This window comes from Podarcis gaigeae, assembly GCF_964106915.1.
Source record: "Podarcis gaigeae genome assembly, chromosome: 3".
Taxonomy (NCBI): domain Eukaryota; kingdom Metazoa; phylum Chordata; class Lepidosauria; order Squamata; family Lacertidae; genus Podarcis; species Podarcis gaigeae.
In genome coordinates this window covers 116630860-116762956 of record NC_139680.1, presented here as the reverse complement: position 1 = coordinate 116762956, position 132097 = coordinate 116630860, and the positions used below count along the sequence as shown (strand labels likewise).

At 44.6% G+C, this 132097-nt stretch overlaps 4 long non-coding RNA genes across 6 annotated transcripts; 3 read left to right on the top strand and 1 right to left on the bottom strand.

The window, feature by feature from the left end:
* The first annotated feature begins 16586 nt into the window (after positions 1–16586).
* On the top strand, positions 16587–110758 carry LOC310842112. 3 transcript variants are annotated; one of them, XR_014562877.1, is made up of 3 exons: positions 16587–16820; positions 38052–38184; positions 44854–45031. It is a non-coding gene; the product is annotated as an uncharacterized lncRNA (long non-coding RNA). The 3 variants fall into 3 exon arrangements; XR_014562876.1 differs by lacking the exon at positions 16587–16820 and adding an exon at positions 110707–110758 and having other exon boundaries at positions 37909–38184; positions 44854–44978; XR_014562878.1 differs by lacking the exon at positions 16587–16820 and having other exon boundaries at positions 37909–38184.
* Positions 66312–99397, bottom strand: LOC310842176. The gene is made up of 3 exons (XR_014562966.1): positions 99259–99397; positions 67317–67446; positions 66312–66427 (listed from the first exon to the last, which is right to left on the bottom strand). It is a non-coding gene; the product is annotated as an uncharacterized lncRNA (long non-coding RNA).
* On the top strand, positions 80342–82731 carry LOC310842125. The gene is made up of 3 exons (XR_014562897.1): positions 80342–80460; positions 81808–81940; positions 82699–82731. It is a non-coding gene; the product is annotated as an uncharacterized lncRNA (long non-coding RNA).
* An 11629-nt stretch (positions 110759–122387) lies between the features above and the next one.
* On the top strand, positions 122388–129614 carry LOC310842113. Its single transcript, XR_014562879.1, has 2 exons — positions 122388–122767; positions 129437–129614. It is a non-coding gene; the product is annotated as an uncharacterized lncRNA (long non-coding RNA).
* The last annotated feature ends 2483 nt before the right edge of the window (positions 129615–132097 follow it).

Sequence of the window (132097 nt, the reverse complement as noted above, 5' to 3'; positions counted from 1 at the left end):
TCACTGCCGATAATCAAGGGGGCATCAATTTTTAAAGAATGGCAAAAAATAATTTCAAGATATATCTGACAGGGTAAGAAGCCAAGGATTCAGTTTAAGTTATTAACAGACGCAAAAGAAAGAGGTGGCTTCGCCCTGCCATATTTGAAATTATATTATGAAGCATCTTGCCTCTGTTGGATAAAGGAATGGATTAAATTAGAGAATGGAGAGCTGTTAGATTTAGAAGGATTTGATAACAGATTTGGTTGGCATGCTTATCTATGGTATGAGAAGAAAAAAATTCACAAAGGTTTCGAAAACCACATCTTCCAAAGATCATTGATAGAGGTGTGGGAGAGGTATAAAAACTTGTTGGAACCTAGACTCCCCCATTGGATTTCACCATTAGAAGTGATGAGTGTGGAAAAAATTAATATGAGGGGGAGGTGAATAACATATGGAGAATTGGTAACAAGAGAGGAGGGGGGGAATGGAAAATGAAAACTTATGAAGACGTGAAAGAATCTGTTTACGATTGGTTACATTACTTTCAGATTAATGAAATGTTTAAAAAAGATTGTAAAATGTGTGGGTATGAAGGTAAAGAATCAAAATTCCAAGTGGAGGTAAGGGACTTTGGTTATAATATACAGTATGATGATTGGATGAAATTATGGAATGAAAGTTTAAAATTTACGGCATGTACTGCGTTGAAAGAAAATGTAATGAAAATGTTCTACAGATGGTATATAACGCCAGTTAAACTGGCCAAAATGTATAAAACATGCAATAAGTGTTGGAAATGTAAAGAAAAAGAAGGTACTTTCTATCATATGTGGTGGGAATGTAAAAGGGTGAAAGACTTATGGGAAATGATATACAATGAATTGAAAAAGATGTTGAAATATACGTTCGTTAAAAAACCAGAGGCCTTTTTATTAGGAATGGTAGGAAATGAAATTAATAAGAGAGACTGTAAAATGTTTCAATATGCAGTGACTGCCGCAAGGATACTTCTGGCCCAAAGATGGAAACAGGAAGAAATTCCAACAGTGGAAGAATGGAGAAGGAAATTGACGGAATATGCAGAATTGGACAAATTGACTGGGAAGATTTGATATCAGAAAGACCAAAAGTTTATCGAGGACTGGGGGAAATATACAGAATATCTGAAAAATATATGTGATGTACAGACAACGCTTGTTGGTTTTGAAGAGACTCTGTGAGATAGTAAGAAATATTGCAAAAAAGAGAGTAAGAGGAAAAGGAGTTGGGAAAGGCAATATCATGTTTAGAAATGCGTCAATAAATAGAAATTTTACGAAAGATTGACAGAGAAACTGAGGGAAGTCAAAAATTGAAGAATGAGTGTAAAATAATTTGTTGATTGTATAAAATTTGTTTGGAAAATGAATAAAAATTATTTTTAAAAAACAAAACAAAGTTGCCAGCTCTACTTCTGACATTGTAAACATGCAGACTAATCAATAGTTAATCATGACAAGCATCCTAAAGTTTTCCACATTGTATGTACAAGTTGATGATTATTTATTTGATTCCAGTATACAGTGGAACCTCAGGTGATAAACTTAATTCATTCTGGAAGCCAGTTCTTAACCCAAAGTGTTCCTAACCCGAGCCGGGCATCCCCTACCTAGGTCTCCCGCGGCTCTGGAAAGAAGAAGAAGAAGAAGAAGAAGAAGAGTTTGGATTTGATATCCCGCTTTATCACTACCTGAAGGAGTCTCAAAGCGGCTTACATTCTCCTTTCCCTCCCCCCCCCCACAACAAACACTCTGTGAGGTGAGTGGGGCTGAGAGACTTCAGAGAAGCGTGACTAGCCCAAGGTCACCCAGCAGCTGCATGTGGAGGAGCGGAGACGCGAACCCGGTTCCCCATATTACGAGACTACCGCTCTTAACCACAACACCATACTGGCTCTCAGACCACATTCATATCCCGGGGCACAGTTTGCAACCTGGAACACTTACTTCCGAGGTTGTGGAGTTCATAACCCCAAGCGTTCGTAAGCAGGACTGTTTGTAACCCAAAGTACCACTGTAACCTCCATTAATATAGCATTTATCCGCTGTTAAAATCCATTACACAGCCTGCAAGATTTACAGTTGTCTTAATTATGTTTTTCATTAATTAAACAACCACTGGCAGTACAAAGTATCTCTAATGCAACCTTTTTATTACAAAGAATATCATTTTGATAGAGCAGCGAGTACCAGCTACCTGTTCCATTAGTTACACAAAGCATGAATTACTTAAGTGGTCCCTGAATACATCGTCCTTTGATTGGAAGCTTAATTGGTTGCACAGCCAGTTGTTTTCATACTTTGTCCATTGCAAAAGACACCTATGGCAGAATCAGCCTAGGGTGGCACTTCCCGTATTGCCCCAAATGGCAGCCCAAAATCAGTGCTGATGATGCTGATGCTTCACCTCCACTGGCAGAAGCAGCAGGGCAGGAGGGGCACCCATGGGCATTGTGCCTGGTTGGGGGCTTCTGCCACCTGAAGCAACATCCTCACCTGCCTCAAGGCTTGTCCGGCTCTGGGATCAGTCTTGTCTTTGATTGCTTTGCTCTGTGAGGTTTGGCAAGTTCCTCTTGGTCCAATCCTTAAACCACACTTTATTTGCATGCTTAGATTAATATGCAGTTTCATCCATTGTTTTTCTCATTGGATAAAGGATCGATATAATTGTCCATCCTGAAGCTTTAATAGCTGCTGGGCATTTGCTCACTGCAATTTTCTTTACCCCACCTTGCTTGAATAGCTGAGGATTCGGTCCCATATATTCCAAGTGTCCCACATTCAGTTCCAAACGCCTTCACTAAAATAAATAAAAAAAAGAATCTGAGGTTGCAGACTTTTGCTTTGGGACTTTGCAGAGTAACTAGCAGCTGAGCTGAATCAACCCAGGTGGGAAAAGGCCTGTGAGCAGGGAGAAGAGCTTCCTGGACTCACAGCCAAGAAGGCCTCCAAGATGTTTAAGGTCGTTGCCTTGACAAAAGGACTGGCTGCACATCCCTGGCCCTCTCCTCCTGGTGGCCTTGCTGCCTTCCCTGGGACCCTGCTTGGCTTACGTGACTTAAGGAAAGTATTTGTATGGACAGTGGTTTAGGCAGGAGTGCCATCTCTGGTTGTGGCATCATAAAGTGCAGTCCTAAAACAGGCCCACTCAGAAGGAACTCCTGTTGGTTTCCATGGGGCATGCGCCTAGGTAAATTAAGGGAGGATTGCAGCCTTGAGTGTTGCTGGACGGGTAGGGGAAACGGCTTCAGAAACAGGGGTGGGAAGGGGAAAGGGGACTTGGTCATCTTCTAGGATGAAAATGTTTGTGATCAGTAACTGGGATCTCACTTCGGTGAAAACTGCTATGACTGCCAGAATGAAGGGAGAGGCATGTGATTTTGGCCATGTTCTCTTCCACGTCAGCCTAAAACACAACGTCCCAAAGAAATTACAATCATTTAATCTCCCTCTCCCTCCCTGCCCTCTCTTGGCAACATTTGGGGCTCCAATTGGCCTACAAGCTGGCATTCAGCTTTGCCACGTCAGGAAGCCCTGAAGATCCTTCACCTGTGCTTCGCAGTTCTCTCTTTGCTGCTCCTGGCTTGCCCAGGTAAGGGATGGAGAGGAAGAAGACAGAGTGACACCTGCCAGTCAATTGTGGGGCAGAAGAAGGAGAGGAGTACATTTGCTCTTCTGTGGTCTTGCAAAGGAAGCTCACTTTTCTCACTAGAGATGTTTCTTTAGTGGAAATCTCTTTAGTGGGAATTCTTTGCATAAAAATGTATATATTGGACAAAATTGCCAACAAAAGTGTGTGTATTAGGGGAAATATGCACTGTGATGCTGAATTTTCCCCATTATGCCCATCATTGCTATGCAATTTCCCCTAATATAACCCATATTTTCATGCTATTTTCATGAAGTTATTCTTTTTCCTGTACATTTTATAAACACATTGTTTTTAGTCATTTAGTCATGTCCGACTCTTCATAACCCCATGGACCAGAGGACGCCAGGCATCTCTGTCCTCCACTGCCTCCCGCAGTTTGGTCAAACTCATGCTGGTAACCTCGAAAACACTATTCAACCATCTCATCCTCAGTTGCCCCCTTCTCCTTCTGCCCTCAATCTTTCCCAACAGCAGGGTCTTTTCCAGGGAGTCTTCTCTTCTCATGAGGTGGCCAAAGTATTGGAGCCTCAGCTTCACGATCTGTCCTTCCAGTGAGCACTCAGGGCTAATATCCTTAAGATTGGATGCGTTTGATCTTCTTACAGTCCATGGGACTCTCAAGAGTCTCCTCCAGCACCATCATTCAAAAGCATCAATTATTCGGCGATCAGCCTTCTTTATGGTCCAGCTCTTACTTCCATACATCACTACTGGGAAAACCATGGCTTTAACTATACGGACCTTTGTTGGCAAGGTGATGTCTCTGCTTTTTAAGAAGCTATCTAGGTTTGCTATCGCCTTTCTCCCAAGGAGCAGGCGTCTTTTAATTTCGTGACTGCTGTCACCATCTGCAGTGATCATGGAGCCCAAGAAAGTAAAATCTCTTACTGCCTCCATTTCTTCCCCTTCTATTTGCCAGGAGGTGATGGGACCAGTGGCCATGATCTTCGTTTTTTTGATGTTGAGCTTCAGACCATATTTTGCGCTCTCCTCTTTCACCCTCATTAAAAGGTTCTTTAATTCCTCCTCACTTTCTGCCATCAAGGTTGTGTCATCTGCATATCTGAGGTTGTTGATATTTCTTCCGGCAATCTTAATTCCAGCTAGGGATTCATCCAGCCCAGCCTTTCACATGATGAATTCTGCATTTAAGTTAAATAAGCAGGGAGACAATATATAGCCTTGCCGTACACCTTTCCCAATTTTGAACCAATCAGTTGTTCCATATCCAGTTCTAACTGTAGCTTCTTGTCCCACATAGAGATTTCTCAGGAGACAGATGAGGTGATCAGGCACTCCCATTTCTTTAAGAACTTGCCATGGTTTGCTGTGGTCAACACAGTCAAAGGCTTTTGCATAGTCAATGCAGCAAAAGTAGATGTCTTTCTGGAACTCTCTAGCTTTCTCCATAATCCAGTGCATGCTTGCAATTTGGTCTCTGGTTCCTCTGCCTCTTCTAAATCCAGCTTGCACTTCTGGGAGTTCTCGGTCCACCTACTGCTTGAGTCTTCCTTGTAAAATTTTAAGCATAACCTTGCTAGCATGTGAAATGTGTGCAATTGTGCTGTGGTTGGAGCATTCTTTGGCACTGCCCTTCTTTGGGATTGGGAACTTGGCAGGGAACTTCTGGGGGGGGGGGAGTGACACACCAGACCCCGCCAATGCGAATGAGGGTTTCCAGGCACACGGAGACCATCGCTTTTCACATAGCCACACTGGCAGGACCTCCAGTAATACTGGGAATGAGCTGGCTGGCACTGCATGATCCAGTAGTGTCATGGCGTCAGCAGTCAGTCACCTTTGGGTCAGCTTACTGCTTGGAACACTGTCTGGGGGGGAGAACCCAAGAATGACAGTGACCAGGGTGGCTGGGCTGGCCGTGGAACTAAAAGGGGAGGTGCCACCACAATATGCTGACCTGAAGGAAGTCTTCAGCGAGAAGGAGGCGGATAGACTACCCCCCATAGGCCCTTTGACTGCCAAATCAACTTACTCCCAGGGGCTCAGCTGCTGGTGGGTAAGCTGTATGCCATGTCTGATCGGGAGATGCAGGAGTTGCCGCAATTTATTGACAAGAACCTGAAGAGGGGGTTCATAAGGGAATCAAAGGCGGTGGGGGGCAGTCCGGTGTTCTTTGTGGACAAAAAGCAGACTAATCAGCCCAGATTAGTCGTAGATTACCATTGGCCGGAGGGTGTTAAAGAATGATCGTGCATTTCTCATGTATGCAACAACAGCAGCAAGGATACTTGTCGCCAAATATTGGAAAACTCAAGATTTGCCCAAGCTGGAAGAATGGCAGATGCAACTGATGGACTACATGGAGCTAGCAGAAATGACTGGCAGAATCCGAGACCTGGGAGAGGAAGCAGTGGAAGAGGATTGGAAGAAATTCAAGGACTACCTACAAAAACACTGTAAACTATATGAGTGTTAAGAAGGATGAGAGATTTGAAATTAACAGGGCACCATAAAGTTTGGTGAAAAGACTATGAGAATGAGCAAAATCTATGAGAAAAATAAATTTTGAATAAATATTATGGTAAAATCAGGTATTTAAGACCTAGATAGAAATATTCAAAGTTAGGGATAAAACATTGGAAATGTGTACAATAAGAATGGAAATAAGGAGATAAATTGCTGATCAAAGTTTTATATTTGGAAAGTAGGAGCGAGAGACGTGAGGAAGTCCAAAAATGAAGAAAAGTTGGTTATTATAAGATGCTAAATTTTATGTCTGTTTTTCTTTTTTCTTTTTTGTCTTTTTTGCTTATGTTGTTTTTCTCTGTTTATTGTATTAAAAAAAACTTTTAATATTTTTTTTTTTAAAAAAAGAACCCTTGACCTTCCCAATGCCCAGGATTGACGACATTTTAACACGGGTAAGGCAGGGGAAATTTTTTACCAAGCTGGACCTCAGGGGAGCGTGCAATTTGATTAGGATAAGGGAGGGGGACGAATGGAAAACTACCATGTTCACCCCCCTAGGGGCTTTTGAGTACTTAGTCATGCCATTTGGATTACAATCGGGCTCCGCCTGCTTTCAAGCTTTCATGCACCACGTGTTGGGGCCCCTGCTGTACAAGAATTGCGTAGCCTTTTTAGATGACGTCTTAATCTATTTGGACAATGAGAAGCAACATGTCAGAGACGTCAAGGAAGTACTACAGAGACTGCAGAAGCACCAGTTGTGGGTCAAGCTGGAAAAATGCCAATTTCACGCCAGAGAAGTCGAGTTTCTGGGGTACAAGTTGTCAGACAAGGGCCTAGCTATGGACCCAAGCAAGGTGAAGGCAGTGCTGGAATGGAAGGCCCCCAAAACCCGGAAGGATGTGCAGAGGTTCTTAGGGTTCAGCAACTTCTACAGGAACTTCATAACCGCGCCCATCACAGATTGTCTCAGTAGCAAAAAGAAGTTCGCGTGGACAGAAAGTGCCCAGCATTCCTTTGAAAGACTGAAGAAGGCGTTCGCTTCAGAAGAGCAACTCCTGCACGTTGATCTGGAGAAGCCCATGAAACTGGAGACAGACGCGTCCGACTGAGCCATAGGGGCGGTCCTTTTGCAGCCAGGGGCCAAGCAGAGCTGGAGACTGTGTGCCTTTTTCTCAAGGAAGCTGAACAAGTTGGAGCAAAACTATACCGTGTATGACCGCGAACTGCTTGCGATCTATGCAGCTTTTCGGCAATGGAGACATCTGTTGATAGGGGCGCGGCACAATACTGGAGGACCGCACGAGTACTCAACCAGAGACAGAGTCGATGGGCTCAGGAGTTCTCCAAGTTTTCCTTCGAGATCCGGTACGTGCCGGGAGAGGAAAATGTAAGAGCAGATGCTCTCTTCAGGAAGCCGGAGTACATGGAAGGAGAGGGACCGCCGGAGGTCCGACACGTGTTTCCCAAGGACCGATGGGTGTGTGGGGGAGCGTTGGTTAGGAAACGAGAACTGACTGGGCTTACTAGAGACGATGCATTCGCTCAAGCGAAAATCAGGGAACTCCGGGATGGAAGGGAAGACCAGGAAGGGATTGAGGGAAAAGAAGGGCTACTGTACTATAAGCTGGATCCTGTGTCATCCCCAGCTAGAGACGTATTCCCCAAAGCATCCAGATTATAAAAAAGCAACATTTCCAAGGCTTACATGAGTTGTGCCTTGCAATAAAAGCAGATCCAAAAGCCCTATTACTTCTCTTGTTTATTTTCAAGCACGAGCGTCATTGCTAATGAAGCCAAAATGGGACCTTATGCCCATGAGAAGGAGGTGTTAGCAGGCATGGTTGTGCAGAGGCACAAAACGTTCCCCTTCCACCTTGTTTAGATAGCTGAGGATCAGGTCCTATATATTTCATGTAAAGTGTCCCACATTCAATTCCAAGCACCTTTGGCATGAAAGTACCAGGACTGGACCTGAACCCGTTGCCCTTTGGATGTTTCTGATCTGGAGATGCCATCACCCCTGATCTACAGCCATACTGACAGAGACTCCAGAGGGTTTTGAACAGAAGAGTGAAGCGGCTTCAGAAACAGGGTTGGGAAGGAGAAAGGGGGATTTGTCATCTTCTAGGGTGGAAAGGAGAAAGGGAAGGACAGGCTGGCCAATTATTATGGGGTGCAGAGTGGGAAATGGCAGGTGGAGGAAGCAGAGAAGAAGAGCCCCTCCAGTTTTGAATTATTTTTTAAGTTACCTTGAGTCCTGTTTGAAAAAGGTGTCTGAGAGATATGGTGGTGGTGGGTTAGGAGGAAGAGGAGGAGGAGGAGGAGGAGGAGGAGACATGTGAAAATTGCCCTTCCTTCAAGTAAACTGAAGAGTCCATCAATTCACCTTTGAAATCTCCTTGCCCTGCATGCGCCCACTCAACCTCTTCAATTGGTCGACTTGGATTTTTTTTTTAAGAACTGTTTGATGCTATTATGACTACAACTAATAATAATTTTGGGATCTGAGCCTGTGAAAATGCTCTTCCTTCAGGTAACTGCAAGGATCCAGCAATCTGGTGGGGACAGGTGAAGCGTGAGTTATTTACCTGAGGGATAAATCCCCTGGGCATTGTATCCTCCTCATAAAGTTTTCATCTGATCCAAGCTATTTCGTTCTGAAACATGACTGCGGCAGATCTGGATGTTAAAATCCCCTAGGACAACCAAACTAGGTGTCTCCAGGAAGCAGCTCAGGCAGGGAATCCTTGGTGCAGCGGGGAGGTCAGTACACCAAAAGGAATCCTGTACTGCCCCTATTGCACAATTCCCAGAACATGAACTCAGAAAACTGGGTCTTCACAATAGGACGCCTGGTGCAGACTAACAACTTCCTAAAAATCCTGGGGAAGCCAGGAGCAGCAAAGAGAGAACTGTCAAGCATAGGTGAAGGATCTTCATGGTTCAGGATGAGTTGACGTGGCAAAGCTGAATGCCAGCTTTTAAGCCAAATGGAGCCCCAAAGGTTGCCAAGAGAAGGCAGGGAGAGCGAGGGAGATAACATTTCAGTCAGGAGCAGCAACGTTCTAAGATTTCATCAGCTACATACTCAGAGCCCTGGTGGACTGTTTTGATAACATTTTGATTTATTCAGAGAATCAAGAACAGCATATACATCATATGAAAGATGTGCTTCAGAGGTTGAAAAAATGTGCTTCAGAGTTGAAAAAATAACAGTGCCACTTCTCAACAGTAGATTTCCCGACATTTCTCCCCCTGTGTGTAGATTCACCCTTAGAGTGGTGTGGTTCCTCCACTCCCAGCGGACCTCTGAATCTCTTTGTTGTTTAGGCTGATACATCTTAGCTGTCACCCTGTGTTACATCTTCCTGCTCCTCCTCACACTTCTCTCTCTTGGACTTTAGGATCTCCAAACTCTATGCTAGGAGATCAAAGGAGAAACAGGCCAGCCAGAGCACAGATGGGCAAGAGAGGCCAGCAGGCTAATAATTGGCCACCACAAAATCGGATCGGAATGGGATGTAAAGCGAGATTAAGAGAAATAAATTTGTAGAGGACTATATTTAAATAAGCGGTTATAAAATTTGCAAACTAGATGATAAATTGCATGGAAAAAAATTTATGATGACGAAAATGGCAGCGGGAGATGTGAGGAAGTCCAAAGAAGTTATGAAACTCTGTTGAGATAAAAGTAAGGTTGTTTATTGTCTTTGTACTTCATTCTGTAAAAACCCCTAATAAAAATTTTATTAAAAAAAAAATAAAAAAAAAAAAAAAGAGAGGCCAGCAGGCTGTGGTCTTCAGGGCAGGACACAAGGGGGAAGAGTTGGGGACACTGAATTATAGTTGTGATTCTTGGAAGAAGAGAAACAGATGGAGTCTCCCCATTGCTTTCTCCATATAGGGTCCCTTGCTGTTCTCAAGAAATCCTCCCAAATTCCTTCCATGAAAATAGGGACATCCTGTTTTATTATGAATAATAATTTTACTACAGTGGTACCTCCAGTTACAAACGCCTCAGGTTAGAAACATTTCTGGTTACAAACTTTGCTAACCTGGAAGAGTTACCACGAGTTGAGAACTTTGCCCCGGGATGAGAATGGAAATCGTGTGCCGGCAGCGCAGTGGCAGCAAGAGGCCCCATTAGCGAAAGCACACCTCTAGTTAAGAACAGTTTCAGGTTTAGAATGGATCGCCAGAACGAATTAAGTTTGTAACTAGAGGTACCGCTGAAGGAATGGGTTTCCCAAACCCAAAACTGACTGTGCAGGCAGTTTGAAACTGCACCAAAATCCCTATTTTTCCTTAGCTAAAATGCTTTAACTTGAGCTCTTGAGCCAAAACCCAGCTGCATAAACAAGTGCTCAAAGTTCCCTCCCTTATCAGTCTATGAAGGCTGGTAATGACGGATGGCTTTGTCCATTCCAAAGTGGAACAGGGATGACACTCTGGGCCTTATCTTACATCCTGACCACAAAGACCACAAAGATGCACAGACCTAGTCCGGGAGCAGCGCCAGAGTGTGTTCTTGGAGTTGGTGACCTCTTGTTCCAAGTTAAGAGCATAAGAACAGAAATACCCTTTTATGGTCAGAAGTACAGGAAGGAATACCCTTTTATGGTTAAAAATACCGGAGCAGGAACATATGTGATGTCAACCTGCGTGTATAGGCTGACGTGGTTGGATTCCTGGGGAAGGAGGGAGAGGGTGCCTGGAGGATATATATACTGCATGAAATTTCTCATTTCTTTGGACTTGCTGTGGACTGACCACGCAAGAAATAAAGAGCAGAAATAAAGAGCAGAAATAAAGAACTCTTTCTCTGAACCAACCTTCGGTGTCATTTGACATCCTTCCTCCTGTCCGGAAGCAACGCAGAGCCCACCAATCGGTAAAGTCTAATAAGGCTACACCACTGTATTTATACCCTGTATTTAAGTGTAGTCAGGATGTCTGCAGATCTCCAGAAGCAAACCTTTTAGTATCTTTATTTCGGATCCTATAAATTATGTCTAATTTGTTCAGTTTGTTTGTTTTTGAATGATTTAAGACTAAATTTTTATGTTGTAATTATTATTATTTTCCATCTTGCAAGCCACCTCAAGCATGGTATGAACTATGGAAACGCACCACTCCAATAAAATTATGTCTGGACGTATATAGCCATTCAGCTAAGTACCCACCATTCACATCTTAAAAGAGTGAGCTCTGTTGCCATAGAGAGGAATGGATGTGCATTCTCTTATCTCAACCAACTGGAAGCCATGGGATCCTAGGATGAAGAATTCTTCCTGGTAGGCACATGTGCATGCAATTATGCCCAATATACTGTAATGAGTGGGCTTTGTGGAGCTAGTTTCTGTAAAAGCCTGGGCTACTTCCCATCCTGTAATCCTTTAGCTGGAGGGGCCTAGAATCTGGTCTGGTCAGTTCAATAACCCCAAAATTCAGAGACCTGTGAATTTGGAAGGATGACTAAATTTCAACTGGCATACTTTTTCAAAGAGTACAACTCCTATTTAAAAGGAAACTTCTTCTTCTCCCTCCCATTCCACCCTCCATATTTTACCACTCTTCATTTTCCACATTGTGGCCCAGTCCTACTCGCTAGACTGTGTAGAGAGATCCTCATCCCCTTTTAGTCTTCCTTTCTTATGACGTTTTGGGCCTCTCCACAAACCATGCTTGCTGACACCTCCTTCTCATGGACGTAAGGTGCCATTTCAGCTTCACTAGCAAGAACACTCATGCTTAGAAATGAAAAACAGAGGGAAAGGGGCTTTTAGATCTGCTTTTATTGAAAGGCACAAGCTCACGTGAGCCTTGAAAATGTTGCTTTTTCAATCTGGATGCTTTGGAGAAGAAGTCCCTAGCTGGGGATCAAGCGGGATCCAGCGGCTCTCAAAGAGAGGGAGCATCTTCCACTTTTCAAAGGCATCTATCACTCCTCCCGTCTAAAACATAGAAACCAGCAACAAAAAGACAACGGTTAACTCAGTTTCATAGCAAAGTGACCATGTTTGAGACACGAAAACACAAAGCAAGGCATGTTGGACCACAAGAAAGATTTCATGATAATAAACCATTGGGTAGGCATAGGTCTGTTTCAGTTTTTCATTTCCAGTAACTATGAATTACATAGATTCACCTTTCGATGAGATTTGAATCCAATCTATTGCCCATCCTTACCCTTGAGGGACTTTCTTTTCTAGGTACAATTAAATGTATGTCACAGAATAGTGAGGGAGCTTTCAAGGTCTCCAATATTCTCCTGCAGACTGGATGTTATGCACGGCAGGGATTTCTTGTTTTTGTGGCCCTGAGGAAGAGTTCTGGGGAAACAGGAAGCTTGCACCCCATTTTGTGAGAGTGTTTTGAGAAACACGGCAGAACTGGCACAATGGGGTTCATTCCGCCCAGTTGCTAATTTCTCTGTATGCACCCAAGAGAAAAGTCTACTGCCTCAGGTTCTTTCTTTAAAAGATAAAATAAGAATGAAGCTGCTTGGAATTGAAACTGGGAGATTTGCATGGAATGTATGGGATGTGAAACTGAGGTAATCTTAAATGGTGGAGGGCAGGACACCACACAGAGTAAGTGCCCAGCATCTGTTAAAGCTGCAGAATAGACATCTGTTAGGCACTGAGATAAACAATGGATAAAGCTGCACAACAAATTAAATGTGCCCATACAGTGTGGTTTAGGGATTTGGCAAAGGAGATCTGGCATAAGCTCACAGGGCAAAGGGGCCAAAGACAGCTGGACCAGCCATAAAGCAGGTGAGGACTCTGCTTCTGGTGGCAGAAGCCCCTCAGACAATAAACCCATTGGTGCCCCTCCTGCCCCGCTGGTTCTGCCTGTGGTGAACAAACTCGGCACCTTCTAGCTTAAAATGGGCAACAATGGTAGTGCCGCTTCTGTGCCTACAATCAACGGGGTATGGTGTGTGTCAGCGGCATATCAGGCCATGGCAGGAGGAGCAGGTAGATGGGCTTAGGAGCCGTGCCGGCAGAATGGCCAAGCAGCAATTAGCATTTTGCATCAAGCGGCAAAATGGGATGTTCCACCCTTGGCTGATTCTGGCATAGGTATTTTTATTTTTATTTTTTCAATGGAGCAATTGTGCTTGCAGGCAAAGGATGATCAATTTAGGGGACTCTGCATTGGGTACTTAAAATGATCAATCCAGAGGGTAATGGGAGAAGGGCAGGAGGTGTAATTCTCTTTTGGTCAGCTGAAATTACCTTTGGCAACAGGGGAGATAACTATAAAGACACCTTCCAGTCCTTTTATAATCATCGGGACAACGAAAAGGGTAGCAAGTACCATGCAGTCTATGGCATTGCAAAGTAGTCTTAGTTTCCTGGTCCTGTGCAGATCCTGTGCAAAGAGAGAAACAAACATAAGTGGGGAGAAGGAAGTTAATTCACAATAGGATGAAAGAGAGGAACAACTCCACAGCCCTTTGAACAGGAGTGGCTCTGTGACGCTCTGGGTGCTGTGGCATCCCAACTCCTACCCCCCACCCCCACCCCTGCCACTGGCCACTGGTGTTTACCCCCCTTGCTACATTCACAAGAAGAAATGGTCAATTTGCTTATCCAGATATTTGCTCATCAAGAAACTTTTCCCACTAATTAGAAACTTTATACCCAAAAATTTATTGGCAGACCTGTGGAAGAGACAAATCAAAATTTTATTTTCTAAAACGTATTCCATAAATTTGCATAGAATTCCATAAAATCTAACCAAACTGAGAAAAGAAGAGGCTGCTTTTGTTTTCCTTACCAGTTTTACATGCGATGCCATTTAATTCCAGTTGCAGACAACTCTGGGAGCCGGCATTTGACCACAGACAGCTTCCGGGTCACGTGGCCAGCATGACTAAGCTGCTTCTGGTGAAGCAGAGCAGCACACAGAAACGCCGTTTACCTTCCAACCAGTAGCTATTTATCTACTTGCACTTTGATGTGCTTTTGAACTGCTAGGTTGGCAGGAGCAGGGACCAAGCAACAGGAGCTCACCCCGTCGTGGGGATTCAAACCGCCAACGTTCTGATCAGCAAGCCCAAGAGGCACAGTAGTTTAAATCAGAGGGCCACCCACGTCCCTTTTTCCTTATATTACTCTGCCATAATGAAGTCAACATGTGAACATCAAAGCACAACCTTCCTTTGAAAGGCAGCTCTCCCTCCAAGTAATGTGTTTAAAAAATGTACCTGAAAAAGTGTAATTTCATGACAATAGCATGAAAATATAGGTTATAATAGGGGAAATTGCATAGCAGTTATGGGCATAATGGGGGAAATTCAGCAACACAGTGCATATATCCCCTAATAGATGCACCTTTGTAGGCAATTTTGTCTGATATATACATTTTTATGCAAAATTTACCACTAAAGAAATGTCTCTAGAAAGAAAAGTGATCTTCCTTTGCAAGGCCACAGAACAGCCACTGTACTCCTCTCCCTCTTCCACCCCATAATAGGCTGGCAGGTGTCCCTCTGTCTTCTTCCTCTCCATCCCTTACCTGGGGAAGCCAGGAGCAGCAAAGAGAGAACTGCGAAGCACAGGTGAAGGATCTTCATGGCTCAGGATGAATTGTGGTGGCAAAGCCAGGCAAAGCCAGCTTTTAAGCCAAATGGAGCCCCAAAGTTTGCCAAGAGAGGGCTGGGCTTCCCATAATTGTAATTTCTTTGGGACATTGTGGGTTAGGCTGACGTGGAAGAGAACGTTGCCAAAATCACGTGCCCCTGGAACGGCATTCCTGCATTCAGTCAGTCATAGCAGTTTTCACAGAAGATCGCAAACATTCTGAGGTGCTGTATTTATGTTTCAGAGCGAAATAGCTTGAATCAAATGAAACATTTATGAGGAGGATTCAATTCCTCACATAGGCAGGGCCCGGGGGATGTATCCCTCAGGTAAATGACTCACCCCTCACCTGTTCCCACCACATTGCTGGACCCTTGCGGTTAACTGAAGGAAGGGGACTTTCACATGCTCGTCTCCTACAATGATTATTCTTAGTAGTAGCCCGTGCTCCCCCCCCCAAAAAAAATGTTTAGGATTACTCTCATTTTCCTACTCATGTTGAAATACTGCTCCTCAATCTGGCCAAACTTAGATTCACAAAATGTTTAGGGGTATGCGCACGCCTGCATCCCCCCAGGAAATAGCACTGGTAGTAGTAATAGTTTCAAACAGGTCTTCCAAAAAAAAAAAAGAAAAAGGATTCAAGTCCACTGATTGAAGAGGTTGAGTGGAACATGCAGGGCAAGGAGATTTCAAAGGTGAAATGATGGGCTCTTTGCTTACTTGAGGGAAAGGTGATCTTCACATGCACCCTTGTCCTTCTTTTCATTCTTGCAATCATCATCATCCTATTTCTTAAACACCTTTTTCTAACTAGACTCAAAGCAACTTACAAACAGGAGGGGCTCTGCTTCTCTGTTTGCTCCACCTGCCATGTCCCACTTTGCACCCCATAATAATTGGCCAACCAATCCTTCCCTTTCTCCTTTCCTCCCTAGAATATGACTAAGCCCCCTTTCCCCCTTCCCAACCCTGTTTCTGAAGCTGCTTCACTCTTCTGTCCTGCTCTGGTCCATGGGGTCACGAAGAGTCGGACACGACTAAACGACTAAACAACAAGATGACCATAGGTTTCTTTACAAGCTGATGATCATTTATCTGATTCCAGTTTAACCTCCTTTAATATAGCATTAATCCACTGTTAAAATCCATTAGCGTTTTCCATTAAAATTTTATTATATCCTCCATTATGGAAAAACTTCATTGCTACAAACTCATCTCTCCACCCTCCATCTTCCATGTCTTAGAGCCATTCTACTCCATCAGAAACATAAAAAACAAAAATAATACTCCTTATAGTCGTTATGTAGGTTGATTATACAGCCTGCCAGATTTACAGTTGTCTTAATTAGGTTTTTCATTAATTAAACAACCACTGGAAGTATCTCTAATGCAACCTTTTTATTACACAGAATGTCATTTTCATAGAGCAGCGAGTACCATCTACCTGTTCCATTAGTTACACAAAGCATCAATTACTTAAGTGGTCCCTGAATACATCGTCCTTTGATTGCAAGCTTAATTGGTTGTGCAGCCAGTTGTTTTCATAATTTGTCCATTGCAAAAGACACCTATGGCAGAATCAGCCTAGGGCGGCACTTCCCGTATTGCCCCAAATGGCAGCCCAAAATCAGTGCTGATGATGCTGGTGCTTCTCCTCCACTGGCAGAAGCAGCAGGGCAGGAGGGGCACCCATGGGCATTGTGCCTGGTTGGGGGCTTCTGCCACCTGAAGCAGCATCCTCACCTGCCTCAAGGCTCTGGGATCAGACCTGTCTTTGATTGCTTTGCTCTGGGAGGTTTTGCCAGTTCCTCTGGATCGAATTCTTCAATCACATCGTATTTGATTGTTTAGATTAATATGCAGTTTCCTCTATTGTTTATCTCAGGGGAAAGGGATCATCATAACAGTCCATCCTCAAACTTCAATAGCTGCTGGGCATTTGCTCACTGTGATCTTCTCCCCTCCATCTTGTTTGAATAGCTGAGGACTAAAAGGTAAATGTAAAAGACCCCTGAAAGTTAAGTCCAGTTAAAAAAGGAAAAAGGATGAGGATGATGATTACAAGAATGAGAAAAAGGACAAGAGACCATGTGAAGATTGCCCTTCCTTCAAGTAAGCAAAGAGTCCTTCGTTTCACCTTTGAAATCTCCTTGCCCTGCATGTTCCACTCAACCTCTTCAATCAGTGGACTTGAATTTTCTTTTTTTTCTGGAAGAACTGTTTGAAGCTATTACTACTAACAGTGCTATTTCCTGGGGGGATGCAGGGGTAACACATACCCCTAAACATTTTGTGAATCTAAGTTTGGCCAGTTTGAGGAGCAGTATTTCAACATGAGTAGGAAAATGAGAGTAATCCTAAACATTTTTTAGGGGGGGGGGAGCATGGGCTACTACTAAGAATAATCATTGTAGGAGACGAGCATGTGAAAGTCCCCTTCCTTCAGGTAATTGCAAGGGTCCAGCAATGTGGTGGGGACAGGTGAGAGGTGAGTCATTTACCTGAGGGATACATCCCCCTAGCACTGCCTATGTGGGGCATCGCATGCTCCTCATAAATATTTCATTTGATTCAAGCTATCTCGCTCTGAAACATGAATACAGCACATGTGAATGTTTGTGATTTTACTTCTGTGGAAACTGCTATGACTGACCGAATGCACGAATGCCTTTGCAGAGGCACGTGATTTTGGCAACGTTCTCATCCACGTCAGCCTAAGTCACAACGTCCCAAAGAAATTACAATTATGAAATCTTCTTCTCCCTACCTGCCTTCTCTTGGCAAGCTTGGGGGCTCCATTTAGCTTAAAAGCCGGCATTCGGCTTTGCCACCACAATTCATCCTGAGCCATGAAGATCCTTCACCTGGGCTTGGCTGTTCTCTCTTTGCTGCTCCTGGCTTCCCCAGGTAAGGGATGGAGAGGAAGAAGACAGAGGGACATCTGCCAGCCTATTATGGGGTGGAAGAGGGAGAGGAGTACAGTTGCTCTTCTGTGGCCTTGCAAAGGAAGCTCCCTTTACTTGCTAGAGATGTTTCTTTAGTGGTAATCTCTTTAGTGGGAATTCTTTGCATAAAAATGTATATACAGTATCTGACAAAATTGCCTACCAAAGTGTGTCTACTAGGGAAAATATGCACTGTGTTGCTGAATTTCCCCCATTATGCCCATAACTGCTATGTAATTTCCCCTGTTATAACCTATATTTTCATGCTATTGTCATGAAATTACCCTTTTTCAGGTACATTTTTTAAACACATTATTTGGAGGGAGAGCTGACTTTCAGAGGATAGCTGTGCTTTCATGTTCACATGTTGTCTTCATTATGGCACACTAATATAAGGGCAAAGGGATGTGGGTGGCCCTGTGGTTTAAACCACTGAGCCTCTTGAGCTTGGCAATCAGAAGGTTGGCAGTTTGAAATCCCACAACGGGGTGAGCTCCCATTGCTCGGTCGCAGCTCCTGCCAACCTAGCAATTCGAAAGCACATCAAAGTCAAGTTGATAAATAGGTACCGCTCTGGTGGGAAGGTAAACAGCTTAGTCATGCTGGCCACATGACCCGGAAGCTGTCTCTGGTCAAACGCCGGCTCCCTCAGCCTGTAAAGCAGGATGAGCGCACAACCCCAGAGTTGTCTGCAACTGGACTTAACTGTCAAAACAGTCCTTTACCTTTTTTTTTAATATATGGAAAATGGCATCGCATGTAAAACTGGTAAGGAAAAACAAATGTAGCCTCTTCTTTGCTCAGTTTGGTTAGATTTTATGGAATTCTATGCAGATTTATGGAATATTTTTTACAACATAAAATTTTGATTTGTCTCTTCCACAGGTCTGCCAATAAATTTTGGGTATATAGTATCTAATTAGTGGGGAAATTTTCTTGATGTACTATAGAGCCTTTTATTCTGGGTAGTCCTAGGGGCTCTGATGGCTTCAGTTACAGGCTTTAGTTTCTCTATAACTTATAAGTCATGTGTAATCGTTCTAGGGGTTGCTCGTGCGTAAAACCGGTGCAACACCTGGCTGGGTTGCCTGAGGGAACCTTTTCTGTCCGGACAGCCACTCACCCGTGGCTGTCTCAGTCGCTGGCAGAATCCGTCAGTGGGCGTTTCTTGAACTTCTTCCAGCAAAGAAGCTCTTTGATGCCTAGTCTCCTCTTACTCTCCCTGCGCGGAAGCCTTCTGCGCAAGAAGGGTGTAGGCAGTAGAGGACCCTTACTCTCCCCGCTGGTTCCTGACAAGGAGTCATGGTACTGCCTCGCCGATTCCCCCATCTGCCCCCTTTCTCAACTGGTGCTACGCTGATTCTCTTCCCCAGAAAATGGACTGCCTCTCCCCATCCCGGGACGCTCTCTGGGACCCCTCCGGAGTTCGCTCTCTCCCTCCGGCCCTGATGGCAGTTCCCTGACATCCACCTTCTCCCCAGGACCCCACCCCCACCCCGGCACGATTTTCCGATACCACCTCCTCTATCTCCTCGGCCGACGATGCGGGGAACCCCCTGAAGGAGCTGTCATCATCTCCTGAGGATTCAAAACCAGCCTCCCATCCGCTCGGATCTCTTCCCGCTGTTTGAACCTCCCAGTCTGATTCCTCTCCCTCGGACACCTCCCCTCCCTCCTCTTTGGAGGCAGGAAAACTCACAAAGTCCCCTTCATCGTCTGTGGGTCTAAATTCTTCCTCCCAGAATCTAGCTAGTGGTTTCGGCTTATTTGGGAACAAACTGTGGAATTCTTCCACCATATACCCGTCACTGATTGATTCAGCGGGGACCCACGTGTTTTTCGACCTAGGTTCTCCCTCCGAGGCTACCAAGTACTCTACCTGGCGACCTCGCCACCTTGAATCGAATATTTCTGTGGCCTGGTTACAGTGTTCCCTCTCGTCTACCCGCGGGTGGGTGGTAACCCCTCCCTCCTGTTCCGGGAATTCCCGCCCCTCCCTGTAAGTTGAAAGTAGGAACCTATGGAACACCGGATGTATCTTCTTGCTGTCAGGCAACATGAGCTTAAATGCCACTGGGTTTACCTGCTGTATTACCTCAAAAGGTCCCAGCCGCCTTGGCTGCAACTTCTTGCACCCTCCCTTTAGGGGTAACCCTTGGGATGACAACCACACCCGGTCTCCCACCCGTATGGCCTCCCCCTCCTGATGGTGCCTGTCCACCTGCCTCTTGTAAACTTCCTTGGCCCGCTCCAAGTTCAACCTGAGTTGCTGGTGCAAGGCCTCCATTTCCTCAACAAATTGCTCAGCCACGGGTACACTCCATCCTTCCTCCCCCCACCCGGGGAAGGCCCTGGGGTGACACCCGTAATTGGCCATGAAAGGGCTCATTCCCGTGGACACGTGTTCAGCATTATTGTACGCAAATTCAGCCAAAGCTAATTTCTCTACCCAGTCGTTCTGTCTCTTGCTGACATAGCAGCGTAGGTATTGCTGGAGTATACCGTTTGCTCTTTCTGCTTGTCTGTTGGTCTCTGGGTGCCTCGCCGTTAAGAAGCTCACCTCGACCTGTAGCAAACTCATGAGCTTCCTCCAGAACCAGGAGGTAAATTGTTTCCCGCGATCCGAATATAACTCTCAAGGGAGCTCCATGTAGTCTAAAAATGTGATCCACAAACAGCCTGGCTGTCTCCTCTGCCGTTGCTGCATGTGAGCAAGCTACGAAATGGCACATTTTCGTCAGTAGATCGACTACTACCATGACCGCTGTCTTCCCCCTAGACTTGGGCAGATCTGTCATAAAATCAATGGACACCACCTCCCAGGGCTTTCCCGGTGTAGGTAGGGGTTCCAGTAACTCTGTGGGGGCCGCCCTTTCCCCCTTAGCCCTCTGGCATCGGTCGCACCCTCGTACATATTCTTGTACGTCTTCCCTCACCTTTGGCCACCAGAACTGCCTGGTGACAAGTAGCATGGTCTTGTGCTGTCCAAAGTGCCCAGCTGTTGGGTTGTCGTGGAGTTGCCTAAGTACCTTCCCCCTCAAAGTCTCCCCTGGTACATACAGCTCTCCCTTATAGTACAGTAGCCCTTCCTTTTCCTCAAACCCTCCATTGTCTTCCTTTCCGTCCCTGAGTTCCCTAATCTTGGCCTGAGCAAACTCATCGTCTCTGGTGAGCCCTGCCAGTTCTCGTTTCCCAACCCACGTTCCTCCACACACACACCGGTCTTCGGGGAACACGTGCCTGGTCTCTGCTGGCCCCTCCACTTCCATGTACTCCGGTTTCCTGGAGAGAGCACCTGCCCTTACGTTTTCCTCTCCCAGGACGTATCGAATCTCGAAGAACTTGGCGAACTCCTGGGACCATCTGATCTGTCTCTGGTTGAGCACTCATGCGGTCCGCCAGTATTCCAAGTTCTTGTGGTCCGTTCGGACCTGGATTTTGTGCCACACCCCTATCAACAGATGTCTCCATTGCCGAAATGCCGCATAGATCGCAAGCAATTCTCGGTCATACACCGTGTAGTTTTGCTCTGACTTGTTCAGCTTCCTAGAGAAAAAGGCACACGGCCACCAGTTCTGCTTGGCCCCAGGCTGCCCCAACCGCGTAGTCGGACGCATCCCTCTCCAGTCTCATGGGCTTTTCTGGATCCATGTGCAGGAGCTGCTCCTACGAGGCGAACGCCTTCTTCAGCTTTTCAAAGGATTGCTGCGCATCCTCTGTCCATGTGAACTTCTTTTTGCTACTAAGACAATCAGTTATGGGCGCTGTCAAGTGAGCAAAGTTCTTTATGAACTTCCTGTAGAAGTTGCTGAAGCCTAGGAACCTCTGCACATCCTTTCTGTTTTGGGGGGCTTTCCATTCCAGCACTGCCTTCACCTTGCTCGGATCCATGGCTAGTCCTTTGTCGGACAACCTGTACCCCAGGAACTCGACCTCCCTGGCGTGGAATTGGCATTTTTCCAGCTTGACCCACAACTGATGCTTCTCCAATCTCTGTAGCACCTCCCTGACGTCTCTGATGTGTTGCATTTCATTGTCCGAATAGATCAAGACGTCATCCAAAAAGGCTACGCAATTCTTGTACAGCAGGGGCCCCAACACATGGTGCATGAAGGCTTGAAAGCAGGCGGACCCCGATTGTAATCGAAATGGCATGACTAAGAACTCAAAAGCCCCCAGGGGGGTGAACATGGTCGTTTTCCATTCGTCCCCCTCCCTTATCCTAATCAGATTATATGCTCCCCTGAGGTCCAGCTTGGTAAAAATCTTTCCCCGCCTCACACATGTCAAAATATCGTCGATCCTGGGCATTGGGAAAGTCACGGGTTCTGACACCAGGTTTACGGCCCTGTAATCCACAACTAATCTGGGCTGGTTAGTCTCTTTTTTGTCCACAAAGAATAAGGGACTGCCCCCCACCGCCTTGGATTCCCTTATGAAACCCCTCTTCAGGTTCTTGTCAATAAACCGCCGCAACTCCTGCATCTCCCGGTCGGACATGACATACAGCTTACCCACCGGTAACTGAGCCCCTGGAAGCAGGTTGATTTGGCAGTCAAATGGTCTGGGGGGGGGCAGTCTGTCTGCCTCCTTCAAATCCGTATATTGTGGTGGCACCTCCCTTTTTTGCTCCAGGGCCGCCCCAGCCACCTTGGCTACAGTCATCCTTGGTTCCTTCCCTCCCAGACAGTGTTCTAAGCAGTAAGCTGACCCAAAGGTGACCGACCGCTGATGCCATGACACTACTGGGTCATGTATTGCCAGCCAGCTCATTCCCAGTATTATTGGGGGTCCTGCCAGCGTGGCCACATGAAAGGCTATGGTTTCCGTGTGCCTGGAGACACTCATTTGCATTGGTGGTGTCTGGTGTGTCACTTCCCCTCCCAGGAGTTCCCCGTCATCGATGGTGTTCACCTGCAAGGGAAAATCTAGTGGCAACAGGTGGAGCTGATGCTCCAGAGCGAAGTCTCTGCTGAAGAAATTACACGAGCTGCCAGAATCTAGCAGCCCTTCCACTTTGACGGGGTGCCCATTTGGGAATTCTAGCACCACCTCTATGGCTATAGCTGCCCTGGGTGGGTCAGGCTGGGGCACTTCTATTGGTTGCTGGCCTGGCTGCTGCCCCCGCTGGTTGGCAGCCAGGCGTTGTTTCCCTGCACCGGCCCCTTCTCCCCCTTCTCGTCGTGGCCTGTAGTCCCCATCATGCCTTGCAAGGCTTTCCGTTGAGGGCAGACCCTTGCAAAATGTCCCGGTTGCTGACAGAGGAAACACTTCTTGGTAGTTTTCCACTCCTTCCCCTCCCTCTTCCGGCCTTCACCGGCGTTTGGAACTTCGCGCGCGCACGGGCCATCAATTTCCATCGGCTCCACCATCTGGGAAGGCTCCCTCGGCATCTCCGGAATGAGGTTGCCATGGAAACGTTCTCCCCTTATCTCCCGCTTCTCCTGAGACCACGCTTCCTGGCGTACTCCGATCGCCAGCACAGCCTTTGTGAGTTCATCCATCGACCGCGGGCGAGGCACTCAGGACAGCTCGTCTTTCACTCCAGGGTCCAAACCCACCTCAAACAACATTTGTATTGGTTCAGAGTCCAGATCCCACCTGAGCTTGTGGACTAACATTGCAAAACGCGACCAGTAGTCTCTGACGGACAGGCCCCCCTGCTTGCACCCCATAAGCTCCCTCCGTGTCACGCATTGCTCCACCTCGCTGGAGAACATCGCGTCCATCGCCTGGTAGAATTTCTTAAGATCTTTCAATGCATCATTCTGTGTCGCCATTAGGGGCCTGATCCATTCGCGGGCCCCATCCTGCAGATGTCCTACAATGTATGCCACCCTCTCCCCATCGTCCGCAAAGTCATTTTTCTGCAAATCCAAAGCGTATTGAATTTCCGTTCGGAAAGCATTGTAGTCCTGGGGCTTTACACCAAACTTATGTACCAGCCCCGGGACCTTCCTCCCTATCGGGGTGGCTCTGACCTGTGCATCCTGAGCCCGTCTCTCCTCCAGCTGCGCAGACAGGGTAGCGACATGCGCCTCCAGGGCTTGGTTCCTCTCGACCAGACCTCGCACCCTGGCTTCTTGCTCTGTCCCTCCGGCTGGCGCTGTTTGGCTCATCGTGCTGCCTCTCCAGGGCTGCACACAAGCATTGTCAGGGATTGACAGATTGCTGTAATGGTTCTAGGGGTTGCTTGTGCGTAAACCGGTGCAACACCTGGCTGGGTTGCCTGAGTGAACCTTTTCTGTCTGGACAGCCACTCACCTGTGGCGGTCTCAATCGCTGGCAGAATCCATCAGTGGGCGTTTCTTGAACTTCTTCCAGCAAAGAAGCTCTTTGACGCCTAGTCTCCTCCTACTCTCCCTGTGTGGAAGCCTTCTGTGCAAGGAGGGTGTAGGCAGCGGAGGACCCTTACCCTCCCCGCTGGTCCCTGGCAAGGAGTCATGGGACTGCCTCGCCGATTCCCCCATCTGCCCCCCTTCTCCACTGGTGCTACGCTGATTCTCTTCCCCAGAAGATGGGCTGCCTCTCCCCATCCAGGGACATTCTCTGGGACCCCTCTGGAGCCCGCTCTCTCCCTCTGGCCCTGATGGCAGTTCCCTGACACCATATGTGCCTCACTTCTTGCTGTCGTGTTTCGTGGACTGACACCCTCCACTCATGAGCAAATATCTGGATAGGCAGATTGACCATTTCTTCTTGTGAATGTAGCAAAGGTGGTAAACACCAGTGACCACTGGCGGGGTGGGGGGTAGGAGTTGGGATGCCACAGCACCCAGAGCATCACAGAGCCTCTCTTGTTCAAAGGGCTGTGGAGTTGTTCTTCTCTTTCATCCAGTTGTGAATTAAATTCCTTCTCCCCACATATGTTTGTTTCTCTCTTTGCACAGGATCAGCGGATGAGGGACCTACCAATGCTTTTGAATGCATGGAAGCCGGAGGTTTTTGCTACCGTAGACGTTGTGACAGAAATTATGAAAAAATTGGAAGGTGCGCCGTTTTGCCTAACTGTTGCAGAAGGTAATTTCAGCTGACCAAATGAGAATTATAACTCCTGCCCCTCTCCCATTACCCTCTGGATTGATAATTTTAAGTACCCAATGCAGCATCCCCTAAACTGATCATCCTTTGCCTGCAAACTCAATTGCTCCATTGCAAAAATAAAAATAAAAATACCTATGACAGAATGAGCCAAGGGTGGAACATCCCATTTTGTCGCTTGATGCAAAATGCTAATTGGTGATTTGCCATTCCGCCGGCACGGCTCCTAAGCCCATCTACCTGCTTCTCCTGCCATGGCCTGATCTGCCGCTGACACACACCATACCCTGTTGGTTGCAGGCACAGAAGCGGCAATACCATTGTTGCCCATTTTAAGCAAGATGGTGCCGGGTTCTGTCCTCACAGGCAGAACCAGCGGGGCAGGAGGGGCACCAATGGGTTTGTTGTCTGAGGGGCTTCTGCCACCAGAAGCAGGGTCCTCACCTGCCTCATGGCTGGTCCAGCTGTCTTTGGCCCCTTTGCCCTGTGAGCTTATGTCAGTTCGCCTTTGACAAATCCCTAAACCACACCGTATGGGGACATTTAATTTGTTGTGCAGTTTCATCCATTGTTTATCTCAGTGCCTAAGGGATGTCTATTCTGCAGCTTTAACAGATGTTGGGCACTTACACTGTGTGGTGTCCTGCCCTCCACCATTTCAGATTACCTCAGTTTCACATGCCATACATTCCATGCAAATCTCCCACTTTCAATTCCAAGCAGCTATATTCTTATTTTATCTTTTAAAGAAAGAACCTGAGGCAGTAGACTTTTGTCTTGGGTCCTGGCAGAGAAATTAGCAACTGGACGGAATGAACCCCAGGGTGCCAGTTCTCCCGTGTTTCTCAAAACATTGTCACAAACTAGTGAGCAAGCTTCCTGTTTGCCCAGAACTCTTGCTCAGGGCCACAAAGACAACAAATCCCTGCCATGCATAACATCCAGTCTGCAGGAGAATATTGAAGACCTGCAGACTGGATGTTATTGAAGACCTCACTCACTATTCTGTGACATATTTAATTGTACCTAGAAATAAAGTCCCCCAAAGGTAAGGATGGGCAAAAGACTGCATTTAATTCTCATCGAAAGGTGAATCTATGTAATTCATAGTTTCTGGAAATGAAAAACTGAAACAGACCTATCCCTACCCAATGGCTTATTATCATGAAATCGTTCTTGTGGTCCAACATGCCTTGCTTTGTGTTTTCATGTCTCAAACATGGTCACTTTGCTATGAAACTGAGTTAACTGTTATCTTTTTGTTGCTGATTTCTATGTTTTAGACTGGAGGAGTGATAGATGCCTTTGAAAAGTGGAAGATGCTCCCTCTCTTTGAGAGCCGCTGGATCCCGCTTGATCCCCAGTTAGGGACTTCTTCTTCAAAGCAACCAGATTGAAAAAAGCAGCAGTTTCAAGGCTCACATGAGCTTGTGCCTTGCAATAAAAGCAGATCCAAAAGCCATTTCACCTCTGTTTTTTCATTTCTAAGCATGAGTGCTATTGCTAATGAAGCCAAAATGGCACCTTACATCCATGAGACGGTTGTTTCAGCAGGCATGGTTGTGCAGAGGCCTAAGACGTCATTATAAAGGAAAACTAAAAGGGGGTGAGGATCTCTCAAAACAGTCTAGCGAGTAGGACTGGACCACAATGTGGAAAATGAAGAGTGACAAAATATGGAGGGTGGAATGAGAGGGAGAAGAAATTCTGATCAGTTTCCCTTTAAATGATAACCAAACTGAGTTGCACTCTTCGAAAAAGTATGCCAATTGAACTATAGTCATCTTTTCAAATTCACAGGTCTTTGAATTTTGGGGTTATTAAACTGACCAGACCAGATCTGGAAGTTTCCTCTTATAGATTCTAGGCCCCTCCAGCCACAGGATTACAGGATGGGAAGTAGCCCAGGCTTTTACAGAAACTAGCTCCACAAAGCACACTCATTACACTTTATTAGGCATAATTGCATGCACATGTGCCTACCAGGAAGAATTCTTCATCCTAGGATCCCATGGCATCCAGTCGGGTGAGATAAGAGAATGCACATCCATTCCTCTCTATGGCAACAGAGCTCACTCTTTTAAGATGTAAATGGTGGGTACTTAGCTGCATGGCTATACAGTGGTACCTTGGTTCTCAAACTTAATCCGTTCCGGAAGTGCGTTCCAAAACCAAAGCGTTCCAAAACTAAGGTGCGCTTTCCCATAGAAATTAATGCAAAATGGATCAATCCATTCCAGACTTTTAAAAACAACTCCTAAAACATCAATTTAACATGAATTTTACTATCTAATGAGACCATTGTTCCATAAAGTGAAAACAATCAACAATGTACTGCAAACCCACAATCAATCAATCAATCAATCAATCAATAGCTGAACTGGGTTCCAAACAGTCAGAAAAACAATTCCAAAAAAGTGCCTCAAAAACAAAAAGGCAAAATAAATAGGAAAAAAAGACAGTCCTCAGCATAACATTCGTAATGCAAGTGTAACACTCAAAATGGAGCAAAGCTCCAAGAGAGAGAAGTGTGAGGAGGAGCAGGAAGATGTAAAACAGGGTGAAAGCAAAGGTGTATCAGCCTAAACAACAAAGAGATTCAGAGGTCCGCTGAGAGTGGAGCCACCACACCACTCTAAGGGTGAATCAACAAACAGGGGGAGAAATGTCGGGAAATCTACTGTTGAACGTGGAACTGTCATTTTTCCAACTTGGCATAGAGCCATTGTTCTCACCACCTCTGAAGCACATCTTTCATAGGATGTATATGCTGTTCTTGATTCTCTGAATAAATCAAATTGTTATCAAAACAGTCCACCAGGAGTCTGAGTATGTAGCTGATGAAATATTGGAACGTTGCTGCTCCTGACTGGAATGCAAAGGGCATGACAAAATACTTGAAGCTGCCATACCTGGTGGAAAATATAGTTTTCCACTCATCTCCCTCTCTTATTCAAATTGAGTTTTACACCCCCCTCAAATCCAACTTTCTGAAGACTTTCGCTGGCCTCATCCTTTCCAACAAATCCCCAATCTGTGGTAGAAGATAGCAGTTTGTCAACATTATTTTGTTCACCTTCTTATAGTCCAGACACATCCTCAATTCAGCAGTATTTTGCTTTTTTATGGACAGCGCCACCTGGTTCCTTCGAAGTTCTTGCCAGGTTCTTCTCCAGAAATTCCCTCAAAGTTGCCAGCGAGTATATTAGCAAAGAGAATGAAAAAAGTATTGCAAGAATTTTATACATAAGGATCAAGCGGGTTTTCTTCCTGGCAGACAGATGAAAGATAATATAAGAAACATAATAAATATATTGGAATATCTGAATGCCAGGAACGAAAAACAAGCTATTTTAATTTTCGTGGATGCTGAAAAGGCCTTCGATAATATATCATGGAACTTTAAAAAGTTCCATTAAAAAATCTGGAGTATATGGAAGTGGGTAAGAAATTCTATAATGGGATAAAGGCAATATATACAGAACAGAAAGCGAAGTTGATAGTAAATAACTATACTACAGAAGATATTAAAATAACCAAGGGTACAAGGCAGGGATGCCCACTGTCGCCATTATTATTCATTACGGTGCTGGAAGTTTTGCTAAAATCAATAAGAAAAAATGAAGATATAAAAGGGGTGTCTACAGGGAAAAATGAATACAAAGTTAAAGCATTCGCGGATGACTTGGTAATGACAGTAGAAGAACCAGTGGAAAGTATTGAAAGAATCTTAGAAGAAATAGAACAATTTGGACGAGTTGCAGGATTCTATCTCAACAAAAAAAAGACGAAAATTATGGCTAAAAATATGAATCAAGAATTAATTGAGGAAATACAACGAAGGACAGAGATAGAAGTGGTGAATAAAGTGAAGTATTTAGGAATATGGTTAACCCCCAAGACCATTGATTTGTTTCAAAACAATTATTTACCTATGTGGAATCAAATAAAAAGGGATTTGGAGGTGTGGGGAAGACTGAAATTGTCCTTTTGGGGGAGAATATTTACGATAAAAATGAGTGTGCTACCCAAGATGTTATTCCTTTCCCAATCACTGCCGATAATCAAGGGGGCATCAATTTTTAAAGAATGGCAAAAAATAATTTCAAGATATATCTGACAGGGTAAGAAGCCAAGGATTCAGTTTAAGTTATTAACAGACGCAAAAGAAAGAGGTGGCTTCGCACTGCCAGATTTGAAATTATATTATGAAGCATCTTGCCTCTGTTGGATAAAGGAATGGATTAAATTAGAGAATGGAGAGCTGTTAGATTTAGAAGGATTTGATAACAGATTTGGTTGGCATGCTTATCTATGGTATGAGAAGAAAAAAATTCACAAAGGTTTCGAAAACCACATCTTCCAAAGATCATTGATAGAGGTGTGGGAGAGGTATAAAAACTTGTTGGAACCTAGACTCCCCCATTGGATTTCACCATTAGAAGTGATGAGTGTGAAAAAAATTAATATGAGGGGGAGGTGAATAACATATGGAGAATTGGTAACGAGAGAGGGGGGGGAATGGAAAATGAAAACTTATGAAGAGGTGAAAGAATCTGTTTACGATTGGTTACATTACTTTCAGATTAATGAAATGTTTAAAAAAGATTGCAAAATGTGTGGGTATGAAGGTAAAGAATCAAAATTCCAAGTGGAGGTAAGGGACTTTGGTTATAATATACAGTATGATGATTGGATGAAATTATGGAATGAAAGTTTAAAATTTACGGCATGTACTGCGTTGAAAGAAAATGTAATGAAAATGTTCTACAGATGGTATATAATGCCAGTTAAACTGGCCAAAATGTATAAAACATGCAATAAGTGTTGGAAATGTAAAGAAAAAGAAGGTACTTTCTATCATATGTGGTGGGAGTGTAAAAGGGTGAAAGACTTATGGGAAATGATATACAATGAATTGAAAAAGATGTTGAAATATACGTTCGTTAAAAAACCAGAGGCCTTTTTATTAGGAATGGTAGGAAACGAAATTAATAAGAGAGACTGTAAACTGTTTCAATATGCAGTGACTGCTGCAAGGATACTTCTGGCCCAAAGATGGAAACAGGAAGAAATTACAACAGTGGAAGAATGGAGAAGGAAATTGACGGAATATGCAGAATTGGACAAATTGACTGGGAAGATTCGATATCAGAAAGACCAAAAGTTTATCGAGGACTGGGGGAAATATACAGAATATCTGAAAAATATATGTGATGTACAGACAACGCTTGTTGGTTTTGAAGAGACTCTGTGAGATAGTAAGAAATATTGCAAAAAAGAGAGTAAGAGGAAAAGGAGTTGGGAAAGGCAATATCATGTTTAGAAATGCGTCAATAAATAGAAATTTTACGAAAGATTGACAGAGAAACTGAGGGAAGTCAAAAATTGAAGAATGAGTGTAAAATAATTTGTTGATTGTATAAAATTTGTTTGGAAAATGAATAAAAATTATTTTTAAAAAACAAAACAAAGTTGCCAGCTCTACTTCTGACATTGTAAACATGCAGACTAATCAATAGTTAATCATGACAAGCATCCTAAAGTTTTCCAAATTGTATGTACAAGTTGATGATTATTTATTTGATTCCAGTATACAGTGGTACCTCAGGTGATAAACTTAATTCATTCTGGAAGCCTGTTCTTAACCCAAAGTGTTCCTAACCCGAGCCGGGCATACCCTACCTAGGTCTCCCGCGGCTCTGGAAAGAAGAAGAAGAAGAAGAAGAGTTTGGATTTGATATCCCGCTTTATCACTACCCGAAGGAGTCTCAAAGCGGCTTACATTCTCCTTTCCCTTCCTCCCCCACAACAAACACTCTGTTAGGTGAGTGGGGCTGAGAGACTTCAGAGAAGTGTGACTAGCCCAAGGTCACCCAGCAGCTGCATGTGGAGGAGTGGAGACGCGAACCCGGTTCCCCATATTACGAGACTACCGCTCTTAACCACAACACCATACTGGCTCTCAGACCACGTTCATATCCCGGGGCACAGTTTGCAACCTGGAACACTTACTTCCGAGTTTGTGGAGTTCATAACCCCAAGCGTTCGTAAGCAGGACTGTTTGTAACCCAAAGTACCACTGAAACCTCCATTAATATAGCATTTATCCGCTGTTAAAATCCATTACACAGCCTGCAAGATTTACAGTTGTCTTAATTATGTATTTCATTAATTAAACAACCACTGGCAGTACAAAGTATCTCTAAAGAAACATTTTTATTACACAGAATGTCATTCTAAAAGAGCAGCGAGTACCAGCTACCTGTTCCATTAGTTACATAAAGCATGAATTACTTAAGTAGTTCCTCAATACATCATCCTTTGATTGCAAGCTTAATTGGTTGCACAGCTGGTTGTTTTCATACTTTGTCCATTGCAAAAGACACCTATAGCAGAATCAGCCTAGGGCAGCACAACCCTTATTCCCCCAAATGGCAGTGATCTTGTCCAAAATCAGTGCTGATGATGTTGATGCTTCACCACCACTGGCAGAAGCAGCAGGGCAGGAGGGGCACCCATGGGCATTGTGCCTGGTTGGGGGCTTCTGCCACCTGAAGCAACATCCTCACCTGCCTCAAGGCTTGTCCGGCTCTGGGATCAGTCTTGTCTTTGGTTATTTTACTCTGTGAGGTTTGGCAAGTTCCTCTTGGTCCAATACTTAAATCACACTTTATTTGCATGCTTAGATTAATATGCAGTTTCATCCATTGTTTTTCTCATTGGATAAGGGTTCACTATAATTGTCCATCCTGAAGCTTTAATAGCTGCTGGGCATTTGCTCACAATGATTCCCCCGCCCCCTTCCAACTTGCTTGAACAGCTGAGGATTCGGTCCCACATATTCCATGCAAAGTGTCCCACATTCCGTTCCAAAAAAGAATCTGAGGTTGCAGACTTTTGCTCTGGGGCTTTGCAGAGTAACTAGCAGCTGTGCTGAATCAACCCAGGTGGGAAAAGGCCTGTGAGCAGGGAGAAGAGCTTCCAGGACTCACAGCCAAGAAGGTCTCCCAAGATGTTGACTGGCTGCACATCCCTGGCCCTCTCCTCCTGGTGGCCTTGCTGCCTTCCCTGAGACCCTGCTTGGCTTACGTGACTTAAGGAAAGTATTTGTATGGACAGTGGTTTAGGCAGGAGTGCCATCTCTGGTTGTGGCATCATAAAGTGCAGTCCTAAAACAGGCCCACTCAGAAGGAACTCCTGTTAGTTTCCATGGGGCATGCGCCTAGGTAAATTAAGGGAGGATTGCAGCCTTGAGTGTTGCTGGATGGGTAGGGGAAACGGCTTCAGAAACAGGGGTATTAAGGGGAAAGGGGACTTGGTCATCTTCTAGGTTGAAAAGGGAAAGGAATGTTTGTGATCTGTAACTGGGATCTCACTTGGGTGAAAACTGCTATGACTGCCAGAATGAAGGGAGAGGCATATGATTTTGGCCATGTTCTCTTCCACGTCAGCCTAAGACACAACGTCCCAAAGAAATTACAAATATTTCATCTCCCTCTCCCTCCCTGCCCTCTCTTGGCAACCTTTGGGGCTCCAATTGGCCTACAAGCTGGCATTCAGCTTTGCCACGTCAGGAAGCCCTGAAGATCCTTCACCTGTGCTTGGCTGTTCTCTCTTTGCTGCTCCTGGCTTGCCCAGGTAAGGGATGGAGAGGAAGAAGACAGAGGGACACCTGCCAGCTAATTGTGGGGCGGAAGAAGGAGAGGAGTACAGTTGCTCTTCTGTGGCCTTGCAAAGGAAGCTCACTTTTCTCACTACAGATTTTTTTTAGTGGAAATCTCTTTAGTGGGAATTCTTTGCATAAAAATGTATATATTGGGCAAAATTGCCAACAAAAGTGTGTCTATTAGGGGAAATATGCACTGTGTTGCTGAATTTGTGGTTTTTTGGGGGGGCTATTCAGTGCCTTCTTATTCTTATTAGGTATTTTGTGGTATTACTGTATACTGTAACTTGAACAATAGGTTTCTTTACAAGTTGATGATCATTTATCTGATTCCAGTTTAACCTCCTTTAACAGCATTTGTCTGCTGTTAAAATCCACGAGAGTTTTCCATTAAAACTTTATTAAAAACTGCATCGATACAAACTCATCTCTTCTCCCTCCCTCTTCCCTCCCTTCTGTGTCTTAGAGCCATTCTATTCCTTCAGAAACAGAAATAACCAAAACAAAACTCATTATAGTCATCATATAGGTGGGTTATACAGCCTGCAACATTTACTTAATTATGTTTTTCATTAATTAAACAACCACTGGCAGTACAAAGTATCTCTAATGCAACCTTTTTATTACAAAGAATGTCATTTTCATAGAGCAGTGAGTACCAGCTACCTGTTCCATTCGTTACACAAATTACTTAAGTGGTCCCTGAATACATCGTCCTTTGATTGCAAGCTTAATTGATTACGCAGCCAGCTGTTTTCATACTTTGTCCATTGCAAAAGACACCTATGGCAGAATCAGCCTAGGGCGGCACTTCCCGTATTGCCCCAAATGGCAGCCCAAAATCAGTGCTGATGATGCTGGTGCTTCACCTCCACTGGCAGAAGCAGCAGGGCAGGAGGGGCACCCATGGGCATTGTGCCTGGTTAGGGGCTTCTGCCACCTGAAGCAGTATCCTCACCTGCCTCAAGGCTCTGGGATCAGCTCTGTCTTTGGTTGCTTTGCTCTGTGAAGTTTTGTGAATTCCTCTTAATCAAATTCTTCAATCACATGGTATTTGATTGTTTAGATTAATTGCAGTTTCATCTATTGTTTATCTCAGTGGAAAGGGATCACCATCACTGTCCATCCTAAAACTTCAATAGCTGCTGGGCATTTGCTCACTGTGATTTTCTCTCCTCCATCTTGTTTGAATAGCTGAGAATCAAAAGGTAAACCTAAAGGGACCCTGACAGTTAAGTCCAGTTGTGAACGACTCTGGGATTGCGGCGGTCATCTCGCTATACTGGTCGAGGGAGCTGACGTTTGTCCGCAGACAGTTTTTCCGGGTCATGTGGCCAGCATGACTAAGCTGCTTCTGACAAAACCAGAGCAGTGCACAGAAACACCATTTACCTTCCCACCAGAGTGGGACCTATTCATCTACTTGTACTTTGACCTGCTTTCGAGCTGCGAGGTTGCCAGGAGCTGAGACCGAACAACAGGAGCTCACCCCGTCACGGGAATTTGAACCACCGATGTTTTGATCGGCAAGCCCAAGGTTCAGTGGTTTAGACCACAGCGCCAACCATGTCCCTTAGCTGAGTATTAGGTCCATGCAAAGTGTCCCACATTCAGTCCCACATGAAAGCACCAGGCCTGAGCATGAAAGCTCAAATGAAACCTCAAAGCAGAGAAGGTTAACTCATTGGCCTTTGAATATTTCTGATGTGGAGATCCCTGATCTTTAGTCACAAATAACAGCGACTCCATGGAGCGCAGGACAGAAGAGCGAAGCGGCTTCAGTAACAGGGTTGGGAAGGGGGAAAGGGGGCTTAGTCATCTTCTAGGGTGGAAAGGAGAAAGGAAAGGACAAGTTGGCCAATTATAATGGGGTGCAGAGTGGACATGGCAGGTGCAGCAAGCAGAGAAGCAGAGCCCCTCCTGTTTGAAAATATTTTTGTAAGTTGCCTTGAGTCTTGTCTGGAAGAGGTGTCTGAGAAATAGGATGATTGCAAGAATGAGAAAAAGGACAAGAGACCATGTGAAGATTGCCCTTCCTTCAAGTAAGCAAAGAGTCCTTCGTTTCACCTTTGAAATCTCCTTGCCCTGCATGTTCCACTCAACCTCTTCAATCAGTGGACTTGAATTCTCTTTTCTTTTTTGGAAGAACTGTTTGAGGCTATGACTACTACCAGTGCTACTTCCTGGGGGGATGCAGGGGTACGCATACCCCTAAACATTTTGTGAATCTAAGTTTGGCCAGATTGAGGAGCAGTATTTCAATATGAGTAGGAAAATGAGAGTAACCCTAAATATTTTTTAGGGGGGGAAGCATGGGCTACTACTAAGAATAATCATTGTGGGAGACGAGCATGTGAAAGTCCCCTTCCTTCAGGTAACCGCAAGGGTCCAGCAATGTGGTGGGGACAGGTGAGGGGTGAGTCATTTACCTGAGGGATACATCCCCCTAGCACTGCCTATGAATCCTCAGCATATTTTTTTTCGTTTTATTCAAGCTATATCCCTCTGAAACATGAATACAGCACATCTGAATGTTTGTGATCTTCTGTAGAAATTGCTATGACTGACCAAAAACAGGAGTGCTTTTCCAGAGGCATGTGATTTTGGCAACGTTCTCTTCCACGTCAGCCTAACTCACAATGTCTTAAAGAAATTACAATTATGGGAAGCCCAGCCCTCTCTTGGCAACTTTTGGGGCTCCATTTGGCTTAAAAGCTGGCTTTGCCTGGCTTTGCCACCACAATTCATCCTGAGCCATGAAGATCCTTCACCTGTGCTTGGCAGTTCTCTGTTTGCTGCTCCTGGCTTCCCCAGGTAAGGGATGGAGAGGAAGAAGACAGAGGGACACCTGCCAGCCTATTATGGGGTGGAAGAGGGAGAGGAGTACAGTTGCTGTTCTGTGGCCTTGCAAAGGAAGATCACTTTTCTTTCTAGAGACGTTTCTTTAGTGGTAAATTTTGCATAAAAATGTATATATCAGACAAAATTGCCTACAAAGGTGCATCTATTAGGGGATATATGCACTGTGTTGCTGAATTCCCCCCATTATGCCCATAACTGCTATGCAATTTGCCCTGTTATAACCTATATTTTCATGCTATTGTCATGAAATTACACTTTTTCATGTACATTTTTTAAACACATTACTTGGAGGGAGAGCTGCCTTTCAGAGGACAGCTGTGCTTTGATGTTCACATGTTGAATTCATTATGGCAGAGTAATATAAGGAAAAGGGGAAGTGAGTGGCCCTGTGGTTTAAACTACTGAGCCTCTTGGGTTTCCTGATCAGAAGGTTGGTGGTTTGAATCCCCACGACGGGGTGAGCTCCCATTGCTCGGCCCCTGGTCCTGCCAACCTAGCAATTCAAAAGCACATCAAAGTGCAAGTAGAAAAATAGGTACAGCTCTGGCGGGAGGGGAAACGGTGTTTCCGTGTGCTGCTCTGGTTCACCAGAAGCAGCTTAGTCATGCTGGCCACGTGTCTGTGGTCAAACGCCGGCTCCCAGAGTTGTCTGCAACTGGAATTAACTGTCAAAACAGTCCTTTACCTTTTTATTAATATATGGAAAATGGCATCGTATGTAAAACTGGTAAGGAAAAACAAAAGCAGCCTCTTCTTTTCTCAGTTTGGTTAGATTTTATGCAATTCTATGCAAATTTATGGAATACGTCTTAGAAAATAAAATTTTGATTTGTCTCTTCCACAGGTCTGCCAATAAATCTGGGGTTTCTAATTAGTGGGAAATGTTTCTTGATGTAATATAGAGCCTTTTATTCTGGGTAGTTCTTGGGACTCTGATGGCTTCAGTTACATGCTTTAGTTTCTCTATGTTCTATGAGCAGCTTGGTAGGTTTCTGGAGGAAACATCGGCATTAGATCCATTTCAGTCTGGTTTCCATCCTGGTTTTGGGACGGAGACGGCTCTGGTTGCCTTAACAGACGATCTCCGTAGACAACTGGATCGAGGCGGGTCAGGACTGCTGATCCTTTTAGATTTGTCAGCAGCCTTTGACATGGTCGATCATGATCTTCTGGACCACCGCCTCGCAGACGTGGGGATACAGGGCATAGCCCGTAACTGGTTGTGCTCTTTTATCTCTGGTCGGGGACAGAGGGTGGCACTAGGGAGGCAAATGTCGTCGTGCCACTCCTTGGTGTGTGGAGTGCCGCAGGGCGCAATTCTCTCCCCGATGCTTTTTAACATCTTTATGCGCCCCCTTGCCCAGATTATCCGGAGCTTTGGGCTGGGCTGTCACCAATATGCTGATGACACTCAGCTCTATCTGCTGATGGATGGCCACACTGACTCGGCCCCAAACACATTGACCAGATGCTTGGAAGCTGTGGCTGGATGGTTTCGTGAGAGCCGATTGAAACTAAATCCTTCGAAGACAGAGGTCCTATGGCTAGGTCGGGATGGCATGGGGATGAGGGACCAACTCCCTTCTTTGCGGGGGCCCAATTAGTGCCATTGCCTTCCGTTAAGAGTTTGGGTGTAATCCTTGACGCCTCCCTTTCCATGGAGGCGCAGGTTACAGCAACAGCCAAGGCGACATTTATCCACCTTCGCCGCATCAAGCAGTTGGTCCCTTACCTTTCCCGCCCTGACTTGGCCACAGTGATCCATGCGACGGTCATCTCCAGGCTTGACTACTGTAATTCGCTCTACGCGGGGCTGCCCTTGAAGCTGTCCCAGAAACTCCAGCGGGTACAGAATGCTGCAGCGAGGCTCCTCACGGGGTCTCTGCCATGGGAGCATATTCACCCAGTGCTTTTCAACCTGCACTGGCTCCCGGTGGAGTACAGGGTCAGATTTAAGGTGCTGCTTTTGACCTTTAAAGCCCTTCACGGCCTAGGACCCTCGTACCTCCGGGACCGCCTCTCCTGGTATGCCCCACGGAGAGCCTCAAGGTCCATAAATAACAACACCCTAGTGGTCCCGGGCCCTAAGGAAGTTAGATTGGCTTCGACCAGAGCCAGGGCCTTTTCAACTCTGGCTCCGGCCTGGTGGAACGCTCTGCCTCATGAGACCAGGGCCCTGCAGGATCTGATTTCTTTCCGCAGGGCCTGTAAGACAGAGTTGTTCCGCCTGGCCTTTGGCTTGGAGCCAGTTTGATTCCCTCCCTCCCCCCCCTCTCTTTTTCCCCCTTCTTTTCCTTCTCCTCCTGCGATGAGGCTACATTTTAATATTTTAATGTTCCATTATTTTAATTGTTGTGTTTTATTTTTGTTTTTAAGTTTGTAATCATTCATCTTGTTTTTATTATTGCTTGTAAGCCGCTCTGAGCCCGGCCTTGGCTGGGGAGGGCGGGGTATAAATAAATAATAATAATAATAATAATAATAATTATTATTATTATTATTATTATTATTATTATTATTATTATAACTTATAAGCCATGTGCGCCTCACTTCTTCCTGTCGTGTTTTGTGGACTGACACCCTCCACTCATGAGCAAATATATAGATAAGCAAATTGACCATTTCTTCTTGTGAATGTAGCAAGGGGGTGAACAGGAGTGGCCAGTGGCAAGGGGTGGGGGTGGGGGGTAGGAGTTGGGATGCCACAGCACCCAGAGCGTCACAGAGCCACTCCTGTTCAAAGGGCTGTGGAGTTGTTTTTCTCTTTCATTCTATTGTGATTTAACTTCCTTCTCCCCACTTATGTTTGTTTCTCTCTTTGCACAGGATCTGCACAGGACCAGGAACCTAGGAATACTAGGCAATGCCTTAGGGCCAATGGTGTTTGCTACCCTATACCTTGTTCCAATAATTATAAAAAGATTGGAAGGTGTCTTCATAATTATTTCTGTTGCAAAAGGTAATTTCAGCTGACCAAATGAGAATTACACCTCCTGCCCCTCTCCCATTACCCTTTGGATTGATCATTTTAAGTACCCAACTCAGCGTCCCCTAAACTGATCATCCTTTGCCTGCAAGCTCAATTGCTCCATTGCAAAAATAAAAATAAAATACCTATGCAGGAATCAGGCAAGGGTGGAACATCCCATTTTGCCGCTTGATGCAAAATGGTAATTGCTGCTTTGCCATTCTGCCGGCACGGCTCCTAAGCCCATCTACCTGCTCCTCCTGCCATGGCCTGATCTGCCGCTGACACACACCATACCCTGTTGATTGCAGGCACAGAAGCGGCACTACCATTGTTGCCCATTTTAAGCAAGATGGTGCTGAGTTCTTTCACCATAGGCAGAACCAGCAGGGCAGGAGGGGCACCAATGGGTTTGTTGTCTGAGGGGCTTCTGCCACCAGAAGCAGGGTCCTCACCTGCCTCATGGCTGGTCCAGCTGTCTTTGTTTTTTTTTTTTTTTTAACATTTTTTATTGCTTTTTTAAAGGTACAGAAATACAGAAAAAAGAATAAAGAGTGGTTATAAGAAAGAGAAGTATAAATAACAAATTTCCATATTCTTTTTCCATCTAACCTATAGGACTTCCTCACATCCTCCGAACCCTGCGTTCTCTGTCTTATAAAGCATCAGCAATTTGTTAACTTATTTCAAAACTTATTGTAACTTCCATTTTATCATGTTCCCTATTTTCAATTTTACTGTCGCTCAATTCTTATATGTTTTATATTAAACACAATAAAGTTATTTCATTATTTTACCTCTGAATTCTTGTGTCTTAATTTTCATTCCAATAACTTACATTTGCTGAAGCTAGAATTTCCTGAAAGGTGCATTTTTTTTAACATTCATACAACTTATAGTGTTTTTTCAAATAGTCCTTAAACTTTTCCCAATCCTCCTCAGTTGTTTCTTCTCCCACGTCTCGGATTCTGCCAGTCATTTCAGCCAGTTCCATATAGTCCATCAACTGCGATTGCCATTCCTCCAGCGTGGGTAAATCTTGTATCTTCCAGTATTTTGCAATCAGGATCCTTGCTGCTGTGGTAGCATACATAAAAAAGGTTCTGTCCTTCTTAAGCACTCTCTGGTCCACCATGCCCAGAAGGAAGGCCTCTGGTTTTTTAGGTAAGGTAAATCTCAATACCTTTTTTAGTTCATTATGGATCATTTCCCAGAAGGCCTTCACTTTCGGGCAGGTCCACCAGAGATGGAAGAATGTCCCTTCCGCCTCTCCACATTTCCAACATTTGTTGTCAGACAGATGATATATCTTGGCTAACTTGACTGGGGTCATGTACCACCGGTATACCATTTTCATAATATTTTCCTTCAAGGCAGTACATGCCGTGAATTTCAAACCGGTGTTCCATAACCTTTCCCAGTCTGCAAACATAATGTTATGCCCCACATCCTGAGCCCATTTTATCATTGCGGATTTAACTGTCTCATCCTGTGTATTCCACTTAAGCAGCAAGTTATACATTCTCGAAAGTAGTTTACTTTTTGGCTCTAACAATTCAGTCTCTAGTTTCGATTTTTCCACCTGGAATCCAACTTTTTTATCTATTTTAAATACCTCTTGAATTTGCGCATAGTGCAGCCAATCTCGTACCTTAGTTTTCAATTTCTCCAAACTTAGCAACCTCCAATTGTCTCCAGTTTTTTCAATTATTTCCCAATATTTAGGCCAATGGGCCTCCATGTTGGGTCTCTTACGTGCCTTGGCCTCCACCGGTGAGAGCCACCTCGGAGTTTTACTCTCCAATAAGTCTTTGTATTTTATCCAGACCCTCCAAATTGCTCTTCTGACAATATGGTTTTTAAACAATTTGTGCACTTTGGCCTTGTCATACCACAAATATGCATGCCACCCAAACGCATTGTCAAACCCTTCCAGATCCAGGACATCAGTGTTCTCCAATAAAATCCAATCTTTCAACCAGCAGAAGGCTGCAGATTCATAATATAACCTCAAGTCTGGCAGGGCAAATCCCCCTCTTTCTTTCGCATCAGTTAATATTTTAAACTTTATTCGGGGCTTTTTGCCCTGCCAAACAAACTTAGAAATATCCTTCTGCCACTTTCCAAAACATTCCACCTTGTCCACGATCTGTAGGGCCTGAAACAAAAATAACATTTTCGGCAATACATTCATCTTTACAGCAGCTATTCGGCCTAACAAGGAAAGTTTCAGTCTTGACCATATATCCAAGTCTCTTTTGATTTCTGACCAGCATTTCTCATAATTATCTTTAAACAAATTCAAATTTTTGGAGGTCAAGTACACCCCTAAGTATTTTACCTTTTTAACCACATTCAGCTCCGTTTCTTTAGAGAACTCATCTGTTTCTGTAACTGTCAAATTTTTTGCTAAAACCTTGGTTTTTTGCTTATTTAACTTAAACCCCGCCACCCGACCAAAATCAGAAATTAATTCTAACACTCTTTTAGTGCTGGAGACTGGTTCCTGAAGTGTTAATACCAAGTCATCTGCAAATGCTTTCAATTTATATTGTTTCACTCCGACCTCAATTCCCTGGACCAACCGGTCCTTTCTAATCATATTTAGCAACACCTCCAGGACTGAAATAAACAATAGGGGGGATAGGGGGCACCCCTGGCGTGTCCCTTTTTCAATTTTAAACTCCTCTGTCACCACATTGTTTACTATCAATTTAGCTTTTTGTTCTGTGTAGATTGCTTCTATACCATTTTCGAACCCCCGCCCCACTCCCATCCCTTCCAAATTTTTCTTCATAAACATCCAAGAAATATTATCAAAGGCCTTCTCTGCATCAACAAAAATCAAAACCGCTCTGGTATTCAGATTTGTTTGTAGAAGTTCCAAAATGTCAATAATGTTTCTTGTGTTGTCAAACAAATGCCTACCAGGGAGAAAGCCAGCCTGGTCTTTGTGAATCACTTCATTTAGTACTTTTTTAAGTCTATTTGCCAAAATATCTGCAAAAATTTTATAATCCACATTTAGGAGTGAGATGGGGCGGTAGTTCTTAAGTTGGGTCTTTTCAGTCTCTGATTTAGGTACCAATGTGATGAAAGCTTCTTTCCACGTTTCCGGTGCCCTCCCTCCCTCCATTATCTGGTTGCAAACCTCCATCAAAGGTTGTATCAAATAGTCCTTTAAAACTTTATAATATTTGGAGGTTAAGCCGTCCGGGCCTGGGGACTTGCCAAGTTGAAGATTTTGAATGGCACTTTCAATTTCTTGCTGTGTAATATTACAGTTCAGGTTTGTTCTCATTTCCAGGGGTATTTTTTGTAATCCATTAGTTTTTAGAAATTGATCCACCTCTGAGGCTTTTTGCGGCCCTTGTGTATAAAGTTCTTTGAAGTACCTCTGGAAGCACTTTCTGATTTCCTCGGGTTTCTGAACCATTCTCCCTTCGATCTCTAGATTTGTAACCGTATTAAGCTTTTGTCTCTTTTTCAACTGCCAAGCTAGCAGTTTCCCACACTTATTCGCCGATTCGAAGGATCTTTGTTTCATTTGTTTAATTTTCCATTCCACCTCTTGATTTATCAGTTTTGAGTATTGCGCCTGGAAGAATTTCACTTCTCTTAACACGTCCTTCGACTTAGGCCTAGATCTTAATTTTTTCTCACCTTCTCTTATTCTCTCCAATATCTTCTCCTTCTTTTCATTCCAGAGCCTTTTCTTAATCGTGTTTTGTTGTATTAGAAACCCTCTCATAACTGCCTTACTTGCGTCCCAGATTGTTCTTTTTTCCACAGTAGTATTCAAATTTATCTCAAAATAGTCCTTTAGGGTTTTTTGGGCCTTCTTAACAATCTCCTGATCTCTTAGAATAGTGTCATTCATTTTCCATCTAAAGGATCCGGTTGTATTTAGTCTCAATTCCACTTTCAAAGCATTATGGTCGGAGCAGGTTTTTGGGCAGATTTCCACTTTTCTAGTCTTAGGTGCCAGTCCTCTAGTTGTCCAGATTTGGTCGATTCGTGTCCATGTCAGATGAGCTTCAGAAAAGAAAGTCCCTTCTTTCCCTAGGGGGTTCTTAACCCTCCAAATGTCTACTAAGTCCATATTGTCTGTCATTTCAAAAAAAGTTTTGGGTAGTCTGCCGTCTTTCGATATGTTGACACTTTGTGACTTATCCATATTTACAGACACAACCCCATTCATATCACCCAGCATAATGATGTTACTATAGTCCAAATAATCCAGCATAGTCTCATGCAGCTTCCTGAAGAATTCCGACTTTCCCTCATTTGGAGCATATATTCCTAATATCAGAATTTTTTCTCCTTGCGTCTGTATTTCAATCGCCAAAATTCGGCCATATTCATCTTTGAATAAAAATTTCGGTGACAGGCTCTCCTTTGCATAAATCACCACTCCTCTCTTCTTAACTTTGTCTGAAGAAATAAATTCTTGGCCTAGTCTTTTGTTAATTAACACTTTTCTATGGAGCCTTGTCACATGTGTTTCCTGTAGGCAGATAACGTCCAATTGTTCCTTTTTCAAAATGTGAAAGACTTTCCTTCTTTTTTCCGGGGAGTTTCCACCATTTATGTTCCAACTAAGAAGCTGTAGAGACATCCTGAATCAATTGACGGGTTCTACAATGGGGTATCTAAGCTTCCTCCCGATCCCGGGGGAGGTAATGCTGGTTCTGGTCCTGGTGGTATAACTCTTGGAGATGGTCCCGGTGGTGGTGGAGGCCAAGAAGCTGCAGCTCCTTTTTGCAGGTCCTCCTCGTGGTCGTGTAGGAACTTCTGCTGGTCTTCAGGTGATTTAATCTTTATTTTCCTTCCTTTGTAAGTAAATGAAAGTCCTTGTGGAAACTCCCACCTATAAGGAATTCCGTTGTGTCTCAACAATTTGGTCAAATCTATATAGGTAGTCCTAAGTTCCAAGAGATATTTGGGTATATCTCTGTAAATTTCGGCCCTTTTACCTTCTACCTCCAATGATTTCTTAAAATGTAGGCCTAGTATCTTATCCCTTTCTTCTCTTGATCTCAGAGCAACCAAACAGTCTCTGGGCTTGTCTTTCTTTACTGATTTTCCCAGTCTAAAGGCTGTCACAATTTTAAAGTCCTTTTCTTCCTCAATTCCCCAGAATTTGGAGAACAAAAGTGTCAAAAATCCCTCTAGATTATTTTGTTCCAATTCCGGGATAGCCCTTATCCTGAGATTACTATCTTTACTTTTCAATTCAACCAATGCCAGGTAGGCTTGTTGTTCCCCTACCTGCCTTCTCAAAGGTCTTACCTCTCCTTTAATTTCCTCCACCTTTAAGTTCGCCTGTTCTGCTTTTTGATTGGCTTCCACAGCTAATTTAAAGTTTTCTGCCGTAGCTCCTTGCAATTTCTCAATTGCCTGAGTGTGCTGCGAAACCTGTTCAGTTAATTTGCCAATAGAGGATGTAGCTTGGTCAATCTTTGATGTTTGATTGTCCACTTTTTGGTTTAAGACTGCCAATTGTTCCAAAATTTGTTTTAAAACTGTTTCAGATCCTCCAGTTGCCATGTCTTCTGCAGCAGGCTGCACTAGTTCCACCTCCTGTGCTGTCAGCACAGTTGGGACAGATGATCTGCGGTGATGAGTTAGAGTTGTTTGCAAAAGTTGCCCAGATTTTTTCTCTTTTTCTTTATCTTTAGCTTTAGCTGCTCTTGTTCTCCCTGTGCCGCTCATTCCACACCTGCCTCTGTTCAAGGTCAAATGGTCTTTTGTCCCATGGGAAAAACAAGTCCCAAGTATAAATAAAAAGAACCACAAAAAGTTTCAATAAAGCTCAGTTCCCATGCAACTATATTTCCACAGTCCTATAGGGGGAGTCTTTGACCCCTTTGCCCTGTGAGCTTATGCCAGATCTCCTTTGCCAAATCCCTAAACCACACCGGATGGGCACATATAATTTCTTGTGCAGCTTTATCCATTGTTTATCTCAGTGCCTAAGGGATGTCTATTCTGCAGCTTTAACAGATGCTGGGCACTTACTCTGTGTGGTGTCCTGCCCTCCACCATTTCAGATTACCTTAGTTTCACATGCCATACATTCCATGCAAATCTCCCACTTTCAATTCCAAGCAGCTTCATTCTTATTTTATCTTTTAAATAAAGAACCTGAGGCAGTAGACTTTTCTCTTGGGTGCATACAGAGAAATTAGCAACTGGGCGGAATGAACCCCAGGGTGCCAGTTCTCCCGTGTTTCTCAAAACATTGTCACAAACTAGTGAGCAAGCTTCCTGTTTCCCCATAACTCTTCCTCAGGGCCACAAAGACAACAAATCCCTGCCATGCATAACAACCAGTCTGCAGGAGAATATTGGAGACCTTGAAAGCTCCCTCACTATTCTGTGACATACATTTAATTGTACCTAGAAAAGAAAGTCTCCCAAAGGTAAGGATGGGCAATAGATTGGATTCAATTCTCATCGAAAGGTGAATCTATGTAATTCATAGTTACTGGAAATGAAAAACTGAAACAGACCTATCCCTACCCAATGGTTTATTATCATGAAAACGTTCTTGTGGTCCAATATGCCTTGCTTTTTATTTTCGTGTCTCAAACATGGTCATTTTGCTATGAAACTGAGTTAACTGTTGTCTTTTTGTTGCTGGTTTCTATGTTTTAGACGGAAGGAGTGATAGATGCCTTTGAAAAGTGGAAGATGCTCCCACTCTTTGAGAGCTGCTGGATCCCGCTTGATCCCCAGCTAGGGACTTCTTCTCCAAAGCATCCAGATTGAAAAGAGCAACAGTTTCAAGGCTTACCTGAGCTTGTGCCTTGCAATAAACGCAGATCCAAAAGCCTTTTCCCCTCTGTTTTTCATTTCTAAGCATGAGTGTTCTTGCTAGTGAAGCTGAAATGGCACCTTACGTCCATGAGAAGGAGGTGTTAGTAGGCATGGTTTGTGGAGAGGCCCAAAACGTCATAAGAAAGGAAGACTAAAAGGGGATGAGGATCTCTCTATACAGTCTAGCGAGTAGGACTGGGCCACAATGTGGAAAATGAAGAGTGGTAAAATATAGAGGGTGGAATGGGAGGGAGAAGAAGAAGTTTCCTTTTAAATAGGAACCAATCTGAGTTGTACTCTTTGAAAAAGTATGCCAGTTGAAATTTAGTCATCCTTCCAAATTCACAGGTCTCTGAATTTTGGGGTTATTGAACTGACCAGACCAGATTCTAGGCCCCTCCAGCTAAAGGATTACAGGATGGGAAGTAGCCCAGGCTTTTACAGAAACTAGCCCCACAAAGCCCACTCATTACAGTATATTGGGCATAATTGCATGCACATGTGCCTACCTGGAAGAATTCTTCATCCTAGGATCCCATGGCTTCCAGTTGGGTGAGATAAGAGAATGCATGTCCATTCCTCTCTATGGCAACAGAGCTCACTCTTTTAAGATATGAATGATGGGTACTTAGCTGAATGGCTATATACCTCCAGACATAATTTTATTGGAGTGGTGCGTTTCCATAGTTCATACCATGCTTGAGGTGGCTTGCAAGATGGAAATAATAATAATTACAACATAAAAATTTAATCTTAAATCATTCAAAAACACACAAACTGAGTAAATTAGACATAATTTATAGGATCCAAAATAAAGATACTAAAAGGTTTGCTTCTGGAGATCTGCAGACATCCTGACTACACTTAAGATGGGTGGGGTATAAATACAGTGGTGTAGCCTTATTAGACTTTACCGATTGGTGGGCTCTGCGTTGCTTCCGGACAGGAGGAAGGATGTCAAATGACATCGAAGGTTGGTTCAGAGAAAGAGTTCTTTATTTCTGCTCTTTATTTCTGCTCTTTATTTCTTGCATGGTCAGTCCACAGCAAGTCCAAAGAAATGAGAAATTTCATGCAGTATATTTATCCTCCAGGCACCCTCTCCCTCCTTCCCCAGGAATACAACCACGTCAGCCTATACACGCAGATTGACATCACATATGTTCCTGCTCCGGTATTTTTAACCATAAAAGGGTATTCCTTCCTGTACTTCTGACCATAAAAGGGTATTTCTGTTCTTATACTCTTAACTTGAAGCAAGAGGTCACCAACTCCAAGAACACACTCTGGCGCTGCTCCCGGACTAGGTCTGTGCATCTTTGTGGTCTTTGTGGTCAGGATGTAAGATAAGGCCCAGAGTGTCATCCCTGTTCCACTTTGGAATGGACAAAGCCATCCGTCATTACCAGCCTTCATAGACTGATAAGGGAGGGAACTTTGAGCACTTGTTTATGCAGCTGGGTTTTGGCTCAAGAGCTCAAGTTAAAGCATTTTAGCTAAGGAAAAATAGGGATTTTGGTGCAGTTTCAAACTGCCTGCACAGTCAGTTTTGGGTTTGGGAAACCCATTCCTTCAGTGGTACCTCTAGTTACAAACTTAATTCGTTCTGGTGATCCATTCTAAACCTGAAACTGTTCTTAACTAGAGGTGTGCTTTCGCTAATGGGGCCTCTTGCTGCCACTGCGCTGCCGGCACACGATTTCCATTCTCATCCCGGGGCAAAGTTCTCAACTCGCGGTAACTCTTCCAGGTTAGCGAAGTTTGTAAGCAGAAATGTTTCTAACCTGAGGCGTTTGTAACTGGAGGTACCACTGTAGTAAAATTATTATTCATAATAAAACAGGATGTCCCTATTTTCATGGAAGGAATTTGGGAGGATTTCTTGAGAACAGCAAGGGACCCTATATGGAGAAAGCAATGGGGAGACTCCATCTGTTTCTCTTCTTCCAAGAATCACAACTATAATTCAGTGTCCCCAACTCTTCCCCCTTGTGTCCTGCCCTGAAGGCCACAGCCTGCTGGCCTCTCTTGCCCATCTGTGCTCTGGCTGGCCTGTTTCTCCTTTGATCTCCTAGCATAGAGTTTGGAGATCCTAAAGTCCAAGAGAGAGAAGTGTGAGGAGGAGCAGGAAGATGTAACACAGGGTGACAGCTAAGATGTATCAGCCTAAACAACAAAGAGATTCAGAGGTCCGCTGGGAGTGGAGGAACCACACCACTCTAAGGGTGAATCTACACACAGGGGGAGAAATGTCGGGAAATCTACTGTTGAGAAGTGGCACTGTTATTTTTTCAACTCTGAAGCACATTTTTTCAACTTCTGAAGCACATCTTTCATATGATGTATATGCTGTTCTTGATTCTCTGAATAAATCAAAATGTTATCAAAACAGTCCACCAGGGCTCTGAGTATGTAGCTGATGAAATCTTAGAACGTTGCTGCTCCTGACTGAAATGTTATCTCCCTCGCTCTCCCTGCCTTCTCTTGGCAACCTTTGGGGCTCCATTTGGCTTAAAAGCTGGCATTCAGCTTTGCCACGTCAACTCATCCTGAACCATGAAGATCCTTCACCTATGCTTGACAGTTCTCTCTTTGCTGCTCCTGGCTTCCCCAGGATTTTTAGGAAGTTGTTAGTCTGCACCAGGCGTCCTATTGTGAAGACCCAGTTTTCTGAGTTCATGTTCTGGGAATTGTGCAATAGGGGCAGTACAGGATTCCTTTTGGTGTACTGACCTCCCCGCTGCACCAAGGATTCCCTGCCTGAGCTGCTTCCTGGAGACACCTAGTTTGGTTGTCCTAGGGGACTTTAACATCCAGATCTGCCGCAGTCATGTTTCAGAACGAAATAGCTTGGATCAAATGAAAATTTTATGAGGAGGATACAATGCCCAGGGGATTTATCCCTCAGGTAAATAACTCACGCTTCACCTGTCCCCACCAGATTGCTGGATCCTTGCAGTTACCTGAAGGAAGAGCATTTTCACAGGCTCAGATCCCAAAATTATTATTAGTTGTAGTCATAATAGCATCAAACAGTTCTTTAAAAAATAATCCAAGTCGACCAATTGAAGAAGTTGAGTGGGCGCATGCAGGGCAAGGAGATTTCAAAGGTGAATTGATGGACTCTTCAGCTTACTTGAAGGAAGGGCAATTTTCACATGTCTCCTAATCCTCCTCCTCCTCCTCCTCCTCCACCACCACCATATCTCTCAGACACCTTTTTCAAACAGGACTCAAGGCAACTTAAAAAATAATTCAAAACTGGAGGGGCTCTTCTTTTCTGCTTCCTCCACCTGCCATTTCCCACTCTGCACCCCATAATAATTGGCCAGCCTGTCCTTCCCTTTCTCCTTTCCACCCTAGAAGATGACAAATCCCCCTTTCTCCTTCCCAACCCTGTTTCTGAAGCCGCTTCACTCTTCTGTTCAAAACCCTCTGGAGTCTCTGTCAGTATGGCTGTAGATCAGGGGTGATGGCATCTCCAGATCAGAAACATCCAAAGGGCAACGGGTTCAGGTCCAGTCCTGGTACTTTCATGCCCAAGGTGCTTGGAACTGAAAGTGGGACACTGCATGGAATATATGGGAGCTATCTTAGATCCTGAGCTATCTAAACAAGGTGGAGGGGGGACATTTTATGCCTCTGCACAACCATGCCTGCTGACACCTCCTTCTCATACAAGAAGTGAGGCATGCATGGCTTATGAGTTATAGAGAAACTAACGCCTGTAATTGTACTCATCAGAGACTCAAGGACTACCCAGAATAAAAGGCTCTATATTGCATCAAAAAACCTTTCCCACTAATTAGACACTACATGCACCAAATTTCTTGAGAGACTTGTGGAAGAGACAAATCTAAATTTTATTTTTAAAAACGTATTCCGTAAAATTATTATTATTATTATAATTATTATTATTATTATATTATTATTATTATAATTAATAATAATAATAATAATAATAATAATAATAATAATAATAATAATTTATTTATATCCCACTCTCCCCAGCTGAAGCCGGGCTCAGAGCGGCTAACAACAGTAAAATTATACAGCATTCTAAAATCAATTCATTGTAAAATCAGTTCAAATCAAATTAATGGCAACCATAGGGCTAGACCTCTGTGAGGATTACCAAAGGAGGGGGTCAGGCTGCGCCTTGGCCAAAGGCCTGGTGGAACAGTTCTGTCTTGCAGGCCCTGCGGAAAGATATCAGTTCTCTTGTGACAGAGCGTTCCACCAGATTGGAGCCACAGCCGAAAAAGCCCTGGCTCTGGTTGAGGCCAGCCTAACCTCCCTGTGGCCCAGGACCACCAAGGTGCTTTTGTTTGAAGACCGTAAGGTCCTCCGTGGGACATACCAGGAAAGGCGGTCCCATAGGTACAAGGGTCTGGGCCGTAAACGGCTTTAAAGGTTAAAATTCCATAAAGTCCAATGAAACTGAGAAAAAAGAGGCTACCTTTGGTTTTCCTTACCAGTTTTACATGCAATGCAGTTTTCCATATATTGCTGCACCTTAATGGTCAATATGTGAACCAAAGGAGAGCCATCCTTTGAAAGTCAGCTCTCCCTCCAAGTAATGTGTTTATAAAATTTACAGGAAAAAGAATAACTTCATGAAAACAGCATGAAAATATGGGTTATATTAGGGGGAATTGCATAGCAATGATGGGCGTAATGGTGAAGGGAGAAGGAAGGGTTAATAAGGCAAAGAAACTAAAAGCTGTGGTTAGGCAGAAAAACGCAAATGCGTCAGCTCTGTAGGCCAGAAGTTGCTTCCTGTTTTCAGCTCTGCAGACTGGGAGCTGTTTCCTGTTTTTGTGCTATCTATTTTAGAAATGCAAGACATACATGCAGGGCATGAGAAGGATTTCTCTCTACCTTCTCTGTACCATTGTACTTTGTAGGGGTTGCTCTCGAATATTTCCTGCAGTAAATTCCTGTACTAATCCTGTTTTTGCAGTTGCGGCATTACCAAACAATGGGTGTTTGCTAAAGTCAGGCAGGTCAAGAGTCCAGCTTCCTGCCTTACCAGCTAGCCAGAAAATTGCAGCTGTTTGCAAATTTAACCAGCCTGCCAAAGAGGTCTCACTCTGTCTTTTATAACATGCATTTGTTTTCATATTTCAAAACTACAAACCATGTTTGGGTGCCTTGGCAAAAAGGTGGTTTCTAGGGGGATGCATACCCCTAAACATTTTGTGAATCTAGTGGAAGAAACTAATTTTTAAAACTTTCTAGTTTCTTCCACGGCGAATCATCACCATGTTTCCTGCCATACGCTTCCTGTCTTAAGTAATGCAAAGATAAGAAAAGACACGTACAAGCAAGAGGGGAGGGGGAAGTGCTTAGCTAGCAGAAAGACACGTATGAGGAAGTGCTTACCCAGCAGATAGATGTGCCATATAAGGGAATAAGTTGAACATTTGCCAGCTGATTGGGAAAATTTGAGGAAGGAATGGGAGGGGGGGAATGCTCAAAAGGTATAAGAAGGCTTGCTGAAATGTATTCCTTTACAGCCAGTTTGCAGGAGCGATCCTGCTGGCTGTCCTGTGCACAGTTTGCAATAAACTCTTTTCTCCAAAGAAGAAACTTTCCTGGTGCTTTTTGCTCTCTCTCTCTTCGGCACTGGGGACGCGGGCAAACGAATTCCCTGGCAAGGACAAGGTTCAGCCTTCAGTTTGGTGCATTGGCCGGGAATTTTTGCCCCACCCCAGAGGGCCGGGGAGGGCCAGGCTCGACCTCGGTGAACAGCTCGGATCGGCGTTTTGCAGGCTCCAAGCGCGCACCCTGCCAATTCGTGGGGGGAACCAGCCACACCGCTCCGGAGTGGAGACACAGGTCGAGGGAGAAAAGAGAACTGGCCAGAAGGGGACTGCAGCGAAAAAAAAGGTAAGCCCAAGGGAAAGGGCGAGGCCTGATCAGCCTCACCTGGCTGTGGCAGTACAGTGCCAGCCAGGAATAAGGGGATTGGTTGTACAGTACAGTACTAGCCACCAGGAATAAGGGGACTGGTTGTGCAGGAGAGTGCCACCAGCATAAATTTGGAACAGAGGAAGGAGGGGAAATTATATTGATGTGATTTGTATGTTGTGTGTGTTGCATGTCAGATACTCCAGTGATTGAATTGTCGAGTGTGGGCCGGGGTATTAGTGCCCCTTGGCCGAGCGATTGCAGGGTTGTGCGTTTTCTGCCAGGGCGACCTCGTGCAGGCCACAATCTGTATTATTTGGTGTGTGAAAGAATTTATAACCCGGTTAGGAGAGGAGTATCTGAAGAAAAAAAAAAAAATGGGGTCTGGGGCAAGCCAATGTAGTCCCCTGGAATGCTTTTTAAACAATTGGAAAGCAGCCACAAAAAATGATGACTGGGGAATTAAATTAAGAAGACAGAGAATGAAGACATTGTGTGAAGTTGATTGGCCCTTACAAGGAGTTACTTGGCCTTCAGAAGGAAGCTTTGATTTGCAGCTAATCAGTCCATTATATCAGAACATCTTGAATGTCCACCCAGACCAGATCCCTTATATTTCTACTTGGAAAACCAATGTAGAGAAGAACCCACCATGGTTGAAAGCCTGCCGGGGCAACGCCCCACAAAGTGCAGTTTGTACAGTTCGACCGGCAGGGAAGTCAGAAAGGCCCCCAGTGATACCAGACCCAGAAGAAGAGGAGGGAGGAATTATTAAACCACCTCCACCCTATGCTCCACCAACTGCCCCTCAGGCAAATCCACCAGACCCAGGTCCCCAGGCACTGGGAGGAGCTAGCCCCCAGCCTGAACCCTCCAAGGCTGATGAATCAGATGAAGAAGAAGATGATGAGGAATTTTTAAAGGGATTACTTGAACTAGCAAAGAAAGGAAAAGGGTGGACTCAGTATCAGTCGATAAGATTGCAACGGTATGTACAACCTTATGCAGAAAAAGTAGATGTTGGTCCCCACTTGTTGGCCGCAGCAGAATGCCTCCCAACACAAGGGAAGAAATGGCAGAAGGAATGGATAGAAGCAGCAACCAGGGCGGCCCTCCATAAGTCCCATGAGGTGCAGAAAAAGGGTGGGGCTGGAATGATGCCTCTACGTAGAGTATATGATCCTCCGGCCCCCGCGGGACCTAACGGAGTTGTGCCCAATAGAACTTATACAGTTCAACATGTCCCCTTCTCTAGTGCAGATGTTTGTAATTGGAGGAATCAAAACCCTTCATTTGAGGAAAACCCAGCAAAAATAATTAAGCTGTTTGAGGGAATTTTCAAAACCTACAATCCCACTTATGATGATGTACAGTATTTGATGGATGCCCTGCTAACTACAGAGGAGGTTAGGCGAATTCATACTGAAGCCCGAGCACACATGAGAGCGCAGGGGGTAGGAGAGCCGGCTGTTACAACAGGATATCCTGAAAATACACCGAATTGGGATTATCAGACCACTGATGGGCAAAATACCCTCACCACTTATCGCCAGAATGTCTTAAATGGCATGAGAAGGGCAGCCAGGAAGCCTACTAATTTTGCCAAGATCAGGGAAATAATGCAAGGGAGTGAGGAGCCCCCAGGTGCCTATCTGGAAAGACTAAAGGAAGCTTACCGCCAGTATACCCCTGTAGACCCAGATGAGGTTGCCAATGCCCCGATCATAAAAACTGCCTTTGTAGCTCAGGCAGCACCCGATGTCCGCCGAAAAATCCAGAAGCACGAGGCTTTCATGGGCCACACCCTTGAGTGGATGTTAGAATTGGCTCAAACCACTTATAATCAGAGGGAGGAAGAGGCACAAAAGAAGAAGGAGAAATATCAAGCAAAAAAGTTGATGGCGTTACAGGTTACCACACCCACCCCTCATGAAAGAGGAAGCGCCCGGGGAGGAGGGCAAGGCCGTTTGGGGAGGAACCAGTGCGCCATCTGCCGGCAGGAAGGGCACTGGAAAAGAGAATGCCCACAGGCTCATTCAGGTGGAAGAGGACGAGGAGAACGAGTTCCAGGGCCAATCCCCATGGGACCTGGACAGGAACTGAGACCCTGGACATCAGCAAATGTCGGCAGGGGTAGAGGACGTGGACAGGGACCCCCCTGGCACCCCCCAGCCCAAAGGCAGCCCGGCGCAATGAGCCTGAGAGAGGAAGAGGAGGAATATTAGGACAGACCGGGCCCAGCTGATTTAGGTTCCCGTGAGCCCATGGTCAAAATACAAACAGGGAACCGAACCATCCCCTTCATGGTGGACACCGGAGCCACACACTCTGTTTTGCCAGTACCAGTGTCCAAGCCCACCAAGCAAACGATTAATATAATAGGAGCTACAGGCAAATCACAAAGAGCCCCATTCCTGCAATCTGTTGCCTGTAGCTTGGGCGGCCAAGTGGTCCAACACAAGTTTTTGTATATACCGGAGTGTCCCATCCCATTATTGGGTCGAGACCTGCTATCAAAATTGCAAGCCCAGATTTCTTTCCAACCAACAGGAGAAGTAACAATGACCACAGGGCCAGCAGGGGAATTCTCCTTAGAGGTACCTTTAAGGGAACACTGGCGCTTAATGATGGTAAAAGAAGAGGAGGGGATTATTTCAGAGGACCTCCTGCAAGAAGTTAACCCTGATGTGTGGGCAGAAGGCAACCCGCCCGGAATGGCAAAGAACATCCCACCTATAATAGTCAAGCCCAAACCATTCGCCAACCCTGTGGCTGTAAACCAATATCCTATCCCCCGAAGAGCTGCAGAGGGAGTATGGGTACATTTGGAACGGTTACTTCGCCATGGCATCCTGAGACAGTGTCAATCTCAGTGGAACACCCCACTCTTGCCGGTGAAGAAGGAAGATGGCACGTACCGTCCGGTCCAAGACCTTCGATTGGTCAACCAGGCCGTGGAAACCCTCCACCCCAATGTGCCCAATCCTTACACGCTGCTTAGTCTAATACCTCCTACTGCATGTTGTTTCACAGTATTGGACTTGAAGGATGCATTCTTCTGCTGCCGCCTGGCAGAGGAAAGTCAGCCCCTGTTTGCATTTCAATGGACAGATCCAGGAACAGGCACGAAGGTGCAATATACGTGGACGAGGCTTCCACAAGGGTTCAAGAATTCTCCAACCCTTTTTGGGGTAGCATTAGCATCAGACCTGTCTAGCTTCCCCACCAGCCCACGCAGAGTTTTGTTGCAGTACGTGGATGACCTTCTTTTAGCTTGTTCAGACAAAGACACGTGTATGGAAGCCACCAAGGACTTGCTGAACCATCTGGGTGAAGCAGGATACCGAGTATCTAAGAAAAAAGCCCAAATATGCCAACCCACTGTGAAATATCTTGGATTTGATATATCCTATCAGCGACGGACCCTAAGGGAAGAAAGGAAGCAAGCCATTATCCAGATTCCAGAGCCAAAGAATCGCAGAGAACTACGTGGCTTTCTGGGATCGGCAGGATTCTGTAGGATATGGATACCAGATTACAGCACAATTGCCAAGCCTCTGCATGAATCAACCAGAGGGACGGAAAAGGACCCCTTTGTGTGGGGAGAAGAACAGCAACAGGCCTTCCAGGATTTGAAAAAGGCATTGCAGCAAGCACCAGCGCTAGGTATCCCAAATCCAGAAAAGCCTTTCTCCCTGTTTGTGGATGAAGACCAGGGAACAGCAAAGGGAGTGCTATGCCAGAAATTGGGAAGCTGGCAACAGCCTGTGGCATACCTATCCGAGCGCCTGACACCTACAGAACAAGGTTTACCGCCATGCATGAGAGCAGTTGTGGCAGTAGCTACCCTACTGAACAAGGCAGACAAATTTACTTTTGGCCAAGACACTGTTTGTGTGACCCCGCATGCAGTCCCAGCTCTACTCGACATGAAGGGTACCTATTTCTTCTCCCAAGCAAGGATGAGAAAGTGTCAGATGCTGTTGTTGCACCCGCGTTTGAAGTTCCAGGTTACCACCGCCCTCAACCCAGCTACCCTGTTGCCGGTAGGAGAAGGTGAGGAGCAGACGCACGATTGCATTGAAGTAATGGACGAGGTATATTCCAGCAGGCCTGATCTCAAAGATGAGGCAAACCCCCATTGGCCTTCATGGTTTGTAGATGGAAGTAGTTTTGTTGAGGCTGGGCAACGGAAGGCGGGCTATGCAGTGGTGGCCCTGGAGGACCAGGTGATCGAAGCAAAGTCACTCCCGCCTGGAACATCGGCCCAGCTGGCAGAACTAACTGCGCTTACCAGAGCCCTGAGCCTGGCAAAGGGACAGAAAATAAACATTTACACAGATTCTAAGTATGCATTCCTGACTTTACATGCCCATGGAGCCTTATGGAAAGAAAGAGGTTTGCTTACCTCCAGAGGAAACCAGGTGGCCCACCCGCAAGCTCTATTGAACCTTCTGGATGCTGTATGGGAGCCCGAGGCAGTGGCAGTTATCCATTGCTATGGCCACAAGACTGGACCAGGGGAAGTGGCCAGAGGAAATCGATTGGCAGACAGAGTGGCCAAGGAAACAGCCCGGGAACTGGCCCCCACCTTGGTTATCGGAGCACTGGTCCCAGAAGAGATTTTAAGCACCACTGATAAACCAGCTTACACAAAGCAGGAAAAGGACACTGCAGACGCCCAGGAACTGACCTTGTCCAAGGAAGGATGGTACCTTACCCCTGATGACAGGATATGGATTCCAGAGTCTCTTTCTCGGCAGATAGTTCAGAGGTACCATGAATCAACCCACATAGGACCAGATGCTACAACCAAGCAGCTGGGGAAGTGCTTATATATATCCCACCTCTACCAACTGGCAGCCCAGATCTCCAGGAAATGCCTGCTATGCCAAAAGAATAATCCCAGAGCCGGACCACTGGCTCTCCCAGGGATTCAGCACAGTGGAACTGCACCTATGGAAGATCTTGTCGTGGACTTTACTGAATTACCCCGTTGTGGACTATACCGCTACCTGCTGGTGGCAGTGTGTACCTACACCGGGTGGGTCGAAGCATGGCCCACCAAGACTGAAAAGGCACTTGAAGTAACCAGGTGCCTGCTTAGGGAAATCATCCCTCGCTATGGATTGCCAAGGTCCATAGGATCTGATAATGGACCAGCATTTGTTCATGCAGTCCTACAGGGACTGGCAAAAGCGCTCCAGATCAACTGGAAGCTGCATACTGCTTATAGACCCCAGAGTTCTGGTAAGGTAGAGAGAATGAACAGAACTCTAAAGAATCAGCTGTCCAAGCTGACGCAGGAGACCGGGTCTAATTGGGTGGCCATGTTGCCCTTAGCATTGCTCAGGGTCCGCAGTCTCCCTTCAAAGCGGACCCACTTGTCACCCTTTGAGGTTTTGTTTGGGAGACCAGTCCCATATGTTAGAATGTTAACTCCATATGCTAGCCAAGATATGCAATTGAATAATTATGTGCAGTCACTCTCCCAAGTTCTCTCCTGTTTCCACAGGTGGACCCAGGCTCGCACCCCATGTGTGTTAACTGAACCGTTCCATCAGTTCGAGCCAGGTGATGAAGTGTGGGTGAAAGACTGGCAGCGAGCTCCCCTACAGCCTTGTTGGAGGGGACCATACACTGTGCTACTTTCTACACCTACTGCTGTGAAGGTTGCTGGCATCACCCCGTGGGTCCACCATACTCGAGTAAAGAAAGCCATTTCAGACTGGACAGTTACACCAGATCCAGAGAACTCCCTTCGGCTGACTATCTCCAGACGCCTGGTAGACGACCGCTCTGCTGATATCACACCGGAAGCTGATATCTCTACGCACAGCTGAAGAATTGGATGGGAGGGGCGCCCGCGGGCAGTGTCCCCAACGTAGAAACTTGCTCTCCAGCAAATTTAGAGGCACCAGTAGGTCTTTTGGTATTAGGACCAGAACCCCTTGATATAGTCACCCCATGTGTCAGGCTGTTGCAGGGGTGGATATATTCCTGTGGGTGCATGTTAATATATGAAGAGGGAGAGGCCCCTTTTGGATATAATATTTTGGAAAGACAGCACGAGGGCCCAGCCCATCAACAAGGGATTATAGGGAAATTGCTCCATATAGTGGGTGCTTCAGCAGAAAAGTGGAAAGTCACCCCTGAGGCCCGGAGAATAATTGAATACGAATATCAGTGGGCCCTTCAGCGATAAGAAGAAAAGCTAGAAATGACCCCCAAATATTGGTGGGTGGGAGTTATCTCAACCGCCCTTGCCATATGGATGTGCCTTTTCTTTTGCTGGCATGAACGTCACAGGTTCTGCGGGAGGCAACGGTCAAATCCTTCTACCCCCTTGATGATCCTCCTAGTATTCCTCGTTCTCATAGTTGCAGGAGACAAGGAAGGTGCTGCACCTGGTGAACATGGGCAGATGGGGACTAGATTATTGAATAAAACATCACGAGGAGAAAATTATCATAAGATGTGGAAAGACAATATTTATATCAAGGATATGTTTAAGTTCACCACAATGTTAAATCTCTCCAATTGTTGGCTGTGTATGCACATACCACCTTATGCTCAACGGCCAGGTTTGATGCTACATGGAATTCCCATTGATGATATCTACAATGTAAAAAATAGAAAAAACCCTGAAGAAGCTCAGTGGCCACCCGTAAAATTGGCCCTGTCCGAGCCAGCTTTTATTTGTTTAAAATTCTCTGAAGGGTCAACCCCACGAGGGATTTATCCTGATTGCTTATATGTATTGAATTTTGTATTTAATAGGACCTGCTCTGCCTTTGTTAATTATGGAAATACCTCACGGTGTTATCAATCCGATACTAGCGCCAAGTTAATGACTGATATGCACCACCTCCACAAAAGCTCTAGATCCAATTCTTCTGTTCAGCCCCTATTAAATTTCACCCAGGAGTTATGGCACGTAAGCCTCCTGTTTTCACAAGCTTTCAAATGGTCGGAGCAACAACGAAACACCAGTCACCTTCTTCCGGAAGAACTCTGGCTAATTTGTGGCGATGCAGCATTCAAATCTATTCCCCGAGATCTTACTGGAGTTTGTACCCTAGGAGTGGTGGTTCCCCTTTTATATAAGATAGGAGAGTTACCAACATCTCTCAGACTGCGTAACCGCAGGGCAGTGAATACACCCATTAACCACTATGTTGGGACCCAGGTATCGCGGGGCCTACTACCTTCCTTAGGGGCAGCCATGAATTATAGAGATCTTCATTTGCTCGCCAATTGGACAGAAGGGCTATTTAATGATACCATTAAGGCACTAAAGGACCTCAATCAAGAGGTGTCTGCTATGAGGGAGGTCGTTTTGCAAAATCGTTATGCTTTAGATGTAATGTTGGCCTCAAAGGGAGGAGTTTGTGCGTTAGTTCATTCTCATTGCTGCGTGTTTATCCCAGATAATAATGTCAGCATTTCGGCCACAATCGACCACATGGAAACAATGATAGCTGAAAACCCGCTAAAAAATACAGAAGGTGATCCATGGAATTGGTTATATTCTTGGCTCCCCGATGGTGGTTGGATCAGGCATATTATGGTATTGATAGCAGGGCCGCTTATAATCCTTTTGCTTTTCTGCTTCTGTATTCCCTGCTTGATGCAATGTATGCAACATATGATGGAAAAGATGATATCCCGCACGATGGGACCTCGTGTAATTGCTTTTATGAGAGAATATAGACCCTTACCCCAGAACGAATCTAAGTAATAGATTGTTCATAAAAGAGGAGGGAGTGAAGGGAGAAGGAAGGGTTAATAAGGCAAAGAAACTAAAAGCTGTGGTTAGGCAGAAAAACGCAAATGCGTCAGCTCTGTAGGCCAGAAGTTGCTTCCTGTTTTCAGCTCTGCAGACTGGGAGCTGTTTCCTGTTTTTGTGCTATCTATTTTAGAAATGCAAGACATACATGCAGGGCATGAGAAGGATTTCTCTCTACCTTCTCTGTACCATTGTACTTTGTAGGGGTTGCTCTCGAATATTTCCTGCAGTAAATTCCTGTACTAATCCTGTTTTTGCAGTTGCGGCATTACCAAACAATGGGTGTTTGCTAAAGTCAGGCAGGTCAAGAGTCCAGCTTCCTGCCTTACCAGCTAGCCAGAAAATTGCAGCTGTTTGCAAATTTAACCAGCCTGCCAAAGAGGTCTCACTCTGTCTTTTATAACATGCATTTGTTTTCATATTTCAAAACTACAAACCATGTTTGGGTGCCTTGGCAAAAAGGTGGTTTCTAGGGGGATGCATACCCCTAAACATTTTGTGAATCTAGTGGAAGAAACTAATTTTTAAAACTTTCTAGTTTCTTCCACGGCGAATCATCACCATGTTTCCTGCCATACGCTTCCTGTCTTAAGTAATGCAAAGATAAGAAAAGACACGTACAAGCAAGAGGGGAGGGGGAAGTGCTTAGCTAGCAGAAAGACACGTATGAGGAAGTGCTTACCCAGCAGATAGATGTGCCATATAAGGGAATAAGTTGAACATTTGCCAGCTGATTGGGAAAATTTGAGGAAGGAATGGGAGGGGGGGAATGCTCAAAAGGTATAAGAAGGCTTGCTGAAATGTATTCCTTTACAGCCAGTTTGCAGGAGCGATCCTGCTGGCTGTCCTGTGCACAGTTTGCAATAAACTCTTTTCTCCAAAGAAGAAACTTTCCTGGTGCTTTTTGCTCTCTCTCTCTTCGGCACTGGGGACGCGGGCAAACGAATTCCCTGGCAAGGACAAGGTTCAGCCTTCAATGGGGAAAATTCAGCAACACAGTGCATATTTCCCCTAATAGACACACTTTAGTTGGCAATTTTGTCCGATATATACATTTTTATGCAAAGAATTCCCACTAAAGAGATTTCCACTAAAGAAACATCTCTAGTGAGAAAAGTGAGCTTCCTTTGCAAGGCCACAGAAGAGCAACTGTACTCCTCTCCTTCTTCCGCCCCACAATTGGCTGGCAGGTGTCCCTCTGTCTTCTTCCTCTCCATCCCTTACATGGGCAAGCCAGGAGCAGCAAAGAGAAAGCTGCCAGTGTGGTGTAGTGGTTAAGAGCAGTAGACTTCTAATTTGGGGAAGTGGGTTCGCATCTCTGCTCCTCCACATGCAGCTGCTGGGGGACCTTGGGCCAGTCACACTTCTCTGAAGTCTCTGAGCCCCACTCACATCACGGAGTGTTTGTTGTGGGGGAGGAAGGGAAAGGAGAATGTTAGCCGCTTTGAGACTCCTTCGGGTAGTGATAAAGCGGGATATCAAATCCAAACTCTTCTTCTTCTTCTTCTGCCAAGCACAAGTGAAGGATCTTCATGGCTTCCTGACGTGGCAAAGCTGAATGCCAGCTTGTAGGCCAATTGGAGCCCCAAAGGTTGCCAAGAGAGGGCAGGGAGGGAGAGGGAGATTAAATAATTGTAATTTCTTTGGGACGTTGTGTCTTAGGCTGACGTGGAAGAGAACATGGCCAAAATCACATGCCTCTTCCTTCATTCTGGCAGTCATAGCAGTTTTCACCCAAGTGAGATCCCAGTTACAGATCACAAACATTCCTTTCCCTTTTCAACCTAGAAGATGACCAAGTCCCCTTCCCACCCCTGTTTCTGAAGCCGTTTCCTCTACCCGTCCAGCAACACTCAAGGCTGCAATCCTCCCTTAATTTACCTAGGCGCATGCCCCATGGAAACCAACAGGAGTTCCTTCTGAGTGGGCCTGTTTTAGGACTGCACTTTATGATGCCACAACCACAGATGGCACTCCTGCCTAAACCACTGTCCATACAAATACTTTCCTTAAGTCACGTAAGCCAAGCAGGGTCTCAGGGAAGGCAGCAAGGCCACCAGGAGGAGAGGGCCAGGGATGTGCAGCCAGTCAACATCTTGGGAGACCTTCTTGGCTGTGAGTCCTGGAAGCTCTTCTCCCTGCTCACAGGCCTTTTCCCACCTGGGTTGATTCAGCACAGCTGCTAGTTACTCTGCAAAGTCCCAGAGCAAAGGTCTGCAACCTCAGATTCTTTTTTGGAACGGAATGTGGGACACTTTGCATGGAATATGTGGGACCGAATCCTCAGCTGTTCAAGCAAGTTGGAAGGGGGCGGGGGAATCATTGTGAGCAAATGCCCAGCAGCTATTAAAGCTTCAGGATGGACAATTATAGTGAACCCTTATCCAATGAGAAAAACAATGGATGAAACTGCATATTAATCTAAGCATGCAAATAAAGTGTGATTTAAGTATTGGACCAAGAGGAACTTGCCAAACCTCACAGAGTAAAATAACCAAAGACAAGACTGATCCCAGAGCCGGACAAGCCTTGAGGTAGGTGAGGATGTTGCTTCAGGTGGCAGAAGCCCCCAACCAGGCACAATGCCCATGGGTGCCCCTCCTGCCCTGCTGCTTCTGCCAGTGGTGGAGAAGCATCAACATCATCAGCACTGATTTTGGACAAGATCACTGCCATTTGGGGGAATAAGGGTTGTGCTGCCCTAGGCTGATTCTGCTATAGGTGTCTTTTGCAATGGACAAAGTATGAAAACAACCAGCTGTGCAACCAATTAAGCTTGCAATCAAAGGATGATGTATTGAGGAACTACTTAAGTAATCCATGCTTTATGTAACTAATGGAACAGGTAGCTGGTACTCACTGCTCTTTTAGAATGACATTCTGTGTAATAAAAATGTTTCTTTAGAGATACTTTGTACTGCCAGTGGTTGTTTAATTAATGAAAAACATAATTAAGACAACTGGCAAAGGAGAATGTAAGCCGCTTTGAGACTCCTTCGGGTAGTGATAAAGCGGGATATCAAATCCAAACTCTTCTTCTTCTTCTTCTTCTTTCCAGAGCCGCGGGAGACCTAGGTAGGGTATGCCCGGCTCGGGTTAGGAACACTTTGGGTTAAGAACAGGCTTCCAGAATGAATTAAGTTTATCACCTGAGGTACCACTGTATACTGGAATCAAATAAATAATCATCAACTTGTACATACAATTTGGAAAACTTTAGGATGCTTGTCATGATTAACTATTGATTAGTCTGCATGTTTACAATGTCAGAAGTAGAGCTGGCAACTTTGTTTTGTTTTTTAAAAATAATTTTTATTCATTTTCCAAACAAATTTTATACAATCAACAAATTATTTTACACTCATTCTTCAATTTTTGACTTCCCTCAGTTTCTCTGTCAATCTTTCGTAAAATTTCTATTTATTGACGCATTTCTAAACATGATATTGCCTTTCCCAACTCCTTTTCCTCTTACTCTCTTTTTTGCAATATTTCTTACTATCTCACAGAGTCTCTTCAAAACCAACAAGCTTTGTCTGTACATCACATATATTTTTCAGATATTCTGTATATTTCCCCCAGTCCTCGATAAACTTTTGGTCTTTCTGTTATCGAATCTTCCCAGTCAATTTGTCCAATTCTGCATATTCCGTCAATTTCCTTCTCCATTCTTCCATTGTAGGAATTTCTTCCTGTTTCCATCTTTGGGCCAGAAGTATCCTTGCAGCAGTCACTGCATATTGAAACAGTTTACAGTCTCTCTTATTAATTTCGTTTCCTACCATTCCTAATAAAAAGGCCTCTGGTTTTTTAACGAACGTATATTTCAACATCTTTTTCAATTCATTGTATATCATTTCCCATAAGTCTTTCACCCTTTTACACTCCCACAACATATGATAGAAAGTACCTTCTTTTTCTTTACATTTCCAACACTTATTGCATGTTTTATACATTTTGGCCAGTTTAACTGGCGTTATATACCATCTGTAGAACATTTTCATTACATTTTCTTTCAACGCAGTACATGCCGTAAATTTTAAACTTTCATTCCATAATTTCATCCAATCATCATACTGTATATTATAACCAAAGTCCCTTACCTCCACTTGGAATTTTGATTCTTTACCTTCATACCCACACATTTTGCAATCTTTTTTAAACATTTCATTAATCTGAAAGTAATGTAACCAATCGTAAACAGATTCTTTCACCTCTTCATAAGTTTTCATTTTCCATTCCCCCCCCCTCTTGTTACCAATTCTCCATATGTTATTCACCTCCCCCTCATATTAATTTTTTCCACACTCATCACTTCTAATGGTGAAATCCAATGGGGGAGTCTAGGTTCCAACAAGTTTTTATACCTCTCCCACACCTCTGTCAATGATCTTTGGAAGATGTGGTTTTCGAAACCTTTGTGAATTTTTTTCTTCTCATACCATAGATAAGCATGCCAACCAAATCTGTTATCAAATCCTTCTAAATCTAACAACTCTCCATTCTCTAATTTAATCCATTCCTTTATCCAACAGAGGCAAGATGCTTCATAATATAATTTCAAATCTGGCAGTGCGAAGCCACCTCTTTCTTTTGCGTCTGTTAATAACTTAAACTGAATCCTTGGCTTCTTACCCTGTCAGATATATCTTGAAATTATTTTTTGCCATTCTTTAAAAATTGATGCCCCCTTGATTATCGGCAGTGATTGGGAAAGGAATAACATCTTGGGTAGCACACTCATTTTTATCGTAAATATTCTCCCCCAAAAGGACAATTTCAGTCTTCCCCACACCTCCAAATCCCTTTTTATTTGATTCCACATAGGTAAATAATTGTTTTGAAACAAATCAATGGTCTTGGGGGTTAACCATATTCCTAAATACTTCACTTTATTCACCACTTCTATCTCTGTCCTTTGTTGTATTTCCTCAATTAATTCTTGATTCATATTTTTAGCCATAATTTTCATCTTTTTTTTGTTGAGATAGAATCCTGCAACTCGTCCAAATTGTTCTATTTCTTCTAAGATTCTTTCAATACTTTCCACTGGTTCTTCTACTGTCATTACCAAGTCATCTGCGAATGCTTTAACTTTGTATTCATTTTTCCCTGTAGACACCCCTTTTATATCTTCATTTTTTCTTATTGATTTTAGCAAAACTTCCAGCACCGTAATGAATAATAATGGCGACAGTGGGCAGCCCTGCCTTGTACCCTTGGTTATTTTAATATTGTCTGTAGTATAGTTATTTACTATCAACTTCGCTTTCTGTTCTGTATATATTGCCTTTATCCCATTATAGAATTTCTTACCCACTTCCATATACTCCAGATTTTTTAATGGAACTTTTTAAAGTTCCATGATATATTATCGAAGGCCTTTTTAGCATCCACGAAAATTAAAATAGCTTGTTTTTCGTTCCTGGCATTCAGATATTCCAATATATTTATTATGTTTCTTATATTATCTTTCATCTGTCTGCCAGGAAGAAAACCCGCTTGATCCTTATGTATAAAATTCTTGCAATACTTTTTTCATTCTCTTTGCTAATATACTCGCTGGCAACTTTGAGGGAATTTCTGGAGAAGAACCTGGCAAGTACTTCGAAGGAACCAGGTGGCGCTGTCCATAAAAAAGCAAAATACTGCTGAATTGAGGATGTGTCTGGACTATAAGAAGGTGAACAAAATAATGTTGACAAACTGCTATCTTCTACCACAGATTGGGGATTTGTTGGAAAGGATGAGGCCAGCGAAAGTCTTCAGAGAGTTGGATTTGAGGGGGGTGTAAAACTCAATTTGAATAAGAGAGGGAGATGAGTGGAAAACTATATTTTCCACAAGGTATGGCAGATTCAAGTATTTTGTCATGCCCTTTGCATTCCAGTCAGGAGCAGCAACGTTCCAATATTTCATCAGCTACATACTCAGACTCCTGGTGGACTGTTTTGATAACAATTTGATTTATTCAGAGAATCAAGAACAGCATATACATCCTATGAAAGATGTGCTTCAGAGGTGGTGAGAACACTGGCTGTATGCCAAGTTGGAAAAATGACAGTTCCACGTTCAACAGTAGATTTCCTGACATGTCTCCCCCTGTTTGTTGATTCACCCTTAGAGTGGTGTGGTGGCTCCACTCTCAGCGGACCTCTGAATCTCTTTGTTGTTTAGGCTGATACACCTTTGCTTTCACCCTGTTTTACATCTTCCTGCTCCTCCTCACACTTCTCTCTCTTGGAGCTTTGCTCCATTTTGAGTGTTACACTTGCATTACGAATGTTATGCTGAGGACTGTCTTTTTTTCCTATTTATTTTGCCTTTTTGTTTTTGAGGCACTTTTTTGGAATTGTTTTTCTGACTGTTTGGAACCCAGTTCAGCTATTGATTGATTGATTGATTGATTGATTGTGGGTTTGCAGTACATTGTTGATTGTTTTCACTTTATGGAACAATGGTCTCATTAGATAGTAAAATTCATGTTAAATTGATGTTTTAGGAGTGTGGGAGTCATACAGCTAAGAGGGGAGTGTCAAGCCTTGACCGGATGAGGTAACAGGAGACTTTGAAAAAACGGCCATGCGGCTGGGAGAACAAAGGAGATAATAAAAAGCTGCCGGAGGAGAAAGGCTGAAAGGACCAGCTCTCCAGCATTATGAAAATACTCGCTGCCTCATTGTGTCTTTTTTCTATGCTATGCTAAGCACCAATTGACTGGCTGGTTCCAACATAGGAGTTGTTTTTAAAAGTCTGGAATGGATTGATCCATTTTGCATTAATTTCTATGGGAAAGCGCACCTTAGTTTTGGAACGCTTTGGTTTTGGAACGCACTTCCGGAACGGATTAAGTTTGAGAACCAAGGTACCACTGTATAGCCATTCAGCTAAGTACCCACCATTTACATCTTAAAAGAGTGAGCTCTGTTGCCATAGAGAGGAATGGATGTGCATTCTCTTATCTCACCCGACTGGATGCCATGGGATCCTAGGATGAAGAATTCTTCCTGGTAGGCACATGTGCATGCAATTATGCCTAATAAAGTGTAATGAGTGTGCTTTGTGGAGCTAGTTTCTGTAAAAGCCTGGGCTACTTCCCATCCTGTAATCCTGTGGCTGGAGGGGCCTAGAATCTATAAGAGGAAACTTCCAGATCTGATCTGTTCAGTTTAATAACCCCAAAATTCAAAGACCTGTGAATTTGAAAAGATGACTATATTTCAATTGGCATACTTTTTCGAAGAGTGCAACTCAGTTTGGTTATCATTTAAAGGGAAACTGATCAGAATTTCTTCTCCCTCTCATTCCACCCTCCATATTTTGTCACTCTTCATTTTCCACATTGTGGTCCAGTCCTACTCGCTAGACTGTTTTGAGAGATCCTCACCCCCTTTTAGTTTTCCTTTATAATGACGTCTTAGGCCTCTGCACAACCATGCCTGCTGAAACAACCGTCTCATGGATGTAAGGTGCCATTTTGGCTTCATTTGCAATAGCACTCATGCTTAGAAATGAAAAAACAGAGGTGAAATGGCTTTTGGATCTGCTTTTATTGCAAGGCACAAGCTCATGTGAGCCTTGAAACTGCTGCTTTTTTCAATCTGGTTGCTTTGAAGAAGAAGTCCCTAACTGGGGATCAAGCGGGATCCAGCGGCTCTCAAAGAGAGGGAGCATCTTCCACTTTTCAAAGGCATCTATCACTCCTCCAGTCTAAAACATAGAAATCAGCAACAAAAAGATAACAGTTAAGTCAGTTTCATAGCAAAGTGACCATGTTGCTAATTTCTCTGCCAGGACCCAAGACAAAAGTCTACTGCCTCAGGTTCTTTCTTTAAAAGATAAAATAAGAATATAGCTGCTTGGAATTGAAAGTGGGAGATTTGCATGGAATGTATGGCATGTGAAACTGAGTTAATCTGAAATGGTGGAGGGCAGGACACCACACAGTGTAAGTGCCCAACATCTGTTAAAGCTGCAGAATAGACATCCCTTAGGCACTGAGATAAACAATGGATGAAACTGCACAACAAATTAAATGTCCCCATACGGTGTGGTTTAGGGATTTGTCAAAGGCGAACTGACATAAGCTCACAGGGCAAAGGGGCCAAAGACAGCTGGACCAGCCATGAGGCAGGTGAGGACCCTGCTTCTGGTGGCAGAAGCCCCTCAGACAACAAACCCATTGGTGCCCCTCCTGCCCCGCTGGTTCTGCCTGTGAGGACAGAACCCGGCACCATCTTGCTTAAAATGGGCAACAATGGTATTGCCGCTTCTGTGCCTGCAACCAACAGGGTATGGTGTGTGTCAGCGGCAGATCAGGCCATGGCAGGAGAAGCAGGTAGATGGGCTTAGGAGCCATGCCGGCAGAATGGCAAATCACCAATTAGCATTTTGCATCAAGCGACAAAATGGGATGTTCCACCCTTGGCTCATTCTGTCATAGGTATTTTTATTTTTATTTTTGCAATGGAGCAATTGAGCTTGCAGGCAAAGGATGATCAGTTTAGGGGATGCTGCATTGGGTACTTAAAATTATCAATCCAGAGGGTAATGGGAGAGGGGCAGGAGTTATAATTCTCATTTGGTCAGCTGAAATTACCTTCTGCAACAGTTAGGCAATACGGCGCACCTTCCAATTTTTTCATAATTTCTGGCACAACGTCTACGGTAGCAAAAACCTCCGGCTTCACCGCATTCAATAGCATTGGTAGGTCCCTCATCCGCTGATCCTGTGCAAAGAGAGAAACAAACATATGTGGGGAGAAGGAATTTAATTCACAACTGGATGAAAGAGAAGAACAACTCCACAGCCCTTTGAACAAGAGAGGCTCTGTGATGCTCTGGGTGCTGTGGCATCCCAACTCCTACCCCCCACCCCGCCAGTGGTGCCCTCTCTGAGGCTCAATTAAAAGAAGAGGAAAACTTAAAAGAAAGGAGGCTGACTGAAGAAAGCAGTTGAGACGGACTTCAAAGGCTAAAGGAAGGAAGCAGTGGGACGCTGACTTCAAACTTCAACTTCAAAGGAAACTTGTAAAGAAACCTATTGTTCAAGTTACAGTATACAGTAACACCACAAAATACCTAATAAGAATAAAAAGGCACTGAATAGCCCCCCCAAAAAAACCACATAGTTAAATCTTTTAAGAAGAAGATGGCTCATTTCTTCTCAGAGAAAAAAAAATCTGTAGATGCAAGATGCACACCCGACTGCAATACGCATGACCACGAACTTCTTGAAGAATCAGCAGGATTCAAAGCTGTTGCCAGGCAACAGTGAATACAGGTCGGCAATTGGTGAACTCTTGTATCTAGTTACCACATGTAGACCTGACTTAGCAAATGCTGTGGGGATTTTTAGTAGAAAAGTGAATTCTCCCACTGAGCATGATTGGGCAGGTGTAAAAAGGGTGGTGCGGTACCATGAATTGTAAGTTAAGGTTACCAGCTGTCAGAAACCCTAAGTTGGTTGGGTATACTGATGCAGATTGGGCTGGGGACAATGCTCAGTATAAATCCACAGGTGGATTTGTTTTTATGTTTGGGGATGGACCTGTTGCATGGGGTAGTTATAAACAGAGCTGTGTAGCATTGTCTTCCACAGAATCAGAGTACATTGCAGCGACAGATGCATGCAGAGAGGTTGCCTGGCTCGATCGACTCATCAAGGACTTTGGGTTGGTGAGAAAGGAACCTGTCAGCTTGCTAGAGGACAATCAGAGTTGCCTGAAGCTGACACAGAGTGAGAAGTTCTATGTGAGGAAAAAACATATTGGCGTGAAGTACCATGATGTACGTGAGTTGATCCAGGACAGACTTATGGAACTATCTTACTGCCGCACCAAGGAGATGACTGCTGACATCCTGACGAAACCCCTGCCAAGAGAGTTTCCAGAACCTACATGTCAAGCTGGGACTCTGGGTGGTTGAATAAAGTTATTTATGTTTGTGCATATTGTGTTGCCTGAGAAGGGGTGTGTGGGGTGTGAAACACAAAGCAGTCAAATACAACATTCCTAGAGTGGACATGTTTACACATGAGAAGGGATGTTTGTCCAGCCAGTAAATAAACTTCCTGTTTCCTCCTGGGCTGGGACAAACTCCCGTTCTTGTGTCCTGCTGGCTTCACTGACATTGGGAGCTTTCCGCCATTGTATAATTTTTACAGAAGGGAAATTCAGCTTGGCAAATGAGATTCAAACAAGTGGCCAGAGCAGGTGATCATTTCTCCTCCGCATGCCCTGCCCCTCTCATAGCATTTTCTGGACAGATCATTTTGAGGAGCCTCTGATCTGAGTAGCTTTAGGCTACCACCCTGAATGGACATCCCTTCTTGGATTTAGGCTAAGGGACCCAGTGAACTGAGAAAATAGCTTCATTACATATAACTTGGAAAAGGTTTATGATGATCAATAGGTTTCTTTACAAGTTGATGATAATTGATTTGATTCCAATTTAACCTCTTTAATACAACATTTATCCACTGCTAAAATCCATTTGACTTTTCCATTAAAACTTTCTTATATCCTCCATTATGAAAAAACCTCATCAGTACAAACTCATTTCTCCTCTCTTTCTCCCTCCCTCCCTCCCTCCCTCCCTCCCTCCCCCTCCCTCCCTCCCTTCTGTGTCTTAGAGCCATTCTATTTCTTCAGAAACGGAAATAACCAAAACAAAACTCATTATAGTCATTATATAGGTTGGTTATACAGCCTGCAAGATTTACAGCTCATTCTAGCCATTGATGAGCATTGTCCTTGGTTTCCAGCAGAGGGCACATGGGAGCTAACACAATGGGATAAGATTGGAGCACATTTTCATGGACATCTCAGTTTTGGTGTTTGAATTTTAAATGCTTAGTGTAAAATTCGTTATGCTATGGGCTCTCTATCACCAAAAAATATCTCCATGGCTACATTGCCAAAACAACCTTCAGCTTCATTAATTCAGCATGCTGCTATGCCATGTGTTCCAGCACTTGTTTTGCCAGCAGCCCCAGACCCCAAACCTCCAGATTACAGTGCCTCACCAGAGGACCCAATCCTGCAAAAATACAGTGGTCTGGCTGGAAATGACCCTGCTCTTTCAGCAGCAGAACAAGCTACCCCTTTTCAACGTGCAGTACTTGCCTGTTCCTTATCACAGGATACCATGGCATTCCCTGTTATTGTGCCCCCTACTGGTGCTCCAGCAGGAACTCAAGCCCAGCACCAACCTTTTGACTTTAAAATCTTGAAAGAGCTTCAATTGTCAGTTAGGACAAATGGACTGCAAGCTCCATTTACACAAGCTCTTTTGGAAGCCACATTAGCCCAGCTATTGGTTCCAGATGACATCAAGCTTTTGGCACGTACGGTTTTACCCCCATCAGCAGGTGTATTGTTTGCCCATGAATGGGAAATCGCCTGTCGTGCTTATGCTCCTGCTTTACTGCAACAAGCAAGAGGGAATAATCCTAATCTTACCCTCGCAGATGTAATGGACGCTATGATGGGGTGTGGGCCCTTCGCTCAGGCCTCAGTACAAGCCACACTGCTGCAGATCTTATTAAGGGATACTGCTCTTGCTGCTCAACAAGCAATGAGAAAAATCCCGGAACCCACCAGTGTTCAGTCTAGGTGGGGTTCAATCAGACAAGAACCTAGAGAATCATATTCTTCCTTTATGGACAGGCTGATTACAGCAGTGAGTAGACAAATTGAAAATCCTGAAGCCAAACAAATAATTATCAAACAATTGGCCTTTGAAAATGCAAATGAGGATTGTAAGGTTGCGTTGCGCCCGATAATACACAATCCTACCACAGACACAGCAGCTATGCTTCGCATTTGTCAGTCTGTAAGTACAGCCACCCACAAGGCTCATCTGCTGGCGGCAGCGTTAAATAAAAACCAGCCTGTAGCCACCGATAAAACATGCTTTCAGTGATTGAAGAAGTTGAGTGGGACATGCAGGGCAAGGAGATTTCAAAGGTGAAACAAAGGACTCTTTGCTTACTTGAAGGAAGGGCAATCTTCACATGGTCTCTTGTCCTTTTTCTCATTCTTGCAATCATCATCCTCATCCTTTTTCCTTTTTTAACTGGACTTAACTTTCAGGGGTCTTTTACATTTACCTTTTAGTCCTCAACTATTCAAACAAGATGGAGGGGAGAAAATCACAGTGAGCAAATGCCCAGCAGCTATTGAAGTTTTAGGATGGACAGTGATGGTGATCCCTTTCCACTGAGATAAACAATAGATGAAACTGCAATTAATCTAAACAATCAAATACCATGTGACTGAAGAATTTGATTAAGAGGAATTCACAAAACTTCACAGAGCAAAGCAACCAAAGACAGAGCTGATCCCAGAGCCTTGAGGCAGGTGAGGATACTGCTTCAGGTCGCAGAAGCCCCCAACCAGGCAGAATGCCCATGGGTGCCCCTCCTGCCCTGCTGCTTCTGCCAGTGGAGGAGAGGCACCAGCATCATCAGCACTGATTTTGGGCTGCCATTTGGGTTAATACGGGATGTGCCGCCCTAGGCTGATTCTGCCATAGGTGTCTTTTGCAATGGACAAAGTATGAAAACAACTGGCTGCGCAACCAATTAAGCTTGCAATCAAAGGACGATGTATTCAGGGACCACTTAAGTAATTTGTGTAACGAATGGAACAGGTAGCTGGTACTCACTGCTCTATGAAAATGATATTCTTTGTAATAAAAAGGTTGCATTAGAGATACTTTGTACTGCCAGTGGTTGTTTAATTAATGAAAAACATAATTAAGTAAATGTTGCAGGCTGTATAACCCACCTATATGATGACTATAATGAGTTTTGTTTTGGTTATTTCTGTTTCTGAAGGAATAGAATGGCTCTAAGACACAGAAGGGAGGGAAGAGGGAGGGAGAAGAGATGAGTTTGTATCGATGCAGTTTTTAATAAAGTTTTAATGGAAAACTCTCGTGGATTTTAACAGCAGACAAATGCTATATTAAAGGAGGTTAAACTGGAATCAGATAAATGATCATCAACTTGCATGAAAGTGGTCCCTGAATACATCGTCCTTTGATTGCAAGCTTAATTGGTTGCACAGCCAGTTGTTTTCATAATTTGTCCATTGCAAAAGACACCTATGGCAGAATCAGCCTAGGGTGGCACTTCCCGTATTGCCCCAAATGGCAGTGATCTTGTCCAGAAATCAGTGCTGATGATGCTGGTGCTTCACCTCCACTGGCAGAAGCAGCAGGGCAGGAGGGGCACCCATGGGCATTGTGCCTGGTTGGGGGCTTCTGCCACCTGAAGCAGCATCCTCACCTGCCTCAAGGCTTGTCCGGCTCTGGGATCAGCCTTGTCTTTGATTGCTTTGCTCTGTGAGGTTTTGCCAATTCTTCTTGGTCCAATCCTTAAACCACACTTTATTTGCATGCTTAGATTAATATGCAGTTTCATCCATTGTTTTTCTCATTGGATAAAGGATCGATATAATTGTCCATCCTGAAGCTTTAATAGCAGCTGGGCATTTGCTCACTGCAATTTTCTTTACCCCACCTTGCTTGAATAGCTGAGGATTCGGTCCCATATATTCCATGCAAAGTGTCCCACATTCAGTTCCAAACGCCTTTACTAAAATAAATAAAAAAAGAATCTGAGGTTGCAGACTTTTGCTTCGGGACTTTGCAGAGTAACTAGCAGCTGAGCTGAATCAACCCAGGTGGGAAAAGGCCTGTGAGCAGGGAGAAGAGTTTCCAGGACTCACAGCCAAGAAGGTCTCCAAGATGTTTAAGGTCGTTGCCTTGACTGGCTGCACATCCCTGGCCCTCTCCTCCTGGTGGCCTTGCTGCCTTCCCTGGGACCCTGCTTGGCTTACGTGACTTAAGGAAAGTATTTGTATGGACAGTGGTTTAGGCAGGAGTGCCATCTCTGGTTGTGGCATCATAAAGTGCAGTCCTAAAACAGGCCCACTCAGAAGGAACTCCTGTTGGTTTCCATGGGGCATGCGCCTAGGTAAATTAAGGGAGGATTGCAGCCTTGAGTGTTGCTGGATGGGTAGGGGAAACGGCTTCAGAAACAGGGGTGTTAAGGGGACTTGGTCATCTTCTAGGTTGAAAAGGGAAAGGAATGTTTGTGATCTGTAACTGGGATCTCACTTGGGTGAAAACTGCTATGACTGCCAGAATGAAGGGAGAGGCATATGATTTTGGCCATGTTCTCTTCCACGTCAGCCTAAGACACAACGTCCCAAAGAAATTACAAATATTTCATCTCCCTCTCCCTCCCTGCCCTCTCTTGGCAACCTTTGGGGCTCCAATTGGCCTACAAGCTGGCATTCAGCTTTGCCACGTCAGGAAGCCCTGAAGATCCTTCACCTGTGCTTGGCTGTTCTCTCTTTGCTGCTCCTGGCTTGCCCAGGTAAGGGATGGAGAGGAAGAAGACAGAGGGACACCTGCCAGCTAATTGTGGGGCGGAAGAAGGAGAGGAGTACAGTTGCTCTTCTGTGGCCTTGCAAAGGAAGCTCACTTTTCTCACTACAGATTTTTTTTAGTGGAAATCTCTTTAGTGGGAATTCTTTGCATAAAAATGTATATATTGGGCAAAATTGCCAACAAAAGTGTGTCTATTAGGGGAAATATGCACTGTGTTGCTGAATTTTCCCCATTACGCCCATCATTGCTATGCAATTCCTCCTAATATAACCCATATTTCCATGCTATTATTCTTTTTCCTGTACATTTTATAAACACATTGTTTTTAGTCGTTTAGTCATGTCCAACTCTTCGTACCCCCATGGACCAGAGCACGCCAGGCACTTCTGTCTTCCACTGTCTACCGCAGTTTGGTCAGATTCATGTTTGTAGCTTCGAGAACACTGTCCAACCATCTCATCCTCAGTTGCCCCCTTCTTCTTGTTCCCTCAATCTTTCCCAACATCAGGGTCTTTTCCAGGGAGTCTTCTCTTCTCATGAGGTGGCCAAAGTATTGGAGCCTCAGCTTCACGATCTGTCCTTCCAGGGAGCACTCAGGGCTAATTTCCTTAAGAATGGATGTGTTTGATCTTCTTGCAGTCCATGGGACTCTCAAGAGTCTCCTCCAGCACCAGAATTCAAAAGCATCAATTCTTCGGCAATCAGCCTTCTTTATGGTCCAGCTCTCACTTCCATACATCACTACTGGGAAAACCATGGCTTTAACTATACGGACCTTGGTTGGCAAGGTGATGTCTCTGCTTTTTAAGATGCTGTCTAGGTTTGCCATCGCCTTTCTCCCAAGGAGCAGGCGTCTTTTAATTTCGTGACTGCTGTCACCATCTGCAGTGATCATGGAGCCCAAGAAAGTAAAATCTCTTACTGCCTCCATTTCTTCCCCTTCTATTTGCCAGGAGGTGATGGGCCCAGTGGCCATGATCTTCGTTTTTTTGATGTTGAGCTTCAGACCATATTTTGCGCTCTCCTCTTTCACTCTCATTAAAAGGTTTTTTAATTCCTCCTCACTTTCTGCCATCAAGGTTGTGTCATCTGCATATCTGAGGTTGTTGATATTTCTTTCAGCAATCTTAATTCCGGCTAGGGATTCATCCAGCCCAGCCTTTCGCATGATGAATTCTGCATATAAGTTAAATAAGCAGGGAGACAATATACAGCCTTGCCATACTCCTTTCCCAATTTTGAACCAATCAGTTGTTCCATATCCAGTTCTAACTGTAGCTTCTTGTCCCACATAGAGATTTCTCAGGAGACAGATGAGGTGATCAGGCACTCACATTTCTTTAAGAACTTGCCATAGCTTGCTGTGGTCAACACAGTCAAAGGCTTTTGCATAGTCAATGAAGCAAAAGTAGATGTCTTTCTGGAACTCTCTAGCTTTCTCCATAATCCAGCGCATGTTTGCAATTTTGTCTCTGGTTCCTCTGCCTCTTCTAAATCCAGCTTGCACTTCTGGGAGTTCTCGGTCCACATACTGCTTGAGCCTTCCTTGTAGAAGTTTAAGCATAACCTTGCTAGCGTGTGAAATGAGTGCAATTGTGCGGTAGTTGGAGCATTCTTTGGCACTGCTCTTCTTTGGGATTGGGATGTAGACAGATCTTCTCCAATCCTCTGGCCACTGCTGAGCTTTCCAAACTTCCTGGCATATTGAGTGTAGCACCGTAACAACATCATCTTTTAAAATTTTAAGTAGTTCAACTGGAATACCATCACTTCCACTGGCCATGTTATTTACAGTGCTTGTTATTTTCTTGAACAGAGCTCTGGTTCTTCCCATTCTGTTGTTTTCCTCTATTTCTTTGCATTGCTCGTTTAAGAAGGCCTTCTTGTCTCTCCTTGCTATTTTTTGGAAATCTGCATTCAATTTCCTGAATCTTTCACTATCTCCAACCACATTTTGCTTGCCTTCTCTCCTCCGCTATTTGTAAGGCCTTGTTGGACAGCCACTTTGCTTTCTTGCATTTCCTTTTCATTGGGATGTGTCAGGGAACTGCCATCAGAGCCAGAGGCGGAGGGAAGGCTCCAGAGGGATGCCGGAGAGGGTCCCAGTAGGGAGAGAGGCAGCCCATCTGCTGGGGAAGGAAATCAGCGTAGCACCAGTGGAGAAGGGGGGCAGATGGGGGAATCGGTGAGGGGGCTGCAGGACTCCTCGCCAGAGACCAGCGGGGAGAGCACGGGTCCTCCGCTGCCCACACCCTCCCTGCGCAGAAGACTTCCGCGCAGGGAGAGTAGGAGGAGACTAGGCATCAAAGAACTTCTTTTATGGAAGAAGTTCAAGAAACGCCCACTGACGGATTCTGCCAGCGATTGAGACAGCCACGGGTGAGAGGCTGTCTAGACAGAAAGGGTTCACCCAGGTAACCTAGCCAGGAGTGGTGACAACTTACGCACGAGCAACCCCTAGAACCATTACAGCAATCCGTCAGTCACCGACGTAGCTTGTGCGCAGCCCCAGAGAGGCAGCATGATGAGCCAAACCAGGACAGCCAGAGAGATGGAGCAAGCAGCTGAAGTGCGAAGTCTTTTAGAGAGGAATCGAGACTTGGAACAGCATGTAGCTCTCCTGACGGCACGGCTGGATGAAGGACGGGCTCAGGATGCGTAGGTCAGACCCACCCCCATCGCAAGGAAAGTACCGGGGCTGGTACACAAGTTTGGGGGGAAACCCCAGGACTACAATGTGTTTCGAACGGAAATAGAGTATGCTTTGGAACTGCAGAATAATGACTTTGCTGATGATGGGGAGAGGGTAGCTTACATTGTGGGGCATCTGGAGGATGGGGCGCGTGAATGGATCAGGCCCCTAATGGCGACGCAAAATGATGCCTTGAAGGACCTTAAGAAATTCTTCCAGGCAATGAATGCGATGTATTCCAGCGAAGTGGAGCAAAGTGTGACTCGGCGGGAACTGATGGGGTGCAAGCAGGAGAGCCAGTCAGTTAGAGACTATTGGTCGCGCTTTGCCATGTTGATCCACCGGCTCGGCTGGCATCTGGACTCTGCACCGATACAAATGTTGTTTGAGGAGAGTCTGTCCCCCGAAGTGAAAGACGAGTTGTCCCGCACGCCCCACCCACAGTCGATGGATGAGCTGACTAAGGCTGTGCTTGCGATTGGAGTACGGCAGGAAGTGCGGGCTCTGGAGAAACGCGAAGTGAGAGGGGAACGTTGCCATGACTACCACATTCCTGAAATACCGAGACAGCTTTCCCAGGTGGCTGAGCCAATGGAAATTGATGGCGCATGTGAGAGAGAGAGGTTTCAAACTCCAGTGAAGGTCGCAAGAGGGAGGCGAAGGGTTGGAAAACCACCAAGAAGTGTTTCCTCTGCCAGTGGCCAGAACATTTTGCCAGGGTCTGCCCTCAAAGAAAGGCCTGGCAAGGGATGGTGGGGGCTGCTGGCTGTGAGGAGAAGGGGAAGGAAGGGCAGGCGCAGGGAAATGACAACGCCTGGCTGCCAACCAGCAGGGGCAGCAGCCAGGCCAGCAACCAATGGAAGTGCCCCAGCCTGACCCTCCCAAGGCAGCTATAGCCATAGAAGTGGTGCTAGAACTCCCGAATGGGCACCCAGTCAAATTTGAGGGGCTGCTGGATTCGGGCAGCTCCTGCAATTTCTTCAGCAGAGACTTCGCTCTAGAGCACCAACTCCACCTGCTGCCCCTGGATTTTCCCTTGCAAATGACCACCATTGATGGCAGGGAACTTCTGGGGGGGGGGAGTGACGCACCAGACCCCGCCAATGCGAATGAGGGTTTCCAGGCACACGGAGACCATCGCTTTTCACATAGCCACACTGGCAGGACCTCCAGTAATACTGGGAATGAGCTGACTGGCACTGCATGATCCAGTAGTGTCATGGCATCAGCAGTCAGTCACCTTAGGGTCAACTTACTGCTTGGAACACTGTCTGTGGGGGGAGAACCCAAGAATGACAGTGACCAGGGTGGCTGGGCTGGCCGTGGAACTAAAAAGGGAGGGGCCACCCCAATATGCTGACCTGAAGGAAGTCTTCAGCGAGATGGAGGCAGATAGGCTACCCCCCATAGGCCCTTTGACTGCCAAATCAACTTACTCCCAGGGGCTCAGCTGCCGCTGGGTAAGCTGTATGCCATGTCCGACCAGGAGATACAGGAGTTGTGGCAATTTATTGACAAGAACCTGAAGAGGGGGTTCATAAGGGAATCAAAGGCGGTGGGGGGCAGTCCGGTGTTCTTTGTGGACAAAAAGGAGACTAATCAGCCCAGATTAGTCGTAGATTACCGGGCATTAACACCAGTCAGAACCCGTGACCTTCCCAATGCCCAGGATTGATGACTTTTTAACACGGGTAAGGCAGGGGAATTTTTTTACCAAGCTGGACCTCAGGGGAACGTGCAATTTGATTAGGATAAGGGAGGGGGACGAATGGAAAACTATCATGTTCACCCCCCTAGGGGCTTTTGAGTACTTAGTCATGCCATTTGGATTGCAATCGGGCTCCGCCTGCTTTCAAGCTTTCATGCACCACGTGTTGGGGCCCCTGCTGTACAAGAATTGCGTAGCCTTTTTAGATGACGTCTTAATCTATTTGGACAATGAGAAGCAACACGTCAGAGACGTGCCAATTTCACGCCAGAGAAGTCAAGTTTCTGGGTACAAGTTGTCAGACAATGGCCTAGCTATGGACCCAAGCAAGGTGAAGGCAGTGCTGGAATGGAAGGCCCCCATTCAGCAACTTCTACAGGAAGTTCATAAAGAACTTCGCTCACTTAACCGCGCCCATCACAGATTGTCTCAGTAGCAAAAAGAAGTTCGCGTGGACAGAAAGTGCCCAGCATTCCTTTGAAAGACTGAAGAAGGCGTTTGCTTCGGAGGAGCAGCTCCTGCACGTTGATCTGGAGAAGCCCATGAAACTGGAGACGGACGCGTCCGACCGAGCCATAGGGGCGGTCCTTTTGCAGCCAGGGGCCAAGCAGAGCTGGAGACCGTGTGCCTTTTTCTCAAGGAAGCTGAACAAGTCGGAGCAAAACTATACCGTGTATGACCACGAACTGCTTGCGATCTATGCAGCTTTTCGGCAATGGAGACATCTGTTGATAGGGGCGCGGCACAAGATCCAGGTCTGTACTGACCACAAGAACTTAGAATACTGGAGGACCGTGCGAGTACTCAACCAGAGACAGATTCGATGGGCTCAGGAGTTCTCCAAGTTTTCCTTCGAGATCTGGTACGTGCCGGGAGAGGAAAACGTAAGAGGAGATGCTCTCTCCAGGAAGCCGGAGTACATGGAAGGAGAGGGACTGCCGGAGGTCCGACACGTGTTTCCCGAGGACCGATGGGTGTGTGGGGGAGCGTTGGTTGGGAAACGAGAACTGACCAGGCTTACTAGAGACGACGCGTTCGCTCAAGCGAAAATCAGGGAACTCCGGTATGGAAGGGAAGACCAGGGAGGGTTTGAGGGAAAAGAAGGGCTACTGTACCAGTTTAACCTCCTTTAATATAGCATTTGTCTGCTATATCCATTTGTCTGCTATTTCCATTAAAAATTTATTATTTCATCCATTATGTAAAAACTGCATCAAAACAAACACATCTTTCCTCCCTCCCTCTTCCCTCCCTTCCGTGTCTTAGAACCATTCTATTCCTTCAGAAACAGAATTAACCAAAACAAAACTCATTATAGTCATTATGTAGGTTGATTATACAGCCTGCAAGATTTACAGTTGTCTTAATCAGGTTTTTAATTAATTAAACAACCACTGGTAGTACAACGTATCTCTAATGCAACCTTTTTATTACAAAGAATGTCATTTTCATAGAGAAGTGAGTACCAGCTACCTGTTCCATTAGTTACACAAAGCATCAATTACTTAAGTGGTCCCTGAATACATTGTCCTTTGATTGCAAGCTTAATTTGTTGCGCTGCCAGTTGTTTTCATACTTTGTCCATTGCAAAAGACACCTATGGCAGAATCAGCCTAGGGCGGCACTTCCTGTATTGCCCCAAATGGCAGCCGAAAATCAGTGCTGATGATGCTGGTGCTTCTCCTCCACTGGCAGAAGCAGCAGGGCAGGAGGGGCACCCATGGGCATTGTGCCTGGTTAGGGGCTTCTGCCACCTGAAGCAGCATCCTCACCTGCCTCAAGGCTCTGGGATCAGCCCTGTCTTTAATTGCTTTGCTCTGGGAAGTTTTGCCAATTCTTCTTGTTCGAATCCTTCAATCACATCGTATTTGATTGTTTAGATTAATATGCAGTTTCCTCTATTGTTTATCTCAGGGGAAAGGGATCATCATAACAGTCCATCCTCAAACTTCAATAGCTGCTGGGCATTTGCTCACTGTGATCTTCTCTCCTCCATCTTGTTTGAATAGCTGAGGACTAAAAGGTAAATGTAAAAGACCCCTGAAAGTTAAGTCCAGTTAAAAAAGGGGAAAAGGATGAGGATGATGATTGCAAGAATGAGAAAAAGGACAAGAGACCATGTGAAGATTGCCCTTCCTTCAAGTAAGCAGAGTCCTTCGTTTCACCTTTGAAATCTCCTTGCCCTGCATGTTCCACTCAACCTCTTCAATCAGTGGACTTGAATTTTCTTTTTTTTCTGGAAGAACTGTTTGAAGCTCTTACTACTAACAGTGCTATTTCCAGGGGGGATGCAGGGGTAACACATACCCCTAAACATTTTGTGAATCTAAGTTTTGCCAGATTGAGGAGCAGTATTTCAACATGAGTAGGAAAAGGAGAGTAACATTTTTTGGGGCAGCACATTTTGGGGGGCAGCACGGGCTACTACTAAGAATAATCATTGTGGGAGGCGAGCATGTGAAAAGTGCTTCTCCTTCACGTAACCGCAAGGGTCCAGCAATGTGGTGGGGACAGGTGAGGGGTGAGTCATTTACCTGAGGGATACATCCCCCGGGCCCTGCCTATGTGAGGAATTGAATCCTCCTCATAAATTTTTCATTTGATTCAAGCTATCTCGCTCTGAAACATGAATACAGCAGACCTGAATGTATGTGATCTTACTTCTGTGGGTACTGCTATGACTGACCGAATGCACGAATGCCTTTGCAGAGGCACGCGATTTTGGCAACCCTCTCTTCCACGTCAGCCTAAGTCACAACGTCCCAAAGAAAGTACAATTATGAAATCTTCTTCTCCCTACCTGCCTTCTCTTGGCAAGCTTGGGGGCTCCATTTATCTTAAAAGCCGGAATTGGGCTTTGCCACCACAATTCATCCTGAGCCATGAAGATCCTTCACCTGTTCTTGGCAGTTCTCTCTTTGCTGCTCCTGGCTTCCCCAGGTAAGGGATGGAGAGGAAGAAGACAGGGGGACACCTGCCAGCTTATTATGGGGTGGAAGAGGGAGAGGAGTACAGTTGCTGTTTTGTGGCCTTGCAAAGGAAGCTCACTTTTCTGTCTAGAGACGTTTCTTTAGTGGTAATCTCTTTAGTGGGAATTCTTTGCATAAAAATGCATATATCTGACAAAATTGCCTACCAAAGTGTGTCTACTAGGGAAAATATGCACTGTGTTGCTGAATTTCTCCCATATTATGCCCATAACTGCTATGCAATTTCCCCTATTATAACCTATATTTTCATGCTTTTGTCATGAAATTACACTTTTTCAGGTACATTTTTTACACACATTACTTGGAGGGAGAGCTGCCTTTCAGGACAGCTGTGCTTTGATGTTCACATGTTGACTTCATTATGGCACAGTAATATAAGGAAAAGGGGACGCAGGTGGCGCTGTGGGTAAAACCTCAGTGCCTAGGACTTGCTGATTGTAAGGTGGCGGTTCGAATCCCCACGGTGGGGTGAGCTCCCATTGCTCGGTCGCAGCTCCTGCCAACCTAGCAATTCGAAAGCACATCAAAGTCAAGTAGATAAATAGGTACCACTCTGGTGGGAAGGTAAACAGCTTAGTCATGCTGGCCACATGACCCAGAAGCTGTCTCTGGTCAAACGCCGGCTCCCTCAGCTTGTAAAGCGGGATGAGTGCACAACCCCAGAGTTGTCTGCAACTGGACTTAACTGTCAAAAGAGTCCTTTACTTTTTTGTTAATATATGGAAAATGGCTTCGCATGTAAAACTGGTAAGGATAATCAAAATGTAGCCTCTTCTTTTCTCAGTTTGGTTAGATTTTATGGAATTCTATGCAAATTTATGGAATATGTTTTACAAAATAAAATTTTGATTTGTCTCCTCCAAAGGTCTGCAAAAAAAATTGGGGTATAAAGTTTCTAATTAGTGGGGAAATGTTTCTTGATATAATATAGAGCCTTTTATTCTGGGTAGTTCTTGGGGCTCTGATGGCTTCAGTTACAGGCTTTAGTTTCTCTATAACGTATAAGCCATGTGTGCCTCACTTCTTGCTGTCGTGTTTCGTGGACTGACACCCTCCACTCATGAGCAAATAGCTGGATAAGCAGATTGACGATTTCTTCTTCTGAATGTAGCAAGGGTGGTAAACACCAGTGGCCACTGGCAGGGGTGGGGGTGGGGGGTAGGTGTTGGGATGCCACAGCACCCAGAGCGTCACAGAGCCACTCCTGTTCAAAGGGCTGTGGAGTTGTTGTTCTCTTTCATTCTATTGTGATTTAACTTCCTTCTCCCCACTTATGTTTGTTTCTCTCTTTGCACAGGATCTGCACAGTACCAGGAACCTAGGAATGCTAGGCTTTGCCATAATGCCAATGGTACTTGCTACCCTATACGTTGTCCCAATAAATATAAAAGGATTGGAAGGTGTATGCATGATTATCCCTGTTGCAAAAGGTAATTTCAGCTTACCATTTTGGATGGGCACATTTAATTTCTTGTGCAGTTTCATCCATTGTCTATCTCAGTGCCTAAGGGATGTCTATTCTGCAGCTTTAACAGATGCTGGGCACTTACTCTGTGTGGTGTCCTATCCTCCACCATTTAAGATTACCTTAGTTTCACATCCCATACATTCCATGCAAATCTTCCACTTTCAATTCCAAGCAGCTTCATTCTTATTTTATCTTTTAAAGAAAGAACCTGATTCAGTAGAGTTTTGTCTTGGGTCCTGGCAGAGAAATTAGCAACTGGACGGAATGAACCCCAGGGTGCCAGTATCTCTCATGTTTCTCAAAACATTGTCACAAAATGGTGAGCAAGCTTCCTGTTAACCCAGAACTCTTCCTCAGGGCCACAAAGACAACAAATCCCTGCCGTGCATAACATCCAGTCTGCAGGAGAATATTGAAGACCTTGCAAGCTCACTCACTATTCTGTGACATATTTAATTGTACCTAGAAAAGAAAGTCCCCCAAAGGTAAAGATGGGCAAAAGACTGCATTTAATTCTCATCGAAAGGTGAATCTATGTAATTCATAGTTTCTGGAAATGAAAAACTGAAACAGATCTATGCCTACCCAATGGCTTATTATCATGAAATGTTTCTTGTTGTCCAACATGCCTTGCTTTGTATTTTTGTGTCTCAAACATGGTCACTTTGCTATGAAACTGAGTTAACTGTTGTCTTTTTGTTGCTGATTTCTATGTTTTAGACTGGAGGAGTGATAGATGCCTTTGAAAAGTGGAAGATCTTTTCAAATTCACAGGTCTTTGAATTTTGGGGTTATTAAACTGAACAGACCAGATCTGGAAGTTTCCTCTTATAGATTCTAGGCCCCTCCAGCCACAGGATTACAGGATGGGAAGTAGCCCAGGCTTTTACAGAAACTAGCTCCACAAAGCACACTCATTACACTTTATTAGGCATAATTGCATGCACATGTGCCTACCAGGAAGAATTCTTCATCCTAGGATCCCATGGCATCCAGTCGGGTGAGATAAGAGAATGCACATCCATTCCTCTCTATGGCAACAGAGCTCACTCTTTTAAGATGTAAATGGTGGGTACTTAGCTGAATGGCTATACAGTGGTACCTTGGTTCTCAAACTTAATCCGTTCCGGAAGTGCATTCCAAAACCAAAGCGTTCCAAAACTAAGGTGAGCTTTCCCATAGAAATTAATGCAAAATGGATCAATCCATTCCAGACTTTTAAAAACAACTCCTAAAACATCAATTTAACATGAATGTTACTATCTAATGAGACCATTGTTCCATAAAGTGAAAACAATCAACAATGTACTGCAAACCCACAATCAATCAATCAATCAAAAAAGTGCCTCAAAAACAAAAAGGCAAAATAAATAGGAAAAAAAGACAGTCCTCAGCATAACATTCGTAATGCAAGTGTAACACTCAAAATGGAGCAAAGCTCCAAGAGAGAGAAGTGTGAGGAGGAGCAGGAAGATGTAAAACAGGGTGAAAGCAAAGGTGTATCAGCCTAAACAACAAAGAGATTCAGAGGTCTGCTGAGAGTGGAGCCACCACACCACTCTAAGGGTGAATCAACAAACAGGGGGAGAAATGTCGGGAAATCTACTGTTGAACGTGGAACTGTCATTTTTCCAACTTGGCATACAGCCAGTGTTCTCACCACCTCTGAAGCACATCTTTCATAGGATGTATATGCTGTTCTTGATTCAAAACAGTCCACCAGGAGTCTGAGTATGTAGCTGATGAAATATTGGAACGTTGCTGCTCCTGACTGGAATGCAAAGGGCATGACAAAATACTTGAAGCTGCCATACCTGGTGGAAAATATAGTTTTCCACTCATCTCCCTCTCTTATTCAAATTGAGTTTTACACCCCCCTCAAATCCAACTTTCTGAAGACTTTCGCTGGCCTCATCCTTTCCAACAAATCCCCAATCTGTGGTAGAAGATAGCAGTTTGTCAACATTATTTTGTTCACCTTCTTATAGTCCAGACACATCCTCAATTCAGCAGTATTTTGCTTTTTTATGGACAGCGCCACCTGGTTCCTTCAAAGTTCTTGCCAGGTTCTTCTCCAGAAATTCCCTCAAAGTTGCCAGCGAGTATATTAGCAAAGAGAATGAAAAAAGTATTGCAAGAATTTTATACATAAGGATCAAGCGGGTTTTCTTCCTGGCAGACAGATGAAAGATAATATAAGAAACATAATAAATATATTGGAATATCTGAATGCCAGGAACAAAAAAACAAGCTATTTTAATTTTCGTGGATGCTGAAAAGGCCTTCGATAATATATCATGGAACTTTAAAAAGTTCCATTAAAAAATCTGGAGTATATGGAAGTGGGTAAGGAATTCTATAATGGGATAAAGGCAATATATACAGAACAGAAAGCGAAATTGATAGTAAATAACTATACTACAGAAGATATTAAAATAACCAAGGGTACAAGGCAGGGATGCCCACTGTCACCATTATTATTCATTACGGTGCTGGAAGTTTTGCTAAAATCAATAAGAAAAAATGAAGATATAAAAGGGGTGTCTACAGGGAAAAATGAATACAAAGTTAAAGCATTCGCGGATGACTTGGTAATGACAGTAGAAGAATCAGTGGGAAGTATTGAAAGAATCTTAGAAGAAATAGAACAATTTGGACAAGTTGCAGGATTCTATCTCAACAAAAAAACACACGAAAATTATGGCTAAAAATATGAATCAAGAATTAATTGAGGAAATACAACAAAGGACAGAGATAGAAGTGGTGAATAAAGTGAAGTATTTAGGAATATGGTTAACCCCCAAGACCATTGATTTGTTTCAAAACAATTATTTACCTATGTGAAATCAAATAAAAAGGGATTTGGAGGTGTGGGGAAGACTGAAATTGTCCTTTTGGGGGAGAATATTTACGATAAAAATGAGTGTGCTACCCAAGATGTTATTCCTTTCCCAATCACTGCCGATAATCAAGGGGGCATCAATTTTTAAAGAATGGCAAAAAATAATTTCAAGATATATCTGACAGGGTAAGAAGCCAAGGATTCAGTTTAAGTTATTAACAGACGCAAAAGAAAGAGGTGGCTTCGCCCTGCCATATTTGAAATTATATTATGAAGCATCTTGCCTCTGTTGGATAAAGGAATGGATTAAATTAGAGAATGGAGAGCTGTTAGATTTAGAAGGATTTGATAACAGATTTGGTTGGCATGCTTATCTATGGTATGAGAAGAAAAAAATTCACAAAGGTTTCGAAAACCACATCTTCCAAAGATCATTGATAGAGGTGTGGGAGAGGTATAAAAACTTGTTGGAACCTAGACTCCCCCATTGGATTTCACCATTAGAAGTGATGAGTGTGGAAAAAATTAATATGAGGGGGAGGTGAATAACATATGGAGAATTGGTAACAAGAGAGGAGGGGGGGAATGGAAAATGAAAACTTATGAAGACGTGAAAGAATCTGTTTACGATTGGTTACATTACTTTCAGATTAATGAAATGTTTAAAAAAGATTGTAAAATGTGTGGGTATGAAGGTAAAGAATCAAAATTCCAAGTGGAGGTAAGGGACTTTGGTTATAATATACAGTATGATGATTGGATGAAATTATGGAATGAAAGTTTAAAATTTACGGCATGTACTGCGTTGAAAGAAAATGTAATGAAAATGTTCTACAGATGGTATATAACGCCAGTTAAACTGGCCAAAATGTATAAAACATGCAATAAGTGTTGGAAATGTAAAGAAAAAGAAGGTACTTTCTATCATATGTGGTGGGAATGTAAAAGGGTGAAAGACTTATGGGAAATGATATACAATGAATTGAAAAAGATGTTGAAATATACGTTCGTTAAAAAACCGGAGGCCTTTTTATTAGGAATGGTAGGAAATGAAATTAATAAGAGAGACTGTAAAATGTTTCAATATGCAGTGACTGCCGCAAGGATACTTCTGGCCCAAAGATGGAAACAGGAAGAAATTCCAACAGTGGAAGAATGGAGAAGGAAATTGACGGAATATGCAGAATTGGACAAATTGACTGGGAAGATTTGATATCAGAAAGACCAAAAGTTTATCGAGGACTGGGGGAAATATACAGAATATCTGAAAAATATATGTGATGTACAGACAACGCTTGCTGGTTTTGAAGAGACTCTGTGAGATAGTAAGAAATATTGCAAAAAAGAGAGTAAGAGGAAAAGGAGTTGGGAAAGGCAATATCATGTTTAGAAATGCGTCAATAAATAGAAATTTTACGAAAGATTGACAGAGAAACTGAGGGAAGTCAAAAATTGAAGAATGAGTGTAAAATAATTTGTTGATTGTATAAAATTTGTTTGGAAAATGAATAAAAATTATTTTTAAAAAACAAAACAAAGTTGCCAGCTCTACTTCTGACATTGTAAACATGCAGACTAATCAATAGTTAATCATGACAAGCATCCTAAAGTTTTCCACATTGTATGTACAAGTTGATGATTATTTATTTGATTCCAGTATACAGTGGAACCTCAGGTGATAAACTTAATTCATTCTGGAAGCCAGTTCTTAACCCAAAGTGTTCCTAACCCGAGCCGGGCATCCCCTACCTAGGTCTCCCTGGAAAGAAGAAGAAGAAGAAGAAGAAGAGTTTGGATTTGATATCCCGCTTTATCACTACCTGAAGGAGTCTCAAAGCGGCTTACATTCTCCTTTCCCTCCCCCCCCCCACAACAAACACTCTGTGAGGTGAGTGGGGCTGAGAGACTTCAGAGAAGCGTGACTAGCCCAAGGTCACCCAGCAGCTGCATGTGGAGGAGCGGAGACGCGAACTCGGTTCCCCATATTACGAGACTACTGCTCTTAACCACAACACCATACTGGCTCTCAGACCACATTCATATCCCGGGGCACAGTTTGCAACCTGGAACACTTACTTCCGAGGTTGTGGAGTTCATAACCCCAAGCGTTCGTAAGCAGGACTGTTTGTAACCCAAAGTACCACTGTAACCTCCATTAATATAGCATTTATCCGCTGTTAAAATCCATTACACAGCCTGCAAGATTTACAGTTGTCTTAATTATGTTTTTCATTAATTAAACAACCACTGGCAGTACAAAGTATCTCTAATGCAACCTTTTTATTACAAAGAATATCATTTTGATAGAGCAGCGAGTACCAGCTACCTGTTCCATTAGTTACACAAAGCATGAATTACTTAAGTGGTCCCTGAATACATCGTCCTTTGATTGGAAGCTTAATTGGTTGCACAGCCAGTTGTTTTCATACTTTGTCCATTGCAAAAGACACCTATGGCAGAATCAGCCTAGGGTGGCACTTCCCGTATTGCCCCAAATGGCAGCCCAAAATCAGTGCTGATGATGCTGGTGCTTCACCTCCACTGGCAGAAGCAGCAGGGCAGGAGGGGCACCCATGGGCATTGTGCCTGGTTGGGGGCTTCTGCCACCTGAAGCAACATCCTCACCTGCCTCAAGGCTTGTCCGGCTCTGGGATCAGTCTTGTCTTTGATTGCTTTGCTCTGTGAGGTTTGGCAAGTTCCTCTTGGTCCAATCCTTAAACCACACTTTATTTGCATGCTTAGATTAATATGCAGTTTCATCCATTGTTTTTCTCATTGGATAAAGGATCGATATAATTGTCCATCCTGAAGCTTTAATAGCTGCTGGGCATTTGCTCACTGCAATTTTCTTTACCCCACCTTGCTTGAATAGCTGAGGATTCGGTACCATATATTCCAAGTGTCCCACATTCAGTTCCAAACGCCTTCACTAAAATAAATAAAAAAAAGAATCTGAGGTTGCAGACTTTTGCTTTGGGACTTTGCAGAGTAACTAGCAGCTGAGCTGAATCAACCCAGGTGGGAAAAGGCCTGTGAGCAGGGAGAAGAGCTTCCTGGACTCACAGCCAAGAAGGCCTCCAAGATGTTTAAGGTCGTTGCCTTGACAAAAGGACTGGCTGCACATCCCTGGCCCTCTCCTCCTGGTGGCCTTGCTGCCTTCCCTGGGACCCTGCTTGGCTTACGTGACTTAAGGAAAGTATTTGTATGGACAGTGGTTTAGGCAGGAGTGCCATCTCTGGTTGTGGCATCATAAAGTGCAGTCCTAAAACAGGCCCACTCAGAAGGAACTCCTGTTGGTTTCCATGGGGCATGCGCCTAGGTAAATTAAGGGAGGATTGCAGCCTTGAGTGTTGCTGGACGGGTAGGGGAAACGGCTTCAGAAACAGGGGTGGGAAGGGGAAAGGGGACTTGGTCATCTTCTAGGATGAAAATGTTTGTGATCAGTAACTGGGATCTCACTTCGGTGAAAACTGCTATGACTGCCAGAATGAAGGGAGAGGCATGTGATTTTGGCCATGTTCTCTTCCACGTCAGCCTAAGACACAACGTCCCAAAGAAATTACAATCATTTAATCTCCCTCTCCCTCCCTGCCCTCTCTTGGCAACATTTGGGGCTCCAATTGGCCTACAAGCTGGCATTCAGCTTTGCCACGTCAGGAAGCCCTGAAGATCCTTCACCTGTGCTTCGCAGTTCTCTCTTTGCTGCTCCTGGCTTGCCCAGGTAAGGGATGGAGAGGAAGAAGACAGAGTGACACCTGCCAGTCAATTGTGGGGCAGAAGAAGGAGAGGAGTACATTTGCTCTTCTGTGGTCTTGCAAAGGAAGCTCACTTTTCTCACTAGAGATGTTTCTTTAGTGGAAATCTCTTTAGTGGGAATTCTTTGCATAAAAATGTATATATTGGACAAAATTGCCAACAAAAGTGTGTGTATTAGGGGAAATATGCACTGTGATGCTGAATTTTCCCCATTATGCCCATCATTGCTATGCAATTTCCCCTAATATAACCCATATTTTCATGCTATTTTCATGAAGTTATTCTTTTTCCTGTACATTTTATAAACACATTGTTTTTAGTCATTTAGTCATGTCCGACTCTTCATAACCCCATGGACCAGAGGACGCCAGGCACTTCTGTCTTCCACTGTCTACTGCAGTGTGGTCAGACATATGTTTGTAGCTTCGAGAACACTGTCCAACCATCTCATCCTCAGTTGCCCCCTTCTCCTTCTGCCCTCAATCTTTCCCAACAGCAGGGTCTTTTCCAGGGAGTCTTCTCTTCTCATGAGGTGGCCAAAGTATTGGAGCCTCAGCTTCACGATCTGTCCTTCCAGTGAGCACTCAGGGCTAATATCCTTAAGATTGGATGCGTTTGATCTTCTTGCAGTCCATGGGACTCTCAAGAGTCTCCTCCAGCACCATCATTCAAAAGCATCAATTCTTCGGCGATCAGCCTTCTTTATGGTCCAGCTCTTACTTCCATACATCACTACTGGGAAAACCATGGCTTTAACTATACGGACCTTTGTTGGCAAGGTGATGTCTCTGCTTTTTAAGATGCTATCTAGGTTTGCTATCGCCTTTCTCCCAAGGAGCAGGCGTCTTTTAATTTCGTGACTGCTGTCACCATCTGCAGTGATCATGGAGCCCAAGAAAGTAAAATCTCTTACTGCCTCCATTTCTTCCCCTTCTATTTGCCAGGAGGTGATGGGCCCAGTGGCCATGATCTTCGTTTTTTTGATGTTGAGCTTCAGACCATATTTTGCGCTCTCCTCTTTCACCCTCATTAAAAGGTTCTTTAATTCCTCCTCACTTTCTGCCATCAAGGTTGTGTCATCTGCATATCTGAGGTTGTTGATATTTCTTCCGGCAATCTTAATTCCAGCTAGGGATTCATCCAGCCCAGCCTTTCACATGATGAATTCTGCATTTAAGTTAAATAAGCAGGGAGACAATATATAGCCTTGCCGTACATCTTTCCCAATTTTGAACCAATCAGTTGTTCCATATCCAGTTCTAACTGTAGCTTCTTGTCCCACATAGAGATTTCTCAGGAGACAGATGAGGTGATCAGGCACTCCCATTTCTTTAAGAACTTGCCATGGTTTGCTGTGGTCAACACAGTCAAAGGCTTTTGCATAGTCAATGCAGCAAAAGTAGATGTCTTTCTGGAACTCTCTAGCTTTCTCCATAATCCAGTGCATGCTTGCAATTTGGTCTCTGGTTCCTCTGCCTCTTCTAAATCCAGCTTGCACTTCTGGGAGTTCTCGGTCCACCTACTGCTTGAGTCTTCCTTGTAAAATTTTAAGCATAACCTTGCTAGCATGTGAAATGTGTGCAATTGTGCTGTGGTTGGAGCATTCTTTGGCACTGCCCTTCTTTGGGATTGGGAACTTGGCAGGGAACTTCTGGGGGGGGGGGGGGGAGTGACACACCAGACCCTGCCAATGCGAATGAGGGTTTCCAGGCACACGGAGACCATCGCTTTTCACATAGCCACACTGGCAGGACCTCCAGTAATACTGGGAATGAGCTGGCTGGCACTGCATGATCCAGTAGTGTCATGGCGTCAGCAGTCAGTCACCTTTGGGTCAGCTTACTGCTTGGAACACTGTCTGGGGGGGAGAACCCAAGAATGACAGTGACCAGGGTGGCTGGGCTGGCCGTGGAACTAAAAGGGGAGGTGCCACCACAATATGCTGACCTGAAGGAAGTCTTCAGCGAGAAGGAGGCGGATAGACTACCCCCCATAGGCCCTTTGACTGCCAAATCAACTTACTCCCAGGGGCTCAGCTGCTGGTGGGTAAGCTGTATGCCATGTCTGATCGGGAGATGCAGGAGTTGCCGCAATTTATTGACAAGAACCTGAAGAGGGGGTTCATAAGGGAATCAAAGGCGGTGGGGGGCAGTCCGGTGTTCTTTGTGGACAAAAAGCAGACTAATCAGCCCAGATTAGTCGTAGATTACCATTGGCCGGAGGGTGTTAAAGAATGATCGTGCATTTCTCATGTATGCAACAACAGCAGCAAGGATACTTGTCGCCAAATATTGGAAAACTCAAGATTTGCCCAAGCTGGAAGAATGGCAGATGCAACTGATGGACTACATGGAGCTAGCAGAAATGACTGGCAGAATCCGAGACCTGGGAGAGGAAGCAGTGGAAGAGGATTGGAAGAAATTCAAGGACTACCTACAAAAACACTGTAAACTATATGAGTGTTAAGAAGGATGAGAGATTTGAAATTAACAGGGCACCATAAAGTTTGGTGAAAAGACTATGAGAATGAGCAAAATCTATGAGAAAAATAAATTTTGAATAAATATTATGGTAAAATCAGGTATTTAAGACCTAGATAGAAATATTCAAAGTTAGGGATAAAACATTGGAAATGTGTACAATAAGAATGGAAATAAGGAGATAAATTGCTGATCAAAGTTTTATATTTGGAAAGTAGGAGCGAGAGACGTGAGGAAGTCCAAAAATGAAGAAAAGTTGGTTATTATAAGATGCTAAATTTTATGTCTGTTTTTCTTTTTTCTTTTTTGTCTTTTTTGCTTATGTTGTTTTTCTCTGTTTATTGTATTAAAAAAAACTTTTAATATTTTTTTTTTTAAAAAAAGAACCCTTGACCTTCCCAATGCCCAGGATTGACGACATTTTAACACGGGTAAGGCAGGGGAAATTTTTTACCAAGCTGGACCTCAGGGGAGCGTGCAATTTGATTAGGATAAGGGAGGGGGACGAATGGAAAACTACCATGTTCACCCCCCTAGGGGCTTTTGAGTACTTAGTCATGCCATTTGGATTACAATCGGGCTCCGCCTGCTTTCAAGCTTTCATGCACCACGTGTTGGGGCCCCTGCTGTACAAGAATTGCGTAGCCTTTTTAGATGACGTCTTAATCTATTTGGACAATGAGAAGCAACATGTCAGAGACGTCAAGGAAGTACTACAGAGACTGCAGAAGCACCAGTTGTGGGTCAAGCTGGAAAAATGCCAATTTCACGCCAGAGAAGTCGAGTTTCTGGGGTACAAGTTGTCAGACAAGGGCCTAGCTATGGACCCAAGCAAGGTGAAGGCAGTGCTGGAATGGAAGGCCCCCAAAACCCGGAAGGATGTGCAGAGGTTCTTAGGGTTCAGCAACTTCTACAGGAACTTCATAACCGCGCCCATCACAGATTGTCTCAGTAGCAAAAAGAAGTTCGCGTGGACAGAAAGTGCCCAGCATTCCTTTGAAAGACTGAAGAAGGCGTTCGCTTCAGAAGAGCAGCTCCTGCACGTTGATCTGGAGAAGCCCATGAAACTGGAGACAGACGCGTCCGACTGAGCCATAGGGGCGGTCCTTTTGCAGCCAGGGGCCAAGCAGAGCTGGAGACTGTGTGCCTTTTTCTCAAGGAAGCTGAACAAGTTGGAGCAAAACTATACCGTGTATGACCGCGAACTGCTTGCGATCTATGCAGCTTTTCGGCAATGGAGACATCTGTTGATAGGGGCGCGGCACAATACTGGAGGACCGCACGAGTACTCAACCAGAGACAGAGTCGATGGGCTCAGGAGTTCTCCAAGTTTTCCTTCGAGATCCGGTACGTGCCGGGAGAGGAAAATGTAAGAGCAGATGCTCTCTTCAGGAAGCCGGAGTACATGGAAGGAGAGGGACCGCCGGAGGTCCGACACGTGTTTCCCAAGGACCGATGGGTGTGTGGGGGAGCGTTGGTTAGGAAACGAGAACTGACTGGGCTTACTAGAGACGATGCATTCGCTCAAGCGAAAATCAGGGAACTCCGGGATGGAAGGGAAGACCAGGAAGGGATTGAGGGAAAAGAAGGGCTACTGTACTATAAGCTGGATCCTGTGTCATCCCCAGCTAGAGACGTATTCCCCAAAGCATCCAGATTATAAAAAAGCAACATTTCCAAGGCTTACATGAGTTGTGCCTTGCAATAAAAGCAGATCCAAAAGCCCTATTACTTCTCTTGTTTATTTTCAAGCACGAGCGTCATTGCTAATGAAGCCAAAATGGGACCTTATGCCCATGAGAAGGAGGTGTTAGCAGGCATGGTTGTGCAGAGGCACAAAACGTTCCCCTTCCACCTTGTTTAGATAGCTGAGGATCAGGTCCTATATATTTCATGTAAAGTGTCCCACATTCAATTCCAAGCACCTTTGGCATGAAAGTACCAGGACTGGACCTGAACCCGTTGCCCTTTGGATGTTTCTGATCTGGAGATGCCATCACCCCTGATCTACAGCCATACTGACAGAGACTCCAGAGGGTTTTGAACAGAAGAGTGAAGCGGCTTCAGAAACAGGGTTGGGAAGGAGAAAGGGGGATTTGTCATCTTCTAGGGTGGAAAGGAGAAAGGGAAGGACAGGCTGGCCAATTATTATGGGGTGCAGAGTGGGAAATGGCAGGTGGAGGAAGCAGAGAAGAAGAGCCCCTCCAGTTTTGAATTATTTTTTAAGTTACCTTGAGTCCTGTTTGAAAAAGGTGTCTGAGAGATATGGTGGTGGTGGGTTAGGAGGAAGAGGAGGAGGAGGAGGAGGAGGAGGAGACATGTGAAAATTGCCCTTCCTTCAAGTAAACTGAAGAGTCCATCAATTCACCTTTGAAATCTCCTTGCCCTGCATGCGCCCACTCAACCTCTTCAATTGGTCGACTTGGATTTTTTTTTTAAGAACTGTTTGATGCTATTATGACTACAACTAATAATAATTTTGGGATCTGAGCCTGTGAAAATGCTCTTCCTTCAGGTAACTGCAAGGATCCAGCAATCTGGTGGGGACAGGTGAAGCGTGAGTTATTTACCTGAGGGATAAATCCCCTGGGCATTGTATCCTCCTCATAAAGTTTTCATCTGATCCAAGCTATTTCATTCTGAAACATGACTGCGGCAGATCTGGATGTTAAAATCCCCTAGGACAACCAAACTAGGTGTCTCCAGGAAGCAGCTCAGGCAGGGAATCCTTGGTGCAGCGGGGAGGTCAGTACACCAAAAGGAATCCTGTACTGCCCCTATTGCACAATTCCCAGAACATGAACTCAGAAAACTGGGTCTTCACAATAGGACGCCTGGTGCAGACTAACAACTTCCTAAAAATCCTGGGGAAGCCAGGAGCAGCAAAGAGAGAACTGTCAAGCATAGGTGAAGGATCTTCATGGTTCAGGATGAGTTGACGTGGCAAAGCTGAATGCCAGCTTTTAAGCCAAATGGAGCCCCAAAGGTTGCCAAGAGAAGGCAGGGAGAGCGAGGGAGATAACATTTCAGTCAGGAGCAGCAACGTTCTAAGATTTCATCAGCTACATACTCAGAGCCCTGGTGGACTGTTTTGATAACATTTTGATTTATTCAGAGAATCAAGAACAGCATATACATCATATGAAAGATGTGCTTCAGAGGTTGAAAAAATGTGCTTCAGAGTTGAAAAAATAACAGTGCCACTTCTCAACAGTAGATTTCCCGACATTTCTCCCCCTGTGTGTAGATTCACCCTTAGAGTGGTGTGGTTCCTCCACTCCCAGCGGACCTCTGAATCTCTTTGTTGTTTAGGCTGATACATCTTAGCTGTCACCCTGTGTTACATCTTCCTGCTCCTCCTCACACTTCTCTCTCTTGGACTTTAGGATCTCCAAACTCTATGCTAGGAGATCAAAGGAGAAACAGGCCAGCCAGAGCACAGATGGGCAAGAGAGGCCAGCAGGCTGTGGTCTTCAGGGCAGGACACAAGGGGGAAGAGTTGGGGACACTGAATTATAGTTGTGATTCTTGGAAGAAGAGAAACAGATGGAGTCTCCCCATTGCTTTCTCCATATAGGGTCCCTTGCTGTTCTCAAGAAATCCTCCCAAATTCCTTCCATGAAAATAGGGACATCCTGTTTTATTATGAATAATAATTTTACTACAGTGGTACCTCCAGTTACAAACGCCTCAGGTTAGAAACATTTCTGGTTACAAACTTTGCTAACCTGGAAGAGTTACCACGAGTTGAGAACTTTGCCCCGGGATGAGAATGGAAATCGTGTGCCGGCAGCGCAGTGGCAGCAAGAGGCCCCATTAGCGAAAGCACACCTCTAGTTAAGAACAGTTTCAGGTTTAGAATGGATCGCCAGAACGAATTAAGTTTGTAACTAGAGGTACCGCTGAAGGAATGGGTTTCCCAAACCCAAAACTGACTGTGCAGGCAGTTTGAAACTGCACCAAAATCCCTATTTTTCCTTAGCTAAAATGCTTTAACTTGAGCTCTTGAGCCAAAACCCAGCTGCATAAACAAGTGCTCAAAGTTCCCTCCCTTATCAGTCTATGAAGGCTGGTAATGACGGATGGCTTTGTCCATTCCAAAGTGGAACAGGGATGACACTCTGGGCCTTATCTTACATCCTGACCACAAAGACCACAAAGATGCACAGACCTAGTCCGGGAGCAGCGCCAGAGTGTGTTCTTGGAGTTGGTGACCTCTTGTTCCAAGTTAAGAGCATAAGAACAGAAATACCCTTTTATGGTCAGAAGTACAGGAAGGAATACCCTTTTATGGTTAAAAATACCGGAGCAGGAACATATGTGATGTCAACCTGCGTGTATAGGCTGACGTGGTTGGATTCCTGGGGAAGGAGGGAGAGGGTGCCTGGAGGATATATATACTGCATGAAATTTCTCATTTCTTTGGACTTGCTGTGGACTGACCACGCAAGAAATAAAGAGCAGAAATAAAGAGCAGAAATAAAGAACTCTTTCTCTGAACCAACCTTCGGTGTCATTTGACATCCTTCCTCCTGTCCGGAAGCAACGCAGAGCCCACCAATCGGTAAAGTCTAATAAGGCTACACCACTGTATTTATACCCTGTATTTAAGTGTAGTCAGGATGTCTGCAGATCTCCAGAAGCAAACCTTTTAGTATCTTTATTTCGGATCCTATAAATTATGTCTAATTTGTTCAGTTTGTTTGTTTTTGAATGATTTAAGACTAAATTTTTATGTTGTAATTATTATTATTTTCCATCTTGCAAGCCACCTCAAGCATGGTATGAACTATGGAAACGCACCACTCCAATAAAATTATGTCTGGACGTATATAGCCATTCAGCTAAGTACCCACCATTCACATCTTAAAAGAGTGAGCTCTGTTGCCATAGAGAGGAATGGATGTGCATTCTCTTATCTCAACCAACTGGAAGCCATGGGATCCTAGGATGAAGAATTCTTCCTGGTAGGCACATGTGCATGCAATTATGCCCAATATACTGTAATGAGTGGGCTTTGTGGAGCTAGTTTCTGTAAAAGCCTGGGCTACTTCCCATCCTGTAATCCTTTAGCTGGAGGGGCCTAGAATCTGGTCTGGTCAGTTCAATAACCCCAAAATTCAGAGACCTGTGAATTTGGAAGGATGACTAAATTTCAACTGGCATACTTTTTCAAAGAGTACAACTCCTATTTAAAAGGAAACTTCTTCTTCTCCCTCCCATTCCACCCTCCATATTTTACCACTCTTCATTTTCCACATTGTGGCCCAGTCCTACTCGCTAGACTGTGTAGAGAGATCCTCATCCCCTTTTAGTCTTCCTTTCTTATGACGTTTTGGGCCTCTCCACAAACCATGCTTGCTGACACCTCCTTCTCATGGACGTAAGGTGCCATTTCAGCTTCACTAGCAAGAACACTCATGCTTAGAAATGAAAAACAGAGGGAAAGGGGCTTTTAGATCTGCTTTTATTGAAAGGCACAAGCTCACGTGAGCCTTGAAAATGTTGCTTTTTCAATCTGGATGCTTTGGAGAAGAAGTCCCTAGCTGGGGATCAAGCGGGATCCAGCGGCTCTCAAAGAGAGGGAGCATCTTCCACTTTTCAAAGACATCTATCACTCCTCCCGTCTAAAACATAGAAACCAGCAACAAAAAGACAACGGTTAACTCAGTTTCATAGCAAAGTGACCATGTTTGAGACACGAAAACACAAAGCAAGGCATGTTGGACCACAAGAAAGATTTCATGATAATAAACCATTGGGTAGGCATAGGTCTGTTTCAGTTTTTCATTTCCAGTAACTATGAATTACATAGATTCACCTTTCGATGAGATTTGAATCCAATCTATTGCCCATCCTTACCCTTGAGGGACTTTCTTTTCTAGGTACAATTAAATGTATGTCACAGAATAGTGAGGGAGCTTTCAAGGTCTCCAATATTCTCCTGCAGACTGGATGTTATGCACGGCAGGGATTTCTTGTTTTTGTGGCCCTGAGGAAGAGTTCTGGGGAAACAGGAAGCTTGCACCCCATTTTGTGAGAGTGTTTTGAGAAACACGGCAGAACTGGCACAATGGGGTTCATTCCGTCCAGTTGCTAATTTCTCTGTATGCACCCAAGAGAAAAGTCTACTGCCTCAGGTTCTTTCTTTAAAAGATAAAATAAGAATGAAGCTGCTTGGAATTGAAACTGGGAGATTTGCATGGAATGTATGGGATGTGAAACTGAGGTAATCTTAAATGGTGGAGGGCAGGACACCACACAGAGTAAGTGCCCAGCATCTGTTAAAGCTGCAGAATAGACATCTGTTAGGCACTGAGATAAACAATGGATAAAGCTGCACAACAAATTAAATGTGCCCATACAGTGTGGTTTAGGGATTTGGCAAAGGAGATCTGGCATAAGCTCACAGGGCAAAGGGGCCAAAGACAGCTGGACCAGCCATAAAGCAGGTGAGGACTCTGCTTCTGGTGGCAGAAGCCCCTCAGACAATAAACCCATTGGTGCCCCTCCTGCCCCGCTGGTTCTGCCTGTGGTGAACAAACTCGGCACCTTCTAGCTTAAAATGGGCAACAATGGTAGTGCCGCTTCTGTGCCTACAATCAACGGGGTATGGTGTGTGTCAGCGGCATATCAGGCCATGGCAGGAGGAGCAGGTAGATGGGCTTAGGAGCCGTGCCGGCAGAATGGCCAAGCAGCAATTAGCATTTTGCATCAAGCGGCAAAATGGGATGTTCCACCCTTGGCTGATTCTGGCATAGGTATTTTTATTTTTATTTTTTCAATGGAGCAATTGTGCTTGCAGGCAAAGGATGATCAATTTAGGGGACTCTGCATTGGGTACTTAAAATGATCAATCCAGAGGGTAATGGGAGAAGGGCAGGAGGTGTAATTCTCTTTTGGTCAGCTGAAATTACCTTTGGCAACAGGGGAGATAACTATAAAGACACCTTCCAGTCCTTTTATAATCATCGGGACAACGAAAAGGGTAGCAAGTACCATGCAGACTATGGCATTGCAAAGTAGTCTTAATTTCCTGGTCCTGTGCAGATCCTGTGCAAAGAGAGAAACAAACATAAGTGGGGAGAAGGAAGTTAATTCACAATAGGATGAAAGAGAAGAACAACTCCACAGCCCTTTGAACAGGAGTGGCTCTGTGACGCTCTGGGTGCTGTGGCATCCCAACTCCTACCCCCCACCCCCACCCCTGCCACTGGCCACTGGTGTTTACCCCCCTTGCTACATTCACAAGAAGAAATGGTCAATTTGCTTATCCAGATATTTGCTCATCAAGAAACTTTTCCCACTAATTAGAAACTTTATACCCAAAAATTTATTGGCAGACCTGTGGAAGAGACAAATCAAAATTTTATTTTCTAAAACGTATTCCATAAATTTGCATAGAATTCCATAAAATCTAACCAAACTGAGAAAAGAAGAGGCTGCTTTTGTTTTCCTTACCAGTTTTACATGCGATGCCATTTAATTCCAGTTGCAGACAACTCTGGGAGCCAGCATTTGACCACAGACAGCTTCCGGGTCACGTGGCCAGCATGACTAAGCTGCTTCTGGTGAAGCAGAGCAGCACACAGAAACGCCGTTTACCTTCCAACCAGTAGCTATTTATCTACTTGCACTTTGATGTGCTTTTGAACTGCTAGGTTGGCAGGAGCAGGGACCAAGCAACAGGAGCTCACCCCGTCGTGGGGATTCAAACCGCCAACGTTCTGATCAGCAAGCCCAAGAGGCACAGTAGTTTAAATCAGAGGGCCACCCACGTCCCTTTTTCCTTATATTACTCTGCCATAATGAAGTCAACATGTGAACATCAAAGCACAACCTTCCTTTGAAAGGCAGCTCTCCCTCCAAGTAATGTGTTTAAAAAATGTACCTGAAAAAGTGTAATTTCATGACAATAGCATGAAAATATAGGTTATAATAGGGGAAATTGCATAGCAGTTATGGGCATAATGGGGGAAATTCAGCAACACAGTGCATATATCCCCTAATAGATGCACCTTTGTAGGCAATTTTGTCTGATATATACATTTTTATGCAAAATTTACCACTAAAGAAATGTCTCTAGAAAGAAAAGTGATCTTCCTTTGCAAGGCCACAGAACAGCCACTGTACTCCTCTCCCTCTTCCACCCCATAATAGGCTGGCAGGTGTCCCTCTGTCTTCTTCCTCTCCATCCCTTACCTGGGGAAGCCAGGAGCAGCAAAGAGAGAACTGCGAAGCACAGGTGAAGGATCTTCATGGCTCAGGATGAATTGTGGTGGCAAAGCCAGGCAAAGCCAGCTTTTAAGCCAAATGGAGCCCCAAAGTTTGCCAAGAGAGGGCTGGGCTTCCCATAATTGTAATTTCTTTGGGACATTGTGGGTTAGGCTGACGTGGAAGAGAACGTTGCCAAAATCACGTGCCCCTGGAACGGCATTCCTGCATTCAGTCAGTCATAGCAGTTTTCACAGAAGATCGCAAACATTCTGAGGTGCTGTATTTATGTTTCAGAGCGAAATAGCTTGAATCAAATGAAACATTTATGAGGAGGATTCAATTCCTCACATAGGCAGGGCCCGGGGGATGTATCCCTCAGGTAAATGACTCACCCCTCACCTGTTCCCACCACATTGCTGGACCCTTGCGGTTAACTGAAGGAAGGGGACTTTCACATGCTCGTCTCCTACAATGATTATTCTTAGTAGTAGCCCGTGCTCCCCCCCCAAAAAAAAAATGTTTAGGATTACTCTCATTTTCCTACTCATGTTGAAATACTGCTCCTCAATCTGGCCAAACTTAGATTCACAAAATGTTTAGGGGTATGCGCACGCCTGCATCCCCCCAGGAAATAGCACTGGTAGTAGTAATAGTTTCAAACAGGTCTTCCAAAAAAAAAAAAAAGAAAAAGGATTCAAGTCCACTGATTGAAGAGGTTGAGTGGAACATGCAGGGCAAGGAGATTTCAAAGGTGAAATGATGGGCTCTTTGCTTACTTGAGGGAAAGGTGATCTTCACATGCACCCTTGTCCTTCTTTTCATTCTTGCAATCATCATCATCCTATTTCTTAAACACCTTTTTCTAACTAGACTCAAAGCAACTTACAAACAGGAGGGGCTCTGCTTCTCTGTTTGCTCCACCTGCCATGTCCCACTTTGCACCCCATAATAATTGGCCAACCAATCCTTCCCTTTCTCCTTTCCTCCCTAGAATATGACTAAGCCCCCTTTCCCCCTTCCCAACCCTGTTTCTGAAGCTGCTTCACTCTTCTGTCCTGCTCTGGTCCATGGGGTCACGAAGAGTCGGACACGACTAAACGACTAAACAACAAGATGACCATAGGTTTCTTTACAAGCTGATGATCATTTATCTGATTCCAGTTTAACCTCCTTTAATATAGCATTAATCCACTGTTAAAATCCATTAGCGTTTTCCATTAAAATTTTATTATATCCTCCATTATGGAAAAACTTCATTGCTACAAACTCATCTCTCCACCCTCCATCTTCCATGTCTTAGAGCCATTCTACTCCATCAGAAACATAAAAAACAAAAATAATACTCCTTATAGTCGTTATGTAGGTTGATTATACAGCCTGCCAGATTTACAGTTGTCTTAATTAGGTTTTTCATTAATTAAACAACCACTGGAAGTATCTCTAATGCAACCTTTTTATTACACAGAATGTCATTTTCATAGAGCAGCGAGTACCATCTACCTGTTCCATTAGTTACACAAAGCATCAATTACTTAAGTGGTCCCTGAATACATCGTCCTTTGATTGTAAGCTTAATTGGTTGTGCAGCCAGTTGTTTTCATAATTTGTCCATTGCAAAAGACACCTATGGCAGAATCAGCCTAGGGCGGCACTTCCCGTATTGCCCCAAATGGCAGCCCAAAATCAGTGCTGATGATGCTGGTGCTTCTCCTCCACTGGCAGAAGCAGCAGGGCAGGAGGGGCACCCATGGGCATTGTGCCTGGTTGGGGGCTTCTGCCACCTGAAGCAGCATCCTCACCTGCCTCAAGGCTCTGGGATCAGCCCTGTCTTTGGTTGCTTTGCTCTGGGAGGTTTTGCCAGTTCCTCTGGATCGAATTCTTCAATCACATCGTATTTGATTGTTTAGATTAATATGCAGTTTCCTCTATTGTTTATCTCAGTGGAAAGGGATCATCATAACAGTCCATCCTCAAACTTCAATAGCTGCTGGGCATTTGCTCACTGTGATCTTCTCCCCTCCATCTTGTTTGAATAGCTGAGGACTAAAAGGTAAATGTAAAAGACCCCTGAAAGTTAAGTCCAGTTAAAAAAGGAAAAAGGATGAGGATGATGATTACAAGAATGAGAAAAAGGACAAGAGACCATGTGAAGATTGCCCTTCCTTCAAGTAAGCAGAGTCCTTCGTTTCACCTTTGAAATCTCCTTGCCCTGCATGTTCCACTCAACCTCTTCAATCAGTGGACTTGAATTTTCTTTTTTTTTCTGGAAGAACTGTTTGAAGCTATTACTACTACCAGTGCTATATCCTGGGGGGATGCAGGGGTAACACATACCCCTAAACATTTTGTGAATCTAAGTTTGGCCAGTTTGAGGAGCAGTATTTCAACATGAGTAGGAAAATGAGAGTAATCCTAAACATTTTTTAGGGGGGGGGGGAGCACGGGCTACTACTAAGAATAATCATTGTAGGAGACGAGCATGTGAAAGTCCCCTTCCTTCAGGTAATTGCAAGGGTCCAGCAATGTGGTGGGGACAGGTGAGAGGTGAGTCATTTACCTGAGGGATACATCCCCCTAGCACTGCCTATGTGGGGCATCGCATGCTCCTCATAAATATTTCATTTGATTCAAGCTATCTCGCTCTGAAACATGAATACAGCACATGTGAATGTTTGTGATTTTACTTCTGTGGAAACTGCTATGACTGACCGAATGCACGAATGCCTTTGCAGAGGCACGTGATTTTGGCAACGTTCTCATCCACGTCAGCCTAAGTCACAACGTCCCAAAGAAATTACAATTATGAAATCTTCTTCTCCCTACCTGCCTTCTCTTGGCAAGCTTGGGGGCTCCATTTAGCTTAAAAGCCGGCATTCGGCTTTGCCACCACAATTCATCCTGAGCCATGAAGATCCTTCACCTGGGCTTGGCTGTTCTCTCTTTGCTGCTCCTGGCTTCCCCAGGTAAGGGATGGAGAGGAAGAAGACAGAGGGACATCTGCCAGCCTATTATGGGGTGGAAGAGGGAGAGGAGTACAGTTGCTCTTCTGTGGCCTTGCAAAGGAAGCTCCCTTTACTTGCTAGAGATGTTTCTTTAGTGGTAATCTCTTTAGTGGGAATTCTTTGCATAAAAATGTATATACAGTATCTGACAAAATTGCCTACCAAAGTGTGTCTACTAGGGAAAATATGCACTGTGTTGCTGAATTTCCCCCATTATGCCCATAACTGCTATGTAATTTCCCCTGTTATAACCTATATTTTCATGCTATTGTCATGAAATTACCCTTTTTCAGGTACATTTTTTAAACACATTATTTGGAGGGAGAGCTGACTTTCAGAGGATAGCTGTGCTTTCATGTTCACATGTTGTCTTCATTATGGCACACTAATATAAGGGCAAAGGGATGTGGGTGGCCCTGTGGTTTAAACCACTGAGCCTCTTGAGCTTGGCAATCAGAAGGTTGGCAGTTTGAAATCCCACAACGGGGTGAGCTCCCATTGCTCGGTCGCAGCTCCTGCCAACCTAGCAATTCGAAAGCACATCAAAGTCAAGTTGATAAATAGGTACCGCTCTGGTGGGAAGGTAAACAGCTTAGTCATGCTGGCCACATGACCCGGAAGCTGTCTCTGGTCAAACGCCGGCTCCCTCAGCCTGTAAAGCAGGATGAGCGCACAACCCCAGAGTTGTCTGCAACTGGACTTAACTGTCAAAACAGTCCTTTACCTTTTTTTTTAATATATGGAAAATGGCATCGCATGTAAAACTGGTAAGGAAAAACAAATGTAGCCTCTTCTTTGCTCAGTTTGGTTAGATTTTATGGAATTCTATGCAGATTTATGGAATATTTTTTACAACATAAAATTTTGATTTGTCTCTTCCACAGGTCTGCCAATAAATTTTGGGTATATAGTATCTAATTAGTGGGGAAATTTTCTTGATGTACTATAGAGCCTTTTATTCTGGGTAGTCCTAGGGGCTCTGATGGCTTCAGTTACAGGCTTTAGTTTCTCTATAACTTATAAGTCATGTGTAATCGTTCTAGGGGTTGCTCGTGCGTAAAACCGGTGCAACACCTGGCTGGGTTGCCTGAGTGAACCTTTTCTGTCCGGACAGCCACTCACCCGTGGCTGTCTCAGTCGCTGGCAGAATCCGTCAGTGGGCGTTTCTTGAACTTCTTCCAGCAAAGAAGCTCTTTGATGCCTAGTCTCCTCTTACTCTCCCTGCGCGGAAGCCTTCTGCGCAAGAAGGGTGTAGGCAGTAGAGGACCCTTACTCTCCCCGCTGGTTCCTGACAAGGAGTCATGGTACTGCCTCGCCGATTCCCCCATCTGCCCCCTTTCTCAACTGGTGCTACGCTGATTCTCTTCCCCAGAAAATGGACTGCCTCTCCCCATCCCGGGACGCTCTCTGGGACCCCTCCGGAGTTCGCTCTCTCCCTCCGGCCCTGATGGCAGTTCCCTGACATCCACCTTCTCCCCAGGACCCCACCCCCACCCCGGCACGATTTTCCGATACCACCTCCTCTATCTCCTCGGCCGACGATGCGGGGAACCCCCTGAAGGAGCTGTCATCATCTCCTGAGGATTCAAAACCAGCCTCCCATCCGCTCGGATCTCTTCCCGCTGTTTGAACCTCCCAGTCTGATTCCTCTCCCTCGGACACCTCCCCTCCCTCCTCTTTGGAGGCAGGAAAACTCACAAAGTCCCCTTCATCGTCTGTGGGTCTAAATTCTTCCTCCCAGAATCTAGCTAGTGGTTTCGGCTTATTTGGGAACAAACTGTGGAATTCTTCCACCATATACCCGTCACTGATTGATTCAGCGGGGACCCACGTGTTTTTCGACCTAGGTTCTCCCTCCGAGGCTACCAAGTACTCTACCTGGCGACCTCGCCACCTTGAATCGAATATTTCTGTGGCCTGGTTACAGTGTTCCCTCTCGTCTACCCGCGGGTGGGTGGTAACCCCTCCCTCCTGTTCCGGGAATTCCCGCCCCTCCCTGTAAGTTGAAAGTAGGAACCTATGGAACACCGGATGTATCTTCTTGCTGTCAGGCAACATGAGCTTAAATGCCACTGGGTTTACCTGCTGTATTACCTCAAAAGGTCCCAGCCGCCTTGGCTGCAACTTCTTGCACCCTCCCTTTAGGGGTAACCCTTGGGATGACAACCACACCCGGTCTCCCACCCGTATGGCCTCCCCCTCCTGATGGTGCCTGTCCACCTGCCTCTTGTAAACTTCCTTGGCCCGCTCCAAGTTCAACCTGAGTTGCTGGTGCAAGGCCTCCATTTCCTCAACAAATTGCTCAGCCACGGGTACACTCCATCCTTCCTCCCCCCACCCGGGGAAGGCCCTGGGGTGACACCCGTAATTGGCCATGAAAGGGCTCATTCCCGTGGACACGTGTTCAGCATTATTGTACGCAAATTCAGCCAAAGCTAATTTCTCTACCCAGTCGTTCTGTCTCTTGCTGACATAGCAGCGTAGGTATTGCTGGAGTATACCGTTTGCTCTTTCTGCTTGTCTGTTGGTCTCTGGGTGCCTCGCCGTTAAGAAGCTCACCTCGACCTGTAGCAAACTCATGAGCTTCCTCCAGAACCAGGAGGTAAATTGTTTCCCGCGATCCGAATATAACTCTCAAGGGAGCTCCATGTAGTCTAAAAATGTGATCCACAAACAGCCTGGCTGTCTCCTCTGCCGTTGCTGCATGTGAGCAAGCTACGAAATGGCACATTTTCGTCAGTAGATCGACTACTACCATGACCGCTGTCTTCCCCCTAGACTTGGGCAGATCTGTCATAAAATCAATGGACACCACCTCCCAGGGCTTTCCCGGTGTAGGTAGGGGTTCCAGTAACTCTGTGGGGGCCGCCCTTTCCCCCTTAGCCCTCTGGCATCGGTCGCACCCTCGTACATATTCTTGTACGTCTTCCCTCACCTTTGGCCACCAGAACTGCCTGGTGACAAGTAGCATGGTCTTGTGCTGTCCAAAGTGCCCAGCTGTTGGGTTGTCGTGGAGTTGCCTAAGTACCTTCCCCCTCAAAGTCTCCCCTGGTACATACAGCTCTCCCTTATAGTACAGTAGCCCTTCCTTTTCCTCAAACCCTCCATTGTCTTCCTTTCCGTCCCTGAGTTCCCTAATCTTGGCCTGAGCAAACTCATCGTCTCTGGTGAGCCCTGCCAGTTCTCGTTTCCCAACCCACGTTCCTCCACACACACACCGGTCTTCGGGGAACACGTGCCTGGTCTCTGCTGGCCCCTCCACTTCCATGTACTCCGGTTTCCTGGAGAGAGCACCTGCCCTTACGTTTTCCTCTCCCAGGACGTATCGAATCTCGAAGAACTTGGCGAACTCCTGGGACCATCTGATCTGTCTCTGGTTGAGCACTCATGCGGTCCGCCAGTATTCCAAGTTCTTGTGGTCCGTTCGGACCTGGATTTTGTGCCACACCCCTATCAACAGATGTCTCCATTGCCGAAATGCCGCATAGATCGCAAGCAATTCTCGGTCATACACCGTGTAGTTTTGCTCTGACTTGTTCAGCTTCCTAGAGAAAAAGGCACACGGCCTCCAGTTCTGCTTGGCCCCAGGCTGCCCCAACCGCGTAGTCGGACGCATCCCTCTCCAGTCTCATGGGCTTTTCTGGATCCATGTGCAGGAGCTGCTCCTACGAGGCGAACGCCTTCTTCAGCTTTTCAAAGGATTGCTGCGCATCCTCTGTCCATGTGAACTTCTTTTTGCTACTAAGACAATCAGTTATGGGCGCTGTCAAGTGAGCAAAGTTCTTTATGAACTTCCTGTAGAAGTTGCTGAAGCCTAGGAACCTCTGCACATCCTTTCTGTTTTGGGGGGCTTTCCATTCCAGCACTGCCTTCACCTTGCTCGGATCCATGGCTAGTCCTTTGTCGGACAACCTGTACCCCAGGAACTCGACCTCCCTGGCGTGGAATTGGCATTTTTCCAGCTTGACCCACAACTGATGCTTCTCCAATCTCTGTAGCACCTCCCTGACGTCTCTGATGTGTTGCATTTCATTGTCCGAATAGATCAAGACGTCATCCAAAAAGGCTACGCAATTCTTGTACAGCAGGGGCCCCAACACATGGTGCATGAAGGCTTGAAAGCAGGCGGACCCCGATTGTAATCGAAATGGCATGACTAAGAACTCAAAAGCCCCCAGGGGGGTGAACATGGTCGTTTTCCATTCGTCCCCCTCCCTTATCCTAATCAGATTATATGCTCCCCTGAGGTCCAGCTTGGTAAAAATCTTTCCCCGCCTCACACATGTCAAAATATCGTCGATCCTGGGCATTGGGAAAGTCACGGGTTCTGACACCAGGTTTACGGCCCTGTAATCCACAACTAATCTGGGCTGGTTAGTCTCTTTTTTGTCCACAAAGAATACGGGACTGCCCCCCACCGCCTTGGATTCCCTTATGAAACCCCTCTTCAGGTTCTTGTCAATAAACCGCCGCAACTCCTGCATCTCCCGGTCGGACATGACATACAGCTTACCCACCGGTAACTGAGCCCCTGGAAGCAGGTTGATTTGGCAGTCAAATGGTCTGGGGGGGGCAGTCTGTCTGCCTCCTTCAAATCCGTATATTGTGGTGGCACCTCCCTTTTTTGCTCCAGGGCCGCCCCAGCCACCTTGGCTACAGTCATCCTTGGTTCCTTCCCTCCCAGACAGTGTTCTAAGCAGTAAGCTGACCCAAAGGTGACCGACCGCTGATGCCATGACACTACTGGGTCATGTATTGCCAGCCAGCTCATTCCCAGTATTATTGGGGGTCCTGCCAGCGTGGCCACATGAAAGGCTATGGTTTCCGTGTGCCTGGAGACACTCATTTGCATTGGTGGTGTCTGGTGTGTCACTTCCCCTCCCAGGAGTTCCCCGTCATCGATGGTGTTCACCTGCAAGGGAAAATCTAGTGGCAACAGGTGGAGCTGATGCTCCAGAGCGAAGTCTCTGCTGAAGAAATTACACGAGCTGCCAGAATCTAGCAGCCCTTCCACTTTGACGGGGTGCCCATTTGGGAATTCTAGCACCACCTCTATGGCTATAGCTGCCCTGGGTGGGTCAGGCTGGGGCACTTCTATTGGTTGCTGGCCTGGCTGCTGCCCCCGCTGGTTGGCAGCCAGGCGTTGTTTCCCTGCACCGGCCCCTTCTCCCCCTTCTCGTCGTGGCCTGTAGTCCCCATCATGCCTTGCAAGGCTTTCCGTTGAGGGCAGACCCTTGCAAAATGTCCCGGTTGCTGACAGAGGAAACACTTCTTGGTAGTTTTCCACTCCTTCCCCTCCCTCTTCCGGCCTTCACCGGCGTTTGGAACTTCGCGCGCGCACGGGCCATCAATTTCCATCGGCTCCACCATCTGGGAAGGCTCCCTCAGCATCTCCGGAATGAGGTTGCCATGGAAACGTTCTCCCCTTATCTCCCGCTTCTCCTGAGACCACGCTTCCTGGCGTACTCCGATCGCCAGCACAGCCTTTGTGAGTTCATCCATCGACCGCGGGCGAGGCACTCAGGACAGCTCGTCTTTCACTCCAGGGTCCAAACCCACCTCAAACAACATTTGTATTGGTTCAGAGTCCAGATCCCACCTGAGCTTGTGGACTAACATTGCAAAACGCGACCAGTAGTCTCTGACGGACAGGCCCCCCTGCTTGCACCCCATAAGCTCCCTCCGTGTCACGCATTGCTCCACCTCGCTGGAGAACATCGCGTCCATCGCCTGGTAGAATTTCTTAAGATCTTTCAATGCATCATTCTGTGTCGCCATTAGGGGCCTGATCCATTCGCGGGCCCCATCCTGCAGATGTCCTACAATGTATGCCACCCTCTCCCCATCGTCCGCAAAGTCATTTTTCTGCAAATCCAAAGCGTATTGAATTTCCGTTCGGAAAGCATTGTAGTCCTGGGGCTTTACACCAAACTTATGTACCAGCCCCGGGACCTTCCTCCCTATCGGGGTGGCTCTGACCTGTGCATCCTGAGCCCGTCTCTCCTCCAGCTGCGCAGACAGGGTAGCGACATGCGCCTCCAGGGCTTGGTTCCTCTCGACCAGACCTCGCACCCTGGCTTCTTGCTCTGTCCCTCCGGCTGGCGCTGTTTGGCTCATCGTGCTGCCTCTCCAGGGCTGCACACAAGCATTGTCAGGGATTGACAGATTGCTGTAATGGTTCTAGGGGTTGCTTGTGCGTAAACCGGTGCAACACCTGGCTGGGTTGCCTGAGTGAACCTTTTCTGTCTGGACAGCCACTCACCTGTGGCGGTCTCAATCGCTGGCAGAATCCATCAGTGGGCGTTTCTTGAACTTCTTCCAGCAAAGAAGCTCTTTGACGCCTAGTCTCCTCCTACTCTCCCTGTGTGGAAGCCTTCTGTGCAAGGAGGGTGTAGGCAGCGGAGGACCCTTACCCTCCCCGCTGGTCCCTGGCAAGGAGTCATGGGACTGCCTCGCCGATTCCCCCATCTGCCCCCCTTCTCCACTGGTGCTACGCTGATTCTCTTCCCCAGAAGATGGGCTGCCTCTCCCCATCCAGGGACATTCTCTGGGACCCCTCTGGAGCCCGCTCTCTCCCTCTGGCCCTGATGGCAGTTCCCTGACACCATATGTGCCTCACTTCTTGCTGTCGTGTTTCGTGGACTGACACCCTCCACTCATGAGCAAATATCTGGATAGGCAGATTGACCATTTCTTCTTGTGAATGTAGCAAAGGTGGTAAACACCAGTGACCACTGGCGGGGTGGGGGGTAGGAGTTGGGATGCCACAGCACCCAGAGCATCACAGAGCCTCTCTTGTTCAAAGGGCTGTGGAGTTGTTCTTCTCTTTCATCCAGTTGTGAATTAAATTCCTTCTCCCCACATATGTTTGTTTCTCTCTTTGCACAGGATCAGCGGATGAGGGACCTACCAATGCTTTTGAATGCATGGAAGCCGGAGGTTTTTGCTACCGTAGACGTTGTGACAGAAATTATGAAAAAATTGGAAGGTGCGCCGTTTTGCCTAACTGTTGCAGAAGGTAATTTCAGCTGACCAAATGAGAATTATAACTCCTGCCCCTCTCCCATTACCCTCTGGATTGATAATTTTAAGTACCCAATGCAGCATCCCCTAAACTGATCATCCTTTGCCTGCAAGCTCAATTGCTCCATTGCAAAAATAAAAATAAAAATACCTATGACAGAATGAGCCAAGGGTGGAACATCCCATTTTGTCGCTTGATGCAAAATGCTAATTGGTGATTTGCCATTCCGCCGGCACGGCTCCTAAGCCCATCTACCTGCTTCTCCTGCCATGGCCTGATCTGCCGCTGACACACACCATACCCTGTTGGTTGCAGGCACAGAAGCGGCAATACCATTGTTGCCCATTTTAAGCAAGATGGTGCCGGGTTCTGTCCTCACAGGCAGAACCAGCGGGGCAGGAGGGGCACCAATGGGTTTGTTGTCTGAGGGGCTTCTGCCACCAGAAGCAGGGTCCTCACCTGCCTCATGGCTGGTCCAGCTGTCTTTGGCCCCTTTGCCCTGTGAGCTTATGTCAGTTCGCCTTTGACAAATCCCTAAACCACACCGTATGGGGACATTTAATTTGTTGTGCAGTTTCATCCATTGTTTATCTCAGTGCCTAAGGGATGTCTATTCTGCAGCTTTAACAGATGTTGGGCACTTACACTGTGTGGTGTCCTGCCCTCCACCATTTCAGATTACCTCAGTTTCACATGCCATACATTCCATGCAAATCTCCCACTTTCAATTCCAAGCAGCTATATTCTTATTTTATCTTTTAAAGAAAGAACCTGAGGCAGTAGACTTTTGTCTTGGGTCCTGGCAGAGAAATTAGCAACTGGACGGAATGAACCCCAGGGTGCCAGTTCTCCCGTGTTTCTCAAAACATTGTCACAAACTAGTGAGCAAGCTTCCTGTTTGCCCAGAACTCTTGCTCAGGGCCACAAAGACAACAAATCCCTGCCATGCATAACATCCAGTCTGCAGGAGAATATTGAAGACCTTGCAAGCTCACTCACTATTCTGTGACATATTTAATTGTACCTAGAAATAAAGTCCCCCAAAGGTAAGGATGGGCAAAAGACTGCATTTAATTCTCATCGAAAGGTGAATCTATGTAATTCATAGTTTCTGGAAATGAAAAACTGAAACAGACCTATCCCTACCCAATGGCTTATTATCATGAAATCGTTCTTGTGGTCCAACATGCCTTGCTTTGTGTTTTCATGTCTCAAACATGGTCACTTTGCTATGAAACTGACTTAACTGTTATCTTTTTGTTGCTGATTTCTATGTTTTAGACTGGAGGAGTGATAGATGCCTTTGAAAAGTGGAAGATGCTCCCTCTCTTTGAGAGCCGCTGGATCCCGCTTGATCCCCAGTTAGGGACTTCTTCTTCAAAGCAACCAGATTGAAAAAAGCAGCAGTTTCAAGGCTCACATGAGCTTGTGCCTTGCAATAAAAGCAGATCCAAAAGCCCTTTCACCTCTGTTTTTTCATTTCTAAGCATGAGTGCTATTGCTAATGAAGCCAAAATGGCACCTTACATCCATGAGACGGTTGTTTCAGCAGGCATGGTTGTGCAGAGGCCTAAGACGTCATTATAAAGGAAAACTAAAAGGGGGTGAGGATCTCTCAAAACAGTCTAGCGAGTAGGACTGGACCACAATGTGGAAAATGAAGAGTGACAAAATATGGAGGGTGGAATGAGAGGGAGAAGAAATTCTGATCAGTTTCCCTTTAAATGATAACCAAACTGAGTTGCACTCTTCGAAAAAGTATGCCAATTGAACTATAGTCATCTTTTCAAATTCACAGGTCTTTGAATTTTGGGGTTATTAAACTGACCAGACCAGATCTGGAAGTTTCCTCTTATAGATTCTAGGCCCCTCCAGCCACAGGATTACAGGATGGGAAGTAGCCCAGGCTTTTACAGAAACTAGCTCCACAAAGCACACTCATTACACTTTATTAGGCATAATTGCATGCACATGTGCCTACCAGGAAGAATTCTTCATCCTAGGATCCCATGGCATCCAGTCGGGTGAGATAAGAGAATGCACATCCATTCCTCTCTATGGCAACAGAGCTCACTCTTTTAAGATGTAAATGGTGGGTACTTAGCTGCATGGCTATACAGTGGTACCTTGGTTCTCAAACTTAATCCGTTCCGGAAGTGCGTTCCAAAACCAAAGCGTTCCAAAACTAAGGTGCGCTTTCCCATAGAAATTAATGCAAAATGGATCAATCCATTCCAGACTTTTAAAAACAACTCCTAAAACATCAATTTAACATGAATTTTACTATCTAATGAGACCATTGTTCCATAAAGTGAAAACAATCAACAATGTACTGCAAACCCACAATCAATCAATCAATCAATCAATAGCTGAACTGGGTTCCAAACAGTCAGAAAAACAATTCCAAAAAAGTGCCTCAAAAACAAAAAGGCAAAATAAATAGGAAAAAAAGACAGTCCTCAGCATAACATTCGTAATGCAAGTGTAACACTCAAAATGGAGCAAAGCTCCAAGAGAGAGAAGTGTGAGGAGGAGCAGGAAGATGTAAAACAGGGTGAAAGCAAAGGTGTATCAGCCTAAACAACAAAGAGATTCAGAGGTCCGCTGAGAGTGGAGCCACCACACCACTCTAAGGGTGAATCAACAAACAGGGGGAGAAATGTCGGGAAATCTACTGTTGAACGTGGAACTGTCATTTTTCCAACTTGGCATAGAGCCATTGTTCTCACCACCTCTGAAGCACATCTTTCATAGGATGTATATGCTGTTCTTGATTCTCTGAATAAATCAAATTGTTATCAAAACAGTCCACCAGGAGTCTGAGTATGTAGCTGATGAAATATTGGAACGTTGCTGCTCCTGACTGGAATGCAAAGGGCATGACAAAATACTTGAAGCTGCCATACCTGGTGGAAAATATAGTTTTCCACTCATCTCCCTCTCTTATTCAAATTGAGTTTTACACCCCCCTCAAATCCAACTTTCTGAAGACTTTCGCTGGCCTCATCCTTTCCAACAAATCCCCAATCTGTGGTAGAAGATAGCAGTTTGTCAACATTATTTTGTTCACCTTCTTATAGTCCAGACACATCCTCAATTCAGCAGTATTTTGCTTTTTTATGGACAGCGCCACCTGGTTCCTTCGAAGTTCTTGCCAGGTTCTTCTCCAGAAATTCCCTCAAAGTTGCCAGCGAGTATATTAGCAAAGAGAATGAAAAAAGTATTGCAAGAATTTTATACATAAGGATCAAGCGGGTTTTCTTCCTGGCAGACAGATGAAAGATAATATAAGAAACATAATAAATATATTGGAATATCTGAATGCCAGGAACGAAAAACAAGCTATTTTAATTTTCGTGGATGCTGAAAAGGCCTTCGATAATATATCATGGAACTTTAAAAAGTTCCATTAAAAAATCTGGAGTATATGGAAGTGGGTAAGAAATTCTATAATGGGATAAAGGCAATATATACAGAACAGAAAGCGAAGTTGATAGTAAATAACTATACTACAGAAGATATTAAAATAACCAAGGGTACAAGGCAGGGATGCCCACTGTCGCCATTATTATTCATTACGGTGCTGGAAGTTTTGCTAAAATCAATAAGAAAAAATGAAGATATAAAAGGGGTGTCTACAGGGAAAAATGAATACAAAGCTAAAGCATTCGCGGATGACTTGGTAATGACAGTAGAAGAACCAGTGGAAAGTATTGAAAGAATCTTAGAAGAAATAGAACAATTTGGTCGAGTTGCAGGATTCTATCTCAACAAAAAAAAGACGAAAATTATGGCTAAAAATATGAATCAAGAATTAATTGAGGAAATACAACGAAGGACAGAGATAGAAGTGGTGAATAAAGTGAAGTATTTAGGAATATGGTTAACCCCCAAGACCATTGATTTGTTTCAAAACAATTATTTACCTATGTGGAATCAAATAAAAAGGGATTTGGAGGTGTGGGGAAGACTGAAATTGTCCTTTTGGGGGAGAATATTTACGATAAAAATGAGTGTGCTACCCAAGATGTTATTCCTTTCCCAATCACTGCCGATAATCAAGGGGGCATCAATTTTTAAAGAATGGCAAAAAATAATTTCAAGATATATCTGACAGGGTAAGAAGCCAAGGATTCAGTTTAAGTTATTAACAGACGCAAAAGAAAGAGGTGGCTTCGCACTGCCAGATTTGAAATTATATTATGAAGCATCTTGCCTCTGTTGGATAAAGGAATGGATTAAATTAGAGAATGGAGAGCTGTTAGATTTAGAAGGATTTGATAACAGATTTGGTTGGCATGCTTATCTATGGTATGAGAAGAAAAAAATTCACAAAGGTTTCGAAAACCACATCTTCCAAAGATCATTGATAGAGGTGTGGGAGAGGTATAAAAACTTGTTGGAACCTAGACTCCCCCATTGGATTTCACCATTAGAAGTGATGAGTGTGGAAAAAATTAATATGAGGGGGAGGTGAATAACATATGGAGAATTGGTAACAAGAGAGGGGGGGGAATGGAAAATGAAAACTTATGAAGAGGTGAAAGAATCTGTTTACGATTGGTTACATTACTTTCAGATTAATGAAATGTTTAAAAAAGATTGCAAAATGTGTGGGTATGAAGGTAAAGAATCAAAATTCCAAGTGGAGGTAAGGGACTTTGGTTATAATATACAGTATGATGATTGGATGAAATTATGGAATGAAAGTTTAAAATTTACGGCATGTACTGCGTTGAAAGAAAATGTAATGAAAATGTTCTACAGATGGTATATAATGCCAGTTAAACTGGCCAAAATGTATAAAACATGCAATAAGTGTTGGAAATGTAAAGAAAAAGAAGGTACTTTCTATCATATGTGGTGGGAGTGTAAAAGGGTGAAAGACTTATGGGAAATGATATACAATGAATTGAAAAAGATGTTGAAATATACGTTCGTTAAAAAACCAGAGGCCTTTTTATTAGGAATGGTAGGAAACGAAATTAATAAGAGAGACTGTAAACTGTTTCAATATGCAGTGACTGCTGCAAGGATACTTCTGGCCCAAAGATGGAAACAGGAAGAAATTCCAACAGTGGAAGAATGGAGAAGGAAATTGACGGAATATGCAGAATTGGACAAATTGACTGGGAAGATTCGATATCAGAAAGACCAAAAGTTTATCGAGGACTGGGGGAAATATACAGAATATCTGAAAAATATATGTGATGTACAGACAACGCTTGTTGGTTTTGAAGAGACTCTGTGAGATAGTAAGAAATATTGCAAAAAAGAGAGTAAGAGGAAAAGGAGTTGGGAAAGGCAATATCATGTTTAGAAATGCGTCAATAAATAGAAATTTTACGAAAGATTGACAGAGAAACTGAGGGAAGTCAAAAATTGAAGAATGAGTGTAAAATAATTTGTTGATTGTATAAAATTTGTTTGGAAAATGAATAAAAATTATTTTTAAAAAAAAAAACAAAGTTGCCAGCTCTACTTCTGACATTGTAAACATGCAGACTAATCAATAGTTAATCATGACAAGCATCCTAAAGTTTTCCAAATTGTATGTACAAGTTGATGATTATTTATTTGATTCCAGTATACAGTGGTACCTCAGGTGATAAACTTAATTCATTCTGGAAGCCTGTTCTTAACCCAAAGTGTTCCTAACCCGAGCCGGGCATACCCTACCTAGGTCTCCCGCGGCTCTGGAAAGAAGAAGAAGAAGAAGAAGAGTTTGGATTTGATATCCCGCTTTATCACTACCCGAAGGAGTCTCAAAGCGGCTTACATTCTCCTTTCCCTTCCTCCCCCACAACAAACACTCTGTTAGGTGAGTGGGGCTGAGAGACTTCAGAGAAGTGTGACTAGCCCAAGGTCACCCAGCAGCTGCATGTGGAGGAGTGGAGACGCGAACCCGGTTCCCCATATTACGAGACTACCGCTCTTAACCACAACACCATACTGGCTCTCAGACCACGTTCATATCCCGGGGCACAGTTTGCAACCTGGAACACTTACTTCCGAGTTTGTGGAGTTCATAACCCCAAGCGTTCGTAAGCAGGACTGTTTGTAACCCAAAGTACCACTGAAACCTCCATTAATATAGCATTTATCCGCTGTTAAAATCCATTACACAGCCTGCAAGATTTACAGTTGTCTTAATTATGTATTTCATTAATTAAACAACCACTGGCAGTACAAAGTATCTCTAAAGAAACATTTTTATTACACAGAATGTCATTCTAAAAGAGCAGCGAGTACCAGCTACCTGTTCCATTAGTTACATAAAGCATGAATTACTTAAGTAGTTCCTCAATACATCATCCTTTGATTGCAAGCTTAATTGGTTGCACAGCTGGTTGTTTTCATACTTTGTCCATTGCAAAAGACACCTATAGCAGAATCAGCCTAGGGCAGCACAACCCTTATTCCCCCAAATGGCAGTGATCTTGTCCAAAATCAGTGCTGATGATGTTGATGCTTCACCACCACTGGCAGAAGCAGCAGGGCAGGAGGGGCACCCATGGGCATTGTGCCTGGTTGGGGGCTTCTGCCACCTGAAGCAACATCCTCACCTGCCTCAAGGCTTGTCCGGCTCTGGGATCAGTCTTGTCTTTGGTTATTTTACTCTGTGAGGTTTGGCAAGTTCCTCTTGGTCCAATACTTAAATCACACTTTATTTGCATGCTTAGATTAATATGCAGTTTCATCCATTGTTTTTCTCATTGGATAAGGGTTCACTATAATTGTCCATCCTGAAGCTTTAATAGCTGCTGGGCATTTGCTCACAATGATTCCCCCGCCCCCTTCCAACTTGCTTGAACAGCTGAGGATTCGGTCCCACATATTCCATGCAAAGTGTCCCACATTCCGTTCCAAAAAAGAATCTGAGGTTGCAGACTTTTGCTCTGGGGCTTTGCAGAGTAACTAGCAGCTGTGCTGAATCAACCCAGGTGGGAAAAGGCCTGTGAGCAGGGAGAAGAGCTTCCAGGACTCACAGCCAAGAAGGTCTCCCAAGATGTTGACTGGCTGCACATCCCTGGCCCTCTCCTCCTGGTGGCCTTGCTGCCTTCCCTGAGACCCTGCTTGGCTTACGTGACTTAAGGAAAGTATTTGTATGGACAGTGGTTTAGGCAGGAGTGCCATCTCTGGTTGTGGCATCATAAAGTGCAGTCCTAAAACAGGCCCACTCAGAAGGAACTCCTGTTGGTTTCCATGGGGCATGCGCCTAGGTAAATTAAGGGAGGATTGCAGCCTTGAGTGTTGCTGGATGGGTAGGGGAAACGGCTTCAGAAACAGGGGTATTAAGGGGAAAGGGGACTTGGTCATCTTCTAGGTTGAAAAGGGAAAGGAATGTTTGTGATCTGTAACTGGGATCTCACTTGGGTGAAAACTGCTATGACTGCCAGAATGAAGGGAGAGGCATATGATTTTGGCCATGTTCTCTTCCACGTCAGCCTAAGACACAACGTCCCAAAGAAATTACAAATATTTCATCTCCCTCTCCCTCCCTGCCCTCTCTTGGCAACCTTTGGGGCTCCAATTGGCCTACAAGCTGGCATTCAGCTTTGCCACGTCAGGAAGCCCTGAAGATCCTTCACCTGTGCTTGGCTGTTCTCTCTTTGCTGCTCCTGGCTTGCCCAGGTAAGGGATGGAGAGGAAGAAGACAGAGGGACACCTGCCAGCTAATTGTGGGGCGGAAGAAGGAGAGGAGTACAGTTGCTCTTCTGTGGCCTTGCAAAGGAAGCTCACTTTTCTCACTACAGATTTTTTTTAGTGGAAATCTCTTTAGTGGGAATTCTTTGCATAAAAATGTATATATTGGGCAAAATTGCCAACAAAAGTGTGTCTATTAGGGGAAATATGCACTGTGTTGCTGAATTTGTGGTTTTTTGGGGGGGCTATTCAGTGCCTTCTTATTCTTATTAGGTATTTTGTGGTATTACTGTATACTGTAACTTGAACAATAGGTTTCTTTACAAGTTGATGATCATTTATCTGATTCCAGTTTAACCTCCTTTAACAGCATTTGTCTGCTGTTAAAATCCACGAGAGTTTTCCATTAAAACTTTATTAAAAACTGCATCGATACAAACTCATCTCTTCTCCCTCCCTCTTCCCTCCCTTCTGTGTCTTAGAGCCATTCTATTCCTTCAGAAACAGAAATAACCAAAACAAAACTCATTATAGTCATCATATAGGTGGGTTATACAGCCTGCAACATTTACTTAATTATGTTTTTCATTAATTAAACAACCACTGGCAGTACAAAGTATCTCTAATGCAACCTTTTTATTACAAAGAATGTCATTTTCATAGAGCAGTGAGTACCAGCTACCTGTTCCATTCGTTACACAAATTACTTAAGTGGTCCCTGAATACATCGTCCTTTGATTGCAAGCTTAATTGATTACGCAGCCAGCTGTTTTCATACTTTGTCCATTGCAAAAGACACCTATGGCAGAATCAGCCTAGGGCGGCACTTCCCGTATTGCCCCAAATGGCAGCCCAAAATCAGTGCTGATGATGCTGGTGCTTCACCTCCACTGGCAGAAGCAGCAGGGCAGGAGGGGCACCCATGGGCATTGTGCCTGGTTAGGGGCTTCTGCCACCTGAAGCAGTATCCTCACCTGCCTCAAGGCTCTGGGATCAGCTCTGTCTTTGGTTGCTTTGCTCTGTGAAGTTTTGTGAATTCCTCTTAATCAAATTCTTCAATCACATGGTATTTGATTGTTTAGATTAATTGCAGTTTCATCTATTGTTTATCTCAGTGGAAAGGGATCACCATCACTGTCCATCCTAAAACTTCAATAGCTGCTGGGCATTTGCTCACTGTGATTTTCTCTCCTCCATCTTGTTTGAATAGCTGAGAATCAAAAGGTAAACCTAAAGGGACCCTGACAGTTAAGTCCAGTTGTGAACGACTCTGGGATTGCGGCGGTCATCTCGCTATACTGGTCGAGGGAGCTGACGTTTGTCCGCAGACAGTTTTTCCGGGTCATGTGGCCAGCATGACTAAGCTGCTTCTGACAAAACCAGAGCAGTGCACAGAAACACCATTTACCTTCCCACCAGAGTGGGACCTATTCATCTACTTGTACTTTGACCTGCTTTCGAGCTGCGAGGTTGCCAGGAGCTGAGACCGAACAACGGGAGCTCACCCCGTCACGGGAATTTGAACCACCGATGTTTTGATCGGCAAGCCCAAGGTTCAGTGGTTTAGACCACAGCGCCAACCATGTCCCTTAGCTGAGTATTAGGTCCATGCAAAGTGTCCCACATTCAGTCCCACATGAAAGCACCAGGCCTGAGCATGAAAGCTCAAATGAAACCTCAAAGCAGAGAAGGTTAACTCATTGGCCTTTGAATATTTCTGATGTGGAGATCCCTGATCTTTAGTCACAAATAACAGCGACTCCATGGAGCGCAGGACAGAAGAGCGAAGCGGCTTCAGTAACAGGGTTGGGAAGGGGGAAAGGGGGCTTAGTCATCTTCTAGGGTGGAAAGGAGAAAGGAAAGGACAAGTTGGCCAATTATAATGGGGTGCAGAGTGGACATGGCAGGTGCAGCAAGCAGAGAAGCAGAGCCCCTCCTGTTTGAAAATATTTTTGTAAGTTGCCTTGAGTCTTGTCTGGAAGAGGTGTCTGAGAAATAGGATGATTGCAAGAATGAGAAAAAGGACAAGAGACCATGTGAAGATTGCCCTTCCTTCAAGTAAGCAAAGAGTCCTTCGTTTCACCTTTGAAATCTCCTTGCCCTGCATGTTCCACTCAACCTCTTCAATCAGTGGACTTGAATTCTCTTTTCTTTTTTGGAAGAACTGTTTGAGGCTATGACTACTACCAGTGCTACTTCCTGGGGGGATGCAGGGGTACGCATACCCCTAAACATTTTGTGAATCTAAGTTTGGCCAGATTGAGGAGCAGTATTTCAATATGAGTAGGAAAATGAGAGTAACCCTAAATATTTTTTAGGGGGGGAAGCATGGGCTACTACTAAGAATAATCATTGTGGGAGGTGAGCATGTGAAAGTCCCCTTCCTTCAGGTAACCGCAAGGGTCCAGCAATGTGGTGGGGACAGGTGAGGGGTGAGTCATTTACCTGAGGGATACATCCCCCTAGCACTGCCTATGAATCCTCAGCATATTTTTTTTCGTTTTATTCAAGCTATATCCCTCTGAAACATGAATACAGCACATCTGAATGTTTGTGATCTTCTGTAGAAATTGCTATGACTGACCAAAAACAGGAGTGCTTTTCCAGAGGCATGTGATTTTGGCAACGTTCTCTTCCACGTCAGCCTAACTCACAATGTCTTAAAGAAATTACAATTATGGGAAGCCCAGCCCTCTCTTGGCAACTTTTGGGGCTCCATTTGGCTTAAAAGCTGGCTTTGCCTGGCTTTGCCACCACAATTCATCCTGAGCCATGAAGATCCTTCACCTGTGCTTGGCAGTTCTCTGTTTGCTGCTCCTGGCTTCCCCAGGTAAGGGATGGAGAGGAAGAAGACAGAGGGACACCTGCCAGCCTATTATGGGGTGGAAGAGGGAGAGGAGTACAGTTGCTGTTCTGTGGCCTTGCAAAGGAAGATCACTTTTCTTTCTAGAGACGTTTCTTTAGTGGTAAATTTTGCATAAAAATGTATATATCAGACAAAATTGCCTACAAAGGTGCATCTATTAGGGGATATATGCACTGTGTTGCTGAATTCCCCCCATTATGCCCATAACTGCTATGCAATTTGCCCTGTTATAACCTATATTTTCATGCTATTGTCATGAAATTACACTTTTTCATGTACATTTTTTAAACACATTACTTGGAGGGAGAGCTGCCTTTCAGAGGACAGCTGTGCTTTGATGTTCACATGTTGAATTCATTATGGCAGAGTAATATAAGGAAAAGGGGAAGTGAGTGGCCCTGTGGTTTAAACTACTGAGCCTCTTGGGTTTCCTGATCAGAAGGTTGGTGGTTTGAATCCCCACGACGGGGTGAGCTCCCATTGCTCGGCCCCTGGTCCTGCCAACCTAGCAATTCAAAAGCACATCAAAGTGCAAGTAGAAAAATAGGTACAGCTCTGGCGGGAGGGGAAACGGTGTTTCCGTGTGCTGCTCTGGTTCACCAGAAGCAGCTTAGTCATGCTGGCCACGTGTCTGTGGTCAAACGCCGGCTCCCAGAGTTGTCTGCAACTGGAATTAACTGTCAAAACAGTCCTTTACCTTTTTATTAATATATGGAAAATGGCATCGTATGTAAAACTGGTAAGGAAAAACAAAAGCAGCCTCTTCTTTTCTCAGTTTGGTTAGATTTTATGCAATTCTATGCAAATTTATGGAATACGTCTTAGAAAATAAAATTTTGATTTGTCTCTTCCACAGGTCTGCCAATAAATCTGGGGTTTCTAATTAGTGGGAAATGTTTCTTGATGTAATATAGAGCCTTTTATTCTGGGTAGTTCTTGGGACTCTGATGGCTTCAGTTACATGCTTTAGTTTCTCTATATTCTATGAGCAGCTTGGTAGGTTTCTGGAGGAAACATCGGCATTAGATCCATTTCAGTCTGGTTTCCATCCTGGTTTTGGGACGGAGACGGCTCTGGTTGCCTTAACAGACGATCTCCGTAGACAACTGGATCGAGGCGGGTCAGGACTGCTGATCCTTTTAGATTTGTCAGCAGCCTTTGACATGGTCGATCATGATCTTCTGGACCACCGCCTCGCAGACGTGGGGATACAGGGCATAGCCCGTAACTGGTTGTGCTCTTTTATCTCTGGTCGGGGACAGAGGGTGGCACTAGGGAGGCAAATGTCGTCGTGCCACTCCTTGGTGTGTGGAGTGCCGCAGGGCGCAATTCTCTCCCCGATGCTTTTTAACATCTTTATGCGCCCCCTTGCCCAGATTATCCGGAGCTTTGGGCTGGGCTGTCACCAATATGCTGATGACACTCAGCTCTATCTGCTGATGGATGGCCACACTGACTCGGCCCCAAACACATTGACCAGATGCTTGGAAGCTGTGGCTGGATGGTTTCGTGAGAGCCGATTGAAACTAAATCCTTCGAAGACAGAGGTCCTATGGCTAGGTCGGGATGGCATGGGGATGAGGGACCAACTCCCTTCTTTGCGGGGGCCCAATTAGTGCCATTGCCTTCCGTTAAGAGTTTGGGTGTAATCCTTGACGCCTCCCTTTCCATGGAGGCGCAGGTTACAGCAACAGCCAAGGCGACATTTATCCACCTTCGCCGCATCAAGCAGTTGGTCCCTTACCTTTCCCGCCCTGACTTGGCCACAGTGATCCATGCGACGGTCATCTCCAGGCTTGACTACTGTAATTCGCTCTACGCGGGGCTGCCCTTGAAGCTGTCCCAGAAACTCCAGCGGGTACAGAATGCTGCAGCGAGGCTCCTCACGGGGTCTCTGCCATGGGAGCATATTCACCCAGTGCTTTTCAAGCTGCACTGGCTCCCGGTGGAGTACAGGATCAGATTTAAGGTGCTGCTTTTGACCTTTAAAGCCCTTCACGGCCTAGGACCCTCGTACCTCCGGGACCGCCTCTCCTGGTATGCCCCACGGAGAGCCTCAAGGTCCATAAATAACAACACCCTAGTGGTCCCGGGCCCTAAGGAAGTTAGATTGGCTTCGACCAGAGCCAGGGCCTTTTCAACTCTGGCTCCGGCCTGGTGGAACGCTCTGCCTCATGAGACCAGGGCCCTGCAGGATCTGATTTCTTTCCGCAGGGCCTGTAAGACAGAGTTGTTCTGCCTGGCCTTTGGCTTGGAGCCAGTTTGATTCCCTCCCTCCCCCCCTCTCTTTTTTCCCCTTCTTTTCCTTCTCCTCCTGCGATGAGGCTACATTTTAATATTTTAATGTTCCATTATTTTAATTGTTGTGTTTTATTTTTGTTTTTAAGTTTGTAATCATTCATCTTGTTTTTATTATTGCTTGTAAGCCGCTCTGAGCCCGGCCTTGGCTGGGGAGGGCGGGGTATAAATAAATAATAATTATTATTATTATTATTATTATTATTATTATTATTATTATTATAACTTATAAGCCATGTGCGCCTCACTTCTTCCTGTCGTGTTTTGTGGACTGACACCCTCCACTCATGAGCAAATATATAGATAAGCAAATTGACCATTTCTTCTTGTGAATGTAGCAAGGGGGGTAAACACCAGTGGCCAGTGGCAGGGGTGGGGGTGGGGGGTAGGAGTTGGGATGCCACAGCACCCAGAGCGTCACAGAGCCACTCCTGTTCAAAGGGCTGTGGAGTTGTTTTTCTCTTTCATTCTATTGTGATTTAACTTCCTTCTCCCCACTTATGTTTGTTTCTCTCTTTGCACAGGATCTGCACAGGACCAGGAACCTAGGAATACTAGGCAATGCCTTAGGGCCAATGGTGTTTGCTACCCTATACCTTGTTCCAATAATTATAAAAAGATTGGAAGGTGTCTTCATAATTATTTCTGTTGCAAAAGGTAATTTCAGCTGACCAAATGAGAATTACACCTCCTGCCCCTCTCCCATTACCCTTTGGATTGATCATTTTAAGTACCCAACTCAGCGTCCCCTAAACTGATCATCCTTTGCCTGCAAGCTCAATTGCTCCATTGCAAAAATAAAAATAAAATACCTATGCAGGAATCAGGCAAGGGTGGAACATCCCATTTTGCCGCTTGATGCAAAATGGTAATTGCTGCTTTGCCATTCTGCCGGCACGGCTCCTAAGCCCATCTACCTGCTCCTCCTGCCATGGCCTGATCTGCCGCTGACACACACCATACCCTGTTGATTGCAGGCACAGAAGCGGCACTACCATTGTTGCCCATTTTAAGCAAGATGGTGCTGAGTTCTTTCACCATAGGCAGAACCAGCAGGGCAGGAGGGGCACCAATGGGTTTGTTGTCTGAGGGGCTTCTGCCACCAGAAGCAGGGTCCTCACCTGCCTCATGGCTGGTCCAGCTGTCTTTGTTTTTTTTTTTTTTTAACATTTTTTTATTGCTTTTTTAAAGCTACAGAAATACAGAAAAAAGAATAAAGAGTGGTTATAAGAAAGAGAAGTATAAATAACAAATTTCCATATTCTTTTTCCATCTAACCTATAGGACTTCCTCACATCCTCCGAACCCTGCGTTCTCTGTCTTATAAAGCATCAGCAATTTGTTAACTTATTTCAAAACTTATTGTAACTTCCATTTTATCATGTTCCCTATTTTCAATTTTACTGTCGCTCAATTCTTATATGTTTTATATTAAACACAATAAAGTTATTTCATTATTTTACCTCTGAATTCTTGTGTCTTAATTTTCATTCCAATAACTTACATTTGCTGAAGCTAGAATTTCCTGAAAGGTGCATTTTTTTTAACATTCATACAACTTATAGTGTTTTTTCAAATAGTCCTTAAACTTTTCCCAATCCTCCTCAGTTGTTTCTTCTCCCACGTCTCGGATTCTGCCAGTCATTTCAGCCAGTTCCATATAGTCCATCAACTGCGATTGCCATTCCTCCAGCGTGGGTAAATCTTGTATCTTCCAGTATTTTGCAATCAGGATCCTTGCTGCTGTGGTAGCATACATAAAAAAGGTTCTGTCCTTCTTAAGCACTCTCTGGTCCACCATGCCCAGAAGGAAGGCCTCTGGTTTTTTAGGTAAGGTAAATCTCAATACCTTTTTTAGTTCATTATGGATCATTTCCCAGAAGGCCTTCACTTTCGGGCAGGTCCACCAGAGATGGAAGAATGTCCCTTCCGCCTCTCCACATTTCCAACATTTGTTGTCAGACAGATGATATATCTTGGCTAACTTGACTGGGGTCATGTACCACCGGTATACCATTTTCATAATATTTTCCTTCAAGGCAGTACATGCCGTGAATTTCAAACCGGTGTTCCATAACCTTTCCCAGTCTGCAAACATAATGTTATGCCCCACATCCTGAGCCCATTTTATCATTGCGGATTTAACTGTCTCATCCTGTGTATTCCACTTAAGCAGCAAGTTATACATTCTCGAAAGTAGTTTACTTTTTGGCTCTAACAATTCAGTCTCTAGTTTCGATTTTTCCACCTGGAATCCAACTTTTTTATCTATTTTAAATACCTCTTGAATTTGCGCATAGTGCAGCCAATCTCGTACCTTAGTTTTCAATTTCTCCAAACTTAGCAACCTCCAATTGTCTCCAGTTTTTTCAATTATTTCCCAATATTTAGGCCAATGGGCCTCCATGTTGGGTCTCTTACGTGCCTTGGCCTCCACCGGTGAGAGCCACCTCGGAGTTTTACTCTCCAATAAGTCTTTGTATTTTATCCAGACCCTCCAAATTGCTCTTCTGACAATATGGTTTTTAAACAATTTGTGCACTTTGGCCTTGTCATACCACAAATATGCATGCCACCCAAACGCATTGTCAAACCCTTCCAGATCCAGGACATCAGTGTTCTCCAATAAAATCCAATCTTTCAACCAGCAGAAGGCTGCAGATTCATAATATAACCTCAAGTCTGGCAGGGCAAATCCCCCTCTTTCTTTCGCATCAGTTAATATTTTAAACTTTATTCGGGGCTTTTTGCCCTGCCAAACAAACTTAGAAATATCCTTCTGCCACTTTCCAAAACATTCCACCTTGTCCACGATCTGTAGGGCCTGAAACAAAAATAACATTTTCGGCAATACATTCATCTTTACAGCAGCTATTCGGCCTAACAAGGAAAGTTTCAGTCTTGACCATATATCCAAGTCTCTTTTGATTTCTGACCAGCATTTCTCATAATTATCTTTAAACAAATTCAAATTTTTGGAGGTCAAGTACACCCCTAAGTATTTTACCTTTTTAACCACATTCAGCTCCGTTTCTTTAGAGAACTCATCTGTTTCTGTAACTGTCAAATTTTTTGCTAAAACCTTGGTTTTTTGCTTATTTAACTTAAACCCCGCCACCCGACCAAAATCAGAAATTAATTCTAACACTCTTTTAGTGCTGGAGACTGGTTCCTGAAGTGTTAATACCAAGTCATCTGCAAATGCTTTCAATTTATATTGTTTCACTCCGACCTCAATTCCCTGGACCAACCGGTCCTTTCTAATCATATTTAGCAACACCTCCAGGACTGAAATAAACAATAGGGGGGATAGGGGGCACCCCTGGCGTGTCCCTTTTTCAATTTTAAACTCCTCTGTCACCACATTGTTTACTATCAATTTAGCTTTTTGTTCTGTGTAGATTGCTTCTATACCATTTTCGAACCCCCGCCCCACTCCCATCCCTTCCAAATTTTTCTTCATAAACATCCAAGAAATATTATCAAAGGCCTTCTCTGCATCAACAAAAATCAAAACCGCTCTGGTATTCAGATTTGTTTGTAGAAGTTCCAAAATGTCAATAATGTTTCCTGTGTTGTCAAACAAATGCCTACCAGGGAGAAAGCCAGCCTGGTCTTTGTGAATCACTTCATTTAGTACTTTTTTAAGTCTATTTGCCAAAATATCTGCAAAAATTTTATAATCCACATTTAGGAGTGAGATGGGGCGGTAGTTCTTAAGTTGGGTCTTTTCAGTCTCTGATTTAGGTACCAATGTGATGAAAGCTTCTTTCCACGTTTCCGGTGCCCTCCCTCCCTCCATTATCTGGTTGCAAACCTCCATCAAAGGTTGTATCAAATAGTCCTTTAAAACTTTATAATATTTGGAGGTTAAGCCGTCCGGGCCTGGGGACTTGCCAAGTTGAAGATTTTGAATGGCACTTTCAATTTCTTGCTGTGTAATATTACAGTTCAGGTTTGTTCTCATTTCCAGGGGTATTTTTTGTAATCCATTAGTTTTTAGAAATTGATCCACCTCTGAGGCTTTTTGCGGCCCTTGTGTATAAAGTTCTTTGAAGTACCTCTGGAAGCACTTTCTGATTTCCTCGGGTTTCTGAACCATTCTCCCTTCGATCTCTAGATTTGTAACCGTATTAAGCTTTTGTCTCTTTTTCAACTGCCAAGCTAGCAGTTTCCCACACTTATTCGCCGATTCGAAGGATCTTTGTTTCATTTGTTTAATTTTCCATTCCACCTCTTGATTTATCAGTTTTGAGTATTGCGCCTGGAAGAATTTCACTTCTCTTAACACGTCCTTCGACTTAGGCCTAGATCTTAATTTTTTCTCACCTTCTCTTATTCTCTCCAATATCTTCTCCTTCTTTTCATTCCAGAGCCTTTTCTTAATCGTGTTTTGTTGTATTAGAAACCCTCTCATAACTGCCTTACTTGCGTCCCAGATTGTTCTTTTTTCCACAGTAGTATTCAAATTTATCTCAAAATAGTCCTTTAGGGTTTTTTGGGCCTTCTTAACAATCTCCTGATCTCTTAGAATAGTGTCATTCATTTTCCATCTAAAGGATCCGGTTGTATTTAGTTTCAATTCCACTTTCAAAGCATTATGGTCGGAGCAGGTTTTTGGGCAGATTTCCACTTTTCTAGTCTTAGGTGCCAGTCCTCTAGTTGTCCAGATTTGGTCGATTCGTGTCCATGTCAGATGAGCTTCAGAAAAGAAAGTCCCTTCTTTCCCTAGGGGGTTCTTAACCCTCCAAATGTCTACTAAGTCCATATTGTCTGTCATTTCAAAAAAAGTTTTGGGTAGTCTGCCGTCTTTCGATATGTTGACACTTTGTGACTTATCCATATTTACAGACACAACCCCATTCATATCACCCAGCATAATGATGTTACTATAGTCCAAATAATCCAGCATAGTCTCATGCAGCTTCCTGAAGAATTCTGACTTTCCCTCATTTGGAGCATATATTCCTAATATCAGAATTTTTTCTCCTTGCGTCTGTATTTCAATCGCCAAAATTCGGCCATATTCATCTTTGAATAAAAATTTCGGTGACAGGCTCTCCTTTGCATAAATCACCACTCCTCTCTTCTTAACTTTGTCTGAAGAAATAAATTCTTGGCCTAGTCTTTTGTTAATTAACACTTTTCTATGGAGCCTTGTCACATGTGTTTCCTGTAGGCAGATAACGTCCAATTGTTCCTTTTTCAAAATGTGAAAGACTTTCCTTCTTTTTTCCGGGGAGTTTCCACCATTTATGTTCCAACTAAGAAGCTGTAGAGACATCCTGAATCAATTGACGGGTTCTACAATGGGGTATCTAAGCTTCCTCCCGATCCCGGGGGAGGTAATGCTGGTTCTGGTCCTGGTGGTATAACTCTTGGAGATGGTCCCGGTGGTGGTGGAGGCCAAGAAGCTGCAGCTCCTTTTTGCAGGTCCTCCTCGTGGTCGTGTAGGAACTTCTGCTGGTCTTCAGGTGATTTAATCTTTATTTTCCTTCCTTTGTAAGTAAATGAAAGTCCTTGTGGAAACTCCCACCTATAAGGAATTCCGTTGTGTCTCAACAATTTGGTCAAATCTATATAGGTAGTCCTAAGTTCCAAGAGATATTTGGGTATATCTCTGTAAATTTCGGCCCTTTTACCTTCTACCTCCAATGATTTCTTAAAATGTAGGCCTAGTATCTTATCCCTTTCTTCTCTTGATCTCAGAGCAACCAAACAGTCTCTGGGCTTGTCTTTCTTTACTGATTTTCCCAGTCTAAAGGCTGTCACAATTTTAAAGTCCTTTTCTTCCTCAATTCCCCAGAATTTGGAGAACAAAAGTGTCAAAAATCCCTCTAGATTATTTTGTTCCAATTCCGGGATAGCCCTTATCCTGAGATTACTATCTTTACTTTTCAATTCAACCAATGCCAGGTAGGCTTGTTGTTCCCCTACCTGCCTTCTCAAAGGTCTTACCTCTCCTTTAATTTCCTCCACCTTTAAGTTCGCCTGTTCTGCTTTTTGATTGGCTTCCACAGCTAATTTAAAGTTTTCTGCCGTAGCTCCTTGCAATTTCTCAATTGCCTGAGTGTGCTGCGAAACCTGTTCAGTTAATTTGCCAATAGAGGATGTAGCTTGGTCAATCTTTGATGTTTGATTGTCCACTTTTTGGTTTAAGACTGCCAATTGTTCCAAAATTTGTTTTAAAACTGTTTCAGATCCTCCAGTTGCCATGTCTTCTGCAGCAGGCTGCACTAGTTCCACCTCCTGTGCTGTCAGCACAGTTGGGACAGATGATCTGCGGTGATGAGTTAGAGTTGTTTGCAAAAGTTGCCCAGATTTTTTCTCTTTTTCTTTATCTTTAGCTTTAGCTGCTCTTGTTCTCCCTGTGCCGCTCATTCCACACCTGCCTCTGTTCAAGGTCAAATGGTCTTTTGTCCCATGGGAAAAACAAGTCCCAAGTATAAATAAAAAGAACCACAAAAAGTTTCAATAAAGCTCAGTTCCCATGCAACTATATTTCCACAGTCCTATAGGGGGAGTCTTTGACCCCTTTGCCCTGTGAGCTTATGCCAGATCTCCTTTGCCAAATCCCTAAACCACACCGGATGGGCACATATAATTTCTTGTGCAGCTTTATCCATTGTTTATCTCAGTGCCTAAGGGATGTCTATTCTGCAGCTTTAACAGATGCTGGGCACTTACTCTGTGTGGTGTCCTGCCCTCCACCATTTCAGATTACCTTAGTTTCACATGCCATACATTCCATGCAAATCTCCCACTTTCAATTCCAAGCAGCTTCATTCTTATTTTATCTTTTAAATAAAGAACCTGAGGCAGTAGACTTTTCTCTTGGGTGCATACAGAGAAATTAGCAACTGGGCGGAATGAACCCCATTGTGCCAGTTCTCCCGTGTTTCTCAAAACATTGTCACAAACTAGTGAGCAAGCTTCCTGTTTCCCCATAACTCTTCCTCAGGGCCACAAAAACAACAAATCCCTGCCATGCATAACAACCAGTCTGCAGGAGAATATTGGAGACCTTGAAAGCTCCCTCACTATTCTGTGACATACATTTAATTGTACCTAGAAAAGAAAGTCTCCCAAAGGTAAGGATGGGCAATAGATTGGATTCAATTCTCATCGAAAGGTGAATCTATGTAATTCATAGTTACTGGAAATGAAAAACTGAAACAGACCTATCCCTACCCAATGGTTTATTATCATGAAAACGTTCTTGTGGTCCAATATGCCTTGCTTTTTATTTTCGTGTCTCAAACATGGTCATTTTGCTATGAAACTGAGTTAACTGTTGTCTTTTTGTTGCTGGTTTCTATGTTTTAGACGGAAGGAGTGATAGATGCCTTTGAAAAGTGGAAGATGCTCCCACTCTTTGAGAGCTGCTGGATCCCGCTTGATCCCCAGCTAGGGACTTCTTCTCCAAAGCATCCAGATTGAAAAGAGCAACAGTTTCAAGGCTTACCTGAGCTTGTGCCTTGCAATAAACGCAGATCCAAAAGCCTTTTCCCCTCTGTTTTTCATTTCTAAGCATGAGTGTTCTTGCTAGTGAAGCTGAAATGGCACCTTACGTCCATGAGAAGGAGGTGTCAGTAGGCATGGTTTGTGGAGAGGCCCAAAACGTCATAAGAAAGGAAGACTAAAAGGGGATGAGGATCTCTCTATACAGTCTAGCGAGTAGGACTGGGCCACAATGTGGAAAATGAAGAGTGGTAAAATATAGAGGGTGGAATGGGAGGGAGAAGAAGAAGTTTCCTTTTAAATAGGAACCAATCTGAGTTGTACTCTTTGAAAAAGTATGCCAGTTGAAATTTAGTCATCCTTCCAAATTCACAGGTCTCTGAATTTTGGGGTTATTGAACTGACCAGACCAGATTCTAGGCCCCTCCAGCTAAAGGATTACAGGATGGGAAGTAGCCCAGGCTTTTACAGAAACTAGCCCCACAAAGCCCACTCATTACAGTATATTGGGCATAATTGCATGCACATGTGCCTACCTGGAAGAATTCTTCATCCTAGGATCCCATGGCTTCCAGTTGGGTGAGATAAGAGAATGCATGTCCATTCCTCTCTATGGCAACAGAGCTCACTCTTTTAAGATATGAATGATGGGTACTTAGCTGAATGGCTATATACCTCCAGACATAATTTTATTGGAGTGGTGCGTTTCCATAGTTCATACCATGCTTGAGGTGGCTTGCAAGATGGAAATAATAATAATTACAACATAAAAATTTAATCTTAAATCATTCAAAAACACACAAACTGAGTAAATTAGACATAATTTATAGGATCCAAAATAAAGATACTAAAAGGTTTGCTTCTGGAGATCTGCAGACATCCTGACTACACTTAAGATGGGTGGGGTATAAATACAGTGGTGTAGCCTTATTAGACTTTACCGATTGGTGGGCTCTGCGTTGCTTCCGGACAGGAGGAAGGATGTCAAATGACATCGAAGGTTGGTTCAGAGAAAGAGTTCTTTATTTCTGCTCTTTATTTCTGCTCTTTATTTCTTGCATGGTCAGTCCACAGCAAGTCCAAAGAAATGAGAAATTTCATGCAGTATATTTATCCTCCAGGCACCCTCTCCCTCCTTCCCCAGGAATACAACCACGTCAGCCTATACACGCAGATTGACATCACATATGTTCCTGCTCCGGTATTTTTAACCATAAAAGGGTATTCCTTCCTGTACTTCTGACCATAAAAGGGTATTTCTGTTCTTATACTCTTAACTTGAAGCAAGAGGTCACCAACTCCAAGAACACACTCTGGCGCTGCTCCCGGACTAGGTCTGTGCATCTTTGTGGTCTTTGTGGTCAGGATGTAAGATAAGGCCCAGAGTGTCATCCCTGTTCCACTTTGGAATGGACAAAGCCATCCGTCATTACCAGCCTTCATAGACTGATAAGGGAGGGAACTTTGAGCACTTGTTTATGCAGCTGGGTTTTGGCTCAAGAGCTCAAGTTAAAGCATTTTAGCTAAGGAAAAATAGGGATTTTGGTGCAGTTTCAAACTGCCTGCACAGTCAGTTTTGGGTTTGGGAAACCCATTCCTTCAGTGGTACCTCTAGTTACAAACTTAATTCGTTCTGGTGATCCATTCTAAACCTGAAACTGTTCTTAACTAGAGGTGTGCTTTCGCTAATGGGGCCTCTTGCTGCCACTGCGCTGCCGGCACACGATTTCCATTCTCATCCCGGGGCAAAGTTCTCAACTCGCGGTAACTCTTCCAGGTTAGCGAAGTTTGTAAGCAGAAATGTTTCTAACCTGAGGCGTTTGTAACTGGAGGTACCACTGTAGTAAAATTATTATTCATAATAAAACAGGATGTCCCTATTTTCATGGAAGGAATTTGGGAGGATTTCTTGAGAACAGCAAGGGACCCTATATGGAGAAAGCAATGGGGAGACTCCATCTGTTTCTCTTCTTCCAAGAATCACAACTATAATTCAGTGTCCCCAACTCTTCCCCCTTGTGTCCTGCCCTGAAGGCCACAGCCTGCTGGCCTCTCTTGCCCATCTGTGCTCTGGCTGGCCTGTTTCTCCTTTGATCTCCTAGCATAGAGTTTGGAGATCCTAAAGTCCAAGAGAGAGAAGTGTGAGGAGGAGCAGGAAGATGTAACACAGGGTGACAGCTAAGATGAATCAGCCTAAACAACAAAGAGATTCAGAGGTCCGCTGGGAGTGGAGGAACCACACCACTCTAAGGGTGAATCTACACACAGGGGGAGAAATGTCGGGAAATCTACTGTTGAGAAGTGGCACTGTTATTTTTTCAACTCTGAAGCACATTTTTTCAACTTCTGAAGCACATCTTTCATATGATGTATATGCTGTTCTTGATTCTCTGAATAAATCAAAATGTTATCAAAACAGTCCACCAGGGCTCTGAGTATGTAGCTGATGAAATCTTAGAACGTTGCTGCTCCTGACTGAAATGTTATCTCCCTCGCTCTCCCTGCCTTCTCTTGGCAACCTTTGGG